Source organism: Falco punctatus (genome assembly GCF_963210335.1).
Source record: "Falco punctatus genome assembly, chromosome: 2".
NCBI lineage: Eukaryota > Metazoa > Chordata > Aves > Falconiformes > Falconidae > Falco > Falco punctatus.
Window position 1 is genome coordinate 19,911,453 of NC_137581.1, and position 144,179 is coordinate 20,055,631.

At 43.0% G+C, this 144,179-nt stretch overlaps 3 protein-coding genes across 11 annotated transcripts in view; all 3 read right to left on the reverse strand.

Moving 5' to 3' along the window:
- Window positions 1-12,007: 12,007 nt before the first annotated feature.
- GJA3 (gap junction protein alpha 3) lies at window positions 12,008-27,162 on the reverse strand. Of its 7 annotated transcripts, none has more exons than XM_080374622.1 (3): window positions 25,531-27,162; window positions 23,468-23,558; window positions 12,008-18,553 (listed from the first exon to the last, which is right to left on the reverse strand). In XM_080374622.1, exon 3 carries the CDS (start codon window positions 18,534-18,536, stop codon window positions 17,001-17,003), a length of 1,536 nt encoding a protein of 511 aa, XP_080230748.1. In that variant the 5' UTR covers window positions 18,537-18,553; window positions 23,468-23,558; window positions 25,531-27,162; the 3' UTR covers window positions 12,008-17,000. The 7 variants fall into 7 exon arrangements, with proteins under 7 accessions (XP_080230748.1, XP_080230747.1, XP_080230746.1 ...); XM_080374621.1 differs by having other exon boundaries at window positions 25,335-27,162; XM_080374620.1 differs by having other exon boundaries at window positions 23,468-23,551; window positions 24,484-27,162.
- An 8,382-nt stretch (window positions 27,163-35,544) lies between these two features.
- On the reverse strand, window positions 35,545-78,280 carry LOC308059148 (gap junction beta-6 protein). Its single transcript, XM_080376086.1, has 4 exons — window positions 74,552-78,280; window positions 74,000-74,074; window positions 64,653-65,463; window positions 35,545-38,923 (listed from the first exon to the last, which is right to left on the reverse strand). The coding sequence occupies exons 3-4, from the start codon at window positions 65,439-65,441 to the stop codon at window positions 38,228-38,230; spliced, it is 1,485 nt and encodes a 494-aa protein (XP_080232212.1). The 5' UTR covers window positions 65,442-65,463; window positions 74,000-74,074; window positions 74,552-78,280; the 3' UTR covers window positions 35,545-38,227.
- Window positions 78,281-104,839: 26,559 nt separating this feature from the next.
- The window catches only part of CRYL1 (crystallin lambda 1), a 62,151-nt gene continuing 22,811 nt past the window's right edge, over window positions 104,840-144,179 (reverse strand). For 2 of the 3 annotated variants that reach the window (XM_080374624.1, XM_080374623.1), the window contains 5 exons: window positions 137,879-138,040; window positions 133,554-133,748; window positions 124,624-124,729; window positions 110,189-110,295; window positions 104,840-107,063 (listed from right to left, as the gene is read on the reverse strand). In XM_080374624.1, the coding sequence (XP_080230750.1) occupies window positions 106,950-107,063; window positions 110,189-110,295; window positions 124,624-124,729; window positions 133,554-133,748; window positions 137,879-138,040 (684 nt within the window). In that variant the 3' untranslated portion in view covers window positions 104,840-106,949. The remainder of the gene's footprint in view (window positions 107,064-110,188; window positions 110,296-124,623; window positions 124,730-133,553; window positions 133,749-137,878; window positions 138,041-144,179) is intronic. The other variant, XM_080374625.1, reaches the window with a different exon arrangement.

Here is a 144,179-nt window from a genome sequence, read left to right on the forward strand (position 1 = left end):
CTATGGTGATTGAACAGGTGAAGATACAGGAAGGTAGGTGACAGACATCCAAGTGGAGACCCAAAAGTTTTTCTTCATTTATAGGCTGGAATGTGCTAAAACTTGTGTGCAGGGAAAGAGCTTGAGGACAGGCAAACAGAGTAAGAAAGAACAGGCTGAGATGGAGTGCGTGTAAGGAAGAATATGAAATCGGGCAAGAGAGGATAGGGGACCATTTAGGCAAATGGAGTTACTAGGAGAGAGCAGATGATAAACTACATCTCTGACAGCCATTGAGTAGGGGAAGAAGAAACGTGAGCTGGTGAATGGAGGAAGTTAGGCTGTATTCTGTAGGGACTGGTAAGATCCTTTGTAAAAAAAGTAAGTCTGATGAAAGGATAGTTCGAGAAGTGAGCAAAAGACTCTTGGAAAGGTGAGAGGTTTACCTGGAAGAACGAGGAGTTAAGAACAGCAGCACAGGGGAATGTTGCAGCTGGCAGCAACATTTTTAAGAGATGCAACGGATGTCCCAGAGGCAGCAGAAGGGAAGGAAGGGATGGACACATCACAAAAGAGTGAGTAGAAGCATCAGGTGGAAAGGACAGAAACAGGGGAATGGCTATGGTGGCTGCCACCATAAATAGAGATGTATGGGGATGCAGGACTAGTTCTGTGCTGTAAAAATAAAGGTAGAAAAGCAGGAGGCAAGGCAGGCATTCTAAAGGGATGGGACGGCAGAACATGTGTTGCCAGGAAAGGGAGGAGAAAGAAGCACAGAGTTACAGCAAGTATCAAAGAGAATAGCCTAGATAAGGTTTCTAAAGAAATCTGTCAGTGTGACATTTTCAGCTGTTCTCAGGCAGCCAGGAGGCAGTGACCTCTGCCTCTGGAAACACTGAGTGGGCTGGGAACATCCTCAGACGTGATCCTCTAAGGGTTCCCCAGCAGCCTCACCCAGAATCTCAGTCCAGCCCCAGTACTGGTCACTTCTCTTAAATGAGCCTTTTTTTTTTTTTTTAACCTTTTCACACAGGACACAATGTCAAGTTTTCAGAAAAACAAACTGTCACAGCACTCTCCAAACTATCAAGCTACAACAAGGTCTTTTACCACCTCATACCAGCACTCTTCATACCAATCCCTCTGCTGCCTTCTCCTCATCCAAGGCCCACTCTCTCTTCTCTTGCTTTTTCCTGGGCTGCTCTCCCTTCCTTGGCTGCCCAACCACTTAACAGAACCAGCCACAGCTGCACCTTATCTACATCGGCCAACCCACCGCCCCTGAAGCCAGCCCACAGTTGTGTATTATCAATGATAATTAACCCAGCTTCATTCCTCTACAATTCCTCCTTTTTTTTTTTTAACATTTAATACCTTATGTTTTTAACAATCATTACAACCTTTTTATAAATAAATTTTTCATACAGTCCTCTATAATTCCTCTACAACAAGCCAGTAAGAGTCCCTCTGCACTGCAGCAAGCAATACTGCCATTTAAAAAGTTCTTGCACAGATATAAAAATGAGGATCAACTGTGGTCTGGTTAAATTTAGAACTGATGAGTTTAGAGACCAAGACTGAGAAATAAGCTCCCTTTTTCTGAACATTAAATTTAATAATGGACTCTTAAGCACTTATGTAGGTCATACATCTATATCAACATAGTTCCCACTGTCAGTGTTCCAGGGACTGCCTACAAATTCCCTAACTGGGAATGAGGTACTTTGTACCAACACACTGGACTCCAGTCCTTCTGGAAGCTGGTTTCAGGCAATCTTCAATATCCTCCCTCTCCTCCTTAGGAGGGTTTCCCCCCCTACTATTCAGCGTGGTGGTTCAAACATCAACTCTTTGCATTTCACTTCAGGCTTTTCACAAAGGACCGATATTGAGCAGAAAGTCACTGCAGACACCAGTGCCAGCAAAATGCCGACTTCCAGTATCTGGTTTCCAGGGCAGGTTTCCACCTCCAGCAGCACAGTATCAGTAGAAACAAATGCAGCACCAAGCACAGGACCAGGAGGCAGCCATCGGTCTTCACCCTCGTTGTTCAAAACGTGTCCTGATCACAGCCATCAGATTGTATGCTCTCCACAACAGAACCTCCCTATTTCTGCTGACATTTACCTGAGACCCATCATGGAGATAGTCCCTACAGGGCACCGACTTGCCCCCAGCGTGAGAGGTAAGACATCCCTCAGCCACAATGCTGACAGTAGCTGATTGACATGGGGACGGGGGTTTTACATTTAACTCCAGGATGCCAAGGAGTAAAGACACTGAGGGAAAAAGGATTAGCAATGCAATGGCAATGCTCTGCCATGCCAGTCACAGTGCCTGTCAGCCCAGGATCTCTTGTTCTGCTTACAGAATGAAGACACTGTGCTTGCCCAACAGCCTCAGTGCCTAGGCTGCCAATGCCAGCACCCAGAGCCAGCACCCAGGCTAAAGAGTCCATAAACCCACTCTCCAGGAGGCTCTGACATTTCCTTAGGTGAACTACCAACTAACCCTGACCCTAGTGGCCAGCAATATCAGAGCTTCCCAGGATCTCTGGGCAGCAAGAGATCTCCTGGCTGGATTCCTTAACAGATTTCTACCTGACTAGAAACTGCAGTCACTAAAAGAAGTCCCCCAAGCTCTATGGCATGTGGTCTGTGTCCCTGCCAGTGGGGTCCTTTCCACTGAAGAGAGTATTCCCAAAGTACCGACCCTCCTTAGCAAACCCCAGCCACTGCCCAGCAATATTGCTGAGAGCTCCCAAGCATCATCAGCACTTTAATTCCTGTCTAAACTCTAGGCTGTCATGCCAGCGGTGCAGGAGAAAGTCTGCTAAGCTGCAGACATACCAGAGGCTGAATGCAGCTCTGTTCAAACATGCCAGTTCAGTGAGGCTATTAACCTCACTGCAAGCGGGGTTGAAAATTGCAAGACAATATTGCCTTATGTTGCAAAGATGGGACTATGGAACTAGCCCTTGCACAAGATTGTCTCAGGGTGCTGAAAAGGATCTGGAAGTTAATTGTATGGGATAAAAAAGGGGTGTGAGCAAGTTGCCCAGAAAGCTCTGTTTAATCACAGACACTGTGGCTGGAGCTCTAATCACAGGAAAAGCTTCATAAGCAGCAGCTTTTTCAACTCTGAGAAAGACTAAACTTCCCTTCTCTCTGCTATTGAAAGCTGCCCCGATATCCCTAGTTATTTATAAACTATGTTGCTGTAGGAAACCCTATAAATATCCAAAGCAATAAGCGTGCCCTTACTCTTCCTGCAGTGGCCAACTAAGAAAAAATGGAAATCACCCTTGGCCTGCTGAAACCTCTTCAGCTACATCCCCTGTCCCCACGCCATCAAGCAAACAGCAGCTTTGCCAGGTCTGGACTTGACCTCTCATTGTCACAGTCAGCTCTTCAGCCAGACCTGAATCTCTGTATCTGATGAGATGACAACTGGGTATCTGACCACCACACACAGTCAATAAACCCTACAGGAGATACAAGATATTTGATAGACAATGCATAATATAGAAGATGATATTCTTCTAAATGCAAAGATTCTTGCTAGGAACAACCCAAATAGGTTCAAAACTGTCCTTTACCATGATAACAAACTTATATAAAAACTAACTTGGTCTTGCACAGGAGTATTTTTTGCCTATTTCTTCCAGAATATACTTTGCAATGCTTTCAGTTTACTCTCTTCTGGGTTCACGTGTGTTTGATCTCTTCTTGCTGCTGAAATTTATTTTAAAAGCTACCTCAGATCTACCGGTGAATGAGAAATCTCCTGTCCCAGCAGAAAGCTAACCGCATACCTCTCTGAATGCTCATTGTCATGCTGCAGCTGTCCTGGGAATCATCTTCTCAAGGAGGAAAATGAGGGCAACTTGCTTGGTTTTACTCAGCACCAGGGAGGCCACACCTGGAGTACTGTGTCTAGTTTCACGGCCCTCAGTTCAAGAGGGATATGGAGAAACTGGAGAGGGTCCAGCAGTGGTCAGTCAAGATGGTTGGGAGCCTGGAGCCCCAAAAAGAGGTTGTGGGAGATGGGCTTATTTAATCCGGTAAAGAGGCCAAGGGAGGATGTAATAGGAGCCTAAAATTATTTGTAAGGAACTTACGAACACAATAAAGCCAAATTCTTCATGGTCATGGCAGATGATAGTGTAAAAAGTGGCAGCAGCCAAAGGCTGTGGCTTGGGACATTCAGAGTGGACATTAAGGAAACTACACAGGATAGTGCTTGTGGGGTTGTCGTCTTGGAGGTATTCAAGACTTGGCTAGACAGAGATCTGGCTGACTAGATCTAGTTTTTGGGATAGTCCCACTTTGAGTGGGAGGTTGGATTAGAAATCTTCACAGGTCCCCTTCAACCAGCATTTCTATGATTTCATGTTACTTTTTATCTCCTCTCCTTATACAAGAACATGAAGAAGCAAAAGGCATTTATGCAACTCTGACAGATAGGGATTACCTAAACCACGCAGCCCTTGTGTTGCTCTGGTGGACTCTGAACAGATAATGATCTCCAAAAGAACCACATTCACTGTAGGCTGAGGGACTCAGCAGGTGTAGCAGCGGCTGGTATCACTTATAACATTTATAACCGAAAACTATATAGAAATCAAGCCTGAAACCAGAGAAAAAATGATGTTATATTAACTTATCTAAAGCTGAGTTAATCCTTTCTAGATCTGATTTGGTTTAGTCTTCACTCTGACTCCTCCTATTACTTATGAGGCCTCTTCTGTAAGAGCATTTCAACCCCTTTTGAATTAAAGGAGTAACTCAAAGAATTAAGCTCAAACATTTCAGAACTGGTTAAACAAAACGGTGAAACTATTTTTTTAGATTTGGTTATAATTTTATTTTGAAATGCACAAAAGGGTTAAGACATACACATCCCAGAATAAAAATTGTGTCTGACAGCTATAATGTCACTTTATAGAGGGAACATTTTTGCTCTCACTAAAATACCACGGATGTAGCCAATTGAACAAAAATGGTACTGTCTAAACAAACTCAACGGACAATGGCTAGTTCCTAGCTTCAGAGGTTCAGCAGACCAACTGTGCTCCAGACAATGCTGAGTTTGTTTAAAGTGTAATACATTTAGTTGTGCATGCTTATATATGAGTTATTGTAAAGTTGCTTCAGGCTAAGTTCATTCCTGCTGCAACACCACTGAAATGAGTGTACTTACAGTGGAGATTAATTTGGCCCATTATGTACTAAACTTGCAGATCTTTCTTTAAAAAAGAACTATTCTTTCTGCAATTGATCTTGTTCACTGTAGCCATTTAAACACAAAGAAAGTCTTATCTGTGTTACACCAGTGTAGTGGAGTTATACTGGATTTAGGTTGTTGCAACTGAGAGAATTCTTTCAGCTGAAAATAAAGACAGCTGCCCAAATTACATGCAGATCATTGCACTTCTCTATACACCAGAAAACTTGTAATGCACATTTCAGTGTCATGCATGACTTGCTATAGCAGCTGTAGGGAAAAGGAATTCAGAGCAATACACAAAACTTTGTTAGAAAGTTAGGTCGTGGCTTTAGCCGTAACAGATTTCAACATCTAAGCAAATACATTTAAGCTTTTCCATTAAGCACAGATGGCAAGCAGTCCATACTCTCTCCATTTTACAGGGCAGCAATGGGATTATTTTCCCATCCGGATCATCTACAGAGATGGCACTTCAGCATTCTGGATATGAAAGCTTTGCTTTCAAGGATGAAGGAATGATTCAAAATAACCACTAGGTGTCTAAAACACATCCATGGAATTTAGGTGCCTAAAGGGAAGAGCTCAGAAATCACCTCATCATCATTTCTCTTTTGTTTCGTTTGATGCTGCATGAGGCACAGCTATACTCTTCACGTGTTGCAAGGTAATTCTAAAATAATAGAAAAAAGAACTGAATTCCAGAATGACACATTACTTCCAAAATTATCATCTGGATGTTTTTCTAATGCAAAATGTTTTAGAGGAAATTTCTTAGGCTTGTTTTCATGAAGAATATGTGAATCCGTATTACATTCTGATTTGAAATCTCAGGATACCTTGGGAAATTGAAATTCTGAATGGTAGCTGACCTTAGCTGCATCTATAATTTTGCAGCGATGAGCTCTGACTTCACAGACCAGGCCAACAGAAGCAGGGACAGTCCTCTTCCTGAAAGCATTTTTCTAAGGCCTACACTCTTTCTGTAAAAGAATGAACTTTTCAAAAATAACAGGTGGCAGAACAAAGCCAGGTGAGGGAAACTGACTGTCAGCAACAAGCTTACAGGTCATTCCATTCCCCACTAACAATTTGCTCCCTGTTGAGGACAGTGGTGAAAATTCAACTATTAGTGATCTTTTTACGTCCAAAGCTTCCGTTTTAAAGGCAAAAAAGAATAAAGGAAAATAAATAATGGCCATTTACTGGGTTCAGCTCTAGTAGTATCTAGTTCTTTAGTCCTAAAATATTAAAAGAGTTTGCCTCCAGTTGCCTTCTCACAACCGGTTTTGTCTCGAGCTCACCTCCTTTCACTTCATCCAGAAACTTCGGCTCCAAATGAAAGAAAACTCACTGAGTTGTGTGAAGCATGCAAAGGCTTTTCCAAGTGCAAAATGCACTTGTTCAAGCGAACTACTATTTCTACAGGAATAGACATATTGGTAAATTATTTTTTACAGGATTGGAAAGATTTGCTTGTTATTTTAGGTGTCCTATAAACACATGAATGACAAACAGGGACTATTTGTGACCCTACCTGATAAAAACTGTGTGATGAGTGAGCAGCAATCTTGCTTGTTATTTTTCAGCCCTAGAGGATCAAAACTCTATGAAATGTATAGTGTTGTTGGGACCAATGAGATTTTTTTCCTCTGAAAGAATGCTGGGTACACACTACAGCCAGAAGCTATAATTGCAGCATGCTGCAGAAGGCTGCGGACCTCCAGACATTTGGGTTTCCATAATGGAGAAGTGACACAAAAAGGACAATGCAAGAATTGCTGAGGCATATTTTATGGTTTTATCTTACATGGGAAGACAAAAATTTCTTCCTAGCCTTAAGTAAATTCTTAATTAAGCCACACAGGTGGGATGAATCAGGAGCAGCCTATGCTGCCAAGCTGCTCTGAAGGACTGACTTTGGTTGCTGGGAGGAAAATGGCATGGAGGCGGCCAACAGGCAGGCACTTGCAACTCTACAGCCACAGACAGGCCAAAAAAAGGGTCTGTTCGTGTAAACAAAGACCAGAGCTTTTAAAAATACATTAAAATTTACACTCATCATTCTCATGCAGGCCACAGCAAAAGGCTGGTGCAGACTGCATCCTTCTCCGTGCTACAAAATCCCAAACCACTGCAGTCGCTAGTACAGCCACATTCACAGGCAAATGTAAATGCAGGCATTATTTTGAAGACTCTTGGCCAGGAATTTTGCTCTCAAAGCATTGGGCTTTACTGCTTTAATTGAGTAGAGAGTTTAAAAGGCTCCAGGACGCTGAAAAGCCAGACAGTCAGCCATGTGTTTTTCTGGTGCCCTAGCCAGGCTGGCTTTGCTGCAGGTTTTTCTCAGTTCTGTCCAGGTCATGCCAACAGTGACTGTCTTCTCAAGAAAATAGTTGGTGTGGTTTACAAAAAAATTAGTGTTTTGTTTGAACAAGCCATGTGTCAGCACTTCTATTACATGTGACTAGAGGTTCACAATCATAAATAAATTAGGACAAATCACATTCAGCATTGCAACAGCTATTCATGAGAAAACTTCAGCCATGCTTAAATGTGTTTAATATAAACAAGTTTAACTGACGCTGTCAGTCTTGACTGCTCATTCTGTTGTCTTATTTTGTTGGTTTTACTGTATTCAAATTTCAGTCACAGGACTGTTTAGAGACATGTACCAGGCCCTAAAGGATGTACTGGCACTCTGAAAGACAGAAGCAATTTTATGTCTTAAAGAAAAATTTTAATCCCTCTTACAGAGCAGAGACAGAAAGGAGGGGATGCTACATGGGGGTCTGAAAGCTACCTCTGTTTTAGAGACCTGGTACAATTCAGCATTAAACACCTCAACAGAGAACTGGAAAGGAATGTAACCACTCTTAGCTCAATGAGGCTGTCCTTCCTCATCTTCCACTGCTCATAATGAAGGAGGTACTTTCCCCTCAGAGTATCCATAATCCAAACACGAATGACTTTGCTTAGCCAAACCATCCTCAGCTGCTTACTTCTGCATTTTGTGCAGAATTTACATAGCAAACCCCACTGCAAAAGCTATGCAAAGCAAACAATAGGTTCCTTGGTGGGGCTGGATAGTTCAACCATAATTATCCCTTAGTCTCTGCTCAGAAGACCACAACATTCCTTAAAACCAAAATCTTTAGAAAGTTTAATCTTTTCAAACTGGGAAGTAAGATATATGATAGCTGATAACTGTTTGCTCTTCCTTTTCAGTGTTCATTTAATTGAGTATAGAAATACAACCTATAGTCTCATGTGGAAAGTAAGGTTTTATTTCATTTTACTCCATCTATTCACTGACTTTGGTGGATCTTGTGCAAACACAGGAAAAATGTGTCCCACAGAAAAATGTATTGTCTCTGTGAGAGTTTGAACTTGTTAAGCCCTTTGTATTTTCAAAAATATTCTCTAGATAGTACAGGAGCTCTTTAAAAAGCCATGTCTCATACTAAGAAATGCAAAGGTCTGGACATTTTATCATGCTTTCATGGGACAAAAAAATAATGAGGATAAAGAACTGCAGGCATTGATTTGATTGACTGATTTTTTTTCTCAGGAGACAAACTCTAAAATGGCAGAGAAATAGCTGACAAAAGGCAGCCACCACACATAGGCTAGAGCTGGCTGTGTTAGTGACACAGACAAACGCAGTGAGCCTGGGGCAGCTCTTTGTGACATTGGTGTTAGTCTGCTCACCCCCATTCTCTGCGGCACCAGGCACCTTAACCACATCTGTAGCCATTGTCATTAATTGCTGAGGGTCACCCTTAAAAACAAGGTATGGTGAAAGCCCACACATTGAAGATCCTCCTCTAGATACCAAACCCAATTATGATAAACCCTGTACTACTGCTAGTGACACAAAGATAGACAGACCACCTACCGCGAGAAAAAGAAAAGGAGGTAACTACCCATGAAGGACAACATTTTGATGCTATGTACTACTAATTTCTTTCCAAAAATGAAAAAAACATACAATGAAGAACAGGTGGTGCAATCCAGCTGTGCTACTAATGCAGTAACAGTACTTACAGTTACCTGTAATTCTGGCATAATATCACGTACCTGTAAATGCTAAAATGTGTATTTCCTCAAACACCCTGTCTTCCTGGACTACGACATTCCAAGAATAACACATTCTTCCTAGGCCATCTTTATGAGAAGGCTCTCTCTTCAGTTTGGTGATTTTGGATAAACATCTGTTTACTCTATTGTCAGCTGAAAATAGACACAAAGACAGTTAGACCTGATGCACATCCAGTTGCCAAAAATGATCAAAATGTCAGCCCTACTAAGACCTGACTATCTGACACGTTTCTTCGGGAGACAATGTATATTGCTTTCATCCCTATTCCTGCTACAGAGTGGGAAAGCACTGATGAGGTTAGTTAAATCCCATTCTGAGTGCAGTCACACTGAAAATGCTTGCTAAAGCACATCTGATTGCTCCTGTGCCAATGCCCTGGGGACAGGGGTGTGGGGGATGTTCCTCATTTGGCTTTCAGCCCAAGGGTACCTAGGAGATTTACTGGAGGAGATTAGAGACCTCCCCTCCCAGTACACCTCTTCCCGTTAGCATCAGGATCTTCACTGTGCCCTGACACAGCTGTGGATGAGTGGGGCACACCGTTTACCTTTCCTCCACAAGCTCACATAGAGCTGCCTTGCTCAGTGTGGCAGCAAAAAGTATCCACACCATCACACAGGCCCTCAGAGATCAAGAGTGGCAACATTCATATTTCATACTCCAACAAGAAAGTCTTCAGGAGACAGTGGATCTAAGGTGACAGCAGCATGGCTGCATCCCAAGGGAGGGAGAGCCCAGCACAGAGCTGCATCTGCTCTCAGCTCCTTTGGCACCACTCCAACTCCCTGTTCTTCAAGTGACAAAATTGTGGAACTCTGTGATGAAACATGCATCTAAATAGAAAGCATGCAACATATTCTGACCACATGTGTTTGAGGTAAAAAGTGCTCTTGGTCAGAGGCGAGTTATCTTTAGCAATACAGCTGGTATTGCCCACATAACTTTATTCACTTTCTTCCTCATCTTGTTATTGCTAAACATTATCTTAGTATTATCTATATTATACTCCTGTCAGCTTGCTTGACTCTTGCCCAGTCTTCAAAGACAGTGAATAATCTGGTTTGTCGTATGGCTACATCATGTAAGCAGAAACAGCATTGCCTAAGCACAGGAGGCACCAAAAAAATCCACTCAACTGTACTAACACAAGAGCGAGGAAACACTCAGTACCACAGGATGGAAAATATCCTGCCCTGCCAGGTCCATATAAGTATTGCATATTAAATAAAGTTTTACAAAACCTTCATACTTATTCTAAACACTTCTGCAAGAGTCACTTAGTCTTGCCCACATTGCTGCTTTTCACACATTAAACTTCTTGGGAACCTGGGCTTGGGCTCTTCATGGGACTATACAATACTGACACTAACTTGCCTTTAGTACATCATACATTTAGTACAAAACTGAGTTACACTTCTGTGTGCTAAACTGTGAACTTTGCCTGTAAGTGGCAAATCAGCAAATTTCAAATGCAGTGTGTACTCTGCATTAACCCTAGTATGGACACATTTTCCCTGCACTAAAATCCTTTGTGCATTAACAGGTAACAGTCTCCTTAGACATATCAGCTACATGGATAAATCAGAGTTAGTGAGTCAGCATGGGAGGAAAGGTGAGAGTCACTATTACCACCACATGACACAACATGAGATGAACAGTGCCTCGTGTCAAAACACGGCCAAGTGTGAAACCTGTATTCAGCAGAAGGCAGAGGTGGACCTCACACTGATTTCAAGGGGATCACCATTTCCCCTCTTGCACCTGCTAGAGTGCGTCTTGATCACAGGTGTCTTCTGGAGTGTGAAATTCCTTTGAAGCCACTGGAAGGTCTGCATGGAGATGGGTTTCAACATCCAGTTTTCCCACAGATGCAATTCAGTGAGCACTTCATACGCAGAAGGGAAGCAGCAGTGTAAGAGAGAGCTAACTGACTTTGCTTAACTCATCTGTCACACTGGTATTTTAGAATACCATCTACGCAATCACGAAAATTTAATCTAAAAGAGACAATGCTGTGGTACAAAAAGTTTATTTAGTCACGATTTTGTAAACATATGAGGTAAATTAACGTTTACATCAACTTGTTTCTTACAGAATTTAATACACAAGGCACTTCTTTGCAGACAGCACTTTTAACTGTTCGCTGTTTTTATTGTTACTACAAGTTTCTGACGGCCCAGAAAACTTGTTGAGTTGTCAGATTCTGTCATGTAAAAGACAAACATCTGGTAAGCAACAAGAAAGCTCTGAGTAAGCTTTCTTATGCTTTACAACCCTTTAACTGTGAGAAACAGTGTCAATGGGAATAGGAATCTGTTCTCCACCTTAAAATATGTTCACACATCTTGCATAACTCTTCAAGGACTGAAACTTCTGGAATTTGATAGGCATCTTACAACAAACTTAAAATGCAAATCTATAATTTCTTTTTCACATCAGTGTTTTTTGCTTATGCAAATAGTCCTACTGCCTTTAACAATCCTATTTGCAAGAGTAAAAATAACTTGCATGAAATTGTATTTGCAGGCTCAGAACCGTATTTTTGGCTATAAAGCAAAACATGTATCTTTTGCAAAATCTTTTACAGTGTAAAAGTATTTTGTTTGGAATTTTAAAGCAGGCTGTAAATTTAGCTCTTAAAGGACATATGTCACAGCTAGTTTTTGTCATTGAACCTCTAAATATACAATAAGGCATATCAATAATAATGAACTTTAGTTTATTTGGTAATAATTGAGATCATGATGAAAAGTATCTTTTCCATAGTGTGCTCCCTATATATCCAGCTCCCGTATTTTAAATATACAGAGAAAACTGATACTACAGATCAGTCATCAGGTTAAATTGTCTTTAATGGTACTGCCTTATGTCTGAAGAGTTCCTGTGTTATAGTAAGACATTTCTCTCTTAGTTTAACATATTGGCAGAGTCATTCTTTTACTTCTTGTAAAATTGTAAACTTAGAAAACAGTTTATTTCATCCAAATGTGCAATCTGAAATCAAAAACTGAATGTAAACTTCAGAAAATCAAAATTACAAGAGCACACTTTTCACAAGAAAAATCAAAGTAAAACATTTGGAATTAAAAGAAAAAAACCCAGCCTGTTCAAATCCACAGTGTTAGTGCCTGTATTAAACAAAAAGACCTGGGGGCTCAATGCTCTGCTTCCGCAGACTGTTGTCACCCACATGAACTCAGTGGAATACAACAGTTTGTAGCAGCTGAGGAGATGGTCCCAATGACTAACCAAAAAGGGACCTAAGTACTGATCTGATTTTTAAAGCTTGCCTTAATTATTTTACTGATCCTACACTTACATATTCATACCAGAAAATAATCTCAAGAGCTGCAAAATGTCAGACATTTAATTAGCTCTAAATGCCTTGATAAACGACAAATACACTGAGCCAAAGCAACCCCTGGTACCACTTTACACACAACTAGCTTCCGAATTACACCAGAAAAGAACATAGTTCATCTGCTTTTTCAGTGCATGCTACCTGTTTTCAAGAAGCTATGATTTTTCAATGCCAAAATGGTCCAACAAATTCAAGGAGCACTTTTTTATCTATGAAAAAAAAATAGATTGATTTTCATAGACAAAATATTTCACTTTATTAAAGGGAAGGTTCTAGCAAGCTGTCTTCATTTAATTCAAATACAAAGGGAAGAAATATGGGGGGTTAAACTGTCTGTACTTAATTTTCTTTTGTATTAACTGACAGCTGCACACATTAAGAAAACCCACTGATAGAAAACAGATCAACTGTGTCCATGGCCAAGAAACTACTTTTAGTGTGTATTTGCAAAATTTTTATGAAAAAAGTACTAATGAAATCAGTGATTTGGAAAATATGCTTCATATAACCATTGTGGTCAGAATGGACCTCTGGAAGTCATCTAGCCAAGCCCCTTCGCTCCAAGCAGGGTTAATTAGTACCAGTCAGTTGACTTATTGCAAAAAGAGTAGCACATCATACACCTGGTAACTTGTTAAAATAGTATCTTTTTTCAGTTTTTTCCTTTTCCATAGCTTACATCAGCATTTTCTTAACTCCAAGAGAGAGAACAATTTTCCCACAGTCAGTCTACTCAAAGAGCAAAAATTAGTGTTTGGGTATTTTTCTTTCAGTTTGCTCAATATTAGGCATGATGCTGTTCTGACTTCTGCTTTTGCAATAACTTACCTACTGGTTTCATGTTAGCTGTCTGTATAAGATCTTTCAGGATTGTGGTTTGAACAGCCATATGACCAGGCTAAATCAACATATCATCTGCTACCAGTTCCCTCTTCGGAATTAATTGATGTGAAAGAGGAAATGACTTGGAAATTAGCAGATTATTTTTGCCAGCAGATCTGTTCTGCAAGTTAGTTGGTGTTTGTATGTATTTTCTAGAAATATGCTTTATTTATAGCATGTTGAATTCAGTGATCATTCATGAGTAAAGACTGAAGTACTCAAAATCGGCCACACCAATAAGATTTTTTTTCAACACATCTGATTCTAGATGCGATGCAGCAACTAAAAGCAGTTGTAAGCACTAAGGGGGGGTTCTGCCAGAAAAGTTACCTGGGCTTAAATGAAGAAACAACTACCAGACTCCAAATGTAATTGCAGGTAACCAAGAAGCTTGATGCTGTATAATTAGTTACATGATGAAAAAACTTAAGCTGATCTTAAAAGCACAACCTGTGAAGTTGTAGCTTTGCTTTCTCAGACCAGTACTGCTTGGATGTGGAGGCTGCTCTGTCAGATTTCTCTTAGGAGTTGCAACAGAGTTACATTTCTCTCCTTGAGCTTGACCTAACAGGAAAAATGATCTTTTACAGCTTTCCAGTAGTTACTCTGCCTGAAAATACCATATATCCACAAAAGCACCCAAACTCTCTGCAGGTCTAACCTCACACATTAACTTGAAAAGGGCAGACTAGATATCACTCGATCCTAAGTTAAACCTATCTCTGTTATTATTTTTTATATACAATATGGATGCAATCCTGCAGGATACACTCTGTGAGGTCTGTACTAAAGTAAGGACTGCAGGAGCCCCGTCAAACAAGTCAGTTTTGCTCTCAGGCACTGATATAAAAAAAGTGCATATTCCAGGTGGTCTGGTTTATATAAATACACTCCAGAGAGACTTTGACTTCATTCTTCAGAAGCACAAAAGGAAGGAAAATATAGCCCATGAATTCTGATGTACTAAAATACAGAGATGCATATTGCATTATTTCAGCAATATAATTACTTGGCATTTAGTAAAACTTACAAAACTGCTACTATAGATGCTAGTAAATCTAAAAATTTTGAGTGTTAAACTCTGCCTTTGTTTACATCTAGGCAACTTGATCAACTTTAGTCTAAGTTCAGCATAGTTGCGCGGATACAATATAAAGCAGGAGTTAGCTTTTAGCTTTCTTGCAGAAAGGTTTTTATGGCTTATAACAGAAAATTCAACAAGAGCATGCCTGAAGCTGAACACCTAAAATTAAATATCTTTATTGTACTATTGTACATTGAATTTTAATGCAGTGTCTGCCCCCAAGATCAGTGGCAGAAGAAAGACTTCCCCTCACCTGGTTCACAACAAGCAGGTCAAGGAAGTCATAAGATAGCATGCCCAAGGGTTGCAGAACAGTGCTTCTGATCACGAGAAACTCTTTGTGTCTACTCAGAAAGCAGTAAAAATAAATCTTTGTTCTTGAGCGGTGGGAATATATTTTAACTGTTGAATAAAATAAACACATTCAGGAAAACATTTAACAGCAGAAATAACTGGCAATTGTAACTACTTGCTACAGGGTGACCCTGTTTTGCCTGAGTAAGGACTGCACTGCCAGGTCAAATACTTTGAAGATGCAAAGGGCTATCCCAGTGTGTTTGACTGCTTTTCTTCAATTACATTACTTTTGCTCTATAGCAGCAATAGGACTGACTCCGAGCTTCACTTCTTTTGGCTTTTGCTTAGAACAGAAGTTGGGCCTAATCCTGCATTCCTTTTGTACTCCAACTCTCCCAAGCCTTATCAGGCATCCAAAATTCTGACTAATGTCTGTGAGAGTACTTGTTACAAAGGAATAAAGGACAGACCCAGTTGTAAGGAAAGAACCAATTGTAAGGAAAGCTGCACCCTAGAAAAAAAATACCCAGTAGTTTCCTCCACCCATTTTTAAGAGAAACAGAATTTTCAAAAGCAGGATTTTAATATCTAAGGCCCCAAATCTACATTCCTTCTGGCTCCCAAAATTCCATGTAAATGTTAGTTTTGCTTGAATAAGGCCTGCAAGATCCATCCCCAAATCTTGTTCCTTGTTAAATTGAATGGAAATCCTGCAAGTGACTTCAGCGGGATCAGAACAGACCCTTCAGCCACTAGCATGTTGCCCAGATATTTTAGCCACCTTTTCTGCAATACAATATTGTCTAGATCTGTTTTCACTGACCTGTAAGACACTACAGATTGTTGTTAAAGGAAAGGGTAGAACACAACAGGAAATGATGTTGCTTTGGGAATTTTACCATTAGTACGTTTCTTTCCCCTTGCATTTTCTTGTAAGAAAGATCAAACTAAAATCATTAAGTACACAGTCAAGTAACTTTAAACCTACAGATCAAAATTATTCTCAAAATCTTCAAATACTTAAAAATATGCACTCAAGTTTACTTCTAAAAAGCATTTTTCCAACAAACTTAAGCTGATACCTAATAGTCTAAAATGCAGAGCTCTACTTTATCCCATTATTTGTCCACGGGCAACGTATGGGGCCACAATGTACTGAAGTCATAATCCTTGCTTTCTGAAGAGAAATTGTTCTGTGTAATAATTTCTGAGGTGTGGTTTAAATTCCTGTCCTCCTCTAAGCAATTTCAGAAGTCATCTAAAATTATAACCAAACATGCTCAAACATATTTGTGGGCTTAAAAACATGGTGTGATCATGGTTGGCAAACACTGGATAGAAGGTCAAACTGAACACTTCCTAACAGGTCAAGAGTGAAAAAAAAAAAAAAAAATAGAAAGATGAACCTCAAAGATCTATTACAGGGGTTACCTAAACTTTGCCTGGCCGAGGACCACACTGGTGATTTGCCATGAGCACAAAGGCTTAATTAAGTCATGTTATATGGAAAAGACTGAGTCACCTTCAATATGGCAAGTTGGTCCGTAGAGATGACAGGTGCCAACAGGCAACATGCCACTTTGATGTTTGCCATAGGGCTGCATAAGATTTCAGAGGAGGAAAGTCAGTCATCGCATCCACTCATGTAGAGTTTATGTGAAAAAGGGTGGAAGTGAAGGCAAGGGCAAGAGGGAGATGACAACCAGGCACATGGCCACTAGGGGTATTAACATTTTTCTCGGATGAAAGTCAGTCTCAGGGCACATGACCAGCTATCATCACCACCTGTTATCTGTACAGGCTTCCACTATGGCTGCCCTTGGAACATCTGCCATGGACATGAAGGAAAGTGGGACTGGTCCCCTGGCCCACGGGCTGTGCTTTGGCCACCCCTGACCTATTAGAAAATGTTGATATTTTTCCCCACTACAACTCACAGAGTGCAAAAACAGCAAGCGTCAAAGTTTGAAGCCCAGACCTTCCCACCCATGCCAGGCCTGGCCTCCCTGGGCAGTTTCCCTGCCCACTCTGCCTTCCATCACCTGCTCCTCTGAGCAGAGGCGACCACACTACACGGCCAGGTCATCTGACCTGGCTCTGCAGCTGCTCGACTTACTGGCCCTGCTCAAGCGCCGTGTGTCTACAAGCAGCGGTGGCTCATGCATCTCCACAGTGGTGCAGGCAGCTGAGACAGGCCGTTCCTCTGACAGCTCCACCTCACCCTCCACATCCCACTTGTTGCCACTTGCCCCGCTCAGGCTGGTGCTGCTGCTGCTGTTGGCGGCAGTAGTGGGTGGCCCAGCTGGGGGAGGAAGCAGCTGCTCCTGTGGCTCTTCCTGCTCAGGAAGGTGATGCCGGACACTGCTGGGGGTAGAGGAGCCTGTCGAGCTGGAGGGCACCTTCCCCTGCTGCTCAGCTGCCATGTTGATCCAGTTCTGCTCAGCTGCTAGGGCATTGCTGTTGCTGTTGAAGTAGTTGATAACAGCTGGTGTGGGCGTGGGGATGGGGGTCGGGATGGTGATGGGAGTGGAGATGGGTGTGGGAGTCACAGCATGGTGCCTCTCCTCAGGAACTGGTGGAGCAACAGGGTAGCTGGCCATGGAGGCCATGTTGGAGGGAGGCCGTGGTCTTGGAGCAGCCGTAGCATAGTATGGTGCCATGGTCACCGGGGCCAGCAGTGGTGTGACAGCACGGGTGTCAGGCAAAACAGGGGGGGGCATGGCTGTTGTTACCACCACGGGTGGTGCTGGTGGTGGCAAGGCAACAGGTTTGGACTCCCCTGTTACCATAACCGGTGTCATTGTTGCAACAGGCATCTCAAGGCTGTACCGGCTTGTCATGCCCTGTTTAAGCTTCTTCCAGCCCAAGTGATATATCTCAAGCATGTTTAGCAACAGGGAGACAGAGGCCACCACCAGCATGAAGATGATGAATATGGTCTTCTCAGTGGGCCTTGAGATGAAGCAGTCCACAGTGTGTGGGCAAGGTGAGCGGCTGCACTGGTAGACTGGCTTTAGCTCAAAGCCATATAGGAAGTACTGGCCCACAATGAAGCCCACCTCAAACAGTGTCTTGAAAATGATGTTGAAGACATAGGTACGGAGCAGAGCACCCCCCATACGGATTCTGCCACGTTCATCACGGATCGGGAGCTTCTCCTTCCCTCTTTTGCCAAGAGGATCCTTGACATTATTGCTGCCACCTCCACCACCACTACCAGATGATGCTGCTCCCGAGTAGTTGCTGTCTTTGATGCTTCCCTTCTTTTTCAGCTCTTCTTTCTCTTTCCTCTTCTCCTCCATGCGTACAATGTGCAGCACATGGCCCAGGTAGATGAGGGTTGGAGTGGAGACAAAAATGATCTGCAGCACCCAGAAGCGGATGTGAGAAATGGGGAAGGCTTTGTCATAGCAAACATTTTCACAACCAGGTTGCTGAGTGTTGCATGTAAAGTCCGACTGCTCATCTCCCCAGACCTCCTCAGCAGCAGCCCCCAGCACCAGTATCCTGAAGATAAACAGTACTGTCAGCCAAACCTTGCCAATAACCGTGGAGTGCTCCTGCGCATTCTCTAACAGTCTCCCCAGAAAGCTCCAGTCACCCATTGTTTCAGATTTCTAACCTACAATAAGAACATTAGAGCAATTAGAGCAATGTTAAAAAAAAAAAAAAATCTTGTCAATACAAAATGCCAGGGCAGAACAGGTTGATCCTCAACAAATAAAATTTCCTAAGTGCACTTCCATTTGCAGAATATTGCACACTTATGTTAAGAACTACGTAACCCTGTGACCATGCAGCCATGGGTTTTGGTGAGCACAGAAATGGGATGTTCAGTGCTTTCACCTAGCCGATACAGGTTTAAGTGTCTATACACAACAGGCAAGAAAGATTCATAACTAGAATTTCTACAAGATTTAAGTATTTTAAAAACATGATTTTGCTTCTTCCTCCACCTGAAATGCTTCTAACTGTTCTTGCTTATTTTTAGAAAAGAACAGATGGAAATTGGTTCAATTAAATAGAATATTCCTACTATTTATGTGACTGCACTTGTACCAGTGTGATACAAAGTTTGCCTAACTCTAATAATTTGTTACCGGGACTTATCTACTCCAGCATTCTGGAAGTTAGTAATGTCCCAGGTCTCTGCTATTTTCATAGCAGAAAATATTCACTGAAAAATAATTACTCAAAACCTATGGAATTTACAGTTTAATTTTGGAATGTCTACACCACCACCAAGCATGTTCTCAAAGCCTAGTCACGTTTCAGTTCATTTCTAAAAGGAGAGAATTATCAAAGTAACTTCAAATATTGGGAAGAATGAGAAATTCTGAGAGGAATGGTGGAAAGGTTTCTGTGCCATTTCCCCTACTGTCCTGCCACTTGGTGTTACTGAACCACGTCCTGCAACACTATTAAAAAAAAAAACACACCAACACCACCACAACAAAACCACAAAAACTCAAGGACACTTCAGCAAGCATGGGCAGAAATTTTCTTGAGAAATAAAATTATATCCTATGACTTTACTTCTTGACAAACAACTAGTATATATTCCCCGTAGTTTCCACCGACTAATGCATGATGGGCTTCCCATGTCCAATTCTAGGCAGTGACACAACTTCTGATTTGGAAAGGCTTAAAGTACAAGTTTTTTTTAAGATCAGATTCCTCACAAGCTGCCTTCAATTGAGAAACAAGCTATTATATCTGCTGTTATCACTTCTGTTATCCTTGGCCTGTTCCTAACTGGTATATATGTAAGAATATTGGAATATGTGTAAGAAGTACATTTCATTCTCCTAATGGACCCACTTACATATTTTATATGCCAACCTTCAACTGAATACAAAATACAAAACTCTATTTTCAGCTGACTTCAACACCTTCAGAAATACTTATAATGCAAACGTAACAATTTGCATGCAAAAAACGCTATCAGAAAAAAATCCTCGTTTAAAAATCTCGCAATATTTTATAAATACAACTGAATTACTTCACTCTTTTTGTTTTCATACTTCTTGTCCAAATACCCGTGTATCTTACAATTCCCAAGATGAAGAGACATTCGTTGTTACAGGCAGGAATTTACCACTGAGAAAATATATTCTTCTGTATTATAACTACTGTGATTTCCAACAATGATGTCACCATTTTTCCAGAGGATGCATTTCCAAAGTCTGCACTGAAACACTTTCAGGCTTTTAGTTAAGGTAATTAAAGAAATTAAAGTTATTTAAGCTACTTAAAAAAGAATTTGATTTTACTATGAGGCAATGAAATATCTGTAACTGCAGAACAGTATACTTTCACACAAAAAGCAATACCACAACCATTAGTATTTTGCATTTTGTAAGTCCTGGAATACTAGTTCACTTTTTATCCCCACAAAGTTAATTCAACAAAAACTCTCCCCCCAAAAAAATAAAATAGATCTTTGATACTCTACAAAAACACATTCCCTTGAATATAATCGAATTATTTTCCCAGCATGGAACACTTAACTGCAAATGACAGTACGAACAATGAAACACTGATTATTAATGTCCCTGGTCCTAAAACAATTTTAAATATTTTTTTTTAAATATGTTAAGATATTTTATTTCCTAATCTTGAGAGGTATTAATTTTTAAGATAATAATGAATTAATTTTGTATCTTTTTAACTCAAAACCATTTGAAGATATACTCAGTTTAGTTCCACCTTTGGACAGAACTAAACTGTCATTTGTGAATGTTCAGATTTTGAGTAGGAAAATGCAGGAACAGCAAAATGAATAATGCGATACTTGATGGACTAAAGAAGTTTAGCATAACTCTAACTTCAGTATTTCATTTCTCTGCTATCCTTTGAATTGTTCTGTGCCTCTCGGCTCAGTTCTCTCTGCCCTCGCTCTTTTGTTTTCTATGCAGATCAAGCAAAATAGGTGGCTCAGATAATAAGCAGTCTGTTACACTTTGTTCCTTTGTTACTAATACTTGTAATAGAATGTTTATCAATCAGCAAAAGTTTGCATTAAATCTGCTTTAATTTATTAATTATGGTCTATTTTCAGCATGGCTGCTAATACCCTTGTGTCCAATGGCACAGAGACCACACACTGTTCTTTATAAAGACAGGTATTACCTTCTATGGTTCCAAAAAATGAAGTTGATCTGCCCCCATGAAAAATTATAACCCCTACGCTGTAAGGTGAAGAGGTAGCGTTTTTTTCCCTCCCTATAGGTACACTGTAGTGATTCTCTTATTGAGATCAAGAAGCGATGCTGACTACAATGAAAAGCAGAATTCCTTGTGCTTTTCTGAAGAACTATCTAGTAATTAATGAAAGAAGAAAAATAGTGATTTCTAAAAAGGAAAGATGACAAATAATACCATCTAAGTTATTCTCAATCATTCTCTATTCACTAATACTACTGAAGATGTTTTTTTCTTTTGACTACAGGTCAACAATGCCCAGGCTAAGATAATTTAGGACACCAAAGATGTGACAAGATACATTTCTCAAAGGATACACTTCAAAAAGCTATTCAAATGCTTGCATTAATTAAAATATTTTTGCGTATCAGCATGTGCAAATTCATCCTGTACGCAAAGAAAAAGTGTTTAAGCAGTAATCAGGTGCTTCACAGCATCTTAACTGCACAAAGGTGAAAACCTCAGTGTTCATCTTGATATGAATAGTGGCAATCATTGCCTTTACTACAAATTTGTATTACCTATAGTACACATATAGTACCTATATACGGGAAGGACATAATTTCCAAGGGCAATGCAGAGATACGTAGCTCCGCTGGCTGGAGTGTTCTCAGAAATCCATGTCCTCATACCTTTCTTCAAAGTCAATACATTCTTCAGTGAGTAATTCTTAAAGCCAAAGCACCTCATCCAAAAATCACATCCACAATTTTAAAGCAGTGCCTTGATACAAATAATCATTATATGACATAAAACAAACCAGGAGGCTCACAGAGCTCACAGAATATTTGAGTTGCCATCACTAGGTTCAACAATAAAATATCTAAATCTAAATTTAAACAGACACAGCTCAATATTTTAGGCGAGAAGAATTGCAAGCTTACTTTTGTAGTATTACATAAACTTCAGCTGTACAGTAGTACTTTCAGTGCTGCTGAAATAGAGAGCTAGGCAACTGTTAAGACCTAATCTTACATATGGATTGCAAAGAGAAACATTTTTTTGTTTCTGTGCTTGGAAAAATTGCAGATTGAGAAATTAAACATCTTTATCTGTATTTCTTCATATTCATGTGGAAATACCCACCAGGGAATAACAGAGAATCTGTCTCAGAAACCAGTCTAATTCAACAGTATGAAAAACAAGGACTGCATGAACGTTGGGATCATTTTATAAGAACTGGGAGTCACATATAATTTGTGTCACTTAGAAAATTATTCCTCTGAGACAAATACTGAAAAATGGGCAGTTCACAAAAACTGGCACAGCATTCCGTTTAAGAATCAGTGTTGTGCTATTAATTACTATGTTTAGCACATGCACAAATATACTTTGTGGATGGTGTGTGTGTGTATGTTTGTGCGTGTGTGACAAAGAGAACAAGCAAGAAGGAGAATAAATTTTAAAAGCTGTGATGTCATATATATCCCTCTACAGGAAAAAAAAAACAATTGGCATCTCTAAACTTGCTAATTATTATTTCTATTTCTGATGATGTCACCAAAGAGGTTCATCAGTATGTACCAAGTGTGTGAAATACAGTATTTTAATTATTCATAATTTTACTCATACACAGAATAAGAGAACCATTTAGGTCAGAAAAGACGTTCATATGTTTATGTATTTATACACATATGCACACATATACACACATAAATAACTACACAGCTATATTACAGTACCAGATTATGACATCTGGTGTATTTATGATTTTATTATGCTGGTATATGTAAAAAATTTCCCTTAGCAATTATTTAGAAATGTAACAGATGTACTTGTCTGAATACTATATCTTAAATTCAGTCCATATTTTATTTCATTTCTCATGACAGCCTAAAATCTTGGGATTTAGGTTTTTATCTTCAAAATTATCTAGATTTTTTTAAACCAGTATGAGAAAATAATGCTGTTAAAAGAGAAAACAACTTACAATATTTCCTTTGGTTTTGCACTAAACAATCAGGCATCTCCATTACTACCAGGTTTTTAACTCTGCTAATTTAAATACAATAAAAGTAGTAATGCTGCACAAAGTCCGTAGCATGACCATGTCATTCCAAAGTGGCAGATATGCAATAAGCTACTATAATTTCCAATGAAACCTAATGGTATTTGTTCACGTACATATATATGAAACACAGTGGTGGGTTTTTTATAATTCACAACGGAGGTTTCAAAATTCACTTTATAAATGTTTAAATGAGGACTTGAAAACACCCTTCTTCTTGCTCAGCGTCATACTTTCAGACACATCTATTATCACTTTCATTGTATTTTAAACACTTGTTAAAAATTAATTCCTTAGTTGATCTTATTATTACCTTAAACTTACTTTAGTGCTATGGAGCCGTCTCCTTAAATCCCAGGCAAAACTTCTCTTGACTTCTTCTTGACTTCACTTGGCCTCTGAGTGAAAGTTTGGCCTGAGTAAAGGAAAAGTGCAAGGAGCACAGGGCTGAGCCCAGGAACCCCACCTGTTAAACTCCTCTGTTCCCTGGTGTAATAAAGCCTTGCTCTGATTAGCTACTCACAGGAGAAAAACAGGAACAAAAAGTAACCCCTTTTCTCCCCCAGAATACTCAAATGCCACCTTAGACCTCTACGTTGGAATTAAAAGACAGTGACTTACCAATGAAACTCTGAAAGGTGTGAAGGGTGTGGAGCTACCAGGGGACTATGGAATAGCTGTCGAACATGAGGGCAACGGTCCCGACATCCCGAGTGAGTGAAGCATGAATGAGACAGATCTGTCAGGTGCCCACATACGATCAGCCACACAGATCTAAAAACTGCACAGTAAGGAGTGTCCCGCCCCCTGCCCCAGATACACAAAGGAAAGAGGAGCCTTTCTGGCATTCAGAGACTCAAGACCCTTTTTCACTGCAGAGCAGCACGTACCCCAACTGACAAGTATCAGTCTGAGGGGACTTCAGGCAAGTTACAGCAATTGCAAGGGAGATGGTGCTATACACCCTGTTCAAACTTCTTAAAGTACATTTTTGTCTTATGGAAACCAATTAAATCGTTTTCTAGTTTAGTTCTAAAATGTTCCAGTAGTATTTTCCCTTCTCCCTTCAAATTTCCCCTTAAAAAGAAACTAGTAGCTCTGGCTACTCAGTTCAATTCCTTCCTTATATCTACGCCAGTGCCCTTAAAGACCTAACATACTTTCAGGATTCCTAGTAACATTTTAGGCTTATGTGATTTCTTCAGTGAGTCAGCGACAAACACAATACTTTTCTGATATTTTTTGCTGACAGGGAAAAAACCCAAATGAAACAACTTTTCTTGCTTATAACATTGGCAAACTTTTGCTTAATCAAGCCGTAAATATCTTCCAAAGAATATTTAAATACTTTGCATCCCTTGTAAGTCCTAAGTGAGTAACTGGGATGTTTTTGGTAACACTCAGACCAAAGATGTGACCAGAGTGAGATACAAGGAGGCCACCCCCACATTTTCCCCACCATCAGGACAAAGCATAAGGGCCCAGTAACTCAGAGCTCAGCTCAATAAACCCCAGAACCACTTGGGTTACACTAGTGAACTCCATCATTCTGTGTGGCACCACTTACAAGCCATTCTGCCTCTGCTTTATATTTAGGATTTCACTTTACTCCAAGATTTTTTACTCCAAGTAAAATTGGCTTGAAACGCCCATCAATGTTCAAACGTTAGTGGCAACCCTTAAGGAAGAAGTTATATGCCATCACACATGCACACTTCGTGGGCAACGGCCACAACAATCGCAGATAGACGTGATATTTGGCGCTTCCCCCTCCACTGCATTTTCTGAGGTGTTTTGTGAGGTTTGGACACTTTCCCCTGCCACACCAGGCTCACTTTATGAGTCCCACCCGCAAGCACATCCTGCCTGCAGATGGTTCCTTCGGTGTTGCAGGCACAGCGGACACACACCGGGGTCCCTCAGGGAGGCATTTAAAGCAGTTAAGGCCCTTTCTACTGCTCCTCCTCAGCAGGACACAAGCAGAGCTCGGCCTCGCCCTGCCCCTCCCTGGCGCCCAGCCCAGGGCCGAGGGGCACGGCCAGCGGGCAGAGGCCCCAGGCAGCCTCCCGCCCCCGGTGCGGCTCTAGGGCTGCCCGCGGCCACGTCCCCCGGCGGCGTCCCCTCCCCGGGCTGCGCCCCCGCGCCCTGCAGCCGTCTGCCGGGCGGCGCAGCCCGGGCTCGCTCTACTTACGCTTGGCGGGAGCAAGGCTATTTTAAGCAGCAAAAGCTTAACTCGTTCAGAAGAGTCCAGACAGAGTTGGCGCATAGCTTATGTAGTTGGGGGGGGGGGGAGCCCCCAAACTTTGCTCGGGCTATGGAAAAAAGCGGCGGAGGGGGGTGCGGGGGCGGGGCGGGACGCGCCGGGAGGCCGGTGCCCAGCGCCCTACCTGCTGCCTCTGCTGGCAACGCGCCCCGCGGGCGGCCGGCCGCCCACAGCCCGCCCGTGGCACGGCAACCGCTGCGGCCTCCCCTGCAGGCATCGGGCACCCGTCCCTCCCTCTCTCCCCTCCCCCTGCCCGCCTCCCACAGCAGCGCCTCCGGCCGCACGAGGCTGCGGGCCGGTAGCTGCGTCTCCTCGCTCGGGAAGCTCCGACAGGAGCGGCCGGCCCGCCTGCCCGGCTCTTCGCGGCTTTTAAAACGTGGCCACTCCGCAGGCAGTCCCTCCTCTCTCGCGGGCCTGGGTGGGATTTCCTGAGAAATAACACAGTTTCTTCCTCCGAGAGGATAAAAGCGTAAGAAACCCCTCCCTGCCGGGGCTTCCCGCAGGCGGCGCGGCGGGAGCCTCCCGCTCCCCCTCGGGAACCGGCGGCCCGCGGAGGCGCCGCGTGGCGGGGGCACGGCTGCGGGCGGCGGCGCTGAGCCTCGCGCGCGGCAGGGCGCTGCCGCGAGGACAACGCGCGCCCGGCGCGGAGGCGGCCCGCCCGCTCACACGCGCTCTCTCACGCGGCCGAGCGGCGCCCCCAAGTGGCCGCCGCGGCGCCCCTCTCGCGCGCCTGCCGTTGGCGGGCTTCTCCTCACGGCTCGCCAGAGCCGCCTGGCTTCGGCCGAGTTCACTACGGCTTCCTCAGTCCCCCTAGGTCTGAAAGGGGAGCATCCCACCTGGATCCATCACCTGTTAGACAGATCTTAAAGAAAAAAAATGTATAAAACCCCCAAGCAACTAAAAGTTCTTCGCCGAAAGAAGTTGGTTGGTTGTTTTTTTTCCTGAGGGCCTGTGTGCAGAACCCCACAGTGCTGGAAGAAGGGTTTGCCGGAGTCAAGAAGTCGCTCAATATGAGTTATGCATCTTGCTCAACTTTATTAGTTTCTAACACTACTTATATAGAACCGATACACATGCATATTCGTAAAGCAGAAATATAATTGGTTAGTAGTCTCTAAACACACGCGGTTCTCACACCCCTAATTATCATGACTAAAATAAGCATTCTACCCATGTAGCTAATTGTGTTGCTGTGCTTCAGCCTTGTAGTTTGTGTTACTCCCTGTATTCCCATACTGGTCCCTATCTTTCTTGGCCCTGCACCTGCTTTCCCAGCAGCTGTATCTTGTTACAGCCACGGCCTGTTGGCACAACATAATTACTTAGTCTCAGGATTCAAGAATAGCTCAAGGCTGCCTTTCTTGTTAACTTCAGCACAGCAACTTCAGTACAATTCTGATTACAGGCCTATTCTAATACCAGGCCTGGATTGTACAGATCTTCAGAGATTCTAAGGCCGTGCTTCTGCAGCCATTCTTCTACACCACAGGGCTGCTGCCCCCCCCCCCACAGGACCGGGGTGCCTCACAGGCAGCAGCTACAGCCCTTGGGCCAAGACAGATCCGCTGGTTTTCAGAATGAAGGCAGCACAGCACCAGCTCCTTGCAGTATTTCAAGAAACTTGAGAAATTTTGTAGATGACAAGCCTGGGTCTTTGAAATTTGGGAGCCTATACCTGGGACAGAGCCTATGTTAGGGAAAGAAGGCATTCTAGATAATTTTTTTAAAAAGTGTTTTTCCCCACAGACTCTCCTCTGTCAAGCTGTTTTGCACAGACCATTTGAAAAACACCATCAGTTGCAACTATTTTCAAAATGATGATTTAAAGGTGGTTCTTGATATATTCAGCATCAGTACTCGAAAATATTAGTCACCTATGTTTTGGGTAGGTTCTTGTGTATTCTTCAGTGTTACCCTGAAAAAGGAAAACCTTAGAATGACTTGATCTACCATGATGACTTGATGATTATTCAGCAATAATGTACGAGTTTCTGTTGATAGCTACTCTAGTCAGACAGCTGACAGTTTAACCACACCAGTTCATTTCCAAGGCTCTCTGTTGCTCTATTTAGTAAAAATACCATCCAAGAAAAATTTTGAGACACTTTCAGGAGCTGTGTGTACCAGAGGACAGGTGACAGACTGAAACATACCATCCCCATGCTCTTGTATCCTTGCAACCTTTGGTTGCTCCCTATAAATCTTTCAGCTGAAAACAGTAGGAAGGAAGATCTTTGTTGACCTAAGCACTAGTGGTAGCACAAGGACAAATTACTTTATTTGGAAATGGGTGATACATCTGAAACATGGTGCTGCCATGACTAAGTGTAGTAATATCGCAGTGTGGATCCTGAAGCAGTGGGGCATGAGGCGGGGTGTTAAGGTAGAGGAGGGAATCCCAGCAGACCCAGTAACTCCTGACATTGTAAGTTCTTTCATATGGTGAAGCCCCTTGACTCATCAGGTCAGGTGAAGGGAAGGAGGTTTGATTTTTGGGAGAGGTAGACAGAGACCTCTCACTTTCAGCCATCTGTCCAAAAGGTTTAATAGCATGAAGCACTGGATGTTTCCATGATGGCTTTTTCAGTCTCTGGAAGGTATTTCCCACAACTTGTACAAACTGCCCTTGATCCCTTTTTGTAAGAAAAAAATAACTTACTCAGGAGAGCACTGAGGCTCTAGAGCAGCCTTTCAGTACTGCCACAGAAGGTTTTTAGGACAGAATTCAAGACATTTCGAACAGGGATAATCCGAGGCAGTGCCTGCCGACCAGGAGACTATACCCATCAGTTTTCCAAGAATTTCCTTCTGGGTTCTTACAAGAAAAGCTCTGGGCTGTTGACAGGACACTCTGGGACAATTGTAGAAAATGAGACAGGCAAGGAAGCAAAATCCCTGGGGGAAACTTGAAGGGAGCAGCTTTGAAAATAAAGAACCGATTATGTACCAGTACAAGTTCAAGCATGAAAGCATGTTGAGGAGGTAGGAGGTATGAAGGGCTATTTGTTAGTTGCATGCTAGAACAAGGGGATCTGAAGCCAAATAAGGGGGGAAACAGAAAATGTAGGACTTGTCTCCCTGAGGAATTTATTCAGAGGGAAAATATGCTCAGATTTAAGCAATGGTGTTAAAAGGTATCTCTTCATATGGACTTTCTGGCAGAGGGATTCCCATGAAAGAGCCATCCCTGCTAACTTGCTTACTGTCACTCATCTTTAAAGGTGCACAGCACTGCCAGTGGCCAGATGCCACTTTAGTGTGCTCCAAATCCCTAGGTCCTTACTGTGTTTAAAGGATTCCCTCCATTAACAATAGATAGCAACATAAAGCTTCAGGTGACATTTAAAATTTTACATTAAAATTTATATTTACATTATTTTCAGCCTTCCTTTAATTTTCTTCTTTAGTATTACTTTTTTTTCTTCCATCCAAGCCTCCACAGGTGACAACTCCTGTTCCATGCATAAACACACCTTTAGCAGTATACGATTTGGCCAGTGCAGAAACAAAGTAAATTCAAGAAGTGTGTAGACAGAACAGTCAGGCAGGTATTTTTAGGATCAGAAGAATCAGGTTTGCATGGCAAGGTACAAAGAAAGAAGATCAAAAATAGACACCAAACTTCATGAAATGATAAAAAGATCTCGTAAGTTAAGAAGATGTATCTTGGTATTAGTCTGAACCTGAGCTGCTGCTCAAGAAAAATGGACCTTTTTCAGATCAGTATTAAACCAATTACCCCACTATTTCTAATTTAAGCATCTATTTTAAAGTGCAGAAGAGCATCTCTCTTACCATAACTCTGCATCCAAACAGTTTAGTGGAAGGACCCCTAAACTGTGGCATGTGTTGTTAGTTGTAAACAAGCCACACTAAAGTGATACATGGCTTGGCAGTGCTGATAGCAGTTCTGTCCATGCAGTCAGCCTGAAAAAAGAGCTACAAATGCCTTCAGTTCAGCGTGTTGTGGCACTGCGTTGTATGTCAATAAAAAAATTTGTGCTTGACATGCCGCTGCACTACAGAAGATGGCACTAAAGATATTTACATGATGAGAAAGGGTACTGCTACCTCAGGAAGCACTGTTCAAAGCAAGGAGGATTAAAATCTTTTCTCTAGTTGTTTGCTACATGGATAAATTGAAAGACTTTAGAACTAATTAACTAACAAATAAAATGGTAATAAAAAGACTGAAGTAGTAGTTTAATCTCATATAGTAATTATTATTATTATTATTGTACCAATTAGGGATTAGTGTTCTGTTCTGTTAGACACTGCTGAGAAGCACATCAGAGAACACAGCATATTAACAAATAAGAACAAGTGACCGGAAGAATTATTCTTATTTCTAGTTTGTAGGAAGAGTTATTGTTACTTCTAGTTTGTAGGAATAGAGGCATGGGAAGACTTAATGACTCACCCTAGGTTACAGAGTTCTGAGAATGGCACTGAGACCCTAGGCAGGTGTTTTACCCACCAAAGCAGGCTTCCTCTCAAAAGACCTTTGGAAAGTGTGGGAAGTCTCCTAATACAACAAACAAAACCAGACTGTTCTGGCAGATGTAGCAGTGAGATTCTTTCAGGTCATCTTCATGGAAGCAAAAGCTCCATATGACACGTAGCAGAGGAAGAACTGTAACTGTACAAGCCAGGCATCTCTTAGGAAGAAGAATCAAAAAAGAGAGACAGGATATGTGAAATCCTAAGAGAAATGATGCCTTTTATCATTCTATCATGGTGTAATGCTTTTTTCCCCACAACAATGGCAGAAATATGAAGGAATAAAAATATTGATACTTGAAATAAATTCATGCCTGGCAGAAAGCCAAGCTTAAAACATATCAAAATGCAGAGTTCAAATAGTTCTCTGCTGAGTTAGTGAGTTAAATCAACTTATACGAAGGTTGAGGGGAGATTGCGTCCGAGCAAGAGAGAAGATGGCCAGTAGGTGAGAAGCGGGGCCATAGAAAGGAGTAGAAGCAGTGAAGGGTACAGCAGCAAAAGAAGGAAAAGGCAGCAGGACTTCTGTCTTTCTAGTACCAGTCACTTATAAAAATACAGCCAGAGGCTGTAGTTTGAAATTGCAGTGTGTGTAACAGCAAATAAACGTAGCAAGTTGCCATTCCCCTGGCACCTTCCGTTCACTCCCTGCAGCTCTTCTTGCCCAACACCATGGCCTACTGCCCCACAGTCACGTCAGCATAAAAGTTTGTGCGGCCTTCCTGTAAGACAGATCAAGGAATTGATCCAGCTAAAAAACAATCCAGCAAAGCAAAACATTTGTTTCTTCATCAGCTAAACCAGTCACCCAATCCGGCGCTGAGCACAGCTGTGCAAACAACTGTGCTGGCATGATAAAGCTCCTGGAGTGGAGGCACCGCGTTGAATGGGGCGAGGGAGAGACACAGGCAGGGTAAGAATGACCAGAAAGGGATGATGTCAGTTTAATGCCCTAAACTAGTACTACCAGTAAACAATTCATAGTGCCAAACCACAACTAAAGCTCCTAAACAAGGATGGTTTTTTTCATTGTATTCAGAATAAGAGCAAACATGGTATGTTTTACCAGGAATTGGTGTATTTGCTGACACGCACGATGAATTTGGAAAGACCTCAAATACTAGCTGCCTTCCACAGAAAGCAACAGCAATAGCTATCTTGCTTTGAAACGGAAGAACAAGCTCACGTATAGGGAAATTTCTCTACAAAATTCGAACTGCTTCACAACATGATGGCCTGCCTTTGAAAGAAACCAGTAACACAAAATGGCATGCTATTGCTGTGAAACTTCTGGACACAGACCAGGCTTCAGTGAACTCCACCAATGTTTGCATATATAGTCAACTGGGCAGCAAAACTGAAAATTGATCTGGGTTTTGGTCTTCCTCCTGTTGGGAGGAATGCCTATTTTGAGAGACACAAAACTGAGGCAGAAGGAGCTTTTTACCCAGTCTGCTGAAGAAGAAAAACCCAAACTCCATCATCAACTTCATTTATATTAATTACAATTTTATTTACTTGCAATGCCACCTCATATGCTTTGTCAGGTAGAATTATTATAGTGTGAGAATGTATTATTACAATTGCTGAAAGCACAAAGGAACCATGCTGACAGACATGCTGAATAGACCCTGCACTGACAAGTAGGCTTGAGTTTGTATGAAAGAGATGTTGATTCATCAGCTGAGATCTGGCTCAACAAAAGGATTCTGTACAACTGACTCTTTCAGTTGGGGTCTCGTTCTTCACAGATTTTAGAAGTTCCCTCTGTCCTAGAGCAGTCCTATACCTAGATCATTCTCAGCAGATGTTGAACTGAGTCACCATTTAACAATCTTCAGTGATGGAAAGTCTGTCATCCAACTCAATGCTTAGCCCTCTTCACAGAGGGGTTTTGCAGTGACCAGCCTACATCTCGTTGCAGCGTAAGCCTATTACTTCTTGTCCTGTTGCCAGTGGATGTAAAGAGCAAGATCCTAATCCTCTTTGCCGCAACCCTTTACATATTTGAAGAGTGCTGTTGGATCTTTCCTCTGACTTTTCCAGGCCAACTAATTTCTTTCAAGCTTTCCTCACAGGTTCTGGGTTTTAGACATTTGGTGATATATTTTTCCTGACTCCTGGATTTCTCCAGCTGATGGGATTTTTGGGCAGATGATGCCCCAAAGTAGAGTCTAGATAAGGACTTTCAGGTCCTAACAAGAGTGTAAATATTATTTCAAACATGATTTGACAAACCTTTAATGCATACCAGTATGATATTTTCCCAAGTCAGCAATGTTACTGACTCATGTTCCACTGATGATCTACTCAGATTTCAGCTCTTCTCTACAGAACTGTTACTTGGTTCAGAAGAGGTCTCTATGCTACATTTCTGCAAGTACTTAGTGTTCTGCAATAGTAGCATTTAGTCCTTCATAACTTCTAAAACTGCTTTTGTTAAACCATTTCTCCTGGTGATAAAGATCTTACTGGATTCTAAGCCTATCTTCTTATGTACCTGCAGTTCCTCCCAGCTGCATACCGTTTATCCCATTTGGTGGGTGCTTGCACTTTGACAATGAGTCATTAATAACTATTTTACTGCTATACACAAAAGCTTTTATCATGGCATAGGCAGAAATCATTCCTGACACATCCTTGTTGAGATGTCTCAGTGTTCTATCAGATAACAGTGAGATAATGATTTAGTCAGTTTGTTTCTCTGTGTCTGTGCACATGTGTGTGGGTAAGCGTATAGATTGTTCTTGTTTATTTGTGCTGGAGACACTGTGGAAGCTATTTAAACTGTATATTAAACAGTCCTTGGAAAGGATGCAACACCTAGGCAGGGACATGACTAGTCATAACTAGACATTACACTGATGATGCAACATACAATAGGTTTGAAAACTTTACCACAGAATAATTATAAAATACTTTTTTCTGGCACCTGTTGCAATGATCTTAACAAAGAGTGCTCAATTAAACTGTTGTGCTCCTGTGAACATGACATAGTTGTCACCTTTACCTTTCAGTTGGGGAAACTCAGCAACAATGAGATTCAGGGTTGAGTCTATGTACTAGGACTGCTATAATACTTTCAAATCAAGTGAAAGCAGTCTTGTGACAAAAGAAATATTGATAGTTGGATACCAAATGGATAGCAAGTCTTCCAGTCACACCGTCTAAAGAAGATGCAGCATTCCTGCTAATGTGTGGATCTCTTAGAGGTATGGGAGGAATTTTTATGTGCCATCTTAAAGACTGACCCTCAGTAGAAGATGATCTGCAAAACACTTTAAAACCAAATTTCATGACCCTGGCAGCTTTAAGACTGCTATTGTCTTTCCTAGCTGAGAAGCCTGTATTACCATAATTGCCAACAGAAAAGATACACCTTGCCTAAGCAAGTAAGCCTGCCCCGCACAGCTTGTCCGCTGAAAAATGCCACCTGCTTCAGGTCAGTGTGACTGCATTCACACACTACGGTATTATCCTGGACACTGTGCCAGGCTGTGAGTGAAATGCTCATTCTTAGCAGCACACAGAATATACTCTGCTGTTCAAAATATTCATCTACAACCTGCAGTGACTCATAGCTCAACTGTGTAAGTTCTCTCTCAGTTCACTCAAAATGTATTTCCCTAAACTCTATGTCATATTGATACCACATCACTCTTTTACCAGAAAGGTTTGTGTAGGCATCTGGGTACCTGGTGGTATTCTTGGAGAGGATGTTTTAGTAAATGGCTTATTCAAATACAATGAATGGAGCACAGAGCAGGCAGAGAAATGTGAAACAATCATCGAGCTAGTGGCAGTGATTTAATGGGCAGAAAAAGGAAGAAGGTATGTGCAATTACGTGGCTAATTCGGAGGCTGAATTCTATGGTAGTACTGGGGGACCAACTATAGCAGGGGCAAGCTATGTTCTTAAAGGTGGAAAGTCAGATATGTGACTTGTTTCTTCAGCCAGGCCTGCTGATTAAAGCTTAATGCATTTCCGTACCTAGATCATAAAGACTTTTTTTTGGTGGCTCAGAAGGCTTATAAACCAGGTCAGAGCTGGGCCAGCTTTCCAGAAGAGAAATATATTCTGTAAAAGAAAATTACAATGACAAGCTGGGTTGGTCAAGTGGCAAAAAAGTGTACCTCCTGAACTATCTTGAAGATCATTACCATTAGTCTTAGCTCATTAAGCCTCAGATAGTTACCATTACTCTTGCCACTGTCTACAAACAGGTTCAAATGACGGTATAGATAATAATATGGTGAAAATCTAAAGAAACCTATAATTAATTCTCAGGGCAGTGGCTGTCCTGAATATTAGAACAGGTCACGACAAAATACAGTGCAATTATTTGAGTGTGATTTTGTTGCATTGCAAAACACATTAGCCTAATTTTTGGGGAAGGAATTATGATTAGGGGAAAAAAAGAGATTAATTTTCACCAAGTTCAGTTTGTAGTGAAGTGCTCTTAGCTGTTGCTTATTTGTTGCAGTATACTTTCTATAAAATAAAGCAATTTTTAACAGTGTTGCTATTTTAAATTAAATCTCCATGGTGCAAGAGTGCTCTTCCCTGTACAGAGCGTATCATTTGCCTTTTATATTCTTGCTGTCAGATAGCAAATAACACAGTATGTTGGCTCATGATAACTGTAAAACATCCAAAGGATTTTTTTATTTTTGTCTAAGGAAACCTTTAATAAAGGTACTTCTATATCCAGAAGTCATAAATACACATTCATTATTCTGATTTTCTTTTAAACTAGTCTTTCTCACATAGGAGTTAGAGTATTTTTCTCTAGCTGAGTCTATGAGTTAATAGTGAAGTCTGCTGCTTCTTCTTTCCCTGCCAAAAGTCCATCCCTCACCCCCACCCCACCTTCCTGACAAACGTGTTTGTAGGGTGGGTTTTTTTGGATGAGGGCCACAATGATCAGGGGGCTGGAGCACCTCTTCTATGAAGACAGGCTGAGAGAGTTGGGGTGGTTGAGCCTGGAGAAGGCTCTGGGGAGACCTTAAATCAGCCTTCCAGCACCTAACAGGGCCTACAGGAAAGCTGAAGAGGGACTTTTTACAAGGGCATGTAGTGATAGGAGAAGGGGGAATGGCTTTAAACTGAAAGAGGGCAGATTTAGATTAGGTATGAGGAAGAAATTCTTTACTATAAGGATGGTGAGGCATGGAAACAGGTTGCCCAGAGCAGCTGTGGCTGCCCCATCCCTGGCAGTGCTCAAGGCCAGGCTGGATGGGGCTGTGAGCAGCCTGGTCTGGTGGGAGGTGTCCCTGCCCATGGCAGAGGATTTGGAACTAGATGATCTTTAAGGTCCCTTCTAATCCAAACCATTCTACGATTCTAAAAAGTTTAGCTTGATGAAGTCAGTGGTGATTTCTCTGAGTGATTTCAGCCAAGGTATAATTCTAGCCAGCCCCAATTCTACACTTCCCAGTTCTGATATCACATGATTTGACACTTTATATCCTGGCTACACTGGACACAGTAAGGAATCAGCCTCTTTTGCAGTCATAACTTCCAGGTATGATGCTTCATTTTTCAACACTCTTGCAATCTTCATTCTGAGAAAAGCCTAGGAATCAAGTGACAAAAGTGTAGACACTTCTAGTGTATTTCAGAAAGGAACAGACACAATTCCAACACAGCATCATATTTTAATCTGTATGAAATCCATTTGTAGAAGGTCAACCATGCAATGTAGCAGGTGTAGAAACAGGTGCAATTCCTATGAAGTATCCAAACATTTTTTCCCTACAAAGCAACTACTTAGTCAAATTTAATATACAAAGAAAATAAATCTCAGAAGAAGAGCTACTATTGTCTGATGCTGCTGTTCTGGATCAAAGTCCTCTCTTGGCCACTTCCAGACACTTTCCTTATTTCTGTCTTGTCTGTGTGATAATCTGGTTGCCAAACTGCTAGTCGAAGATAACTTCATAGTGTTAATGTTAGCAGTTTTGGTGTGTCTCATTCCAGGTTCCTTGAGTTAAACTCAAAGGCAGGCTAGGAAAACAAACTCTCTCCCCTATGGAGCTGGTTTATCACCAGCCTCTTTCAGCTGCATTTCTACTCATACAAGGCTGACTTGGGCAGCACATTTGGCTTCTAGTGGGGTCACATATGTGACCTTCCACTATCAGCTCACAAAATCTGCAGGATAACAGGCAATGTAACCAATTGAAAAACCAACCTGCAGCAGAAGGCTAAAATCCTTACAGTAGCCCTTGGCTATTAAATATAGTATTGGTGCATACATTTTCCATTATGGTAAACAGATTTTCATTAGACATGTTAGGTAATACACAGCATGTACAAGTAATACAGAAAACAGCACAAAGAGTGCTTTAATTATGATTTCAGAAAAAAAAAATAATCCTGTTGTTACAAAAGAAATGTAATACTAGAGCACTGGGAGTGTAGATAGTTTGTTCTCTTCATACTTGTACACAGAACAATGCAGGAACTTTACCAAGTACAAACCTGATACGTGCCAAGCTTTGCTCTTTAGAGTTGAATTAAGGATGTTTTCATAGTCCAAGTTTCCAGTTCAGCTCATTATTAATGACTTCCCATCTTTTTGTTCATGCTTCTGAGGATGGTGGTGTTTTGGTTTTCTTTCTTCCCTCTTAGATGACAGATTTCTACCTGCAGTCAAGTTGTAACAGCGGGTGTAGCTCACAAGCCATGGGAGCCTGCTTATGCTCCACTTCCAGTGCACAATGAGGGGTCACAGGTATTAATTCATGCAGCTTTGTTTACTCCAACAGTGATAAACTTAAATACATGGTAAGAGAGACATACAAATAAAAAAGCTGAGATAGCGCTCATTCATTTTGGGGAAAGGCTAGTTATTAAAGCTAAGGAGAAGAAATAAGACAGCTTTCTAGAAGTGGGTTCAATGAGCAGGCACTTGGGAGATAAACTGTGTTGCTGTATGTGCTGGTGTGTCTGCCATAAGACAAGTTTTGAGACTACTTTGGAGAAACAAGACCAGACTGACTCACGTAGTTCTTCAAGTTAGTAACACACAATTCACAGCTCAGCAATGTGAATTGTAAGGAAAATATCAAGTTCCTCCTCATGTCTGATTGGGTCCCTTTGCTATTTTAGCTCTGCAAACTGTAATTCCTGTTAGACCTACTGTAAGAAGAGGAAGGGCGATTCAGTCTCACAATGTGGAATGTTCAAGAGATCAGGAGTGGTTTGATGAACTCACTTGAAAGGTACCTCAGAGAGGTAGGTTTTATGAAGAAAAGCTGTGCAGGTTGGATAGGAAAAAGGGTCTGATGGAAGGAGCACTGGTAGATGCAACATATCATGCTGTAAGTTGAAGCATTTCTTTTGGATAACAGAATGAAACAAGGCAATTTTTCTTGCCTTCTGCTGAAAAAACCCCAACACTTTTAAAGGCATGCAGCTGAAGGAGGCACAGTCAGGTGGTAAAAAAACATTTTGTTGAATAAAATCTACTGTACTGAGATTCTTCACAAAGTGTTGGGGGAGAAGAGAAGGAGGAAGACAGTTGCACTGCCCTTACCTTCTCAAAGGTGACAATCCCTTTTTCACCTGACCAAGAGAATGAAAAAACAAACTTAATTCCTCCCACTGCTGCAGCCCCTGTGAGTGGAGGGAGGCAGCACTGACCTAAAGACATTCACAGGCAGTTGAGACTGGTCACCCCCAACCCTGTAGCAGATGCTCCTCAGTGTACGTGAGGAATTAAAAAGATAAAAACCTTTGGTGGTGCCCAGCAGAGCTGACAGCATGTATTGCCATAGAGTACCTGTGTTCCTAGGCTCTTGCCTTGCTCTTCAGAATACTAAAGAGAGAGAATAGGACATTTGCTACAAACACAATCAACTCCTTGTCTTATTCCTTTTCACAAGGTGCAAGTTCCCCCTGAAAAACCTTAATCCCACTTTTGACCCAAACCTGTTGTTATTGGCTCGCCTCTGAAGCTGACAGTGTGTGATTCCTGTCTCTCCTTTGGGCACTAGAGCTTTCTCTGGGCCCTTCCACTCACAATTTTTGAAAAGTTACTCTGTGCCAACAACAGGATCCCAGCAGTAGGCATACTTGGGAAAAGTTGCTGTCAGAAGGCTGCTCTCTCTATTTGTGGATGCAGAAATACTGAATTAGCTCACGACCTTTAAAACCTGCCTCAGTGGCAGCTTCCCAGGGAAGCTACAATTTTTAAAACATGAATGAACATTCACTTTTATCCTTTTCCTTGACTGTGAAAATATTGCTGATTGTTTTCTGACACCTAAGAAAGTTTGACGGAAACAGGGAGCTAAGAAATCCTGAAACTGGAGAGTTATTTTAAAACTGTTGTTTTCCTGGAATCTTTCATGCAAATTTTAATCACTAGGTAACACAACTCAGCCAGATTCAACATCATGCAGATTGCAGACACAGCAAGCATGAAGATAGTAAATGTGGTTTTCTCAGTGGGCCGAGACACAAAACAATCCACTGTGTTGGGGCAAGGCCATGCGTCACACTTCACCAGGCGAGGCATCTGGTACCCATCATACATGTAATAGAACACATACATGAAGACCGCTTCAAAGACAATCCTGAAGAAGATGCTGCCAGTGTATGTCCACCACAGGGGACCCCGGATATGAAACTTTTCAGTTTTCAGCTCTTCAATATCAATTTTCTCACCATTTCTGAATCTCCTTTTCTTCTCATGCCTCCTGTAAGCTACATGCATGGCCACCAGCAGTGCAGGTGTGGAAACAAAGATCAGCTGCAGGGCCCAGAGTCTAATATGAGAGATGGGGAAAAAGTGATCGTAGCAAACATTCTTGCACCCAGGCTGAAGTGTGTTGCAGACAAAATCTTGTTGTTCATCTCCCCAGACTCTCTCTGCAGCCACAACCAGGATCATGATACGGAAGATGAACAGGACTGTGAGCCATATCTTCCCAATACTGGTGGAGTGTTTATTTACGCCTCCTAAAATGTCCTGCAGAGCTCCCCAGTCCATCTTCTTTTCTGTGTCCTTTTACCTGAAAGATGACATAATACACCAAATGGTCACTTTTCAAAGGGTGAAAAATCAGCTCTAGACCTTCTGAAAATGAAAGGACTTTCTAGCACTTACCTGAGTCATAGACAAATGCAAGTCACTTTCATTAATGTCACCCATATGTTTATAGATTCAAACAGCTTATTAAACTCTTTCTTTCCATTTATTTATGATGGGACGAGCATACCTTGATACATTTCTCAACAAGGCTTTCAGCAGGAAACGTTACATCTTCAAATACATTTCTTCCATGCATCCTCCATGTCCTCCTTGCCTTTCTTAAGATATTTCCATTTTTGTGGTAGACTGTTGTCAGTGTTTTGCCTCTCAGTGTATTTCACAAAGTAATAGAAATTACTATCACTGCATGAGTTAAGGCCATATCTAGACAGACTTCTCTAGTAGTTTTCACTGGATTTCTTTGCCAATGCCACAGCTCTAGAAGGCTGGGCTGGTGCTTTCTTTGCCTCTGAGGTAAGTACTACTTGACCTTCTTCAGCAGAAGCCCTCACCCCACCCAGACACCTCCAGCAGACCTCCAAGGTTTTCTGCTGTAGCTCAGACATGGCCCTTCACATCTCAGAGGTACAGCAACTGACTTTGCCAACACTGCTGAGAAGCCTCAAGCTGGCTCTGTCAGGGCCGTGTGCGTATACAGCACAAGCCAACAGGCAAAGGAAGATACCGCAGAGCCTGCCCTTCCACATTCATTGCTATCTTATCCAAAAAGGAGGCAAGCAGAGCCACAGAGCCGAGAGAAAAAAAGCCCTCAGCTAAAAAGTTTATGTTGATTTGCTAGATGTTATCACACCCCAGCAGAATAAACAAGAGGTGAAACTTCAGAGAAGTTTCATTTCATCTTTCCTCCTACTCTTGAAAACTAAAATCCACACTCTGTGTCCCTTTGAAAGTTAAACATAAGTTTTGCTGAAGTCAGAATTCAGTCTCAGGGCTCAGCTTTCACTGATCGCAGCCATTTGGAAACCATCACTGAACTGGAAAAAACACTTTGAAAACAGAGCTGGGAACTTGCATAGCTGGTCCACATCTTTCAAGGCTAGGGCTCAACTTTGCTCTGTGGGAGAGCCACACTGGCCATGGATAAGAGCTCAGTCACCTCTTGGCACAGCACAGGCTGGGTGCTGTGGGGAGAACACAGTACCTTGCAATGCTGCACTGATCAAACTTTTCAAAATCTCTCATCCTCACATAACAGAGGGGGAAAAAGAAACCCCAAACAACAAAAAAACACCCCAAAAAATCCTTCTCTACCCAGTGTAGTTACAACACAACTAAAGGACTAACGTGCCCCAACACATACCCTTGGTACAAGGGCCTAGCTTTTACAGACAAGCCTCGAGGCAAGAGGGAGGGGTCAGATTTACTGTAATGAGGAAAGGTGAAATTGGGAAAAAAAAAAAAAAAAAAAAAAGTTTTGAGAAGGTGGCAGGAATTCCATAGGCTTCTCATGTTTTGTCTCTGCTAAAACTGGCAGCATTTTATGCAACTTTCTACACTGACTCTAAGCTATGATCAGATACCTGCATCTTTCTGTTAAGAACTTCCTCATGTCTCTTGCACAGTCATTAAAATAAACTCAATGAAATCTTCCCAAGGGGCTGATCAGGACCGAATGAAAGTATTTGAAGTGTATATCCCAGCGGGGTGAACAACCTGGCCTCCAAATACAGTCTCGCACTGAAGTTCTGAACCAGTGCTGCAAGCATGGGGGGAGAAAACCACGTATCTCCCTGCTCATCTGCCACTACAGAAACACTGAAATTAGCTGTGGGCACCGAGTGAATCTATCGGGACACTTGCCCTGCCAACAAAGACATCTTTTTTTTTTTTTTTTGGAAACCACTCGAAAACCCCACTAGGTGGTTCCCAGCTGTACGCCTTGAGGCGGCCCCCAGCCTATCACTCCCGCAGAGCTCCGCTGCGGCAGGGGCGGCGGGGGGCGCGCAGCCAGGCTTCTGCGGCGGGAAGCGCCGCGGCCGATCGCGGTCGGCTCCTGCCAGCGGACACCCGTTTACAAACGCCGGTTTTTGCGTTGAGGCCCGGCGGCTCCTACCGGCAGCGGCCGCGCTGGGGCAGCGCCCCGGGACTGACCAAGGCGGCGGGACTGCGGGTCGGGCCGGGCCGGCGCTGGGGGCCCGGGGCAGGCGGCGCTCAGCCCCGAGCCGTGCAGGGCTGCCTCGCCGGCAGGTCCGCGCCGGCGGACGGGGACGGGACGCGACCGCCCCAGCCTCACATCGCCCCTCTCCGCTGCCCGCGGCCGCCCCAGCTCCCAGCCCCGCCGGGGATGCCCCCGACCCGAGCCCCACTCGGGCCCGCCACACGGACCCCGGCCCGCTCCGGGGGCGCACAGCTGGATGCCTAGCCCTCCGCTCCAGCACACGGGAGCCGCTCCACAGCCTCACCTGGCACGGCTCGGCAGGACACCCGGGATGCGACGGGCGCGCCGCGCTGCTCCGCTCCCGGGTCCGGCGGTGCCTGAGGCGCGGCCAGCCCCAGCCTCGCCACCCCGCAGCTTTAAGGTCCCTCCCCGTTCACCTGCAGCCGCTTTTAACCCGCCCCTCGCCCGCCTCTGCCCGCGCCCGGCTCCTCAGGCCGCCCGCGGGGGCGGCGGGACAGGCGCCCGGGGCCGGGCCGGGTGTGGCGCGCCCGTCCCCGCCGCGGGGTAGCACCGAGGGGCTGAGCCGGAGCCGCCGGCACCGGGGGCCGCCTCGCCATGGGGGCTGCCGGCCAGGCCGGCGCGGGGCGGCAGCTGCTGGGGCCCCAAGAGCCCCCGGTGCCCGCCGCTGGGAGCACCCGCGGGTGCGTCCGGGACGTCCTCGCCCAGAGCCCTGCCGCGGGTCGAGCATCGGGCAGAGTGGGCTCGGCATCCCGCAAGTGCGGCCCTCCGCCGGGATTGATTCCCAAGTGTTTTCAGGAAATATGTCCCGGAGGGGAATCCAGTCCTGTGGGACCCTCCAAAACTGCCCCAGTGACGTGACACCCCGAGGAAATACTCGTGGGCCAGTACGGGCAACGGTCGGATAAAACGCAGCTCCCAGAGGCTTTCGGTAGGGTGAGGCAGGGCTGGAGAAGGGAACCTCAGAGGCATTCTTAGATGGCTTCAGTTTGGAAGACAAGGAACAGATAAACTAACTGCTAATCTCATGCTAACAAATTGCATGATCTTGGTAGCCAGATGTAGGGGTAACAACGGCAGCAGGCAGCTAAGGGCAGGGTGGAAGTTAAGACTTTAGACTGTTTTCCCTTTGATATTTTGTGGGTTTTCTTAACAGTTGTAAGCAACCCTTCCTGTATCCTCACTAGCGTGCAGAAGCGTGCTTTCACTGCTGCTGCGTAAAGGCAGGAGGCTAAATTTGGTTTTGTGAGAGAAAATAATCTAGCAGGAAGTATGAAGAGTGAATCAAAGAAGAGTTACTTGCCATGTGAAATGTCACTAGATGTCATTTTTCTGGACCTTGAGCTCTTGTTAACAATAAAAAACCAAAAAGAGCCTCTTCTAGTTACAGTATCCTTTAAACCAAATCTTTAAGAAAAGCTTCTGAGGATGGAGGCCGTGGCCAGCCAGGCATGAATTCATTGGCTCAGTACTGCAGCCCCTACCTTGGGCTTTGGTTGTGAAGTTTACCCAGGACTCCTGTCTCAGGAGCCTGTTACCCAGGCTCAGGTCTGCCTCACAGTCTGCACTTCACCCAAAGCATCCAACCAAACATGGCTTCTATTAAACGACGCTTGATTATAACACAGTAAAGAGTCTTTGCTTTTTAAAACACTGTGATCAAATATCCTACCAGAAAAGAATGCTATGTTAAAGACAGTGTGTAGGAAAGCTAGGTTGTGAAATGCTATGCATGTGACATGGGATAATAAAAACTTATCCAAAGTATGTAAAGTACTGCTGACAATGATGAGTACGTTTCTGTATATTGAAGTAAAGATCTGTTGTATATGTTGCACTTAGTACTGAACTTGGTTTTATGAGGCATGTCTGGAAGTAGAAAAGCTTTCATCAGGAGGGATTTAAATAAAATTGAAGCTTGATCTAGTAATTTGTATAGACGGCAATTACAAGAAACTAGAACTTGCATGTGTATCTGCAAAATGGCAAAGTGAATTTGATTTTGCTCTCAGGGGTTTAGAAAATTAATTCAGATATGTAGGATCTTCAAGTAATCTAAGAAGAAAAGTCTGGAAGAATGAACTATATTTTATAAAATAATACCCAAGTTTGACAGTGGTAAATGTAAATGCTTGAAAGAAACTCACAGTTCATGTTGCTCAGTACTGCCACAGCCGTTTTCATTTACAATCAGACAAAATCTATGGTAAAGCTGAGTGCTACCTTCATTTTCCTTCATTTTTGTTTGCTCGCTTATATGTGTGAGGAAGTATGTAATGCTTTCTTTGGGAAAGAGAGGGGAATCCTGGCAAGGAATTCTGACAGCAGGGGTGCAGGCTTATTGCTTATGCTTTGCTTAACACGTAGCTAGTTGGCATGAGTGCAAGAGCCAAGAATTAACAACTCTGGCATCTTTAAAGGTTCAGCTGTAAAGAAGGGTTATTCTGCTAGCACCGAAGGTGATGAATGTTACAAAATATGTATGTATATACAAAACACTGATTCTTGCGGACTGTAAAGTAATGTCAAAATAAAACCTTCATAAAAATAGGAAAAAAATACTGCTGTAACTTTCTCAACACAGAAACAGGTTTTAGCTTATTTCAAGATAGCAGAAATCTTGGCATCATCTTCCAGTAATGTCTTACGGATTCCCAAAGACTGTGTTTGCATCTTGTCATTCAATAGCCCCCAGGTACCTCCAGAGACTCTGTCTGGATCTATACTTTTAATAGCCCTTGTTTCACTCTGCTTTCTCTAACCATGCTTTGATGTCACCTGTTATCTGGATTATGTAAATATTTAATATCCCATGTATAGCTCAAAATCCACAAGATCCTAGAGTAACTAATTCAATAGCTTAATTATGTGTGGTGAAAAAAATTTTCATTTACTGAAAACCTGCTCTTATATGATTTCATAGGACATTCCTGAGTCCTCACCACTGGGAGTAATCACTAATTGTCTTTCCCTGTTCATCTCCTCCATGAACACGTTAATTAACATCTGTCATATCCTCTCTCCATCCTTTTTATTCTGTGCTGAAAGGCCTAATATGCTGGATCTCTGCCATGCAGGAGCTGTTTTATATCTTTACTACCCTTATCACAACTTCTTGTGCCTTTTTAACAGGAGCAGTCCAAATACCTGCACAGTTTATATATGCATAGAGCAACACTTGCTGTTGCATTCCCCATCATTTTCCAGTAATTTCTATTTACTTGTTTTCATTTTTCAGACACTTCAAAGCAATGAGTTGACTTTTTATAGTCACTCCAAGATTCTTTCCTAAGCATTTCTACAAACTAGAACAGAACCTCTTGGGGTACATATATGCCCATATACTTGAATAGGTGTACTTTGGACTAATTTTCTCACTGTGTGTTGATTTGCAACAGCAGACCCTGAGATTGACTTGCCATTTTATTATCCAGTTACTCACACTGGGTAAGATCTTCTGCTGTTCCTCATGGTCAGATTTAGTTTTGACTACCATGAAGCATTGCTTTTATAATGTGCTATTCACAAGCATTTTGATTTTTGTTAATTCATTAGCGACCTCTTTATTCATCATTTTTGCTTAAAATGAGGCTCTCTATAAACACCTCACAGCTTACTTGCTACTTGTCATGCACAATTGCTGTTAATCAACTGGAAATGCAGCTGTAGACTCAGATTGTACTTTGGAAAACAGTTCTCATTTCTTTAAGGCTGAGCTAAACATGTGTTACACCCAACATTTTTGCACTAACATCAGCAATAAAAGCACCTTCCCAGTTCAACTCAGCATGTGTAACCAGTTTGTCACTGCATTCGCTTTTCAGATACTCATTTTATTCATGCTAAGACCAAAAATACCATACTTGTTTAGCCTCTGAGTGAACCATTTTGCCTCCTTTGATATCTTTATATGCATATTAGTGTCTGAAGTAAGTGTATGAAATAAGCCATTATTTTCATGTTCACTTTAATTGCCCTCCCAGTCTTTAAAAAATAAACTTTTGTATTTTATAGAACAGTGCCAGAATCGTTTTTGGCAAGGTCTGGCTAATGCAAATAGATGGTCATAGGAGCTCAAATCCATAAAGCCATAGCTTTCATGTCTACTATACAACAATGAATTACTAAAGCTTACCGTGCCACCATGTTCAGTACACTCTGCGTCCTTCCTCCCTGCACGGAAGAAATGGGCTTGTGTCATTTTCAAGGAACATTTTACTTACAAAGAACAAACTTCTATTATTTGACATAAATACTTCGCATCTTCATCATCTTTCAGCTTTTTCAATGATAAAATGTTACCACTGTGGTTAAGTGCTGTAGGAGGAAGATTACAGAATGTGAGGCTGGTATGAGTGTGAAAACAGCACTCAATGTGCTTTTTAAACCCAACTTAATGTAAGGGCTGCAAAGATCCTGGTTTATGTCAATGTTGCTGCAGATCACTGTCACTTCTCTGGCCACAGGCATCGATCCCATAATCCTTATGGTCTCCAAAAGTTTCTCTGTCAGACAAAGCTTAAGAACCTCTAAAAAGAAGCCAGTGCAGAAGACATAATTTTTTTTTTTTATGTCCACTGCTGAGTTCAAACAATTCAGAAAGCTTCTGGAGAGGGACACAGCACCTAGTTTACTTTCACAAGTTAGAGTTGTCTTCTGCCAGAGTGTTCCTCAGAATTATACTCCAACGTTACTTCAGGAAACCACAAGGGCCCTGTCTTTTCTGTTGGTGAAATTTTGGCTGTACAGAATAGCAAAGAGGTTAAACAGGTTTCATCATTTCATCCAGCTGTAAAAAAAAAAAAAAAATAAATCAACAAAACCAACAATGTGACACTTTAAAGTGTCGGTAGCTGCTTGCTTTCTTATTTCACCACACTGTGGCAACCAGAATTTATTTCGTTAGTGGCTGTTTGCCTTTTCTCCCTAATCTGAACAGATTAGTGTGGTTCCCTCAACTTCTCAGGTCCTTTGTCCAAGTCCTGCAGCTCCAGAGGCACCTTCCCAGGGCTGCCGCCTGTTCCCTTACAGGGGCCGCCTGCCTGTCCCAGCTCTCTGACCCTGGCCAGCCTTGCAACTCACGGGGCCTCCCCTGCCCTGAGCTCTGCAGCCCCTGGCCCTGCTTGTGCACAAAGGCTGAAACCCCTTCACAGGTAAAACAGAGTTGGTGGGTAGGAACCATATTTCCTATCTGTTGCCCCCCAAAAAATAATGGGAAAGGGTAGTGGAGTCTCGTGTGAGAAAGGTGGCATGATACATTTTCGCAGAGACTGTCCCATTTCACCAACATCTGTATCATGAAGATGTACAATAGGGCCAGGCACTGACAGACAGAGGAGGGTCATGGTTTTCTTTGCTTCTGGGAAGGTGCCGTCCACTTTCCCTCAGAAATCATCTCTCCTCAAAGGAGAGAGGTGTTGGGTGCAGGCCAGAGCTAGGGGCAGACCTTACTTTTGGCTGATCTCCACCTTTTGTCATTTTGTCCCACTATTAGAGTTCAGACAAAATTTTCTCAGCTTTTTCAAGCACACTTTAATCCTTGACACTTACTGGATGAGGTTTTTTTCTTCTGCATCTCTTGAAGCACACAGAGCATAGAAGTAACCCACATCAGTTTACTTATTCACAGGTAAGAATGGGAAGAAGACAATGAGAGAAATTGGTGGCAAATGCTGGAGCCTGAGGTGAGAAATTGCTAAAGGAAGTATTGATGGAGCAGCCATAAAGCCTGCAAAGTATAAAGAGTAATGCTAGTGAAGCCTGAGGAGAGGCTGGATGCTAACAGTGCAAGAAGGACTGACTGATCCTATACACCCCCAAGAGGGAAGTGGAAGCCATGGGAGGGGAGTTCTGGACTTAACATTTCTGCCGTGAGTTGCTGAACTCTGTGGCAGCAGCTCAAGGAGAATGGAGGGGAGAGCAGGCAGCATCTGAGAATGATGTATGAGAACGGTGTATGATTCCTCCATGGAAAGTAGGCTGGATTCACATGTTCTGCATTGTTTTAATTCAATCTGAATAAAGTGCATTCTCTTGTTCCTTCTGTAAATATTCAAATTGCTGACTACATGACAAATCCAGCAGAGTTTGCTGAGGTCTAAAGTGCAAGTCCTGAATCAGATTAAAAACAAGAATAGGATGATTCAGTAACGACCTTGTTGCACCTATGTATGCGTCATATTAACTAAGACATATCTTGAATGCAAATATGTAATGGGAAACATTTCCTGTTGCTAAGCTAATCAGAGACAAAGGAGTTGAACTGAGTTTGGGAAGGAAGAGTCATGAAGAACTAAGAGGATGCAGTTAAAATCTCATGCTATAAAAAATAAAAACAAACCTAAAAAAAACTCCAAACAAACGAAAAACCAGTGGCTATTACAAAGAGCTTTCCCGGCAGAAGCTACAGTCAAGCCTACACCAACATGATCCACCAACAGATCTGTGCTGGATTACAGCTGTGTCCTGGAGATCATGTGTCTGTGTGCCCCTCTCAGTCAGCTGCAATCCCAGGGCCCTTTGGGTGGTGTCCCCATGTCCAGTGCTACTCCCTGGGGCAGTGCCCCTGGGAACTGCTTGTGAAGGCGTATGGGATGCGTCTAGGTAGTGTTCCAGGAAATAAGGACAAATCAAATTCTCAAATGCCTGCTGTTTGTTTTCTCATTCCCTAGCTTTTTTGCGTTCCCCATTTTCAGGCTTTTTTTCATGGCAATTCAACTACTTGTCAAACAGCACCTGTCACTCATCCCATCAGATGGCTCCTTCACATGTCAAAGCCAAGCAGTTCTTTATTTGTGGCTATTCCAGACCACGGGCTCCATTGCTGCTGAGGGGTGAAGATAATTTAGCACTCTGCAAGGGGGTTATACACATAATTTAGAGAATGCTCAAAATCTGCTGACTTTTGGCAGCAATCTAGACTCAGTGGACCAGATTAAAAAACAGCATGACAGGGTGAGATAGTGATGCTGGTTGGGAAAAGTCTCCAGCACCTGAAGAGCTCTTGGGTGCTAAAGCACACAAAGCTGCATGCAAAGCTGGCACTAGTGCCCCTGTGCAGAGACAACACCAGGTGAGCTCCTGTCATGGCAGAAAACTAAGCAGGCAGCTGCGTGCTCGAGCTTGACTGCCGTTAGTCAATGGGCAACAATTTGGAACTGGAAAGTCAACAGAAATTATGCAAGACTGTGAGGCTGTACAGGAAATAATAGAGGAAGCTCAAGTACGCTTCAGGAAGACCTGTTTGGCCAAGGGCAATAGTATATAATAAAGAAGGGTATATGCCCAGATTATACATGTACTGGGAAGGTAAACGGATAGCCTGCCACATAAAGTAGGAGGTTGCACTGGGAAACTACAAGCCATGTACACTTCAAAGAACACAAAATAGGTGAGGTAGTAGCATTTGCCCAGATCCACTCCTCCTCTTTGGGAGTAGTGCTTTTTGAGTGACAGCTATAGTTCGTCAATGTCTGTGCTGGACACCAAACCACATTAAGGGAGGATTCAGGTACCATCTGCTAACTGATGTTCCACAAACTTGTAAAGATACCAGTGAAGATCTATATGCTACTTCAGAGCTAAGAGGGAAATGTTACCAGCACAGTGGGGAGTGAAGTCAGCTTGGTGGAATGATTCTGCTGACCTGAAACAACCAGACACAAAACCAAATAGCAAAGTACACAAAAATGCAGTTGAGCTGAGGGCTACTTCCTTTTTGTCAGCGGGAGGCAGATCCTACTTTACTGTGGTTTGGGGGAGGTGGGGCTGGACTACAGCACTGTGTTGCTGCTTGGAAGGACTTTTCTGAGTTCTACAGCATATGCAAACCCCAGGTTAATAGCACACATCTCAGATGTTGTATTCGATATGTAAAACCTGATAAATAAACACATGAGTAAAAATGGAGGACATATTAGATACTTTGCTAACATAAGTAAAACCAAACCAAACCAAAAAAAACCTTTTTACTAAAAGAACTCATCTGCAGTTGACAAAAATGTTCATGGGCCAGTAAGTATGACCGTTTTCATGCCCAGATTTTTCTGGGTTTGCTATGTTCCTTTGCTGCATTTCTACAGGTGATGAACAAATATTCAGTATAAATAGATGGATTTTTAATATTTATAACTAGATAATTATCAATGCTTATGATTTATGACCCTGACTGATAAATTTGGTCCACAATTGGAGATAACAGCTAGGGACTGAACTTTTCATGAAAAGAGCCAGTAATTTATGATAGTATAAATTACTGTGAGCAGCCACAGGAAGGAAGATGTGGTGGTTGTTTTGTATTCAACAGTTTCATAGAATAGGTTGGAAAGGGATAAGAATGTTGGCTCTTCCCTGGCTTTGTGCAATAAGAGGTGGAGAACACTTTGAACATGGCAGTATCCTTGGGATACAAAGGCTGCTGGTGAAGAAATCCCTGGAACTCTTCCCCCAGTAGTCTGAATTGTCTGTCTGTTATTTTAGGCTCTCTCTGACATCCTTATGAAATTTACATTTATGCTTCCCAGTCCTGACTTTCCCAATAGCGCCTCTTCCTTGCCTGAAGGACAGTGTCTTTTCAGCCCTGTCACTCTTCCCAGTCTTTTTGTTAGCAGCTGCCACAGACTGGAAAAAACGAGAACTTGTCTTACTTCTGTGTTTCTTTTTGTTGAGGACCAAGAAGTCCCTGGTGGGCAGAATACTCCCAAGAAAGGCTTTTCCCTGGGCCTGACCCAGACAGTGACTTCCAAGCTCTTTGGGGAGACAGTTGTATTGGCTGCTTTGAAAGTAAAAGATAAGCTGCAAACTGCCAGGTTGCTCCCTGAAAGATCTCTCCAGGATTTCTCTGTGCAGCTGGAGTACCTTTGAACTGTGAAGAACCAGGGAAAGGAACTCAGGACATTATTGAGTCTACACTTAGACTGAATCATCTGGACTTGAACCAAGCCAAAGGGACAAGAACATTCAGGAGTGGAACAGTAATTACTGCTAAATTAATATAAGGAAGGGATCCTTGATTTCTGGCTCCAAAGGGTGGTGGAGCCCCAGGGAAAGTGATGTTCCAGATACCAGCGTCTCTCCACCTTGCTTGTCATCATGCTGCTAATCGCAGAAGTCCCAGCAGATCCCATTGCAGAGACCTGTGGGAAAGGGATCTCAAAGACATAGAAGAAACAGAGCCATCATGCCAAGAAAGGACAAAGAACATCTTTCACACAGCATCTCCTCAGAAATGCAACTGAGATTGTTCCCAAGCAATGTATGCATCCAGGATTACAAAAACTCCAGGCAGAGACAAGAAATATCGCTCTCAACCAGCACCCCAAGAGAAGAAAAAATGAACCCCCTTGGATCAGAAATGTTTCTGCCTCTGTTCTTCCATTTATTCAAGCACACCATGGAAGGATTTGCTTCAGGCAGGGAAAGGTGGACATCCAAGAAAATTGCTGTCTTTTGCAGTGTTTGCATTACCTGTGTACTCTCATTATCTACTGCCAAAAGTCAAGGGCTACAGCTAAGCAGGTACTTGGTGACTTGCTGGCATGTTTTATTGGGTCAGTAGATAAAATAAAAAGCAAAAATAAAAAGCAGAAAAAAGCTGTTTCCCAAGTATGCTGGGCTTTTAGAGCAAATACGAGAGGAGGGGAAGAGAGGCAAATTTCAGGTCTTGGTGACCCACAGGCTGTGGGGTTCAAAACCAAAATGAGACCAGACACTGCCAGCAGACATTCACAGTGGGGCTCATCATTTAGGACTGGTGTGGGGAGCACAGTGGCCCTGCTGGTGTTGGCACGATACAGGCTGGCTGGTGGCCTGAGTTTTACAGGGAGTGTTGTTTGGTCAACACAAAAATAAGATTAAAATAACCTTACAGCAACTCTACACATGTCTAGCTTGTGGGAAAAAATGTAAACTAAATCGGGCCCAAACCACACAAGATGTGTTACTGCTAGGTATTTTACTGTTGGGGTAGAGTGTCAGACAAGGGTGCTCATAAATCAATTGCAGTAGTTTCTATCATTTCAAAAGAGATAGAATCTACTGGAAATTATTCTGATTGATGGCATGTATGTGAAGCTACAAGGAAATTATAGGCAAGATCAGAATGTGCAGAGTTTCCAGTTCCCACCAAGGATTGCAATTGCTGTGGAAACACTTAATTTCCAAACTGCAACCTGCAATCTCAGATGAGGTCATTCTTCCTTGTGTCAAGACATGTTGCACTGTCATGTAGCCTATTGTACATGCTGGGAACAGGTATTTTGCCTGTAAATCAGCAGAATACACATCCATGTCTATAACTTCAGAGACACAAAATGCTGGCATAAAACCCAGGATTGTTCATGCCCTTTTAGCTATGCACAGCTCCAGTTGGCCCACTTAATTGGATTTGCCTCTTTTTTTTTTTCTATGACACTCAGCACACTTCCAGCACTACCCACTTGTGTAATGGCACTGCCTGCTGATATGAAAATCACAACAGGATCACTAAAACAAACTAAATTACTTTTTCCTTTTGCTCATTTGATATGTGCTATGACAGAGTTGTGGCCACAAGCCTGGCTTCAGGAATAAAACAACTTGCGCTCCAATAAAACAACCTGAAATTCCAGAGAGTGAAGGAAGATACTGTTGCCTAAACAGTCTCCAATAAGCCCTAGAAGCTACTGGCCACCAGCACTTTCTGGTAAGCATTACATTTCTATATGGCACGCCAGGACAGCTAGGGAGGGCTTGTGAGCTGTGTGCCGATGCAGGGGTGGTGTGGGGGTGGTGGGGTGGTGTACTCTCACCTTTCTCTCCTGAGGTTAGACCATCCCTTTGGATGTGGAGCCCAGAAGCCACTGCTTTGGCATGGAAGACACTCCCACAGCTTTTCCTACCAAAAGCTGAGCAGCTTGCTTTCTTCTAAGAGCAGCTGCTGGTGCTGATGATTTAATGTAACATGCAGAACCCTGCATCAAGGACCCTCTTTTTTTTCACACTTGCCTTATTTATAGAGTAACTTTTGGCTATGCATACATTGCATTACATTATAGTACATTACACTATATTACAGCACACAACGTTGCAGTATGACATTTACAGACATAGGCAATGGCTACAGACGGTAGCAACCACTGCAGCCCAGCAAGAGCAAGCAGCTGGTGCAAGGATCCAGCAGTCACACCACGTACATGCCTAAAGGGTTTGCACTGGGCCAGTCCCCGTGGACCATCTGCCAGGGCAGCTGGGGAATAGGGACTGTGCCCCAGGAGAGGGTTTTCCAGATTTTTCAATCCAAAAGGGGCTCAGACTGATTCCTCAGTGTGAATCAAAACACCAGAGTGGAGGTAATCAGGGAATTCACTTCAGCAACATGCTCCTGTCTCTGGTTAAAATGCTAATGTAGAAACATCCATAGGTTTTCCCAAACTCACCCAAGATTTGCAGACTTTTGCTTTGCTTGACCTGAGAGGACTCAAACCTCTATCTTCTACAGCCCACACAATGCCATAACCACCAGGCTGTAGGTTAGCCCAGGCTGATGTTGGACTCCACCTCTCCCACAAAATTTAATCAGCTGCACAGAGGGGAAAAAAAATTAGCAGTACAAAATTATATGGGGAGGGAACGAGATAATTTGTGGGATAATTTTCCCTAAGGACTAAAGGACTCATATGGGAAAGGGAAGGAGGCTCTGGAGTGTCTGCTCCCAGGATTGTTTATGCATTTTACATTAAACACTGAATAAGAGGCTGCAAATATGACTCAGAAGTAGCCTTATACATTTGTAGCTGAAATCTTAACCACCAGGTGAGTCAGGACCTGCCTTGTATACTCTGTCCTTCTGCACAGTGTCCCACAGGAGTGAAGAGTGTCCCCACTTCCCTCCCCGCCTCCATACCCAGCTGCCAGCCTCAGGAAGGAGAGATGTGAGATTGATGGAGATGTGGGATTGAAGGAGAGATGTGGGGTTGAACCCTGCAGTCTAAAGGAAATACAGGTATGGGTCTCCTCCCTGTTGGGAGATAGACATACCCAGAGTGTCTATTGGTGGCTTCTTCGTGACCATGGGTTTGGGGGTTGTGTTGCAGAAGGGACAGGGTCCCCTGAGGACACCTTGCAGCTGTGCCAGGGCCTGAGGGGGAAAGCTCTCAGAGATGCCTCACTGAAATGTGTCTTGAGGAATCACGTTAGGTGTGTCCACACAAGTGGAGAAGTGACCTTCTTCACATGGTTTGTTTTCAGGAGTTGAGAATTTAAAAGCTTCCCTCCAAAAGCGATAGCTGATCCTGAAAATAACATGTAGCCAGGCTTTTGCTGACAGTGTTGCTGGGCCTGGCTAGTGCTGAGAGTTTATCCAATGTTCAAATTGGTTTAGCAGCACTGATGGCTTAGCAAATCAAGCCAAAATAATGTATACAAGCTTTAGAGTCACTGAAGCATATCTACCGCAGGCATTTTCCAGGAATTTATCAAGATAAATATAAAATTAATGTAGTTAATCCAAACAGCCTTTCTGCTATAGAAAAAGCCCAAGCAAAACCAGATAGCCCTTATCTTTCAAGTATTCCATGTCAGACAAATACACCTCAGGTATGACTCAGGTGAATTTGATTCTGCTTCAGATTTGCAGATTGGGCGGTGTGACCTCTCATTTCTGACATTTACTTTTTTTGTTTGGTTTGTGTGTGTGGAAAAGAGTAACATTTCTCCCTAACAGATCCATTAGGGAAGAATGCATTTGCTGCTGTTTTTTTAATCATGTTTAATAGGTGGTTATTCTTCAGTGTTTAATTTGTCAGTGGTCAATTGGATAATGCCTCCCAGCTCTTTGCTGAGGGAGGCTGTATAATACCAGAACTGTTAAAAAACCCAAAAGTGAGGGTTAGGTTGCTGAGGAGTAAGTTAAGCTAGTGAATCATGTGTGAACCAGGTGATGTCACAAGACCATTTGGTCTGGGGATGTGCAGCTGTATCATCCTTTGGGTCAGTCCCCAGAAGCAGTGGCAGGTCTGAAGAGCTCCCTTGGGTTCATGACTAGCTGGTACAATGTCTGACTGCCAAAACTTTTGATTGCTAATCAAGGTGTTCCTACACGGTGATAAAGGGGTTAGACAGGTTTTGGGAGGAGTTCCAAGAGACTATTTATGTACTTAATGGGATTTAAATAAATGTCAGACACCTACGTTCAGAGCTGCAATAAAGAAAACCCCCACTCAGCTGCCACCCAGCCTTCCAGGTACTTAAATTCACCAGCTGCTTTCCACTGTGACCTACAAATTGACTCACAGCTCCTTTTTTTAGTGTCTCTGGAGGGGCTGGGGCAGGTAGAGAAAGGGCACCTCCCCACATCAACTCCACCTCTGTGTAGGGAAGAAGAGGGGAAATGCTAAAGGGAGAAAATGTGGGCTGCAGTTCAGCAGATCAGGCTCTCCATCAGTCCTCAGCATGACTTTATGTTTCACAATGAACAGTGGATAAACACAAAAATAATCTTGAGATCAAGGTTATCCCCCTTGGCTATGAGGAGGGAAACCTGAGTTATGCAGTATTCCCCTTTCATCCCTAATTCCTGTGAAATATCATACAGTCAGCATGGTTCCAGGTTATCGGTTTCATATATCTGTGACAACTAAAAAAGTTACTCTTATTGATGTCCCTTTTTTCCTTACAGTGACCAAGAAACAGGAAGGTGTTTCTGACTGTCACACCTCACCTCTGCTGGGTGTGGGCACATCTTCCAGATCTGTGCCAGAAAGCACGAATGCCTTTGAGAGCAAACACTTCATGCCTCTGACCCCTCATGAACAGCTGAACCTGCTCTCCATCTTCCAGCACAATTGGGTGACATAATTACGGATTTAATTATTAATTTCCTTCTTTATACATCTGAACATCTTCATCTTCTTTCTTTTATCACCTTTGGGCATAAAGCAGAGCTGGCCAAAGTGCCAGCCCAGTGAGCTCTCACTCCTAAAGCAGTTTGGGCTACTGGAAACCAGGGAGTTGGATAAAGTGTTCAGATTTTTTCTTGAAGTGCATTATATTTTCCATGTACCATAGCATGACTGCTAAAATGAGTGCCTTAATTCTTCTCTGATCTCAACTAATCCTCTCTTATCATCTGATGATTTTGTCTTCTATCAGCCTCTTCTGGTGAAAAAATCATAGAATCACAGAATGGTCAGGGTTGGAAGGGACCTCTGGAGATCATCTAGTCCAACCCCCAGCTAAAGCAGGGTCACCTATGCAGGTTGCACAGGATGGTGTCCAAGTGGGTTTTGAATATCTCCAGAGCAGGAGACTCCACAGCCTCTCTGGGCAGCCTCTTCCAGCGCTCCGTCACCCTCAAGGTAAAGCAGCTCTTCCTCATATTCAGATGGAACTGCTTGTGTTGCAGTTTGGACCCATTACCCCTTGTCCTGTTGCTGGGCACCACCAAAAAGAGCCTGGTCCCGTCCTCCTGACACCCACCCTGAGGATATTTGTAGACATTGATAAAGTCCCCTCCCGGTATTCTCCTCCCCAGGCTAACCAGGCCCAGCTCTCTCAGCCTTTCCCCATAAGGGAGATGCTCCAGTCCCCTCATCTTCGTAGCCTCTGCTGGACCCTCTCCAGTAGTTCCCTGTCTCCCTTGAAGTGGGGAGCCCAGAACTGGGCACAGCACTCCAGATGGGGCCTCACCAGGGCAGAGCAGAGGGGAGGATCACCTCCCTCCACCTGCTGGCCATGCTCCTCCTGATGCCCCCCAGGGTCCCACTGGCCTTCTTGGCCACAAGGACATACTGCTGGCTCATGGGCAATTTGCTCCCACGGTCCTCTCCACAGAGCTGCCCTCCAGCAGGTCAGCCCCAGCCTATCCTGGTACATGGGGTTGTTCCCCCCGGGGTGCAGGACCCTACACTTGCCTTTGTTGAACTCCATGAGGTTCCTCCCCACCCAGCTCTCCAGCCTGTCCAGGTCTCGCTGAATGGCAGCGGAACCTTCTAGTACATCAGCCACTCCTCCCAGTTTTGCATCATCAGCACCTTGCTGAGGGCACACTCTCTCCCTTCATCCAAGTCATTGATGAATAAGTTGAACAGGGCTGGACCCAGCACTGACCCCTGGGGAACACCGCTGGCCTCCAGCGAGACTCTGTGCTGTTGTTCACAACTCTCTGAGCTCTGCCATTCGGCCAGTTCTCAATCCACCTCACTGTCCACTCATGTAGCCCACGCTTCCTGAGCTCACCTATGAGGATATTATGGGAGACAGTGTCAAAAGCCTCGCTGAGGTCAAGACAGAGAACAACCACTGCTCTCCCCTCGTGTACCCAGCCAGTCATTCCATCACAGAAGGCCATCAGGTTGGTCAGGCATGATTTCCCCTTGATGAGTCCACACTGAGTGTTTCTTCTTTTCCTCCACATGCTTAGAGATGATCTTCAGGATGTCATCCCTTTAAACATAAATAATTTTTAGGGATGCCAAAATAAAACTGAATCTTCAGCCCAGAGATTAAAGCATTTTCTGGGAACTCTAATTTTTGCTGCATTTATTCTGTGTTAATGCAAGCTATTATTATTATTCCTCCCCTTGACTGAGGAACTGCACGGTCAGAGCCAGGTTCAGCCTCATGTGGGCAGCTGCAGTGTGCAAGACATGAGTGCTCCTGCTTGCTGTTCACGGCTTATCTGCACTGGGAAACTTTGCAGGGACTGGTGAATTAGTTAAATTTTGACTGGATAAGGAACTAGAAACTGTAACCATGAGTGTGTGATTTTTTAAGGTAGCCTATTAAAGCTCTGTTGGATGCTTTTAAACTGGTTTTTATTATCCCCAACTGAACTCATACTGTGTGCCTACCTGGGAGATGTTTTGATTAGACTCAAGGCATCAGCCCTAATAACAGGATTAAGTTCTCCCTCCTGAGTCACCCAGGTCCAGCTAAAAGCTGCAAGAGTTGATCTGGGTTTCACTGTCATGAACTTCAGCTCCAGGGATACACAGGGAATTTTACCTGGGCCACAGGGTTCATCAATTGCTTTTCTTTCCAGGCTTTTCATATGTCATAAGCAGCAACAAATGAGACAGTCCCATTCTTTCTGGAGATAATTGTCATGCTATATATGATGTTGTCATTGTTGTTGTCATTGTTATTTAATAATTGCCTAAATTTCCCAGATGTCCCCAAAATATCACTGTGATGGGTCCCTGCCCTGAGAAGTGCATCACATAAACGATAACAAGGAGGTTGTAATATAAGATATCAGGAGAGATTAGATTGTCCAGAATTCCACTGTAGTTTTAATAATGTGGAAAGGCTGCATCATGCCGCTCTGGAGAGTTAAGAGCATAACCCAGCTCTGCTCCTGGTCCGAAAGAAGTAAAAATAGCCTAATTCCCACAGATGGGGAGCCCTGGTGGGTTGGGAGCCATCAGGGTGTAAAACCTTCCTGCTTTACTGACCTTGCCACCCCAGGCTACACACACAGGTGAACAGTTACCCAAGGCCCAGGCCGGCGGAGAAAAAAGGCCCTTAGGTTTCTTAAGAGCCAAATCATTTTAGTGAGCTCTCCCCCTCCTTCTCTAAGTAAAAAATCCTTTTCTGTGGCCACCAGCAAATCACAGCTCAAATGATTTGTGAGAGCATGACCGCCTGTCAGCATGGGCGCCTCGGTCTGCACGGCGCTGGGGCAGCACTGCTGCCCGTGGTGGGTGGGCATGGCCCGAACGGGGAATTATTTATGTGTTTTGCAGATCTGCTGCGAGGAGGTAATAGCTGCTGTGTGAAATGGGACCTGTTGTTGCGAAAGGGCTGTGCAGGAAGTGTCTGGGTGGTATAGCAGTGTTTTTAAGGAGTTACACCCTTACTATGGGCCTGGCCCAAGCCTGCTGGAATCAACAGGGATTTGCTGAGTGACAGTGAGGAGCTTTGGATCCAGCCCTGAAGTATCTGCAAGCTTGTGGAAAGTGCCAACGTGTTTTTCACAGCATTGACGGGTGGGGGGAGGCTGAAGTAGAAATCCTGGCACACATGGGTGACCCAGCAGCACAGGCGGGTGGTAGCCAGGTGGTGACAAGACACAGGGAGTGGCATTCCTGTCCATGTGCTTCTTGGCAGGGATGAAGCAGGGTGCTGACTAGGGCCCTTGCCAGGACTTGATGGCTGAGTCAGGGCTCTGCAAGAACCTCTCCCTGTCCTCTCCTCCCATGGACCCACCTGCCCGTTGCTCTGTGTGTGTCAGATGAAGCATTGGGTGGTTCTGTGCAGAGGAACCCACCTGAGGCACCCAGCTGTCCGTGCACGCTGAAGAAACAGTCATACACCACAACTAGCATCAAGGGTGCAGGGCCAAGTAGGTGGGAAACTGCAGAAGTGTTATTTGCATCCCACCCCCATCTTTTTTGGTGAAGCTAGCCAATTTTGGGCTTCTGTGGAAGCTGAAAAGCAGGGCATTCACCTTCACATGCCTAACCTGACAAATACAATCCTGACAGTACAGGGCTGTGCAGGGAGAGGCACACTGCCTCTGACAGGGGGAAGGCTGCCGCGGGGGTAGTACTCTCGCTGTGGTCAGTGGTGCAAAGTCCTTACAAGGGAGTCTGCTGAGGTGAAGATGGTCTCTGCCCACATGAGGGGAAAGCAGTGGCTGGTATGGTGTAGAACCTCAGATCCAACAGTCCCTCTGGCTTCAGAAGCCGTGTTCTGAGAGCACAGTAGAAATTCGTCTGTGATGATCACAAACCAAACAATCCAAAACGTGCATAGAGAACTCTCAGACGCCTGCCCCTCTGCCCTCCTGCCTTGTCAAGAGCAGTTCAGTGAGCATGGGGTAGCGAAGACAAGAAACAGCATGATCACTCTTAAGCCAGGACCCCATCTACTCCTTTTGCTGCAAATCAGCAAACACAGTCTATGAGCTAGAAGTTGAGCTGTGAGTGGTCATTACTCAGATATACACAACACACTCTTCTCCCAGGCTGGCTGCTGGGCACCTCCTCATCTTGCTGCGCCATGACCACCGCAGTGGTAATGGGAAGTGCCAGCAAGGCAGTGTGTGCTACTTTCTGAAGAACAGATATTGCACCCATTTTTAAACAGGGTAGAAAGGAGTGCCCCAGGAACTACTGACCTGTCAGCCTCACCTCTGTGCGTGGGAAGATCATGGATCAGATCCCCCTAGAAGCTATGCTGAGGCACATGGAGGACAGGGAGGTGATTCAAGACAGCCAGCATGGCTTCACCAAGGGCAAGCCCTGCCTGACGAACTTCATGACCTTCTACGATGGAGTGACTGCATCAGTGGACAAGGGAAGAGCTGCAGGTGTCATGCCTGGGCTTCTGTGAGGCCTTGGACACGGTTCCCCACAACATCCTTCTCTCCAAATTGGAGAGATACAGATTTGATGGATGGACTGTTGGGTGGATGAGGAATTGGTTGGATGGTCACATCCAGAGGATAGCGGTCAACAGCTCAACATCCAGATGGACATCGGTGGCAAGTGGTGTCCCTCAGGGGTCCATATTGGGACCAGTACTGTTTAATATCTTCATCAGTGACATAGACAGTGGGATCGAGTGCACCCACAGCAAGCCTGCAGACAACACCAAGCTGAGCGGTGCAGTTGACACACCTGAGGGATGGGGTGTCATCTGGAGGGACCTGCACAAGCTCAAGAAGTGGGCCCATGTGAACCTCATGAAGTTCAACCAGGCCAAGTGCAGGGTCCTGGGCTGGGTCAGCCCTGGCTGGGGATGAAGGGCTTGAGAGCAGCCCTGCAGAGAAGGACCTGGGGGTACCGGTGGATGAGAAGCTGGACGTGACCAGGCAATGTGTGCTTGGAGCCCAGAAAGCCAACCGTGTCCTGGGCTGCATCAGAAGAAGTGTGGCCAGCAGGTCGAGGGAAGGGATTCTGCTCCTCTACTCTCCTCTGCTGAGACCCCACCTGGAGTATTGCATTCAGCTCTGGATCCCTCAGCATAAGAAGGACATTAACCTGTTAGAGCGGCTCCAGAGCAGGGCCACAAAGATGATCAGAGGGCTGGAGCAGCTCTCCGGTGAAGAAAGACTGGGGGACTTGTGGCGATTCAGCCTGGAGAGAAGAAGGTTCTGGGGAGACCTTGTTGTGGCCTTTCAGTACCTAAAGGGAGCTTATAAGAAAGATGGGGACAAAATTTTTAGTAGAGCCTGTTGCAATAGGACAAGGGGTAATGGTTTTACACTAAAAGAGGGTAGATTTACACTAGATACAAGGAAGAATTTTTTTTACAATGAGGGTGGTGAACCATGGGAACAGGTTGCCAGAGAGCTGGTAGATGCCCCATCCATGGAAACATTCAAGGTCAGGCTGGATGGGGCTCTGAGCAACCTGATCCAGTTGAAGACATCCTTGCTCATTGCAGGGGGGGTGGACTAGATGACCTTAAAGGTGCCTTCCAACCCCAACTGTTCTGTGATTCTATGAAATAAGATTTCAGGAGCATTGTAATAAAGTCTCGGTTCAGTAAGGGAAATAGAGATAACACTGGTAATAGGAAAACATGCCCACCATTTGGGAGCAGAGGTCTGCCTCATGTGGGCTGTTGCGGTGCTTTCCAGCACGCCATTGCAGGGCAAGGGTGGGTGAGGCACTGGGACAGCAGGCCATGCACCAGCAGAACCTCTGCTCGGCAGAGGGGCTGAGGGAGCTGAACTCGCTCTGATCTGGCAGCAAAGAGCTCGTGGCTGCAGTACACGGGGTAGGGTAGGCAGCCTAACTGCAAAAGGAGGAGAGAGCAGGTTCAGACCATCTTGTGACTGGCCTCATTTGCATTTTTTTAGCTTTGGCATGCAGTGTAGCTGGGAAGGGCTTAGGTCAATGGGAAAACAAAGCCAAAGTTGCAGTGGGGCTGGGCTGAGAAGAGAGCGGGCTGAAGGCGGGCATGCAGTGGGGCTGGAGGCAAGGGCTGTTGTGTGTAATGGGAGCAGAGTCCGGCAGCTGCTGCTGTGCCTGTACCTGGTCAGGGCTCCTGCCTGTTTGATAGGAAAGCAAGACGGGGAGGGGTGGGGGGTGGGGGGAGGGCGTACGGGGAATTTGCAGGAGAGCTTTTCCAGAGGCTCTGATTAATCGTTTGGCATCACAGCCAATTTAAGCAATTTCTGCCCCAGGCATAACAAAGGGGAAATCACAGGGTGGGGAGATGCAGCAGGGATGGGCGGGGACAATTAAACCAGCTGCCATCAGAGGAACTGGCTGAACTACCACGGAGTGATGGTGGTGCCAGTGTAGTGCAAACTGCCAGTCACCAGTGGGTCAGAGACTGCGGGGGAGACCCTCTCCCTCGGGGCATGGCTATGGGGCAGGAGCAAAGGCAGGCACTGAGAAGGGCTGGGAGTGGGTGTGCTCTGTGGTTCAGAGCAGCCCCAGCCAGCCCCAGCCAGCCTGAGGAGATGCTGGAGGTCTGGATCCAAGAAAAACCAAACAGCTGCCTCACCTGCTCAGGCCACAGGATGTCCAGGGTGGGAAGGTGACTTGAGAGAAACAAGACACTGAAAGCTGCCATTTCCTCATGATGCCATCTACTTCAGCCAGCACAACGGGAGACAAGGAACTATTTAAAGAGGGCACTGAAACCGTCAGTTTCAAAACCAGGGCCTTTTCTATGGCACTAATAAAAGTCAGAGGATGTTTCAGCTAAAGGACAGTGTCCGTAATTAGGGTTGCACATGGTGTGATGAGAAACATCCCACCCAGCCAAACACGTCTCAGTCACAACCGGTCTTCCCTGCTGAGTCAATGACTTACACTAGTGAAGCCTTGGATAAGCTCCGGCTCTTTGATTTACAAGCAGCCCTCGGCGCAGATGGGACAGGGCCTGGCACGTTTGTTCCTGACCCATCTGGCTGCCGGGACACCCCGCAGCAGGACAGTGCTGCTTGGCTGCACCTTACCAGGTCCTGCTACCATGTAGGAGACATCCAACCAACCCAAAGCCATTTGCAGCTTGGCCACGCACAAAGGACCACATAAGCCAAATTTCTTCATTTAAGCTTCGTCCACCTAGCCACGCTTCAAATAACAACAGACACGGAGCTGTCCTTCCAGAAAAATCCAGCTGCTGGAATAAAAACCACTGTTGAAAACTTGTAAGAAGGAAACGAAAATACCATATAGAGAGCTACTGTCATATCCCCGGTTGGGGTTTAGCAGGTCTACACTTCTATCACAGACCAAGAAAAACTATCGCTCCTCCATGTGAGGAAAACCTATCTGGTGTTTTCCAGGTTTATTGACATTCAGCGTAGGGCTATTTTAATTTGATCACTAGAAGTGGTGAGACATGATCAGGCATAATCATTGACTGATCTCCATTCGTATTCCCTATGCAGTATGTGATTTGCAGCATGCCCTGGATGAAAGTCCATAGCTTGAGTTGCTGGGTGAAACACAGCTCTGGAACAGAAGCAGCTGTGTCTCCGCTCCCCGGGACCTGCACAGCACAAGGCCTGAGCCCTCGGTGTTTGCCCCTGGGCAGACTGGCAAGTGATCTGGTGAGGCAGAGCCTGAGCACCCACCTTCCTGACCCTAAGGGAGCAGCTCCATTAAGTAAAGATTTAAACCATTGCCAAAGCGGGACGTGGAGCCTGGAGTGGAAGCCGTGACGAGGCCACCAGGAACAACGCCTACAAAGGCAAACTTTTATAGCACTTTTCACTTCTGCTTGTATTTTCAGTCTGCAGATAGACCACCACATGCACACTAATATACAGTTTTGTGTGTATTTTTTCCTCGAGCTTGCTGGTAGATACGTTCGGAAGACTAGCAGTGATTTCTTTTCACAACAGCAATTAAAAAAGAAAATGTGCTGTGAAGGCAGGAAAAATCAGGAGTTTGCCAGTGGAAGAGAATAGATAAATGACAGGGCTCAGCTTAGGCCCTCACACAGGGACAGAGCTGACTCTGGGTATTTTCTCTCTCCTGTTGCGTGTGCCTGTACCCTGTTAGGGTTCTACTGGTCACACATAAGCCAACCAACCAGCCCAAACCCACTTACAGCACGGACACACACAAAGCTGTGCTCACACCTGCTACGAAAAAAGTGTGATACAACAGCAGAAAGAAAACCATGCCGAGTGTAATCTCTCTTCCTAGGGCTACCTGCTCTTTGTTATACCCCTTGAAACAGCTCCACGACACAAAAAACAATGAGGCTAATCCATCTGGACCAGTGTGAAAAAAGAAAGAGCAAGTTTGATGAGGTCAGCATGTCCATGACATTTTTATCATGGTGAGAAGTGATCCAAAATAGGAAACACACACAAGACACTATAACTAAGGCTTTGTACTACACCCACCTCTGACTTTCAGGATCCCTGGCTTTCAACCCCTCCCACAGACACACACCCCCATGCCCTCAAGAGTTACGTGCGTACCTCCATCAGAGTATGGACAACAGAATTAGGGCATAGGTGCTCTGGCTGGGAACAAGGGCTGTGTACGGGCTATGTGCACATTGGACATACAGTCCCTGCTTGAAAACAATTTGTCATAAGCATTTGCCTTGCTTAAGACCTCACTAGCATTCACAGATAGACTCTCACTTCACTGAGAAAGGTTAAAGTATTTGCCTTTTATTCAGAAGACTTGTTCTGTTTCCAGTGGTACTTTTCCACGTCCTTCAAACCAAAGAGCCCCTAGTTTTGTAACAGCACCAGTCTACCACAATAAAAGCAAACAAATCAAAACCAAAAAAGTTCCATGATGTGATATAGCATAAAGAAACAAATACAGCTAGTACATGAGAGAAATAAACATTTACATAAAGTTATGTAAGTTGCTATAAAAGTGGTAGTATGCAATTAAAAGAGCAATAAGATTACCAGGTCTGCTAGATGTTTATAGCAAGTCTACTCAGACTGTACCTATATTGTCATGCTGGCTTTAGGCATGACTTTGCACTTGGGACCTAGCTCCCTCAATCAGCCGTGCTACACATGGTAGGCTTTCACACAACTCCCCTACAGCCCACAGTGTGTATGTAAGTGTCACAAGCCACCTGTCCAGACTCAAGCAGCACTTGCAAAGCTGTAGAGATGTAGCCTATTGCCATCTCCTCCCTATGGATACGGTATTACAGGCTTCATCTGCATATGCCTGGTGAAGAAACAATAAACAGTCAGTTGTGTACTATAACACCTTAAGTCACATGGAATCTTAGACTTTAGAAAAAATATTTTAATTGTCAGTTCACAAGTAAAAACTATCACTATTACAAAACATCTTGTAATACTAGAATATCTAGCTTGGAAAGAATTTTGTTTTTATCGCTGTTGCATGTAGTTTTCAGGAGCTGTTGTCAGCATGAAGGTATTAGTGGGTTTCCCACTTGTCATAGTCAGTTTGTAAGGGTACTCATAGGAAGATACCATTTCCTATTTAAACCTCATGCCATTTTCACATGTTTAGGCTGCCCTGATTTTTTCAGACATGTGCATACTTGACACCTGACACTATGTATCAAAGTCTCACCCAACTGAAATTGTTTCATAACAAATTTCACTTGCAGCCTTTAAACAGAACATTCACTCCAAAAAGAGCGAACACCAGCATTTACACCACCTTAGCTACTTGAAAATCCTATAACTGTGTTCTGACAGCTATCAGATATTAACTCGTTCATTTCATTTTGTTTGGTTTCTTCCTTATTCTCATGGTTGGGATGATGTTTTGAATTTCCAGCTTTTTTAGACCTTCTGAGGAAAAATTTTGTCAGTAAGTAGCATAACTCAGCCACATTTAAAAGAATGCAAATGCTGGACACAGCAATCATGAAAATAGTAAACACCGTCTTTTCAGTAGGTCGAGAAACAAAGCAGTCTACTGTGTTGGGGCAGGGCCAAGCATTACACTTCATTAATCGAGGCATTCTGAACCCATCGTACATGAAATAAAACGCATACATGAAGACTGCTTCAAAGACCAGTCTGAAGAAGATGCTGCTAGTGTATGTCCACCACAAGGAGCCCTCAATACGAAACCTCTGTTTTCTGATTTCTTCAATGTCCTTGTATTCACATTTCTGGTCTCCCTTTCTGAACTGCCTTTTCTTCTCATGCCTCCTGTAAGCTACATGCATGGCCACCAGCAACGCAGGTGTGGAAACAAAGATCAGCTGCAGGGCCCAGAGTCTAATATGAGAGATGGGGAAAAAGTGATCGTAGCAAACATTCTTGCAACCAGGTTGCAGAGTGTTGCAGATGAAGTCATCCTGTTCATCTCCCCAGACTCTCTCTGCAGCCACAACCAGGATCATGATACGGAAGATGAACAGGACTGTGAGCCATATCTTCCCAATACTGGTGGAGTGTTTATTTACACCTCCTAAAATGGTATGCAGAGCTCCCCAATCCATTGTCTTGCTTTAATCCTCTGACCTAAGGGAAGACAAAGAAAACTAAGATTAATCACAACAGAAAACAAAGACCATCAGGCACACGGTATAAAATAAAGGCATTATCACATAACTGCAACACATCCATTGGCTGTGGTTACATTTTGGCAACACAGTGGGCTTACCTACAAGCTGTCATAAATAATAATCTAATCACATATCAGGAGGTAATATTTTGTTACTTACACACATGGTATCACTTTCACTCAGGTTCTAGGTGCATTTGCCAACTGAAAACTATTAGCCAGATTAAGTAGGAAAAGCAGATGGGGAAACTGATGAAAACAGCCTTAAGTTAAAAGCTACAACTTCTAGTATTTTGATAACAGTAACAAAATTAGATGACATCAGCCAAAAGCAAGGTAGGTGTTATGTTAAAAATAAATAAATGAAGTGTTGGGACGGCTAGAATTCCTATATAAATTAAGCCAAGTTGGCCCATCCTTAGCTTTAGAGTGTAAATAACATTTTCATGAGAACATTCCAGCAGACAGACAGACAGACTTTGAAGAACCTTCCATGAGCAGGTCTGGATAACCTGCATTCACAATTTTAAAAAATGTGGCTGTAGGGATCTATATTGTCAGTTGAAGCAAATTCCAGAATAGCTTGAGGCAATGAAGGTGAAGCCTCTGTCATTCTCCATCTCCAAGTTGGATGTTTAAAATCAGTGCTTAAAGATTCATCCCAAAATTGCATTTCTCTCCACTAGCTACAGAGACACTAGAGTAATTAGACAAAGACTCCCTCGTCAATGCCTGTCAGATGATTTCCCTCCCCCCTTCCCTGTAACACAGACTGCATTACTCCTAGAATAGGGGAGACATTTCAGAGGCTGGGAGAGTGCTAAAGTCAACACTTTAATAGTTCAGACATACCTGCAGCAGCTGAGACTTCAAGAGAAGCATATAGTTTCCAGTAGGTGAGTTTCAACGTACTACGACTGTAACGGATATACCACATACCTCCCCAGGAACACCACAGTTGCCTGGGTTTGTGCAGCTTCCACAAACAGCCTTTTACAGAGGGCATTCAGAGGAATTTCAGCCCACCTCCCCCCACCCCTCTGCTTCAGATGGACTTACACAAAGTTAGTTTGCAAGCTATTCTGAATTCAAGAAACCAGCATTTCTCATCCCTATCAGCCAGGACCCTCTAAAAGTGCTCACAGATCTTTGTTCTGAAATTCCTCATGAAGGTTTTTATTTCTCAACTCTGTCAAGTTGTTTGCATCTCAGAGACCATCTTTCTTCGGCATTTACAGCACAGGGCAGTAAAACCACATTTTCAAGGTTTCTAGGTAGAAGAGCAACCACCGGCGCAGAGGCCATCATATCCATCATGTGACAGAACTTTTATGATTTTCATAACTCTGAGCTAGGTCACATTGCACAAGGAAGAAAATGAAGACATTTCTTTGCAGTTGTCTTCTGTGTCACGCTCCCATTCTGAGTAATGTCAAAACCTTTCTGGTTTACAGCAGTTATATATATAATCAGTAAGTCACATACAAAAATACAGAGCATTGAAGTACACAACTGTTCAAAGAAAATGAGGACATTAATTATCTGAAATTCTTGTTTTAGTTATATGCAAAGTTGGGGGTTTGTTTTTTTGGGTTTTTTTTGTCTTTTTTTTTTTGAGTTACTGGAGTGAAAGTGTAAGCTACCTTCACTGGTTCCATAAACTACATTTCCCTCAGATCATGCTGGTTGACTATGTGGGGTTATACATCAGGAAATAAAAACCAAGGAGAGGAGGGGGCAAGATTTTCTTTTGGATTAGAGAACCATTCCAGAGCCTCCTTCAGGCTGCAGACTTTGTGTGCTATATTACCTCTGTATCTGTCTGAAAACAGATAGACTCTTAATACCAGAGGTACTTACAAAACATACCAGCCAGATTTCCAAATATTTGTTTCCATCCCCTTCCACCCCCCTTTTGATTTTTCATCAATCAGACCAGCCTTCCTTTCAGGATTTGCTTTAGAAATCACTGTACGTTAAACAGAAGAATAGTCACAACCTTATTAGTAACAGAGAACAGTAATAAAAACACCATTACACACACATTGCAATTACAGTACTTAAAGTGACACTACAACTAAGAATGAGTAGAAATACTTCTGCACATCTGAAAAAAATTAATCCTGTAGAAGACTGGCACCATGTAAACTGGTATTACAAAAAACATTCACACATCCTTTAATTCCACCAGACTCCTTGCATTTCGTTCCCTCAGTCATTGTTCCTTCTTCATGCCTGTCAGCCACCTCCTTAGAGTGTGAAAGGCTGAGAAGTGGAACCCGTGTATCCCCTCCTCATAAGCCCTGTTTCTTAGCTTCAGCTCCTGCTGTATACCAATACTGCCGCCTTTCTGTTACCACAACTTCACAAGCATTTGTTTCCACATGCAATCACTCCTTATCGCCCTGTGCAGAAGGGGATTCAAAATATGAATGCCTCAGGGTGTAGTTAAAGGGCACCTTGTCTTCAGTGGCATAGCTCAAGATGCTTCCCATCATTGTTTGCTCCCGAGGTCACACTGCAGTTCTCCATCTCCCTGCAACTTTGTGGGAGTGCATTATAAACCAGGTGGCTTGTTCAAGTTATTCCCAGTACTAATATATTTTGTTGTTTGGTTGGGGTTTTTTTCCTTTAAAACCAACCCATTTCAATCTGCTTTACAGCACAGACCCACAAGGCATCTGAGAAGTACAATTTCATTTAAAAAAAACAGGCTGCAAATTGCAAAGCACAGGTAAGAACAAGTACTCGGTGGGGAAGAGGGGCTGGCAAAGCTTTATTGCCAAGGACAATATATCATGAAACTACTCTTAATCTGATTTGCTCCATCTCCTTTGAGAGTATACTGTGCTTGCTAAGCCAAAACACAGTGCTTCAATTCTAGCAACAGCATGTCTGTACGTGGATCAATGTAGAAGCCACCACACTTTGGAGAGGCAGCCTCTCACCCTGCACCTCCTAGCAACTTTTACTGTCCTTTCCAGAAGTGCCTTTGTCTTCTGTACCTGCCCAAACCCTGCCCTCTTCCCCATTTCCACCTACCTTTCCAAATACTCAAACTATCTCTTCAGCTCTTCCTGCCACCATCCCCTATTCTTCCTGCTGCTTGCCAAGGTAGTCATCAGCCTTTGCCCCTTCTGCCTGTACCCTCGTGGCCTCTCAGGCTCATTTTTATGCTGGTGGAAAGTCATATGACTTCTGGGATACTCCAGAGTGATACAGGCACTGATCAGATACCACTAAAGTCTCACAATCTTCTCACTGAAAGGTGGCACAATTAAGACTGTAGGATCATATTCAGGCAGCCTGAATTCCATCCAAATACTTTGGCACCAATGTTTCCTACTAGCTGGCTTTAAACAGCTCTCATGAATGCAATTTAGGAGCTCTAACTAAGGTAATTCAGGGACTGCTGAAGTGCCCACCTCTCTCCAATAAAACAGATGCAGCGACCCAAGCAGAATTTAAGTTTAGTATGGTCCTTCACACTATTAAGCTGTCAGTGCAGATAACTCCAGCTAAACATCAAGTTTGGGCTATCTGTACTCATGTGATGGCTCATTTACTCCTAACTTACTCAAAAGCTAGGATGTTGACCCATGATCATAGGTTATCTTTCTTCCAAATACTTACTCTTAAGACCTTTTTACTAGCAAGTAGAATATTAACTGTCTTGCTGACCAAAGGAGAAGAAAGCAGGAAAGCTACTTCCTTTTAATGGGTAGTAACTCTTGTTTTCATAGAGCCAGTCCAGATTCTATTTCTATGTGAGCAAATCCAGCTAAATGCCTACAGAAGTAACTTACCTGCTGCGCTCGTCTCAGAAGTACTGCACAGTACAAGAATAAGTTAAAGACATTTGTGAAAAAAAGTAAAGTAGGAATGAGGATAGAGACTGGTTATAAAGGAAGAAGCTGGGAAAGACAGAAGATAACTGAAGTCAACGAGGCTGAGAAACAGCATTTAGAACCCATTTTATCATGGCAGTGTATTATCTTAAAGCATTACATTTTCCTCAAAAAAAAAGTTGCAGTTGGCATAGGTCTCTTATGCTACCAGCTGAACCTTCTTGTTGAATTTAAACAATCAGAGGATCTCAATAGTATACGGCTGTTACAGTAGGAGTTATAAACTATCATAAAAGATCACCATACTCCACTGAAAGGTGAGCTACAAGGAAAATTGTTCTATATGACCACACACACGTAGAGAGGCACATAAGCAGGTTTTTTTGGTTTGGGCTTTTGTTTTGTTTGTTGTTTTGTTTTTTTTCACTAGGCTAGGCAGCAGCAAGGGAAGAACAACAGCTTAACCGTTTCTGTAGTTCTCCAGCTTCTAGGCAGTTGTTTGAGCTCTGTGCTGCCATGGCTAGACAGCCTTCTACTTCAAAGCTAGCTCCCATAAGCCTACATTAAACTGCAATCACAGCACAGTGCATACACCCAGTGCAAATCCCTGCAATTCACAACACTGAGGACAATTATCATTAAGCTCCTGTGTTTACGAGTACAGATCATTAACAGACACTTTTTTCACTCAGTGAGAGACTGTTACACTGGGAAATCATTAGTCAATGGTTAAATCCACAGCTTCAGCAAACCACAACTAGAATACAGCGAAGGTAAAAACAACAGAAGTTCCTTTCACATACACAGCATTGTGCTTGCTGCTATAGGATATTATCAAGCAAATAAAGTAGTCATTAACAAGTATAACAATATTTACTTATGCTATAGGAACATCTATAAGTCCCATTCAAGAAGAGGCACTGCCAATACAGCCCTCCCTTCAGGTCTTGATCTAAAGTTACACTGGGAACACTAGCTCATATAAGGGCTGATAACCAGCATCAAGGTGTCTTAGAGCTGTATATGTGCTTTCATATCCAGATTTGAAAAATACATATCTGGATTTCAGCAGCTTTCTCTTGGCACACCTCATGCTGTCAACCTGGGGTCTAGTTTATGGCTAAGCAAAACAGCAAGTGCTTAATTGCTAGCATGTAGATTTTATTATTCCCATTGCCGAGTTAGTTTTAGCGCTGTACCACAAGAACAGCAGCATTGCCAAGACTGCACCAAGGAAGCTTCTAATAAATACAGGTTAATGCCTTCCAAAGACAGCATCCTTTTATTTCACCAAGAAAGGCTGGCATACAGGCTACAGCAATTACGTGCTAACTCTCTCAGACTTCCTAGCTAATTTATCAGTCTGCCCCATGCCTCAGTTTCCCAGACATTGAAGTGGGGATAACAAAATCTCACCATCTCACAGGGCTTTCTGAAATGCTCCACTACAATTACAGGCTTCACAGACTCATACTTTGTTATCAGTGGACCAAGACAGACAAGTATCAGTTCAAAGTCAGAAGTACAGAGCTTGAATTCAGTTTTCTAGAATATTCCTGCTACCTGAAAAAGAATACAGCTCCCTACAATGGTGTATCTTTAATGCAGAGTTCAAACTGTAAGAAGATGCAGCTTTGAACTTAGACTTTGGCAACCAAAATCCTTTAATTTCACTATTACAGACAGCCTCCAGCTATTTTAATTTTACAGCAGTATATTAAGAACTTCAAGAAGCATGCAGCTGGAACACTCTGCAATATCAACAACTTCTTTCCTAAAAAGTTGAATGAAGATCAAAAGAGCAGTCTAACAATCACAAAAAGCATGTGCAGTTCTCTCTAGTAGCTCTTAAACTTTGTTCTGAACACCTATCTCCAGATCAGAGTGGAAACTGGATAACAGAAAAGCTATGACAGAGAGATTACAGTATATCTGATTTGACACAAGAACAGGCAAAGACTAATGAGGAACAGGAAACCTCTGACAGTTGCAGATCTGAACACTGCAAGCATTGTACTTTTCTTCTACTCAAGTTCATGAAAACAGAGGGCATTCTTTACTCTAATTAAACCTGGTGTGAAACCCAGAGATAGCCCTTAACACAACAGATTGAGACCCAATATATATTTAGTTAAATATTAAAAAAAAGTGTTCTAGTTCAATTCAACAGCATTAAGGGTTCAGTTCCACCCACTATGACCCCCTTATGACTGTCCCATATTCATGCCCCTACATGAGTTTTAAGTCATTTTCCAGGCATATTTGGAAATACCCATAGCTGCTTCACTAGCCTGCAATTGTAACCAGAGGATTGCCATCCACCAGAACATCTCTGCACAAAATTAATTCCACTTATGGAGAACAGGAAATGAGAAGTGCCAGTCACACTTGAGGGCATAACAAGACAGCACAAGTCCTACTAGAATTTGGCCCCTCTCAGCCATTTTCCCCCTATAAATCTTTCCTTCAAAGTGTGCTTTAGATTTCTCTTTGAAAGAAAGCCAGATTTGTGAGCCCTATGTTTTCACTGATGCAAGTGGCCTTCTTCCCATATTTTAAATAGTTTTATACATATTATGCCCTGCTCCCAGTCATGAAAATAGCAACCTTTGTTATAAAATTTTAATGTATTTCTTTTTTTTCTTAACCTGTTAATTCCTACTTCCCCTCGCCTAGACCTAGGAAAACATCTACATCCCCTTTACAAATCTGCCCACTCCCACTTCAATGTACCATTTCCCACAGAACTGGCAAGTCACAATCTCTTTCAAACACACACAGAACTTGCACCTTTTTGGAAGTGCCAATTAATTTATAAATGTTAATACATTTATAAACACTAAGATTTTATACTGCAGTGCAGCTTTTCCTTTAGTGTGTATTTTGTTATAATTTTTTAAAATCAAAAACCAATTTTTTCCTTTTTTACAAAAGTATCTATTACAGGAAGAAACATTTGTACGAGATAAGGAATAGAATTAGTTTTCAGCTTTCTTTTATCACCTAACAGGAGATGCGTCTCTATTTTTCCACATTCCTTGTTTTGACAGCACATTATCTCTTCTCATATATCATCACTTCAAGCTTTTCCTTAGACAAACTGGTGTGTAGCCAGGCGAGAGTCACAGTTCTCCTTTTAGATAACTCATCAGTCATCATTAAAAAATGAAAGCAGTGAGGAACAGAACAAGGTAAAACATCAAAAGAAAAAGCAAAGATTTGGCCCATGCTCTTGTTTCATGCAGTTTCTGGGACTACCGATTTCACTGGAACTGTTCACGAGCAACACAAAGAATCCTCTTTACTCACAGGTACCAAATGAGCTTATGCAATGACTGTTATTAAGAACTCATACACACATCTCAAGGTCCTGCTAACTTTCCAGCTACTGAGATAGTCTGCTAAATCTTTTTCACTGTACAATTACTTTCTGCACAAAATAAATGAGGTTGCCCAAGTAATCTATCTGGGATGCAAACAGCAAAACAGTCAGGCCCAAGCTTCAGAAAGTTGAGAGAACTAGCCCTGTCAGGGCAGAATTAATACCTCCAGAGAAATATTTCAGTTTATGACTTTATTGTTCCGTTTTTAAGCTCTATGATGCATAAACCTTCTACCAACTATGAGACTGACAGTTCTGGGGACTGAAGTCTCCCAGAAACATGCAGTAGAGGTGTAACCTCATGGCTCTGCAAACCTGTTAGAAATCCCACCTAGAAAATTACATTGCAACACAGTGTCAACACATGGAGGTACCGCCTTCTTCCAGACTGAGGCTTGGCCCTCCATTGCCTTTTTTCCTCTAAGCTAAACCTAACACAAACACATGTGCATTCTTCTGCCTCCTGCTTTTCCACTGGGGCTCTTCCAGTTTAAGTATATGGCAAGCAGGGTATCCAGGCTGAACAGTGGAGAACAAGAGATACTAGAAACCACATAAAACTCCTTTAAAAAGCGAAAGATTTTTAACAAAATCAAGGATGAAAATATATTTTATTCTGCTCTCGACTCAGTGCACACACGTACATCACAGTAATCCCAAACAGAATCTGGGCCCAAGCCCTCATACTATTTCACACAGGCCACAGCCACTAATCAAAGTCACAAAAAATTAGGTTAGAAGAGCATTCTTAAGACAAAAGGCCACTTCCTTCTTTCAACCCTTTGCCTGTTCTCTTAAGAGTATTTCCAAGCTACACAGTAAAAAGTAATGGAGCAAAAGAAAAGAAAAAGAAATTCTTCTACTGGGGGGGAAAGAGAGATTCTCCCAACAGAAGAGACTGCAAGAGTAACATCCAATCTAGAAAAACTCAATGATGGGAAAACCAGCCATGCCCAGCATGCCACAGAGTGTCAGATACCAGCTACTGCTGCTAGCTCAGCAAGCACTCCTGCCCATACTCCAGCACGTCCCTTGCTTTTATTTAAGGGCTTGAGTACTCATTCCTTGCGCGATCTTATCCAGCCCTGATACTCAGAAATACATTTATTTCTGACTCACGCCTCTCATTTTCTATTCCCCCTGTAATTCTGAGGAATGTTTCCAGTGCATGATCAGACACTCACAGGACCTGTCAGTTTTACTGATGCAAGCTGTTTACCTTCATGCAGCTCTCTTAACATCACTAGGCGTGTCACAAATTACCTGTAGTTTCAGAAGCCTTTATTTTGCTTGGTGTTTTAGCCAGTCAGGTACTTCACATAACGTGCTTACAAAGAGCTGCTAGTAGAAGGTGAATTTGAAAAAAAAAAAGAGAAAAAAAAAGAAGAAACTGTTAGATGTTAAACGCATAGTTAAGACACAAGAGTATTCCCAACCAAAACCAGTCGCACCCCCTTCACGCTGAAGCTCAGGAAGCAGAGCCGAGAGCTCCCAGATGGCGCGGGGCTGGCGCTGCGCCCCGCCACCGGCCCCGGCCCGCCTTCGCGGGCGGCCCCCGCTCCCTCCCCGCGGCGGGCAGCGCCGCCACGGTTCCTGGCTCCGCCACGGTGGGCCCCGGCCCCGTAATGGAGTGCAACAAGTGTAGCAGTGGCTGCAGCTACAGCGGGGAACAGCGGGCTCGGCCTGCCCCACCGCGCAGCTCAGCGCCCGCCGCCCCTTCCGCCAGCGGGCCCTCTCCTCATGGAGGACGCGCGGGAACGGCTGCTCCCGCCACCTGAGGAGCTGCCGGTTCACCTCCCCCACCGCGCCCCTCACCTGCCTCAGCAGCACCCGCAGCTGCAGAGAAGATCAGCCCCGCCGGGAGCTCTGGGGACTAGACACCGCGAGTGGCGGGCTCAGCGCGGGTCCGGCGGTGCCTGAGGCGCGGCCAGCCCCAGCCTCGCCACCCCGCAGCTTTAAGGTCCCTCCCCGTTCACCTGCAGCCGCTTTTAACCCGCCCCTCGCCCGCCTCTGCCCGCGCCCGGCTCCTCAGGCCGCCCGCGGGGGCGGCGGGAAACCCGGGGCGGGGCCGGACGCCCATTCCCGCTGCCGTGCCCCGGGGAGGGGGCTGTGTGGAGATCGGGGCTTTGAACGTGAGGGGGAAACAGCCAAAATAAAAACTAAGCCTGGAAGAGTGGCCAGGAGGGCTTGGGTCCCTCCTGGGGGCGGCCGCCGCCCAGGGGCTGGTTTGTGGTTGTAGGGGGAGAGCGTGAGGGGAAGGGAAATCAAGATAACAGCACCTGCGTGGTTTTTTTTCAGAGCAAATGCATATCTGCTTAAGATAACAAGGTTGTATTTCCATCTTGTCAAATCCAGGTATTCAAAAGGGCCTTAGGACAGAAAAAACCCAGGCCTTTTCTCCTGGTAATCAATAAGGAATTACTGGCCAAATGAAGGAAGAGCCAGTAGTTCTGATTGAAATGCTGCAGCAGTGCCCTGCAAACTCGCAGGCTTTCATGGACCTGCAAATATTTGTCAGCTGAAAGACCTATTTTGGAAAGTTTTCTGTTTCCAAGGAATACAGTTGCTGAGGAAACAAGTTACTTTGGGTTCAAAAATCCCTGCCCAAAACAGCATTCTCTGTTTTGCACACATGCACATCAACTTAAATAAATGTTTTCTGATTCTCTTAACCTGATTTCCAAAGAAAACTTACAACACAACTGCAACAACAACAGTACATTTGCTCAGGCTTTGGGTGAAAAATGTGTGTGTTTGCACTTGTTTAGAATATAAGGTCCCAAATGATAAACGATTTCTAGCTAAGGTCTTCTGCCCTTAAAGTCTCTACTTCCTAGAATAAAAATAATCCCATTAAAATGTTTTGTAAAAGTCAATGGCTTAACTGATCTTTGTGCTCAGGAAGAAGAGGTAGAAACCTCTAGTATGCGCAACTCAATCTTACACTTGAAAGATAAGAAGTTGCCATCAGCTGTGGCTTAAACATTAGCTTGTCTCTGTGGTGCTCATCTTTCCTCTGCCACTCCTTCTTACCCTTGCACTCAAATCCATGGAACTTGCCCATTAGGACTGGAAGAAAATTCATGTTGGAAGGGATTTCAGGAGGCCTGTAGTTCAACCTGCCGAACAAAGCAGGGCCGGCTCCTAACTCAGACCATTCGATAGTTACGCCCCATCCACTGGGGACCCAGCACTTGCTGCAGCTGGAGTCAGTTCATTGCAGCAACAGTAGGACCAGACCCAAGGTATATGATGCTACACAGAGCTAGACAAGCAATAAATGCCTGAGGCCTGAGTCTTCCTGCATTTGCTGACTTCTGCAGGAGTTGTGTGTTCAGATGATGTTGAAGGTTCATATATGAGAAAGGGAGGTGACTCCAGACCTGGCCACATGTCTACACTTTGCAAAAAGGGAAGCCCATCTCCTAGTGTAAGAAAAGCTTTAGAAGAGGCACCTGGAACACGTGTGTTACCTCTCCAGTCACCTTCCAGCTTGATTCAGTGACCTTGATAAAATAAAATGTGTCCCATCTCTGTCATTTCAATGTCAAAATACTTTAAACATTGGGTATATTTAGCTGCAGCAGAGGATTTTGAGTTTCATGCTGTTTTTTGAGGCTGTGTTTGCTGCCAAAAAGAGGTCATTTCGGCAGTAAGAAAAGTATGATGAAAAGCTAGTGGAGGCAAGACCCTATGGATCTCACTGTGAAATTACCTAAAAGATGAATCGTGGGCAGGGATACAGCATGGACCTCTCTGAGCTGCCTTGCATCAAGTCTTCACTGCACTACCTTCAGGAGAGTGTTATGGAGGCCAATACCTGGTGTTTATTCCAAGGCAGAAACACCCAGTTCTGGCAGCAAAGAAAGTGGTGATGTTCTTTGTTTCAGAAGACAATATCAAACTAGACGTTCTTCAGCTGGAGCCGTAGTGGGGAGCACCAGGTGAATGGGTGGTGGGGAGCAAGGGGTCACATCTCCTCTGCTGGGTAATTTTTTCCTCTCTTGTCTGTTGAGTGCTACTTCTCTGACTTGGTAACATCAGCATGCTCTTTGATTATAAGTGATGATGCAAGGGACACTAGATAGAAAGAATGAGACATGTTAGTGCTGGAAATTTAAGGAATAGAAGAAAGGGTTTCCTAGTTTTAATCACAGGGTTTTCTCTTTAATTACAGGGAAAAAACAGAATATGTTTAGTAACTGACTGCTTAATAATCAGAGCTAAATTGTACTTATTCCCTTACAGATGAGGAATGTTTTGTGTATTATTTAGCCAGCATATAAGAAATACTGTTTGATAAACCTGTGAAATAAACGCATGTAAACTGATTATTTTTGAAAGACAGCTCCTCCTCCTGTAATAGCTGCAGCTGTGCACAAGTATATTTTGTTTGTTGACATAATTTTTAAGTAAAAAGGGAGAAAAAGGAGACAGATAAACATAGAAACCATCTATCATTGACATGCAAACAAAGGGGAAAATTAAAATTACAGGGGTCAGAAATTCTGTTACTAGGTGCTTTGCATGATAATGCAGATAAAAAATAAACATCTTTGTAAATACATCTTTTGGAAAATAAATATAGTTGTCACAACATAATATTGAGGACCAAGAGTAGCTTTAGATATGAAGCCCAGCGCTAGGATAAGGCCAGTCTCTTTAGTGGTGCATATCATCATCTATAAGGTCACAGGCAAGGCTGACTATTCTGGAAAAGCATTTAAATCACAAGCACCCTTTTTAAAATACTGATGTAGGTCAAGTTTTTCATGCTGATTAATCAAACCAGAGTCTGAGATGACTAGAACTTTTGTCTGACATTTTAACCTCATTTTTACACATTTCATTAGACCAAAGATTTTTACAAAACAAATCCAACCTCTCAGTCTTCTTATTAATCAGAAGGGATAAAAAAGGAGAAAAAAATCCACCAGGAAGTTTCTTTTCTGTTTTCCCATGGCAGACTGCTACTCAAACATTGTAGCGAAGACTGGAAGCAGGAGGGTTTTCTTCCTGAAAATTTCTGGTTCCTTTCCAAGCATTCACATCTCTAACTTCACTCTTTCTGCCTTCTGACTATTTAGCAGTTCAGAGGGGGAAAAAGAAAAGGAAGTCCAGTCGCTCCACGTGAAACTGTTGTGCAGGTGCGTCTCAAAGTGCACTCTCTCCTGTGGCACATTTATTAGGGGAACATACACAGGGCACTGGTACTATATATTAAATCTCAGATCAAGCCCCATCCTTGTGCTGCTCAGGAAGCTGCTTGTGTTCAGCTTTTATTTTCACTTTCATTTACTGGCCAGCATTCATTCCTACAGGGATTGTATCGGCCCTGACTTGCACACTCTCGGCAAGTCCTAGAATTTCATAAAGCCAGAAATTACAGCTGAAGAGTCACTTCCTTTTCAATATAATGACTTAAATGACAATGTGTACTATCATAAAGATTGCCCGTGTAGTATTGCTATTTATTAACCATTACAGCTCCTCAAGCATTTGTACTGCTGTGACAAGCAGTACTTCCCCCCCCCCCCCCCCCCCCCCCCGCAAGGGCCTTACAGGTGCTCTTGCAGAACAATTAGGATTGCACTTCCTTTTAATAATAGGGCAAATGGCTGTCTCCCTTATCTTTTTGTCCTCAGGTTGTCATCATCAATTAGACCTTCCCTTTTTTATTTTCATATAAGAGTATCCATGAAATATCCCAAAAGAAACATACAGGGTGCTTTCCTGTTAAGGTAACTTGGTGATTTCAGTGATGTTCCCTGCTTGTGAAGATAGAAGAAGGAATAGTAGGGAGCAAAAAAAACCTAACATCCCAATCCCAAATGATATGGAGAATCAACCAAAGGGGATGAAAATGGTTCCTAGCACTGCTAGTACATGACCAGCCTGACTCATGCCAATCCATATGATTTGCACTTTTTACCTCAAAATGGACATAGGCAGCTGGTTTAGTACATAGCCGTGCTTTTCCAGGAATTCCATTGGAATGTGGACCTCTCCTGCATGCTAGGTAGGGTGGACTAAACCATTGTCAGGCACCCATCAAAGCCTCTCAGTTAATTTCTTAATCTGACAGCTCCAGCTCTCTAGAATCTGCTTGATTTGAAAGACAGAGCTTTCTCCATCGTTAGGCAGCCCAGTAATTTCTGCAACGCTATTGCTAATTTGGAAGCTGACAGTTTCTACGTCCCCACCCCTTTGGTTTATTACAAATATTTAATCAGGCCAGCTATGGCCTTTGCTCTGGGCAAAGGGGGACAAGAAAGGCAGTGATGCACAGTTGCTGTTGTGATGTTCCTTCTGGAGCAGGCAGCTGCAAGTCCCCTGCTCTGGTGGCACCTAGCCCAGACTCCAGATGTACCCGTGGAGGCTTCCAGCTGATTTAATTGGTTTGTTGTTCCCTTGTTTGATGTAATAAATTCATTGTTCCACAGTTCAACTTAATTGAGTCATTGTTACCTGATTTAACCGACTGATAACTGCTTAACTTGATTTAATTAATTGCTGCCTGACTTGCTGAATAAGCGAGCTCCTGCTGCCAGCTGCTAGCATGGCTCATGGCTCCTAACTCCTGCAGTCTACCTCTGCCCCTTCCCCTATACCAACCTGCTCTTCTCCTTAGACCTGGTCTCTGATCTCCTCTAGCTGTGTCCTCTGTTCCCTTCCTGCTTCTTCATACTGTTCTTATAGCTCTTCCCCAACCTAAGGAGCTTCTCTTGTTCATCCTCCTCTCCCCTCTCTGTTCTCCTCTGCTTTTCCCTGGCTTTAGCCCTGGGCTTGCCTCCAGCTTTCCTCCCAGAGTTCTCACCACTGTGTCCCCCAGTAACCCTCCCTGCTGATTCCTCTAAATCTGCTCCTGAGTTCCCCCAAAGGCTTTGCATTTCACTTGCTCCATGTGTCCCAGAGTACCCTTCCTATAATGGGATTTTTTTATCCTATTCTGTCTAGCAATCCTACACAGGCAGCAGCACTTGTCTTTGATTTCCACTACTTGCCTGTACCCAGTTTTCTGTTCCTTTGAAGTATCATCCAGAAGCCTCTCCCCTTGTTGTGTGTTACCTAGCGTCATCTAGGCTCTTGGCTCTGCTTTCTTCTTTCCCTGCCCTGGATCCATTTACTTCCTTTGAGATTTCTGTGTCCCCTGTAAGGATATCTTCTCTGATTGCACCTTATCTCATACTCTAGCCTTTTGTTTGCACCTAAAATGTTCTGATGATGGTTCAGGTTTCTCAGTGACCCTGCACTTTCTGGCTCTCACTTCATTCTCTAATCTCCCCAGATCTCTTTCACTTATCCCTCTGTATTTCCCTGTCTTCATTCAGTAGAAAGAGATATAGCTATATCTTGTCCTCTTTTCTATGCCGTTCTGCTCCACTGTCCATTTGATGTCAATGCTAGGAGTAGGCATCTTCTGCAAGCAGAGAATTACTGTTTTTCAAAGTAGGTGTGGCAAGTTGTAGGTCTGCATCTGTGCTAATGATCACCATGAGCCCAGGCTTCCCCTCAGCCACTTCAGTTCAGTGCATACAGGTGAAGTCAGCCCTACCTGTGCTGTCAGTCCAGTGTGCACAACGTCTTGTGTGAGCCTACATCCCTCCTGGCTGTGCATTGATCAGGCCTCATTGGCCACATCATCCTTTCTGGCCCATCTTCACTCTCAGTATTCACCCACGTTGTCTTTTTGTTGTGCCTTGGAAGAAAGTACAGCAAGGATTGCTTGTCTCTCCAGTGTAATCCCCATCACTCAGTGATCAACTGACAGCTGGGTTCTGTATTCCTGGGAACACATTCAGGGTGTGTTGCCCCTCCTTCCTCTGGATCTCTTTGTTTCATTGTATTCATAGGTCATTTTTGTTCAGACCCTTCTGGTTTTCATATGCAAGACTTCACTGATTTCAAATACCTAAAAACCTTGGAAGATACTTTGGGAGAGCTGAGTATTTGGTGTTTGTTTTGGTTTTTTTTTTTTAAAATCGGCCACACAAGTTTCCTTTTCATCAAAACCTGTTTTTCCTTCAGCTAGAAATGAATTTCAGTTTGTTTCTTTTTCTTACAGGCTCCTGAACCTGAGCATGGTTCTTGAAGGAAGATCCAGCATGGTAGGCAGAGCAGGAAACACAGCTTCTGTATACTCTAGTTAATGCAACACAGTCATATTCCCATTCCTCTAACATCCTATCTCTTCCCTACATAAGGCACCTGCTTTGAATTCATCTTTGCAGGTCCTCCTATTGTTGGCTTCAGCTCACTTGCTTGATTTACAAAGACCATCTGAGTTTACAGATAGTACAGATACTGGCAAAACCTCTTGCATTACTAGTATATGAAGGTATGACACCCAGCCCTGTTCTCATGAAAACTGGTGCCAAACCTCTCATAAAATGTTATGAGAACAAGACTGGGCCACAGACTCTTAATTCCATTCTCTGTGATTGTAATTAAAATAACATTAAAATTAGCTCTAGAATTAGCGGGTGTCAGACTCTTCTTGACATCTTCCATCTTCTGCATTTGGTAAAGCATCTTTCTGATCATAGTTCCATTCACTGAGCTGATATATACAAAATATGAATGCTTGAGGCTTTTTATAGTGTAGAGTAGATGTTAAGAAAGAGAGAAATGGGGACTGCCCTTTAATGTACATTCTGCCTTTCCATTTGTGCTTGCAAAGCACCCCTGCGGCAAGAACAATAGCTGCATATATGGTTAACATAAAGAAAGTGTTTATAGCCTTTTACCTTTATTTGGTGTGAAGTATTTTGTTCTTCTCTAAAATGTTAATGACAGTCTAAAGTTGGTTCCTTTTCCAGATGCATACTGCACTTCAAAGACTTCAGAGACTTTCTTTTGGGGAAAACACTGATATCAAGCACCCTGCACTTCCTTCAGAAATTGCTAATGAAGCTAATGTGCAAGTCACCTTGCTGCAGGGTTATCAGAGGTTTTCATTGGTTGCATTGATGTAATTATCATGACATCAATGTGCTCTATTAAAGTCATGGACAGAGATAAAGACCCCAAAAGTTTCACAAGATTATTTATGGAAATGGTTTTATCTCAAACTGAGAAACAAACAAAAAAATCAGATGTAACCATTTTGATGCACTTGCATGCAGGGAAGAGTTGTTGTCTGCTGCATGGTGACATGGTTCTTCCCTTTCACGTGGGTGGTATGGAGCTCAGAGAGGTCACCCTGTCACCTGGAACGGTTGTACCACCTTCCACAGTGTGCAGACACAACCCGGTGCATGGACTGGGTCATGGGGTGTTGCTTCCTTGCACAGTGCATTGTGAGATCTCATCACGATGCAGTTGTGAAAGGCAGTACTGGTTATGCACTGGGAGATAGCCGAGGTTTTTTTTTCCCCTGCATATGGAAATCTGAAGACTTTTCTTGCTTCCTCTCTCTTCATCCTTTAGTTTTCCTTCCTTTCCATTTCAAATCACAGAGCTGTGGTGAAGGACAAGATGTTTCTCTGAATTGCCCTGATGGGAATCAGGACCACTGGGTGAGTGTGTGGTTTCACCCCATGTCTCCAGAGCTGTGGGATCTCCTCTTATGCTAAGCAGCAGCAGCAACAACAGTTTTCAGCAACATCCTTTTCTACTGCAGCATCCTTCTGGCTTTCCTTAGTAATGTCTATGCCAAATTATATTTCTAAACACAGGACACCTACTAACATGTCAACCCTTATACAGCAACCCAAAAAGGCCCAATCCTACACGCATTACCCTAAGTATTAACAAAAAAACCCCATTCCTCCCATACATACTAACAGTACCATCTGCAAATGTCACCCCAGTATGTTCAAGACCTGAAAATTTTCCAGTTAAATCATGTTGATAATTATCTTCTCTGACTCTGGGCAGGGGTGGTTGAATACCCCTAATCTGGAAAGTATTATTAGACTCTTCTGAAAGAAGGCCAACTTCTGAGGAGCAAGAAAGGCCCTACTGGGGGCACCTTGTAGAGGCAACATTTCAGGGGGTAGGCCAGGGTGTTCTGTGTAGGTCATAGAAAATTAAATTAGCTTGATCTCACATTCCTTACACACATACACACACCCCTCCCTCACCCCAACAGCAAAAGCCAAGAAGCCATATGCTATCTACATCTGGAAGAGCTGAGTGAACGCTGCTGGATATAGATAACAACAGGGTTTGAGCAAAGGAGTTTAACCATTTGCATCTGCTCCTATTTGTCAGACAGTAAGAGACATGAACCTGGGCAAGAATACATAAATACAGAGCTATATAAATACACCAACTGTCCATTTCCTTACTGGCTCAGTCAGGCAGAGTAAACATGTACAACCCTCTAATTCAGCTACTTCACTGTGTCAGCATCCAGGCATACCACAAAAAAACTGGTCTTCCTCTGAAGATTTGCCTTTTTTTTTTTTTTTTCCCTACTCCAACATTATTTGCTGTTAAATGTTTACGGTGTTTTATGCAGCTGTGCAAAGAACAATAAACCATATTCTGCAGGACAGAGGCTCGTAATGCTTAAATGCGAGCTGATAAAGGTCTGCAGAATTTAGCCTTAGAGACACAATGTATGCGGGAGCTTACAAAATGCAAAGGAAGAGCCACAATGAATTAGAAGCAAAGCTCCCAAATAACTTAGCTCTTTCAAATGCTTCACTGTCTTCTTCCATGGCTTTGTATAGAAACTGCATAATTACATAGTGTGACTGCTTTCATTTTTGTTTCATTTCTGGATGTTTCAGCCACGAAAGGCCATGCTTTCTATTGGCAAAAAAGATTATTATGGTTAGAGTGTGTTTATGGGCCTCTGACTTTGCCCCACCAGTTGGTAACTGCAGCTTCCAGATGTACAGTTAGTCATAAGAAAATAGCTTCAAATATCATCAATTACATTGACATTTTAACTTTGTAAATGATCATATCTAATGTTATTATACAGCTTCCTATTGGAAGTGTCACAACTAATGTCAATCTTCAGAGCTCCAGGTGGGCATTTTCCCTCATGACCCTGGGGCTATAAGGGTCTGGGTGTCTTTGTATGTCCACAAAATCATTCAAAGGGACAATTTGGACCCACAGGTATTCATCTACTTACATGTCTGCAGAATCAAACCCTACATCAGCAAATGGCATCAGTCTCAAGCCCATGCGATAGAAATGCACAAAGTCACCACTGTCCTCATATGCCAAATATTCCTTAACATCTTTGGCCAGAGTAGAAAAATGGCTTCCTACTGGTGCAGAACGGAAATCTCAGCAGTAATTCACATTTTTGCTCATGACTTAAAGGAAAAATTCCCCATTAATTTGTTTCTCATTCCCAGACTTCTGCAATGAAAAAGGAGCTTCCCAGCTCTCCCTGGACAGCTGGGCCAGGCCTCCTATGTTGTCTCTGTCTTAAGGAGTGTTGAGCTTCCAAAACATGGCAAGGGCTTTTGCCTTAGCAGCTATTAAAAAGAATAAAATTCACGTTCTGTTCCTCCCTTACCTCCCTTACACCTTACCAATGAAATGAGAAAGCAGGTAAGAGCCTTTCAAGAAAGTGTTGGTTTTGACCATGATGAGGTTGGTGTGACTGAGGCTCCAGGAGGTCTCACGGCTCTTACCCTCCCAAGTCCTCTCCCTGTCCTCCCACATGCCTTGCTGCTGCTCACTTGGGATGTGTAGCTGCTCTTTACACCTTTTAGGTCAAGAACAAAAGTTTTCCCCTGTTCTCACAAGTATTTTGATTATCGAAGCAGCTCGACAAGCAGTGGCAAACGAGTAACGGGTTGCCATGAGTTACCCAAATAGATTGTGACTTTGAATTAGTGATTTACAACACTCACGTGCAAGATTTTGCTGTGTCAGCCACTGGATTTGAACAGGACCCATTCCCAGCACGTGCTCACAGAAGCATTTCAAAAGTGAAATGCTTTAACAAAACACTCCTTACACAAGCTGAGTAAACTGGACTCCGCAACGTAGATATAGGCTGAGCAGAAGGCTAGCAGTATTTTTCAGCTCAGGCACTGTTGTCCCCAGCCCCAACACTTGCCTAACTTTAGAAAGACTTAAGGTGTGCAGATGGAGTGACTACTGAAGGTCTTGACAGACCTTCCCTCTTCCTCTCAGGAAAGAATGACTAAGTTGGGCTGCCAGGCCCTGCAGGAAGAGAAAGGATCTTCCCAGCTCTCATCCCTCTGTGGTGATCCTCAGTCCCCATCAATCAAAGCCACTGAGAGAATTTCTCCTCTGATGCAGGATCCCCAGGTGGATGGACCAGGGTAGTTGACCCAGTCTTGTCAGAATAGTCCTGGTTAAAATCATAGTCTCTCTTTAACTTGGTCAGATACAATTCATACTTCATGGCCTTTATGAAATCCTACCTGAAGAGGTAAGAAATATACCGCTCACACTGTAGGAGGTCATTACAGAAATTCCATGGGGTGTCCTCCATCCCCTGAAGCATGTGGGCTACTGTTCAGAGAGAGGATGCTGAGATTAGCCAGTGACCATTCGCATCTTTCTGGCCTGTCCACTGAGCCCATTAGTATTATCTAAGGGTTTTCATTCAGCCAACAATATTGAATTTCAGTGGCCCGTGAGTGCGGCTCATCTAACACCTGCTCAGTAGAACAGGATGGTCGCTTAGTCAGTGTCTCCCATCAGACACTGCAGTCAGGATTACACCTGGGGACAGCACACACCATCAGAAACCACCCCAGGCTACAGCTGCTCCTAGCAGCTGGGCTAACATGCCAACATGCTGCCCCGTCCCAGTGCCTAGCCAGCCCTCCCCTCTCTTCTCCACCCATGTGGCCAAGCAGATGTCAGCTGAGTGGGCAGAGGTTGGGCAATGCAGGACAGTCACACCCTCTGCTTTTCCTGGTTTGGCATGATGATGTTATTTTCTGGAGCAGCAGGAAGGTCTGTGGAGCACCCATGGCCTCCGAGGGATGCAATCTCAAATTTTTTCTGCTGCTTTGGGTGCACGTCTGTGTGGTAATTTACGGTGTGGGGATTACAGAGCTGACTCAGATTATGGGAAGCCTTGTTGTCTCATGACACTTAAAGATCCCCATTGAGTCTTTGCTAGACACGTTTATGTTACAGGAGAACATCTTTCTTTGTCATCCAGCAAACCGGTTTGCCACCCAAGGAAGGAGTCTTCCCATTTATCCCAACATTCAGCCCAGCGATGAATGGGCTCCTGTTTATATTGTCCTGCAAGTCATCCCCTTTGTAGTATGAACTGGCTAACATCTCTGCAATTCTGGCACTCAGCAGTCCATGCGGGTAGAGATAACAGGGCCTGGCTGCAGTCTCCAAACCTCCAGCCTCCCAGGTGTCCTCCCAGCACAGGGCCTTCCTGCCTTGCTGTGTAGAGTGAAGAAGTAAGGTTGCACTTTGGAAAGTGCCTTGTGCTCTTCTTTGCCTCTCCCCATGCAGCAGAACTGTTTTCTTCCCACCACATTCAGGTTCTCCCATGGCTGCAAGAGAGGAAAGACTTGCCTTTTAGCCATGAAACCAGATTTGTTTTTGTTGTAGATTTTTCTCCACCCAGCAGAGCCAGGACATTTGGTTTGGACTATTGAGTTCAGCTTCTCCATGCAAGATTTTCAGCCACTTGTCTTGTCTGGGATTGGAGGGATGGGTGAGAGGGGAGACCATCAACTGAATGGGGACACCATAGTATCTCTGACATAAGATATGAAGACAAAATCCATACGAAAGCCAAGTGAAATGCAAACACAAAGATATGTTAGACTGTGCTCTGGTCATCTATGCAGTTCTCTGTCAGGAGGATAGAAAGTCTAGAAAACAGGGAAGGGCAGGTATTAGATGGGATTGGCAACCACAGCCAGCTTAACCAAAATGGACACTTAATAACGTGTAGAAGAAGTGACTCAGATTTGGATGCTGTCTTTTAATTTAAGATCGATGCATGTGTGGGCTACATGGCACATTTGCAGGAGGAGTACTCATAGGACATAGATGTTATTAGAGCAGGATAATTGTTTATATCTGGTGTCAAACCAAAAGTCACATTACAGAAAGGTCTTAAATGCAAGTCTAACAGAACAATTCACATTCAGAAATGAGAACGAAAGGGCTGATCGGTATGTAAAGGATGACTCACATCAAACTCAAGACTGCTTCATTTTTGTGTGAATTGCCTTAAATATAACAAAGAAAATGCTGTAATAGTAGTTGTTTTCAACTACGGCAGGCGAAGACTTCAGCTCTTGAGAAACAAGTCTTCTGCACAGAAAGAACAAGTAAATAATCCCCACCAGGAATTTTGGAGAGCAGGACCTGTCCACATTTACCCACCTCCCTGTTCTGGTGTTTCCTCCACCTCCCTGTAGTAGATACAGCTGCAGAAAGCAAGTTCTTTGATGGGCTGTTTCCCTGTGCCACCTAGGATATGAGAGCGAAGCCAGGGTGCCTAGGAAGCCTTTCAGCTCTCACTATAACTCTTAACTATAAACATTTCTGTTTAGCTTCCAGAATACCCCTTCCCTCAGGGGAACCTGCTGCTTGTTTCTCTTTCACCCCTGAATGTGAGTGCAGGCCTGTTATTACTGGCACTCCCTTCCCATGGATGCATATTTCTTGGTTTAAGAGACTCCAGTGAATTCTGAATTTTCAAAAGAGAAACCTGAGACTTTTTTGTTAAAGCCTCCTGTATTTTATGTGAGCAGAGGAGTTCTCTCTTCCAGTATGTTTTCCATCACCAGGGCCTTGAACATCAGGGACTCCTTTACCTGGTACTTCATATACAACTCTGCCCTTTCTTCAACCAAAAATAACTGCACCAATAAGAAAATAAAAGTCACTGCCTACCTGTAAACCAAAATTATTTAGTAACTAACAAAAGCAGAGAACAAGGCGGAGGTAAGTAACTGCTCTTTCCCTGCCTTTATGAGAGATGAGTCGTGTGTGTGAAATCTGCATCTCGAATGCCAGCAGAAAGGAGAGATGTGAGGCACAGACATCCAGAGAGTTTTGGTTTGTGCAGGTGCTTCTGTGATGTTTCCCAGCATGGCCCATACCCTCCCAGGACCAGCCTTACTCAGCTGCCCGAGACCCAGCCTGCTGCAACCACTTGAGGGTCCCTCCTGGAGGCGAGACCCTGCATTCTCCTGGGATGCAGAGCCACGGCTTACGCAGGCAATTGCTAGGTCAGTGACAGGACTGCAGTTGCTTGTGTGACCTCTGGACCATGTAACAGGCTGAGAAGGGATAGAAAATATTTTCTCATCTTGCTGGCTTGCTGCCTGGAGTCTTCCTCTGTCAGTGTCCAAGAGCTACCCTTCTGCTTCTGCTACTCCCTCAAGAAGCCTGCTCTGTTTTCCTTTTCTTCTGTTTTTTTAATAAATATTTATCCTGAAAACAGCCCTTCTGAAGCGGATACTATCCAAATAAAGCCCAAACTCTGAACTGTCAGAATTTTCCCCATCTCTGAGGGCTCTCAGGCCCTCTCTGTGCTAAGCACTTTGCCTGCAAATCCATCTCAGCAGCATATAGTAAAGCTCATGGAGGAGAGGGAATCAGACGGGCTTGTGTTTTGCATGCCTCCGTGGCTTTGTCGTGACACATATCGCCTCCCACCCATCGACCTCATTGTGAATGTATAGGTCTTCCAAATCCTTTGGGGAAATCTTGGGGATTCCCAAACACATCTGCTGGGCTTCCCTGCGCCATTTCCCAGCCCAACCCCAGAGAACAAGTGTTCCCCGGGCCTTTTCCTTAGGGGACCCTCTGACATGAGTTAAGAAGGAAAATTTTACATGAGCTACTGAAGTCTCACCTTGATTTGACCTCTTCCCCCTTTGCAAAGTCAGGGTAACGCTTTCACCTCGGCACTGGCTGGCTGGGGGCTGGTGGTGCCACTGAGCAGGTACCTACATGTTTTCAGACTGCTCTGGAGTGCTCACAGTTCTCATTGACAGCTTTTGTCCTGCAGGTTGCAATCTGCCAAAGCAAAAAACCTAGTACAGAGAACCCTGATCCCTGCAGGCCTGGTAGAAAGTGTGCAGTAATTGAAAGAATAATAATACATGTCAAATATATACATGCTGAGGAGGTAGCAAAGGAACTTAATGAAAAAACAAATCCCAACAAGCATGGGATACTAATTTTAAGAAGTAATTCACGTATTACTTATTGCTTAAGGGCAAAATTCATGCTGCCTAACATACTTTCCCAAGTTTGCAATGCATGGTCTTTGCAACATAATTAGTAGGTACTTTTTCACAGTTTCTATGTCCACAAAAATGTTTCTATAACCCATGCCACACCAGACATTCACAAGGCAACTGCATGAATTTCAGGAACACATTTTAGTGTTGTAAAGGAGATCCATTCCTGTTTTTCCTCCCTGAAGGGTCCAGGCTGCCATTACAACCACACTGAGCAAGGAGGAGGAGGTGATGTCCATTAACCCCTTCATTAAGTGTTGAGATGGCAGTCACAAGTCAGGGTGTGTCCAGAAGAGCCAGATGAACAACTTTTGCAGAGGGCAGAAATCCCATTTGAATCCCACAGGGCTGTGGACAGTACCAACAGTAACAACACTTGAGTTTTGATGCAGCTTTCCGTTTCTGGAGCTCAGAGAAGCTCACGGTGATTAACCAGATGAATCTGCCATCAGGGAAGCAGAAATTTCCATTCCAGACCATGGAGGGGGCAATCTGAGTGTCCTAATGTCAAGCAGCCATCAGCACAGGACAAAGAGACAGGTCTGTGACGCACAAACCCGTGTCTTCAGGCACCTTCTCCACAAGACCACTCAGGTTTTATCACTCTTTCTTTTTTTCCGCTCCTCAGTTATGAGAAAAATGCGACTACAAATTCTGTCGCTGTGTGTCCCACCCTGAGCTGTGTGGCTGCAGGAAACCCCAGCGGGGTTTATCCCACCTAACCCCCCTGCTGACACGCAGAGATGGTGATAGATGGTGATGGTCTAATAAGCTGTTGGTTTTAGCAGCTTCTCCATAGCCTCCCACTAGGACATCAGGTGGACAGATGATGTCATCAGCCATCCCCAAAGAGTTTGGTAGAAGAACACAAGGTCACTGAGGTGCTCTGCCCAAATCTATGGCCACAGGAGTAGCCAAGGTCTTGTTTTCTCATACAAGGACTGAAGGGTCCTCAGGAAGGAGTGTTCCTTGGCCTAATGGGCTGCTTTGGCAGGTGGATGGTATTTGGGTTTGGTCATCTGCACGCAGGGGTATCTCGGTGTGTGGTAACAGCTCCGCTCAGTGACCTGTACCCAGAAGTCAGCCATGCCCTGTGGATCATAGCCAAGGCAACATCCCATAAGAGGAAACTCTGGGAAAGAATTACTGGGTATTTACTGAAAAACAGTAAAAATATAGAAATATGATTCAGAACTGGACTTCTAACATCCCCAGCTCATCATAATCCAAGTTCTCTTGAGGACTTTGACAACAACCTCTTTCACATTAGCAGGAGCTAAACATGTGGGACAGGAAAGAAACAAATACATTAAAAATCAAATTACTGTGCAAACCAGAAGGCAAAGAATATATTGCATGAGATAAATCTTCACATATAGAACTGCCAATGTGCAAAAAAAGTGAAAACAATTCATTTTCTAACAAACATCACTGCGTATTTCAAATAACATTGAGTTTCCATTTTCAGTTCTTTTCTCCTCCTTTCTTTCTTCCCCATTTTCCCCTTTAAATTTCATTTTGGTAAGTATTTCTCTCTGTTTCTCAGATAACTGTATCTGATTGCAAAGTCCTGAAGCGTAACCGATGATGAAAGACTACCTGAGGGATACTGGAGCGCGTACGCCACAGGGGTGTGGACATAAACCCCTGAAATATGCCAGCAGTGTGACCAGAGTTGCTCTACCTGTAGGTTAAGTCAAGATAAGAACTTGCTTGCTGGCTGCACAGGGGATTAGATCAAACTGAATCCCTCACGGTTGTTTAAAAACCACCAGGACTGTTGGTTTGAGATGGGGATGAGCCTGCAGGCTGGTGGGCCAGGAGGGGGCTGAGGCCCACCCCCAGCCTCCTCTGACACAAAACCTGACAGTGACCCTCTATCCCAGTGGTGCAGCCCCAGCCAGGAGAACGGGAGGAGAGGGCCAGCCCTACCAGCCAGGTGGGCTTCTCAGCTCCGGGCCAGCACCACCGCGGCAGGTCCTCCTGCACCCAACTCACGGGCAGCTCTGCTTTCTCTTGGCAGCCTTCAAAGTCACTCAAAGCACAAGGCCTCTGATAGGCACCGGGGTGGTGGGCAATGGTGGGCAGTGGGTGCAGCGGGTGCAGCGGCCGCCCCCCGGCACCAGCCTGCTCTTCCGTGGGGGTTACATAAAGGCAGCTGAACACGTCTGTTCAGGGCGCCGGCAATGAGGCATGGGATGAGCCGATGACTAATGGCCCCAGGCTGGCCTAGTTAGCGCCAGGGTGGCTTCACTACGTGCCACCTTGGCGGGTCCCTGCAGCTCCAGTGAACGGGAGAGAAGGACTGCTGCTTGATGGAGCAGAGGGCAGGGAGATGAAAGCCTCCTCTTCCTCAGAGATGCTGCATGGGGGTCTCCCCTCCCCTTCATACATGGGGGGGGCTTAGGTTTTGCATAGAAAAGAAACAACCAGAAAATACCACTGCAGAATGAGAACTGGCATTTCTTGCACAGCACCTTAATACAGAACCGTCTCAAAATTATTTACAAATGCCAAGCGAAGCCCAAGGCACGGCCATGCAATGCTATTCATGGGTTTGCAGGATTTTACAAGTGCTGGCTGATGACAGGTGCCCTTTTTGAAAAGCCAGGGCTGCTTGGGTCGCCTGGAGTATGTGAAAAGCTCTTCAAACAACACAAGCAGTCAGAAGATGTCAAATCAAAACCAGCTCCCGTAGTACATCCATAATCCTGTGGATTGTGGACAGAAGAAACAAAAAATGATCTTAAAGCAGCCAGGTGCTCTAATAAAAAGAACTAACTAAAAATACCCAACTAATAACTAATAAGAAGTGTTCTTGACAATAAAAACTCACACGATTTCTGCACCAGGCTGCTGATTGTTTGATGCCCCTGAGCTGGCAGTACCAGAGTGGTGCTTGGTGTGTCCAGCACAGCCCCAGCAGGGTCCATCCCGCCCCACACACAGCTGGAGCGTGGACAGACACCAGTGGAGAGCATCTCTCCGTGGATAGCTTGTGGGTTTGAGAGGCTCAGGCATTAAAGGGAACACCCAGTGAAATGCTATGACCATACTCATGTTGTTTTTAACACTTAAAAGCTATCAAATGCTTAATTCCTCAGTTCACTTCTACCTTTGGCTCTGTATCTCTGGCATTAATGCAGCTGCCAGCAAAATGACATAGTGTGTTTAAGACGTCTTCGCTATTAATCAGGACAGGAACTGTAGCTTTCTGCAGTAAATGCCCACACTGCAGACCTGTATTATCTCAGCTCTCCATCGGGTATTACAGTGTCATGAGACAATCGCTATTTTTCTTCAGACTTTCTGACCCATCTTTAATGATGAAATCCTTCACGGCGAGGCTGTTTGTTAGCCTGTGCAGTGAGGCGTCAGAAGGTGTCCACTGCCAGCGGTGACACAGAGCAGTGCAGGGCTCATCTGCCAGAAAAATGTGAAGGCAGCATTGCTCCAGGTGGGGCCACGTTTGTGGATATGCACAGCTAGGGATGATGTTTTTCCCCACAAGCGTGGGGCCAAGGCCTTGGCTGCAGCTTGCAGCTGGCAGGGAACACGCAGCTCCCGCCTCGCCTCGGGGAGGGAGCAGGAGCGGAGGGTGACCCACAGCCCAGCCAAGGCTTCCCTCCATGCCAGCCACAAGTGCCAGGCTGCAGATTTCAGGGGAAGAAGGACAAAGCCACCTATCATCCACTCCCCACCCATTCCTGCCCTCCTCATCTGGACAGGGGTGAAAATACCAGCATGCAAGAGCAAGGGCAATAGGTGCAGGCAGGTCTACATGTGCTGGAGGTCGGCTGGGATCACCACCGAGCCCAGTGTGGGTCACCCTGGCATGGCAGCAAATTGGTCTGAGAAGGACTGGGAGAAGACAAGTGTTATCTTCACTCCTCTAACACAGAAGCCAAGCATTGATTTGGTGTGATTTAATGTATGCTCAGATCTTTGAATGAATTATCTGGAGTGCTGCATCCTGGTCTGGATACAGGGCTTGCAGATCTGGACAAAGTGAGAAGCATTCAAGGAGCACAAGAGTTAGGAGAAATACAGACCAAGGGATTCAAGAGGAAAAACCAGGGAACTTGGCTTATTTAGCTGAAGAAAAGAGTATGAGGAATAAAGATGGAAACAATTCTCTAACACACAAAACCTCTTTGAGGAGATGATTTTTTATTATCTGTGGAGACAACGACATGAAGAAATCAGTTTTCTTTCTGCAACAAAGAGTGTTTTGACTGGCTACTAGGGAACATTTCCAAGATGAACAAGGTGTGGAGCGTGGGGAGAGGCTGGAAAATCGCTTTCCAGAGAGATTTTTCAAAAGTCCTTAGACAAAACTCCCTGTGATGTTTCCCTGTGCCGAGGGTGCCTGTGGGCAGGGGTCCTGCAGGGCTCCCTGGCAGCGAGGAGTGCCTCGGTGCAGAGCGGGGCCCCAGCAATCCTGCCAGCTCCCTCCCTGGTTTACATTTCATTGCCTGAAATGCAGCATTAAGTATTCTTGGCAAGAGTCGTAACTTGGCTTGAACAAGCATTTGATAAAATCCATAAAGCTAAACACGGATTACGGCTCTATAAGAAAGTGTTGAACACCAAGTATGCCCCACTTTCTATGATCTAAACCATGTTAATTCTCTAAATGCAATTAATAACGCATCTGGAGCCAACTATTTCCATCTACTTACAGACAATGTTAAATGAGATACTGTTTTACATTTGCTGAGCCAGACTGAGATAACCACCCCAGGAAACAGTCTAAATCTGTAAAAAATAAAAACGGACAACATAGGTTGCTAAGGGATAATGATTCGCAAAACATAAATACATACACAAGGGAAGTGATTAATTCAAGACATTCTTTACGTATCACCTCTATAATCTTTTCAGCTGTAGCCCACCATGTACCTTTATCTCCCAGCATACTCCCTTTATTTGCGTTACAACCAATCCTTTTAACCTGCAGGGCTTCTTCAAGTGTACAGTTCTAACTTACCCAGCCTGCTGCCTGCTGCAGCCATCCTCGCTCTGCGGATGACACCCATGAGCCTGTCACACACCCATTTGCACTTTGGGAGCAAAGAAAGGCTCAAAGAATGGTTCCATGTACCAGTGCCTGTTCAGCAGAGGTGGCTCAGCCACATCTCCATTTGCCATCATCCATGGAGGAGTCAGTGGTGCAGAGGCCAGCTCCTGCGAACATGGCATCTACCTGTTCTTCAGTAACTCCTGCTGCTGCATGGCAACATTTTGCCCTTTGCCTTAGATGAAAACATTGGAGATAAGAGGCTGTAAATCCAAGCTGGCAAAACCAGTGTTTGCAGGGTAATGGAGGGTATTGTCACTAATTTAAATATGACTGCTTTTTATACTGTGTTACCTGCACTGACCAAGGAACAGCATTCAGATCTTCCACGGGAATACCTCTCCCAGACCCAAAATGCTAAATCTTTGCTCATGAAAATGACAAGCACAGGAACTCCAAAACTCCTTGGCTGCCATTAGCACTTGACCTCAAACAGCAGCCTAAAGGTTTGCCAGTTCTTGAGAAACTGCAATCACATTTTTTTTAATTTTTTTTTAAGACAGTGTTGTCATTTGAGTGTCTGCATGATTTATTGCTTCCCTGTAAGATGCTGCATCCTCAAGCAGAAGACTTTTGCAAGGAATGAGCACGACCAGCCCATGGCATCGCCAGCTCCCTGCCCAGCTGTTGAAGGTGACCTGCTCTTCCATGCAGCCTTTAAACCGATGTGAATCCACTGACAGCTGCTTTCACCAAAGGCTTCTTTCAATACTAAGGAAGCATTGAGGTGACCCTCCACAAGACCAGGAAAGTGCAGTGAAACCTGCCAGTCAGTACCTCTGCACTCTGCCTGGTTTTGGAGAGCTCTTCTGATGCTTCAGTGGCCTTTTCCCACTGGTTGCACTGCCATGTCCTGCCCTGGAGCCATTCCCTCTCTCCGTTCCCTCATCTGTCACAGCCTCGGTGTTGACACTGGTCTCTCCTGACGAGCTCCCTGGTTATTTCAACACACCGGTGCTTACGCTGGGATGGACTGTACGGTTTGGTCCTTCATCCCAGCACTCCTTCCACAGTCCCTGCACCTTCACAGCGTTGGTTCCCTTATGACTACTGTTACTGGCCTACATTCCTGTGTCTTGACTTTATTTCCCATTTCCTTCATGACTTCCCCTTTCTAAAAGGATGAGTATCCGCTCTTGATGATTTCTTCACTACTTTATGCAATGGTGATGTCTCACCAGCCCTGGCTCATTCATACCTTTCTAATGATTTTATGGTATTGCTTGCATAGCTTTACCACGTTCGCTTACACCTTTCTACGATGCCCATCACCACTCTTGTCTTGGATCAATTCCTTGAATATTTGTCTTGTTGTTTACAGTAAGCTTTTTATTTTTCTTACGGTGACCTGAAATGTTCCCCAAATACTCTTTTGGAAACCACCCTCTCAGAGCTAGCCTTTACTTACTGTGATCAAGTGTCACCCCACCTTTTTCTTGGTCTTCCTCCTGGTCTCTTTGTTAGACAAACTAATTGCTGGCTGCATGAGCTTTGGGTGTATGCTTATATTAAGAATTAGGCAATGTTGTATATTTTAATTGTTTGTAATTTGCATGTTTATAGGGATGAAGGATTTCTGATTTGTACTATTATCTGCATCATCTCCAAGAGATGTGTATCTAACCTTCGCTAAAAGAACTCAAAGACCTTTGCAACCACTCTAAATAGCTTGTTTGGTTGCTTAATTTACACTTAGGAAGTTGGTTTCGAATTCAAGCTGTGGATCAAACTCTCTTTGATGCTTCTATTTTCACCTAGGATGAACTTCGTACAATCTTGTAAAAGCTTGAAAAATAAATTTTTAATCTATTTCATAAGCATTGAACCCAAGAGTGTAGATAAGTATGTGAAGATGGTCTCCACGTCCACAAAAAGGAACAAAGCTCATGACCAAGCAGACAGTTAAAATAACAGCCAAAATCATGGGCTTTAGAAGGAGAAGGTGTGGAAGTATGAGCAGCAGGTGATAAATATACTTAGTTTATTGCTGTCTTAGGGCAACAGGGGTTCAGTTCCCAGTCAGGCTTTTATAACTTGCCATGCTCAGGGCTGAGACCATGACTTAACTAACAGCTTCTGCTGAGGTGTCACCCTCAGATCAGGCCCCCGTGTAGCCCTTGCAGCAGTTCTCTCTGCCGTCTCCAACTTGCGTCCTCTGGGAGGGCAGATGACCCAGACAGCTGCCAGCTTCCACTGAGAGCTGCACCAAGGGGAAAAACAGGAATGCAAAGGTACAGTTGAGCAGTGAGTGGGCAGCTGAAAAACTAAGGAGACTGTAAAGGACCCCCAAACAGGCATCAATTAAAAAAAAAAAAAAAAAAAGATGGGGTACATCTTTGTATACAGCAGGAACTGTATAAGGCCACTAATGAAAAAAAAAAAAGGCTGCTAGGGGAAAGCACACCGTGTATGAACAAATGCTGGAAAGAAACAGCAGAAGTGGGCCAGGACCATTGCCCATCTTCCTGGGCAGGGAAGAGAGATGCTGACATGGACCTGAGGATGACCCACTGCAGCCTCCCTCCATCCCAGGCTGTGCTCCGGGTTTTATTCAGCCCCATGCTCTCTGCTGTGCTGCCTATTAGATTATTGCCAAAGGTGAAAACTGTCATAAAAGTCTCCCTAATAAATCTGTCCTAATTAAATCAGCTTGCGATTTAGTTGCGGAGACTGTACTTTCTCCACCCAGCTACTGTGGTTTTCTCAGGTATGCAAGCTGGGGACTTTAACCAAGGATGGAGTTTGTGCGACTGTAGCTGGTTCTATATCCAGACCAAGAAAAAGACTTGCAAAACTAGAAGCATGTTTTAAGTATTTTATAATTTCCCCACAAAAGGAATACAGAAGCGGAACAGGTGTTGCAGATTTTCTAAAAATACTTTTCTCCAGGGGAAATCGTTAAGATGTACCACAGAAAACATGCCTGTGGTGGGGGTCTCTGCTGCTCAGGAAGGGCATAAAGAGTGGAAAAGGCAAACAACAGAAGCTGGGGTGTGGAGGAGCTGGCCTGGAAGCCTAAAAAAGGGACATAATGTCTCCCATTACAGGGACCATGCTCACCACCAAGGTCCTACTTCTACCACCCTGTGACTTGTAGGTCCAAATATAAAACCCCTGTGGTATAAAAAGGCCTTCTGCCAATAACTTTGTTCTAAGGCTCACAGAGCAGTTGATCACCAATGATCTCAGCAGGCACCGAGTCAACAGATAAATACTGAGTCAGCCATAAAACGGGGAGCAGCTTGGAGCATACGAGATTAAATCGGAGAAGCCAAACATCACTGTCAACAGGGAGGATTAGGAAAAGGCTGCGTTTGGCTCTCCACTGCCAGCAGCACACGGCGCTCTCCTAGGAGGAAGGCGAGTCAGAGGAGTTACTGCCAATGGGCAGCTGGGCTGTGCCTGGGGAACCGCAGTGTTCCGCTGGGGAATGGCTGCAACAGGCCCTTGAGACATCAGCCATGATCAAGCAGGGTCCAGGTGACCAGAGACTGGTGTTTGGAACCCATCTGCTGAGCAAAGTAACAGTAGTTGCCACAAACTCAATTTGCATCTCGAAGCTGGAGTGGGAGGTTGGTAGCAATTAATCCCCATGTGTAGCTTTGAAATGAAAGATGATCTCCTCAAGCAGCTGAGAAACACCAATAATAAAGAAAAGGCTCATCAAAAGAGACTAATATGGAAACAGAGGTGGATGGTAAATGGCAAATGGACAATTCAAAGGAATGTGTAAAAATAAGGAAAAAGAATAAAGCTAACAAAGTGCAATATATAACCATATGGCTACATTAGCTTGGAAATCACACAAAGAATCATGTATTTAAACAGGGCTGGAAAATACAAGGTCCTGCCTCCCTCACAGAGACTTCTTGTGAAAAAGTACCCAAAAAGGAAGAGTTACGAGAAGCAACCACAGTAACACAGTTCCAGTACCACCACTGAAAATACTCTCACCGTTACCAAAAGTAGGAGACAGCTATGGACTTCATGCAGAGCAAACCAGCCTTCCTATGGCAGCTGAGCTTTATTCAGTTCTGGTCTTTGTGCTTTCCTACTATAAATAAGGTGATCACGTATAATTCCAGGAGTCTCTCAGCACTGCCTTAATTAGGCAGCTTCCAAATTACCTCTGTTGTTTGTGCCATATTACTCATAATTCATGACCATGGTCATATTCAAGCCCTTCTTGTAGGATCTAACATCCAGTGATGATCACCTCTGCCTTTTAATATAGGTTTCTGAGCCTTTGATGTGACCAGCTGAAGAAGGTCCTACAACTACAGACATCTTGGCAAAAGAGCCACACGCTGCTGCTGAGTATTTGTCTCATGGGGCAAGTTCTCAAGCTTTCCTCACACTGAAGTAATGCCATCAGATGGTGGCAGCTGGCAGTAACCTGCATTAGGGAAAATGAGAAAAGCAGCTGCAGGGATCATGGAACAGAGAACCTGGCCCAGCACAGCGCTAGGGCAGATGGACCTCGCTCAGCTTTTGCAGATAAATTATCTTGGAAGCAAAAAAATAATTTTACAGGTGAATAGGCCAAGCTTGTTAGCCTGGAAGACAGGTGAATGAGGAGGAACTGTTAACATCCATTTCTAGCTATGCAACAGGCTGTGGCCGGGCTTCCCATGAGCAGGGCTGACTGGCCTATTTAACCGTTACAACCCAAACTCCTCTGCTACAGAAACAGGGCAGCAAGCCAGGCAGGATATCGATCTGGCCTAAGACATGGAACAAAACCCGGGACTGTGGGCAAGGCTACCCACGCTGCCTATTTACTGACCTGCACTTAGGACGGCCAGGAGCTGGGCGTCAGAGGGAAGTTCTCCTGTTGACATTCAAGAAACTCGGCAGGTTACAGGAGAGACGGCAGCTGAAAATCACACTTTCCTTTGCTCTGCATGTGCATGCAGACAGGACTGCCAACAGGGTGGATGTGGCAGTAATTACTTGAGGCTACAGTCAGTGACAACTGTCCGGGCAGTTGTCACAGCAGGTTTTATGGCAGTAAATGCAATGAGACGGTAGAGCAGCACTTTCCCGAGGTAGCACTCTACAGAGGAGTCCGGACTGTAATTTTTTTAAGAGGAGGCTTGAAACCAACAGCTATATGCAGACACGGTAAGCACTGTTCACACGGTGTACTGGCCACAAACATGTGCCTCACTTTTACTGATGATTAAATATGACTGCATTAATCCCTATCTAATGGTTTTCCTTATAATAAACTATTCAGATACTAAGATTAGATTAAAACATAAGCTCAGTTTATTACTTAATGAAATGTATTTTTATTTGTCACAATGTAATACCTGCACCTTGTTATAAAATTTGTATTTTTCTCTGCTGTCATATCCTTAGCTTTAATAGCTTTTGTTTTGTAAATGACAGACTAGAGAAGTATGATGTTGTCTCTTTCAGCAATTGAAGCCACAGTCAGACTTTAAAAATAGATCAGACTTCTCTAATCACCCTTTAGTATGCAATGATACAGACTTTGATAGGGGGCAGATGATGTTTGTAATTAACTTTTCTTCCTAAAAAAGGAAAACCAAAAGCAAATGCAAGAAAAGTTTCAGGTTTACAGAATGACACAATGCGACTTCATTCTACTCCATAAGCTTTTATACGATACAGATCAGGCATGGACACAGCCCATTTATTTCAATTGCCTGGTTATGCAATTCGCTATTCCCACTATTCCGTATGTTTGAAATGGCACAATTACATCTTTCCATTACTGCACGGGTTTGAAATGTTGTTGCTGAGTAATACCAGAAAATCTGTTTTTGTGGTCCTAAGGTGCTCTGGAATGTGGAAAGCCCCGCACTTCTTGGTCTGCCGCCCTTGTGTTATAGCGGGTAATTCCAGTAATTCGTTTTTAACTGCACGGAAATACTTTCTATATTACTACTAAGAACTCAATAGACAGATTAACTATTAACTTTTTTAAGTAGAGCCTAAAAAGAAAATACAGGCTCCACAGCAACACATCTGGGAGTAAAGCTGACCGGTAGATTTGCTATACAAGTGCTGTTGCTGGTGCATGCAGGAGCAATGCGCACGTTGTGAACTTGTCTGTGCTGCATGGAAATTCCCAAGGTGTTACTGAGGTAGCTGCTGGAGTGAAGCACAAGGCAATGGTAAACCATTTCCACTGGTAGTGCCGGTTTTAATTTATACATAAGTTGTTATTGGGCAAGAGAAGGGGGGAAAAAAGCTCCCACAAAAATAAAGATTTCTCTTTCAGAAGAACCAGTTGCATCAAGGCAGTTCCTGGGAACTCCTGGCTAAACGACCACCTCATTTCTTTAATAGTTTTAGAGTGACAGCGAGGATTTTTCAGCCTCATCACTTTCTCCCAGGGCTGCAAAAAATGCCTCCATTGTATTCCTTAGGAGTATTATCTGTTTAAGCAGACCAAGAACAAGCAATCATGGCTCCATATGGAAGGTATGTAATGTTATGATATTGGGCAAAATTAGTGCAAGACCTGATGTTAAAGTTTAAACACATCACAAATGCAAAGGAAGGTTTTCACAATGTTTTAAATTACAGAGGCTTTTTAATGGGTTTTTTTTGGAAAACATCTCTGTTGTGCTGACACAGAGGTGTTGGACCCTTATGGAGGCCTTGGGCAGTACGTTAATACTGTAACAGTAGTCATCATCTAGGCTTAAGCTAAACAAATCAAACATCCATTTTAGGGCAGATTTCAGCTCTATTTTACAGAATCTTTTTAAAAAGTAAGTTCAGCTTCTGCACAAAGCTCTCCTATACCCACATGCAAGTATGGGCTCTTGACTCTTCCATGTGAGACTACATTTTACTCATAGATACAGGAAAACAAGTTTCTGGATGATTCCACATCTTATACATCCCTGATTCTCACAAACACAGGTCTGAAAACTAAGCGGCTCGAAGAAGTCTACAAAGCCCCACATTAAAATCTCCATTTCACACTCAGGTTCCAAGAAGAAATCTCATGCACGCTAAGTGCCATTTGATTCCAACTGTCCCTCCATTTCAGTGTTTGGTGAAGGGCAATCCATCCTCACTGCAGGAACAAAAATTGTCAGAGACAGAAGGGGAAATGCTGAAGGATGTGGAACCCCATGGAGCGTTACTCCGAATATACATTAAGAAAGTAAGTCACGGTGTTTTCTAGCAAACTAGAAAACAAAGTGGTTGGATGTATTTCAAAAGTCCAATTTTGTGGAAACAGTGCCTTACCAACAGCTCTCCTCAAAATTAACTCAGCTCCCACAGGAGCAGTGCAGGCTTTTCCTCACAGCCAGGAGGACACTGGACCAATTTTTGATGAGTTGTACACAAAAAAAATGCTAGTCCAGCTGCATTTGTCCATGGCTTCACTGGTAGCTGGCTTGCAGCTGGAGCCAGCTGAAACCATCCTCCGAGCGTTTCACAACCACCTATCAGTATGTGCAAACGGGAGCTTCGGAGCAAATTCAGGGGGGTCAAACGTTCAAGGTTGCCCTGTTTTGCCTCAAAAGGGCACTCAAGCACCTTTTTTCCCCAATTCTTATTAAACTACTGATACAATGGCATTTGCTATTTAAATTGCTAGTTACTTTTCTGACCTTGCGATTATAAAAGAAGCGAGAGGTCTGCGTAGCCATGGCTCTGTGCCCTATGGCATCACACGCAGCAGCGGAGGACGCAGATACCCACTCTTCCCAATGGATAGCTCTGTACGGACATAGTGGTGAGGAATCAACCTTTGCTAGTGGTTATGTTCCTAGCACGTGTTGTAAGTAGCATCTACATCTTTGTGAATATTAAGATAGGCAGCTAAATCTTGTCATTTGAATATTGCTTTTGTATGATTAAATGTACACATTCAAATGAATACACCAGATTTAAGTCCTGTCTCTCTGCTATTCCTTGTTATAAAAATTTGTATTTACCATTATTCATATACAAATATTAGCTTGCTTTGGATGGTCAAATGACTCTTCCAAATTGAAGTTGTACAACAAAAGAAAAAACTCAGACCAGAGAAGAAAGTTCTACCTGAAAAATGAACTGTAAGAAATACCAGTCAATGGATAACTCTCTCTAAGCACTATGCGCTAAGCTGCAGCACCACTGATCTCTGAATAACGTTCTGAAGCCCCCTTCTCATGGAGGGCTCCCGTCTCTGCAAGGGTACCACAGTTACACGTGGTCAAAGACCTTCTGTAACTCCATACTATGGCAATACAATCCTGACACGGAACTATATAGGCACTGGAAGCATATCTCACCTTTCTTTTGAGAAACTGAGACTAATAATGGCATCACTTTGTCTCAAAATGATTTTTTCAGTTTTTGTAACAAGCACCAGAAGCACTATCCTGCTTCCGAAATGAAGCACAGATAATTTTTTGCCCAGAAGGTGGTATAGATAGGATAACACAACTTTTTAATACCAGTCCAATTAAATAATATGGCAATCATCAAATATATTTTAACTTTCTAACTATTATCACGACTGAACAGAAGAATAACTACAGAATAGGGAAAGCAAACTCACACGGTTGCTTTGCAAGCTGCAAACTACTTCCATTACACTCAGAGATTTAGGAAACAGATGCTGCACTTCCCTCAGTGAAGCAGTGAGTATTTCCCCGCATCTGCACTTTCTTCCTTATCCTGCACGTAATAGGTGGCTTAATTTCCACTAGCATTAAATCAAAGGCTTTGGTATGAACACATTGGACTCCGCTTCCAATAAGCAGCAGTAACTAATAGTAAAGTACACATAATAAGGAAAACAATAAATATCAAATCGGTAAAACAAAGAAAACCACAGTGCAACAAAGACAGATTTAGAAAATTCTATAGGTGCAACCTGATTAAAAATAATACAGGATTTTAAAACACACAGTTGTGTTAAAAAGAAAAAAGATCAATTATGCCAAAATATCTCATAGTTTACCATAAAATAGTTGCTTGAATATTCAAGCAACTATTGCTTCGTCTGCTTACAATCAAACAAAACAAATATTTGACCATATCTGCGGTATTTCTGCAACTCCGTATGACTGCTAGTGTTGATTTCAAAAGAGTCCTTGTAAAATACCAGGTACAGTCTATCATAAGAAAGTCTATTGCACTTGAGGAAAAAACATAACGGGATAAAAGGATTAACAGAAGTTTGAAGAAAATATTTAAACCAATTAATTCAACAGAATTGGAATTTGTATCTTACAAGCAGTTCAGCTCTGACAAGTTGCTGCCTGGAAGGGATTCTTCACTGTCCAATTAGCAAACCTATTAGCAGTTCTGTCTACATTGTCAGCTAGACATCCTGGAAGAAGTTAGTGATGGACTACTATGAGAAGCTGAGAACCAAGAGGGAGAAGTAAAGGAAAAAAGTGAAAAGGGAGTGAGTGAGAGAGAGAAACCCTCCCCTCCTGGCAAACCCTGCTCCTGCCAGCAGCCCCGAGCAGTGGAGATGCTGCACCAGGTGAATGCAGCGTTTATCCATCACCAAGAGGGGTGGCCCCTGGGGACCAGCAACATGGGATTTTTGATGGCTCAGACTTTTCTGTAAGGAATTCTTAATATGCAAAAAGTTGTGACAATTTAATGATATTACAATAATCTGTCCAGGAAAACGCATGGAAAACCTGAATGCAGATTTATTTGCACCCATTCACACTTTAACCTAAATCATAAATGAAATTTAGGATAAAGTCCTCTCAATGGATGTGACAATTTGAACTAATCTATATACATTCTTTGGAGTTAATTAAGCCAGAGCAACATTTCTGATGATACAAAATAGAGCAAAATAAAACAAACTTGGAATCAGGCTAATGCAGGCCGGGAGGGAGCACAGGAGGTCTCTGGTGGAACCTCTTGCTCACAGGTCAGCCCAGACCACTCAGGGCTTCATCTGGCCAGGACTCAAAAACCTCCAAGGATGGAGACTGCACCACCTCTGTGGACAACCTGGGCCTCTGCCTGACTATCCTCATGGGGGAAAACAGGTCTCCTTACATCCAGGATGAAACTCTTGTGTTTCAACTTATATCCATTGTCTCCATCTTCACACCCAGCCCCAATTTAGAGGGCCCAGCTCTGTCTCCTCCATGACCTGCCCACAGGCACTGGGGGCAGCTGGTAGGTCCCCCTGAAGCTGTCTCTGCTCCAGGCTGGACAAGCCCAGCTTTACCAGCCTCTGCTCACCAGACCAGTGCTCCAGCCCCAAAATCTCGGGGGCCTCCCCTACCATTTGTCCAATGTCTTTCTTGTACTGGGAGCGCCAAGCTGGGCACAGGATTCAGGCACAGTCTAACAACTGATGAGTAAAGGGGGATTAATTGTACAGGGGGTACAGGTAAAGGGTACATGTCCCTGGGATAAGGACAGCTCATCTCATTCCTTTAGCTACCTTTTCCTAATGCTTTCCAGTTTTTGTTGCATTTACCAACTAGTAGTTCTGTGTGCTTCAAATCCTAAGCAAATGTCAGCTAAAATACAATTTTGTCAAACATTTCCCCCAACTTGTAACTGTGAAACTGGGTGGGAACTGATGCTTCAAGGCGAGTTTTGCTGTATGCCAGACCCTGCAGACGAGCTGCCCACTGCACAGAAGTGCTCTGGCACTCCCCAGAGTGCTTCTCCCCCCACAGAAAGCCATTCCCTCATGTCAGGGCCCCACATCTGCATCAACTGGTCCCCAACACATGGACTATATGAGAGTATACATCATTTCCTGTCTATTTACTCCCACTGACTTCCAGAAATTATTATACCAAGGCACTGGCTTCTAAAGACACATTATGTAGTGCTACCACTACACAGTATCACACTGCAGCACAGAAGTTAATATTTTCCTCATTAAAATACTTTATTCATAAGCAAACACTAAAGACAGAGGCAAATATATGATGACATGATCAAGTTTTAAAATATTTCAGAATAAACAGAAGCAATGCAAGCTAATTAGTTATGACAGTGTCATATGCTCATAGAAAAACAGGTCTCATCTTGAAAGCAACTGGAACCTTCTATGGCCTTGTCTGAAATACAAAAACATACATAAAATGAGGAAATCAGCCCCATAATTAATTTACTATTACTTAAGCCATCAGGAGTGAGGACTGACCTCCCCAGCTTCAGATGTCTAAATGCAGGCTGAGTGAGTCGCTGTGGCAATAAAAAGCAATAGAAGAAACTTGCCAATTTTAAGTCTATATTGGGATAAAATGGATTGATCTTACAATTTCTCCTTTCTCTCCACTGATTATAAAGCAGCACAGGAAAACCTCTGCATTATGCCACCCGTCCTATGTTTCACATTCAGAGATGTGTTCTTGGCCCACCACTTGCATCAAGTGATACAATTTACCTCAGGTCTCTTCTACTGTGACTTCAGCAGAAACAAGTGGTATTGGTATGTTCAGGCAGATATTTCTGCTGCTCAGCTCAAAATGGTAACTAATTAAGTTTCAGCAACCTGTTTATATGCTGCATGCTCTGCAAAACACAAGAACATTAGCAAAGTGACAGCTTAAAATTTCTGCATCTGTGCTGTAACTTCAGTTACATGACCAGTTAGCACAAATTCAGAAATGAAACTCAAGCAGGCTGCATGCAATGCACTGTTTCAAGTTACGCTTACTGGCTGCATAACAATAATGCCCCAAGGCTCCAGCTAAGATCAAAGTTCAACTATATTACAGAGTATGTACTTTCATAATAACACTTTGTCTGCTGTGGACCAACACATGCCATTGCAGCACTTCCAGGTGTATGCTGCATCCTTATCCATGGAGGAGATGTTGTCTCCTGTAGGAAGGGCGGCAGTAAAGTATAAATGCTACATGTAAGCCACTGTATCTTTCCCGCTCGGAAAGAGGCTTTTTGTATCACTTGCTCCTTAGGGGAGCAAACCAGCAGATACCTGGAGTCCCTTCAGTTACAGCTGTTACATTCACTACAGCTGAGTTCTAAAGCAGTCTCTGCTTCAGATAACGTACAAAATAGACACGGCAACAGAGAGATGAACTGGCTTCCCAGGATCACTCAGATGGTCACGGAATAGCTTGGGAGAAAGCCCAGACTGATCCACTACACCATACTGTGTCCCAAACTAGCTATGAAATCAAAATCTCTTATTTCTCATAAGCAAGTCTTAAAATGGGGCACATATTTACACAGCAGTGCCAAAGGCCAGCACCAAACATCTGACAAGCTGGGGCAAAGCCATGGGGTAATCAAGTGCATGGTTCTTAAAGACTAAGTAGCCCTTTGGTAAGTCTTAGAGAACCAGAAGCAGGGGATGAGGAGGGAATTCCGCTCTATTTACTCACACTTAAATCATCATACAGGTACAGAAGTGCCAAAGGGAGGGAAAGGAGTAATTCTTTCCCCTACGTTGTGGAACAAATGTAAGCTGAAGTGACCCTTACTGCCGTGAGATCTCAGCTCACTACCCAGCGAATCTACGCTTTGCTCAACACAACCTTCTCCTATCTACCGTCAGTGCTTTCCAAGCTAACCTTGCTGCTGCAGTGATTGCCGGGTGAGGGCTTATTTCCTCCATTGACAAACAGCTGATGTCTGCCCATTTCAGATCCCTGAATAAGCAAATATTGTTCAAGCGCTGAATTCCTAAGCAAGCTGAAAAATGCATTATTTAAAACATGATTGTGTTCCAGCACTGCACAATATTGCTAAAGCTACTTAAGGCTTACACATCTAATGCATATATATATAGTAATTTGATAAATTTTAACTCAACTTTTTAGTAACTGTTTCCAGTTATTCGTGAACTATGTCACGACAAATTTGGACCAAATGTTTCATTGGTCTCTACATCTGTGCATATCATTGTTTGCACATTCAGTCTCATGTTCTGCATGACCAAAAATTTCCATTTTTTATAAAGATTTGCTCTTCATATGGTCTCTCCTGTTAGACAAAGTGCACCTCAGTCAGATATCATTTGTTTTTTCAGTTTGGCAAGACCAGTGAGACAGTCATCTCTCCATTTTCTCCTGGCATCCAAGCCTTTAGGAACAACCGGAATTTTTTCAGACATTGCCTGGAACAGAAAATTTAAGATGATTAACTCTCATGTTCTGAGTAAAAAGGTTCTCACCAGCATTGTTTTCCTGCTTTCCCTGTGTCAGACGAAGAAACCATCCACACAAACAGTAACTTAGTCTATCATAAGCAACAGGTGACTTATTCTTTACATAGGTGACTGGAAATGAGCTAACCTCATACAAGAAGAGTGCTTCCGCTTGGAGAAGGTTGGCCTGAACGTGGCAATGAAGGCACCCACAGAAACAAGAAAGCATCAGCCTCTTCTCTCAGTTTGCCCCACAGAGTCACCACCTAGTTTCTTTGATAATAAGCTTTTATTAAGTAGGAAGAGGCAACCTGGCCATTTACATGGCTGAAAATGCACTCTAAACCAAATTCCTGTACGTGTTTAAAGCTCTGACCTCTCTTCTCACTCCTAATAAATGTAATGAGGGATACCATGTTTATTAAAAACATTTTGTCTTAGCATGCCAGTTATAATCAAAATGACAGGGGAAGACACATAACAAACCAAGAATTACAATTATATATATTGTTTTGTTTATTGGAATATGGGGGAGAGAAAGTACAGCACTATTTGAGGACATGAAGGTAGAGGTTGGAACAAGTCAGCAAGCGAAGATGATATTTAAACAAAATGGGGGGAGGGAGAGTACTTCTGAGTGCATAATCAAAGTTGTCTTAGGAGTGCCACTTAAATGTATCACTGAAAGGAGAAGAGGTAGTAAGCTCTGGCCAGACAGTACATTGAAACAGCTTTTCTTTCAAAGAAAAAAAGGTGTTTTCAGAGTGCAGGCAGAGTTCACAAGGTCATCTTTGCCAAAATATCACCTGAGGTCTTAGGTTTAAAAGGCAAGTGTTGAGAAACTGGGCAAAACCTGGACCTGCTACCAATGACTGGCAAGCTGCAGTCACTCCATAAAAAAATCAGGGAGAGGGACAGAGGAGTAAGATAAGAAACGTTTAATGTTTTACTCTTAGGAGGAGATTCTTGCAAGCCCATCTTTGGCATTGAAGACTGAAGATGATAAAGAGACACAGAAACAGATGTTGAAGTGGAATCCAGCTTTCTCTGAAGAAACCTGAACCGTTTCATATAAATTAAAAGCTTCTGATTGTGAATAACTCCACAATTATTACTGATTCTTATTATAAGTAGTCTATGTTATTTAAGAGTAAAAGAATCTCTTTCCTTTTCAGGATAGTTGATGTTGAAATTGTATTAACATAAATAGGAACAACAATGCTATCTTCCAGACAGACTGCCTCCGAATTTGGAATTAATCTCTGACAGATGATCAGGAATGATGCAACACATACATGTGTTCTTTAGTGAATCAGTAAAAAAGGCAGAGTAAAAAAAAAAAAAAAGTAAAAAAGTAAAAAAACTATGAAAAGGCAGAGTTAGGAAATTACAATACTTCAGTTAATTCCTACGGTCATACAAAATAGCCTACATAGGGAGTATAAACAAATTGTGGGCTTTGAAGTGTTAATAGACGAACTAGGTCACAATTCAGCATAGCACTTAAACACATCTTATTTTTAACTATGCAAGTAACCTTACCAGACTGCTCACATGCTTAACTTAAACATGTATTTGCATGCATTACAGACTGGAGTTCTAGTTTGTAAAGTATAGAAAAAGCGGGGAAAAAGCAGGGAAAAAGCGGGGAAAAAGCGGGGAAAAAGCGGGGAAAAAGCGGGGAAAAAGCGGGGAAAAAGCGGGGAAAAAGCGGGGAAAAAGCGGGGAAAAAGCGGGGAAAAGGCGGGGAAAAGGCGGGGAAAAGGCGGGGAAAAGGCGGGGAAAAGGCGGGGAAAAGGCGGGGAAAAGGCGGGGAAAAGGCGGGGAAAAAGCGGGGAAAAAGCGGGGAAAAAGCGGGGAAAAAGCGGGGAAAAGGCGGGGAAAAAGCGGGGAAAAAGCGGGGAAAAAGCGGGGAAAAAGCGGGGAAAAAGCGGGGAAAAAGCGGGGAAAAAGCGGGGAAAAAGCGGGGAAAAAGCGGGGAAAAAGCGGGGAAAAAGCGGGGAAAAAGCGGGGAAAAAGCGGGGAAAAAGCGGGGAAAAAGCGGGGAAAAAGCGGGGAAAAAGCGGGGAAAAAGCGGGGAAAAAGCGGGGAAAAAGCGGGGAAAAAGCGGGGAAAAAGCGGGGAAAAAGCGGGGAAAAAGCGGGGAAAAAGCGGGGAAAAAGCGGGGAAAAAGCGGGGAAAAAGCGGGGAAAAAGCGGGGAAAAAGCGGGGAAAAAGCGGGGAAAAAGCGGGGAAAAAGCGGGGAAAAAGCGGGGAAAAAGCGGGGAAAAAGCGGGGAAAAAGCGGGGAAAAAGCGGGGAAAAAGCGGGGAAAAAGCGGGGAAAAAGCGGGGAAAAAGCGGGGAAAAAGCGGGGAAAAAGCGGGGAAAAAGCGGGGAAAAAGCGGGGAAAAAGCGGGGAAAAAGCGGGGAAAAAGCGGGGAAAAAGCGGGGAAAAAGCGGGGAAAAAGCGGGGAAAAAGCGGGGAAAAAGCGGGGAAAAAGCGGGGAAAAAGCGGGGAAAAAGCGGGGAAAAAGCGGGGAAAAAGCGGGGAAAAAGCGGGGAAAAAGCGGGGAAAAAGCGGGGAAAAAGCGGGGAAAAAGCGGGGAAAAAGCGGGGAAAAAGCGGGGAAAAAGCGGGGAAAAAGCGGGGAAAAAGCGGGGAAAAAGCGGGGAAAAAGCGGGGAAAAAGCGGGGAAAAAGCGGGGAAAAGCTACAGGGTTTATGCAGGGAGGTGGAGTAGGAAGAAGACACAGGGAGAAAAGTCATGTAGGAAAGGAAGCTTGCAGCTGTGCAGCTGTAGAGGACACAAGACAGAAGTGGTAAGAAACTGTGTGGAGGATTTAATGTCAATAACCCATAGTTGTTAGCAGTTGACTCCTCTGTCTAGTAATAATGTTACTCAGCTGCTAGATCACTTTCCCCTGCTGTACGTCAAAGTGCTTTTAAAAGGGACTTACACGCCTTCTGTACTCATCTTTTAATGTGAAATACACATTCACACAAACCGCACAGACTACAGATACCTCTAGCAGTAAACTGAAATGGTAAAAATGTTTAAAATAAAAGCTAATGTTCTTTGTTCTGAATGGCGCTGCATTTATCAACTCTGTATTTACCTGATTGATTTTCTGCGCAATTTCACCTGAAAATTCTGGAACTGGTCCAAAGGTGTTCAGAACAAGTCTCATACCTTCACGGTATCTTTCGCAGTAATTTGATATACCTAAAAATAAGAGGGGAAAATTACATTTCAACAGAAATTCCTACTTAAGTTCAATAAGGCTGCCTGTGCTTAAGCACTGTCTTAAATCAGAATTACAAAAAGAAAGTAAGCGTGCTCTTATGCTTAAGACACCTAATTGTCATCAAGGAAAAATGGATTCTATCCACCACATTTCCGTTAGGGTTCATGGAAAAATCATTTAGGACATGCCTTCATTGCAACTAATGTTATATATCAGGAGGCAATGCTGTGAGGGGTGTAGTACACAACCATGGATACACTTGTGCTTTGTTACTTGAGACCAGAAAGCATCCCCAGCCAGTGTCCGCAGAGAGAGTGCTCTCACCCCTCCTCTCCTCCTGTTCGGTATGTGTCATATCAGCTGAAGCATTCCAGTTATTGTTTTTTTTATTGACCTGGAGTGTATCAAAAGCAACGTGGTTCAGGGGGAAAGGGTCAAAGTCATGGAGATGCAGGTGGCCTCCAGTAAAGAAGAAAGGCTTAAGGAGGAACAGATGGATCTTGCACATCAACACCTTGTATTGCAACTGGGATTAGCAACAGGGATTTGGCTTCTGTGACCACAGGACCCTCTGTGACAGCTGAGCGCTGCTAGGGGGAGATGGGATTCACCTGACGAAGTGGAGGGAAAGCATCTTTGCCAAAAATTCCATGAGAATTCCAAAGTTCCATGAGAAAAGCTTTACATTAAGGAACACTGGAAAAGTGAGACTACAACCTGTAGTTAAGTGAGGAAGGGGTATATAAGGATGGAAAGAAAAGAGTGCAGGGAAACAAGATAAATCTCAAGGAAGTATAAAAAAAGGCAGGAGTCCACCTCTAGTGTATGTGCACAGATGCATGCAGCCTGGGAAACCAGGGGAAATAAGAGCTCCTTGTGCGGTCACATTGCTACAACATCGCTGGAGCAACTTCGGTGTGGTAGAATGGCTCACACAACAGGAGCGCTGCAATGGACAGCAGATACACACTTCAGGAAAGACAAGGAGAAAAGATAAGGAGGGGGTATGCTATCTCTACCAAGGACCAGCTCAGATGTATGGAGCTATTCTATGGGACGAGTGACTGACTGAGTGAGAGCCTGTGGGTCAGCATCAGTGGGCAGGCCAGTAAAGGACAGCATCCTCCAAGGGATCCAACAGTCCATCCTGATACTCAGGAAGACAAGTAAACGTATCAAGATATTGGGCTGGATGAGCTCCAATGCAAAAAGGCAGCACACAGGAGGCAGAAGCAGGGACAGACTATGAAGGAGAAATTTAAAGACACTGCCTAGGCATGTAGGGATGGTGTCAGGAAAGCCAAAGCTCAGCTCCAGCTGAGACTTGCAAGACCGCCATGGGCAACACAAAGGACTTCTACTGTTACATTAGTAATCGAAGGCTGAACAAATAAAAAAAGCGTGGGCTTGTTGCTGAAATGGGTGGGTGATTTAGCGATAAGAGAATCAGGTAAAGCGGAGTTACTCATTGGCTTCTTTGCTTCAGTCTTCATTGACAAGGTCTCCTATGCCTCTGTGCTTAGAGGCAGAGTTCAAGGAGGAGAAGAGCTATCAGCAGATGACGACCTAGTCAGTGACTATCTGCAAGAACTCAGCCCCACCTGAGACCATGGGATAAGAGAGACTGTATCCAAGGATAGAAGAAATGGCTCATGCCCTTGCAAAACTGCTATCAGATTTTAAAAATCATGCCAGTCAATCCATCAATGTCATCACTTGAAATCCCCAGATGGATGAAAGCGAATATTGCACCCATCTTCAGATCAAAAGAACAATCCGGGGTACTACAGGCCAATCAATCTCACTTCTGTCCTTGAAAAAATCAAGAAGCAAGTCCTCTTGAAACAAATTCCTGGGCACAGGAATAAGAAGAAAGTGATTGTGACAGTCAGCATGTTGTCACCAATAGGTATACCACAGTGTAAATCATGTCTGACTGACCTTGTTGCCTTCTGTGATAAAATCATTTGATTAGTGCAAATATAAAAGTAGTAGATACCATTTACCTCAACTTTAGAAGGGCATTTGACACTGTCTCCCATGAAATTCTTGTATTGAAGTTAGGACATTAGGGTCTACATGCCTGGACAACTAGATGGACAAAAAACTGGATTGGATCCTCAGAGCTCAGAGGTAGTGGTTAATGGGTTGTAGTCTACCCGGAGACCAGTAAAAGTGGACTATTGCAGAAATCTATCCTGAGACCTGTACGGCTTAAGGGCATTTGCTCATAAAGTTTGTGAATGACACCAAATTGGGTGGGAATGGGAGGTGGACAGGGATGGATCGGTTGATACATTGGAAGGCAGGGCTGCCCTTAGACAGGCTGGAGGAAGGAGTGAACATAAAAGCCTTAAAAAATTTAACAAGGACAAAAGCAAGATCCTGCACCTCAGATGGAAGACCTCCTTGCAACAAAACAGGCTTGTGAAACCTAAGAACTCCTGGTTGTGGTAGGCAGCAAGCTGAAGGTGAATAAAGAGTGTGCCCTGGCAGCAAAGAGGGACACCACCACCCTTGGCTGCATTAACAGCACAGCCAGTAGACTGAAGGAAGCGATCAGCCCCCTTCACTCTGCTCTCATTAGTCTGCACCCAGACCACTGCATTCAGTTTGGGATTCCCCAATACAAGAAAGATATTGGCAAACTGGAGCAACTTCAGCAGAGGTCACCAAAATGTAGGGTCTGCAGCACTTGCCCTGTGAGGAGGAGCTGGGCTTGTTCAGCCTGAAAGCAGAGAGGGCTTTGGGGGGGCCCTAACAGCAGCTCTCCAGTCCCCATGGGGAAGTCAATGAGCAGATGGAGCCAGGCTCTTTACCGTTGTTTCATGGTAGGAGGACAAGAGACAACAGGCGTGATTTTAAATAAGAGGTTCAGACTGGATACTCAAGCGCTGGCACAGGCTGCCCACAGCAGCTGCGCAGCCTCCATCTCTGCAGGTTTTCAAGACCGGATGAAACCCTTGGTCTGACCTTAGAGCTGACCCTGCTGTGAACATCTTAAAACACATGTGGTCAGAGAACCTGAAAACCCGCTAACTGGTAATAATGGGTAAAGTGGCAGTCAAGTAGATCTTGGCTGAATTAGGGAAAAGTCCAACTTCCATCATCTCCAGTAAGAATCTCAAAAAAATTACTCTTGAGGCACTACAGAGGAACTGGAATGATAAATGCACCCAAAAGATAAATTGGTCATTTAGCCAGACATATACATCAAGTAGACTTTTTAGTGCTATTAGCTACAACATAATCAAAAAATGGTACTCTTTCCCACTGTACATCAATCAAGAAGCCATAAGCTGCACCACAACAGTAAATGAGCAGCGCTTGTCCGGCAGACAGTAACTTGACACATGTAATAATGTTATTATCCCAATGAACACCCTAGACCTGAGAAGGGAAGTTCTGGATATCTGCTAAAAGCTTGGACAACCTTCCTTTTGTGAGAACCATAAAGACTGAAGAATCTCCGTCCTTAAGTCTCTTCTTACTAGTTAATTATCACAGCAAAGAGGAGAAAGATACAGAAGACAAAGACAAGCAGTTGTGGTCACCAACTCTGAGAAGCACGAACCTGAACTGCTCATGGTCTTTCCAACCACGAAATGCAAGAAACGTAAGTGGGGTGGCCTGACTACCACACAAAAGAATGCCTCTCAGATCAAGAGTCATTAAGCAGCCTCTTTCCTGAACAGCTTGTAGACAGTTCCCTGGAATGCAATACTGTGTGGTATCAATACCATAGAAGTCACACCTGCCTAACCCTGAATGGTTGAGGTTGAAAGGTGGATGAATGAATGGAAACCTCTGACTACTGGCAACTATGAATCATGAACTATAACACTTACCCTGCTCAACATGCCTGAAATCGTGAAGCATAGGTTTTCCAAAAGACCTCTGAGGTCAGGAAGAGTACAGAGAACACTTTTTCTGCACCAAAGACAGAAGGACTTTCAAAGAACAAATGCTCAAGGAAGTATTAAATTTCCTTTAAGAAATCAGGACTCTGATGGCATGATGGCCATCAGACGAACAACAGAAAGGACAAAATGGGAGAACATGTCCATTGTATGAGAGCAGCACGGAGAGATTTGAGAATATTCAACTCTTAAAAAACAGACTAGAAGCATTCTCCAGTATCAGAAGGAAGGAGGCTCCAAGAAAAACAGAAGCCTTGTTAAGTAGCTTGAACCTAATATTTGGTGTCAAGAGTGTGCCAATCAGCATTTAGTCAGCCTGTTTCCTTGTGCTACCTACTCACGGAGCATATGTGTTCCTAGAACACACTCTGGCACGTTCTGGCATCCAACACAAAAAGGCAGATCACAGCTGGTCATACAGGTATATCGGTGCTCTAATTATACAGAAATCTAGTATTTTGCTCAATTTTCTTGATTGACACACAGCCGAAACCTTCAAATTGCCTAGTGGGCTCCAAATCATCGCTGGCAGGAAGTGAGAATCAGGAAGAGCAGCATTAGTGTGGGATGTGCAACAGGCTGCGATATGATTCTATCTCTTCGCTGAGGGAATAAGCAGAGCCCATCTGCCTCCGTAAACACTCTGGAGGGGACCACTGGTTATCAGGGTTCACTGACCATACCCTGTTATTAGCGTAAGTGCTTGCCTGTTACATCTTAACAGCTGGGCTCAGACTTTGACACCTGAAGCTAACCAAGATCAACCTATAGGGGATATGCTATCCACATAAGCAATCTCAGTAACCTAAGACAATTCTGGATGAGATTCATCCACAAACCACAAGATGATGATTTTTACTTTACTCACATGAGTTTTTTTCTTCTAACAGTGAGGAGTCCGAGCAAAAAGTCTGCCCCCACATTATGCAACATCACAGAAAGTTCCCAGATGTAAAAGCAGAAATGACTGAGGTTGAAGAGTGCAGAACTACGTGAACTTGGGTACACTTTGCTAACTCACAGCTGCTGACAGCAGCTGTTGCCAGCTGGACACTCACAAAATCAAAAATGTCAATTCAGTCAAATATGGCAATCCAAGCAAATCCACATGAGTAACTGGCATGAGAAGGAATGGCAAACAGGGCTGTGTCAGCTACCAGTCATTCTGGTGCTTTTCCAGCTGACACACATCTCTGACATCTAGACGAGTGTGGTGACACAAGTCAAGACGGACTCAAAACACTGTATCAGCATGGCTGGGTTCAGACAAAATGGCCAAAACAGCGCTTTATTGTTTTTTACATATTGCTTATATACCTTAGATAGTACATGTGTCAGATGCTGATAGGCTTTGTCATCATCTTCTTGCTTGCTATTTGCTTTTGCTGTAGGTGCCCATATGCTGCGGTTCCAAGTTCTGGGTTTTCACATCCTGTTTACATGCTTGACATTTTTGTGGCTCTCTTAAAGGTACAAGGCTAAGTCTTTAAAGTCAACTAACTCATCTGCAGACCTGCTGCAGACCCCAACAGACGAGTGCCAAATAGTTTGGGTTTAGTACTTTTCCAAAAATCAAGGGGAACCTCTCAACCACCTGGTAAGCTTGCGTAATAATACCATGAATCTGAGTAGTTTTGGTTCTGGTACAGTCAGGAGAAGGTAGAAGAGAAGACTGTGCACCAGAAATCTTTTTCACGAGCCTCAGTCTAAAGAGATAACATTATTATCTTGGGAAAGCTAAATGCTTGGATGTGGCTGATCCATTTACCTGGTGAATGTGAACTCTTGAGCTGGAGATGGCCTTCAAAGCTCACTCAGAAGCTAGCCCTGGAAATCGAGCCCCTACTGGTAGCTCCGCTACAGCCTGAATGAATCAGAACCATTTCTAGGTGGGTGTAGCTCACCAATGCAACAGAGATGCACCAAATGTAGGCTGCGTAATACAATTCACTCACTGCACGCAGTGCATGAATGAAAAGAAGCCTTACGCAAAGCCAGCAAAATAGGGAAAGATAAAACAAAGACGAGTTATTGGTCTAGAAAAGAACAGCAGCATTAATATAGTTGATCTCAGCATTGTGGCTGAAAAGGCAATATGCAGGCATATATGCTGCATACCAAGCTGCGGGTGAACACTGCAAAATCTTTTGAGTCTCAAGGGAATGAAATACACCAAAAGTTAGAATATACACATGGTCTCATTCAAAGATTAAAAAAATAATTTCAAAACCACCAACTCAAGACAGCACACCCAATGTGAAATGTCAGTGGAGACAAGTGCAATCTTTAACTTGGTTTCAGTAATCAAGATCAACCCTATGCTGCCAGCTTCAAGAAGGCACTTGAGCAATGGGAAACACTGCTAGAAAAATCACTTTGCTTTTCAACTGCAAACCCAAAATTGGCAAATATTTGACTCCAGGCCTTTAGATTTAGGAATCCTTTGGTTCAAAGGTCAGGGCTATTGCAAAGATGGATGAGAAGCGCGCCTGACTAGAGCCTAGGGACAAGATGGAAAACAAATATGACAGGATCCCTTTAACTTTAATCCTTGTTGATACTGCCCAGGGAGCAGCATAAGCAGGAAGAATTAGCATCTGTAAACAGTGCGAGACAGACAGGGAGCACCTGGGAGCTGGATAAACAGGAATAAGATGGCAAATGGGGCTGTTAAAAAAAAAAAAAAAAGTCAACATCTCTCCTTGCATCCAGTTGCTGTGCCTCACTATCTCCAACTGGAGAAAACGAATGATGCAAGATGCATCTGGGACAGAGAAAGAGGGGAATCAACTCACAGTCCAGGAATGACTATAGCTTCCTCTTGTCTATGTGGTTTGTTGGCGCCCTGTCTAAACCTCCACCTTCCTTGTACACTTACCTCTTCAATGTTGGAGGAAAGGGGCTGTGGGAGAAGGCAGATGTTGCAGCAGGCACTTGAGAACCATGAACACAGAACAGGAACACCTCCAGGGAAGGCAGAAGTTCCCTGAATCTTCCTTTCACCATGTGTTTACAACTATACACTATCTTCCTTAAAACTCCCAAACCCACCGAGCATTTCTGACTTGTACAGTATAGTTACAGGAACATGTTATCACAAGCTAGACAAAGGCATTGATAACGGCTCTTCAGCTGCCCGTATGTATCTAGGAAATACAAGGCTCCTTATACCACCAACAAAGGAGGAATAAGCTGCTGCTTATTTAGCTTCAATGAGAGTCCAGGCAGTTTCCAAAATAGCTAACGAACAAGAATTTGTTCACATAACCACACTTCAGGTTTGCAGGTCCTTACCTGAAGGATTTGCACCGGTGTGGTGCAAACAAAGGTATGTGAAATGCCTCCAGCTGCACCATCAAGATGAACAGGGCACTGACAAAGAAAAGGAACTGTGGACAGGTAGTTAGTTTAGAAGCATACATAAAATGCTTCACTGCTCCGAGAAGACCTCTTCACAAATGAGGTTCATGAACATTAAGGTGATGGGAGTAGTAGGAAAAAAGAAAACATTACACTATAAAATGTAGTATGTTCATGCATTATAGTATGTAAGCATCTTCAAGTATCTTAGTTTTTTCTATGCTAAGCCTCATTTCTCCCTCTTCATTAGAAAGACAACAGGCATGAGGGCTGAAGGATGCAAGCAAGTAAACTAGGTAAACCAGTCTGGCAAGGACACTACACACAGGGCAAAACAAGAAAGGCACCAAGACATTTGTGAGAGAAAACGAGAGGAGCAAGCGTTACTGGCAAGGACACGGAACATGCCAAAGACAAGGTGCCTCAAGGTACTGAGTATTACTGTGATGACTTTGAAATTGATGAGCAGCATAATAAGATACTGTAATGACTCAAAAAGAGTAGGCGAAATGGTCAAGCCACTGATGTAATAGCATCAACAATTTGAAAAGATTGGGGTGGGGTTGATTTTAATAGGTAAAAATCTAAGAAAAGGTTGCCCTTAGTAAGACTGAAGATGAGTGTGGATGAGAACAGAAAAGAAGTAGCATATTTCACGAACATCGTGGAGGAATCTGTCATGGTTAGGTAATGCTCAGAGAACAAAAAGCCCCAACCACTTTGTTTTGCTGATAGAGAGATTACATTTCTAGACATTACAGCTCCAAGAAAAACTTTCTAAATGTAATCCTGTCTTCATCAAGGGTGTTTCTGAACACCGATGCATGTTCTTAGTTAGGGTGTGAGTTCACAGGACTCTTGCTACTCCACATTAATTCCCATATCAATTCACTTAGACTGTAGTTTCTTTCAGCTATCCTAAGACACTGGTAGCACCAAAAAAAGCTTTACTCTGGCTGTCCCTGTGTTACCATATCAACAGCAATGCAGAAGTATTTGTGCAGGACTGCTGTGAGCTGGGTCAAGGAATTAAACTGAGTTAATATGAACCACTTCTTTTGTTAGATCAGTAATTCCCCAGTTTGAGCCATGTGGTGACCATAAACATTCTTTCGTCAGCGCAAAGGAGAAGGATGCAGCAAGTTGTGTTCTTCAGGACACATCTATAATGACTTGTGCAATAAAGCATTAAGAACTCCTGTGCCAAGCCAGGAGGGTGGAGAGAACTACTTTACACCTCAGAGTCTACAGAAGAGAACTGGTGCACAGCAGCCAGTATGCTGAAAAATTCACACCTTTGCTTAATGTACACAAGCTTTTTCATATAGAAAAGCCCGGCAGCTGCATAGAGGCAAAAAGCAGTTTTGGAAGGACTATAAACTGCTGTCTTCACCCTACTAGGAAATGAACTGAATGTGTGTGAACATGTATGAAATGACTGGTGGTTTCATAAAAAAGAGGTTTTTTATCATTATGTACCACTATGATATTTCATCTTGGTAGTACTCTCTTACAATATTCCTGAATTGAGATATTTTATTATCATAGAATGGTTTGGGTTGGAAGGGACCTTAAAGATCATCTAGTTCCAACCCCATTGCCATGGGCAGAGACATATCCTAAAATGTAACACATGAGTTGGAGAGAAATGGAGGCAATCTCTGCTTGCTGAGATTTTACTACCTTAACTTAGAGATTCTCACACCTTCTGCATACTAGCTTGTGGTACAAAAGCTCCTGAACTGGGTTAAAGCAGCAGTCATAGCAATGACAATAATCTCTGCTTTTGAACCAGCCAGCATGCCTGCTTACAGTAATTGTTAAAAACCATGCTTGGCTTTGTTTTGCCTAGCCAGACAAGAAAAATTTCCTTCCTTTTGAACTATGGTTTATGATTCTCCCCCTCTTTCCTTTTCATGCTTTGTGCTTTTCATATAGCACATCCAGTTTGCTCCGATCATCCAAAAGCATTTCATCTGGCAGGTGCTTCTAAGACGAGCAAGCATTCCCACTTCCAGCAAGAAAAAGACAATTTTGACTTTGAACAAAGACTCATTCCTAGCTTACCGGACATTTGCACTTGTACTGTAGGGACCATACATTAGCCCCAACTTCCACCCAACTCCTGTAGACACCTGTACAAATACCACAGTGAGTGATCGTGATTTTATAAATCCAGGAGAGAAAAATAAATAAATGAATAAATAAATAAATCCTTCAGCCTCCCCAATCGAACTCTTCTGCTAATATTAGCAGTTTAGATTAGGATTAAACTTCAATTACAGCTCACTAAATAACCCACTAATAAAAGTAACTAATCTAAGACAGCCAGTTGTGAAATACATATGACGAATTTTTGCTGCAAATATGTAAAACACAGTGTATGATAGCCTAGCCTCTGGTTTTACAGATTATTTTTTGCAAGGGCTTAAAAGGAGCTGACAGTTCAAGAAATGAGATTCAGGAGATACAATCTTACTGAGGCTGGATCATCTTCAGTACATTCATAGATAGCCAGGTACATGTACAAGAGGGACATTGTGTCTGCTAACATAATCCCACGATAAGTAAACAGGTAAAATAACTAGTGAAGTCTATCGATGTTCCTTATAAAAGGCTTAACAGCATTTGTTGTAATGCTGCCATGTGAAATCACAAGATGACTCAAAAAACACAACTTGCTGAAACCAAAATCAACATTAATTTTATTTACTGAAACTAACAATCAACATTACAATATTATGAAAATTAGATATGCTTCCCCTCCCCCCCCCCCAAATGGTCTCCTTCCTGTCTGTTGCAATTCAATTCTCAAACTGCTGTTGCTGCTTCTGCTCCTTTTAGTGACTTGACGCTGTCATTTTATTTCATGCTCAAGGCTGTTGGCTCACTGCCATATATTCAAAATTCCTAATATTCATACATGGATTAACTGGCAATCTAAAGTGGCCTGGATAATAGCTTTTGATAGGACCATTTATGAACATGGAAGAAAGGATGTAAGAACTGCACTAACATGGCGGAAATCTGGCATTAGCACATAGGAAGTTCACAGCAGGATCTGATGCACATATCCCACAGGGAAAGAAATAACACTGATCTTTGGATCGAATTCGAATTTGATCTAATTGGAATAATAATCTTTATTCAAAACCAAACAAAAATAGCATACCACCCTTACAAAAAAAAAAAAAAGAAAAAGAAAAAGACTGACTTCTCCATCTTTCAGGATCTCCCAGAAGTAACACTTCTCTCACAAGCTTCCTGCATCCCTACCATCCTTCCACAATGATTAACAGAGAGTTTAAGACTGTGGGTAATTAAGATCTTATGGCTGTAAATAAAGGCAGCTGCTGTAAAGCTGGTGAAGCTGCTAGACAGGCTGACAAACAGGACAGAGGGGGGGGTTCTTATGTCTACCTCCCTTTCCTTCCACTGATAAAAAACAGTGCAATGCATCAGAGAGGGTTGTCATAGAACCATCAAATCATTTAGTTTGGAAAGACCTTTAAGCCCATCAAGTCCAACCGTTAACCTAGCACTGCCAAGTCCACCACTCAACCATGTCCCTAAGCAGGATGTCTACATGTCTGTTAAATGCCTGCAGGGATGGTGATTCCACCACTTCCCTGAGCAGCCTGTTCCAATGCTTGACAACCCTTTCAGTCAATAATTTTTTCCTAATACCCAACCTAAACCTCCCCTCGTGCAACTTAAGGCCAGTTTCCTCTTGTCCTGTTGCTTGTTACTTGGGAGCAGAGACCAGCCCCCACCTTATCACAGACTCCTTTCAGGCAGCTGTAGAGAATGATAAGGTCTCCCCTCAGCCTCCTCCTCTCCAGGCTCAACAACCGCAGTCCCCTCAGCTGCTCCTCATAGGACCCTTCCCTGGACACGCTCCAGCCCCTCGACGTCCCTCCTGCAGCGAGGGGCCCGACACTGACCCCAGGGTTCGAGGTGCGGCCTCACCAGTGCCCAGTACAGGGGCGGTCACTGCCCTGGCCCTGCTGGCCACACTGTTTCTGACACCAGCCAGGACGCTGCTGGCCCCTTGGCCACCTGGGCACACGGGGGGCTCATGCCCAGTCGGCTGTCAGCCAGCACCCCCAGGCCCTTTCCCACCGGGCAGTTCCCAGCCCCCTGCCCCAGCCTGTAGCGCTGCCTGGGGCTGGTGTGACCCACGGGCAGGGCCCGGCACTGAGCCTGGTTGAACCTCACACCGCTGGCCTCGGCCCATCGGCCCGGCCTGCCCAGGTCCCTCTGCAGAGCCTCCTGCCCTCCGGCAGACCAACACTCCCACCCAGCCTGGTGTCATCTGCAAACTCACTGAGGGTGCACTCGATCCCCACATCCAGATGGCTGATAAAAGATATTAAACAGGACTGGCCCCAGTCCTGAGCCCTGGGGAACACCACTTGTGACCGGCCACCAGCTGGATGTAACTCTGTTCAGCACAACTCTTCGGGCCCAGCCATCCAGCCAGCTTTTTACCCAGTGTAAAGTGCACCCGTCCAAGCCATGAACAGCAAGTTTCTCCAGGAGAATGCTGTGGGAGACAGTGTCAAAGCCTTTACTAAGGTCCAGGCAGACAAATCCACAGCCTTTCCCTCATCCACTAAGTGGGTCACCTTGTCACAGAAGGAGGTCAGGTTAGTCAAGGAAATCCTGGGCAATCCAGAGGAGGTCCATACTACTCCATATTATGTGAAGCAATACTGGGCAACCAAATTTTGGAACTGTGGACATAATATGGAACTGTGAACATAAGCCATCATGTGTGCCGACATCAGCAACTTTGATTAAACTGTCTCTGATGAAAGCGACAGCTTGAGTCAGCCTGCCAGCACAAAAACAGGAGCAGCTCTAGACTCAGAGACAACGCATCTGCAAAATTAGGAGTGAAGCAATACTTTTCATGATCCAAGTTACTGAACAAGCCAACAAGGTGCTTTTGTATAAGTGGCCCAATCCACAAGTAATTATGTTATTTTAGGGTTATTTTAAATTGAGAACATTATACAATGTTCAAATAGCTCTACAGGTATATTTTGGTTTTGTATTTTGCAAGCCTACCACAAGACTACTCTTCCAGTTTATCAGTCGCTTGGATTACATTTCAAAATTTTTCTTCCTCTGATCTGGAATACTACAATTCCTAACAGAAGGTAGCATTAAATCTAGAAGCTGGATAATTTCTGCCATGAATAAGCAACCTGCCAGCTGCACATATTACCTAAAACTGGTGTAAGATGGGAAATTTCAGAAATGTTTTTGTAACAATGACTACTTCTTGATGGGAGGAAGGAAGTTAAGCTGGATCATGACAGAACAAATACCAAGGAGTACTCCAGAAAGAGCATCAAACCCATCCCAGATGACTTACATAATTACATTCATCTCAAGCAAACATTGTTTTAGAATTAAGGAGTCTAAAACATGGATTAAAAAAAGAAAAAAAAAGATTAACAAGTCCGATTTGATCTCTAAAATAAATTAAACATCGTTTGGTATTACCAAGCATTTTGTTTCAGTTTTATGTTTTAGTAGAGGCAGTTCAGCAAGTTACTCTGACAGAAGACTCTGCATAGACGGTTCCTGCAGAGGATGCATGGCAGCTTGGCAGAGAGGTAAAGGCAGGACTGGACAATCCTGGGCTGCAAGACTCCATGTAGATTGCTCTGCTTAAGGCTAGTACTACATGCACCTGTTCTGTTCTATGTAAAGAATGCATATAGTTTATATTGACCAAGTCTAAAATTACTAGAGAGGACTGCAAACTGCATATAGTTTATATTGACCAAGTCTAAAATTACTAGAGAGGACTGCAAACTGCCAGATGTTAGTAGGTGAGATGAGGGAAACTTTTAGGAAGGTGCCCCTATTTAGAGGATGGATGTTGTTTACCTAACAATGCGCAAAAGCAAACACTTTGTAACATGTCATTTACTGATATTACAACCAAACTCACAAGCTGAAAGACTCTGATGGAAGATCCACAATTCCACATTCATGTCAAAATTGTTTAGTCAGCCTTAAAAGACATAAGTTTCTGCCAAGTAACTAACCAACAAGTAGACATAAAATAACACTTCTAACTTTGCACTGATATTTTATGATCTTTGTTTCTTATTTCTATTTTATTATTGTATTAGTCATTGCAGCAGTGCCTGAAGGATCTAGTAACGGAGCAGGGGCCTACCATGTTAGGGACCATGCAAAACCAGAATAAAGATATTTCAGCCCGTAATATAAAGATCTAAAGAAGTATTCTGTCGATATTCACTTCTTGAAGTTTTCATGTTTTGTTACGTACGTTGCTCAAACCTTTGTAACTCTGATCCATAATTCCTAGTTCATTTTATGCAATTCACTTATTTAGCTGGGATTCATGTATGCTATTCCAAAAACATCTAAAAATCTGTCTTAATTATGCAAGACAGATGTTGAACTGTTCCTTGACCGCTTTGTCAAGTCAACTTTATATGCACAGTATTTTGCAGATGGAAGCAATTTTACTACACTCAGGATCTAAGCCAGGTAAAGGCAAGACAGCTTCAGCGATATTTACACTGAGCCTTTGCTATGAATTTGGGGGCAGAGGGAGAAGGAGGAAAAAAAAAATAAAAGGGAGAAAAGGTGGCACTCATCTATAGAAAGCGAGTTTCTGTTGACACTGGATTATCAGATTAATTTTTTCAAAACTTTCTTTTCCTGACATTCAGAGAGTTCTGAACTATGGGTACAGCAATGTTTGCAAAGCATGGAGAAATCCTGGAAAAAACAAAGTACACAGCTAGCGTTTCAATGATTTGTCATTTTTCATCTTATCACTTACAACAGGATAGTCAATATCCATTTCCTTTCATCTGACCTCAGGATTTAGATAAATTTTCCTTTTATCATTACATTAATGAGAAAGACAAATCATAGTCGCAGCAATCTTAACCTGATTTGTTATAGAACATTTCCAGAATCTTGTGCAATGTAAGCCTTCCCTTCATATTCATATAATTTTAAACTACCTACCTTCTGCATTAAGATGCATGGTTTCCAGAGGTCCAATAAATGCGTATCGCATTCCCAATCCATCAGACATCACAAGGTCTAGATCAGCAGGAGATATTACCCCTTCCTAAGTAGGAAAAGTAAAACAGGAAGGAATATTTGCGAATCTTTGGTTTTAATGCAAAATTGCCTGCTTTTTGTCTATAATTACAAAATTGCAGAGGCAATAAAAACTAAGGCTAGAAATAGCAGTTCGCTTGCAAACAGAAACACAACTGCTTGCCAAAAGTGTCCATTATGCAAGCCTTACACTGAACCATTTGGAGTGAGTATAAACACTCAGTCACATCTCAAAGATTATCGTACTTCATAATACAAATAAACATTGATATATTTTGACAGTATCTTATTTTTAAATGTATAAATTAATACACTTTTTCACATAACATGTACTATTTGTACACACTCATTTGCCTGACACTTATTACTTACAGTAATTTATGGATTAAAACTAAACTGAGATGTTTAGGTCAATGAATATACTTTTCTCTCAGAAACTGAGAAGCAGAGAACACTACACTTAATAGCACATGACCAAGAAGAGTTTATATCAATTCCAAGTACTATACCAACCCTTTTAAATACAGGAGTTTTGGTTAAATCTTACACCTCCCTTCATATTCTCTCAGTGCTGGATTTTTGGGCAGAGTCGCAACTGGTAGAACAGGGGTGCAGCAGTGGGTACTACACCTGTGGCCACCTGCAAAAAAGGCTGGGACCAAACACACAGGCAATGCAGCTGCCACTCCCTCCCACAGAACTCACTGAACATTCAACCTGTCCAGCCTCAACCTGCCCAGGTTCTCAAGTTCATTCCCAGCCTCACATCTCAGAGCTGGCAGGATATGGAGCATGCAAAATGAAGCATTTCTCCTGAAGCTGAGCACTGCTGTTCCACCCACATAGTAGCACTCACAAGAAAGCCAACGCCCCCATCAGGTCAGGGCAAGCACGCAAAGGCTTGCAAAAAATGAGTTACAGTTCATTACCTTAACAGATTTGCTGAGAAAAATAATATTCATTTTACAAGGTTGTTTTCCACCTACTAAGACCTGTTCTAACCACTTCCATCAGATAAAGCCTGGTTTCAAGAACTTGTCTTCTTTATTCCCAGAGACGTAAAAAACATTTACTTCTGGTTAGGAAGGTGCAAGAGATGCTGTACTGCTTCTGACTTGCCTTCTCACCCTACCTTGAGGTGCTCTCCCCACTCAGTGCCTCTTTCTCCATAAGCCCCTTTGAGCTGCAGAATGCAAGTATGTGTACTCATCTGCCTGGCCAAAGACATGTCTTTTTCTGTCAAATTTCCCTCTCGCACAGCCCTGTCTGAATGTTCCTTTATATCACGCAGCGATCAGATACGAGTTACAGGCATACAGGACAGCTCTCCTGACCTGTTGTAGACATTGACATCTGAGCTAGACATCTAGACTCTCTTTATAAACGCTAGGGAGAAAAAGGAAATCAGCATCTTAAAGCAGGCACCCAGAATAGGAAAGATGAGTTGTGTCCTAAAAGGGCTTAATTCTCCTCACCAACTGAAAGACGAGTAAGGAGCTTGGATGCCAATGTCCACATTTTAGAAATCCCATCTTAAGTGAGCTGAATCCCACCCCGTGGTGCTTCCTGTGTTCAACTACTACACAATCTACTGTTACTTTAAAAGAAAATTATAAGCCAAGGACCAACATAACTTCTACAGCGGGTCACAGACAACAAGTTTCTTCATCTCAGGTTTAAGTAGTGCCTTCTATAAGACTCAGCCTCAAGTCTCAGTCTGTTAGTAGGCATTGCTCCTATCAAAAATAAGCCTGGCTGAGTCCCTGCTGCAGGTGGCTTTCGAACTTCATCTTGAAAATGAAGTAATTGTTAAGATCTACCCGCCATATATGGAACACAGAGCTCTGGTAACAATTTAATTTGACAAAAAATGGCAGGGATAAGGAAGCATTATTTTCTTCAACTTAAAGGTAACGCATAGGCAAGGTAAAGTAACTCACCTAGAGGCAGAAAGAAAGGTCTGCCTAAAGATAGGACTAAACGAAAACCTCAGACAGCATTCAGATTACAGACCAGTGTCAGTTTAAGTAACACAGGCACCATACATTCTGTGGAAGTTTTTTTCCCTTGACGAGGCAACACAACTTCTCTGAACAACATCAAAGTCAATAAAAGTGCTCTTCTGCTGGGCTTCAACCAAACAATGAGTTGTGCTGGTAAAGCTGTGCTTGGTGTGTATTTTTTTTTCTTTCTTCCTGGTTGACATGGATTTGTGAACAAAAGATTAACCACAAGTTCCAGACAAGCATTTGAGCCACAGCAGCAGTTAAAAACTGTAAACATAACATTAAAAAGTTAACAGGCTCTTGAAACGCTTCAGAATCATTGCAAATTAATTTACAAATTAAAAACTAATTATTTTTTTTTAATATCATAGTCCTTGGTACTGACATTTGAAGATCAGGTACCCTCAGAATCATGAGACGAATGCTTTGCTCTTGACCTTTTGACCATAGTCGTAATTTTATGGTTATAGCTGCTAAAAGGCAAAAATTGCTGCTACCAGAAGGAAAACATGACGTATCCCTCCAGTTGAGGGATATATTATTCCATACACAAGCTCAGTTTCTCCTTGTCACAAAGACCCTCTTAAAGAAAAGCCTTTAACTATTTCTCTTCAGAAATTAAAGACACATAAATAAGAAACAAGTTAGACCATCCTCCCCTAGGGAATAACCCTACTCCCACTTCTGTTAAGGAGCTATGTTGGTGTAATGATTCAGCAGGGTGGGTGCAAGGTCAGCAAGGTGTCTTCCACAAGGATAGGTGTTTATGCTAAGAAGTAAATGAGTTCCAACCCTGTTTCATTAAGCCTAGGTGTGAAACAATCCTCCCAAGGAGATTTTCACCCTCTTCATCCTGGGTAACCCTTCACATAAGCCATCCTCTCAAGCACGTATCAGAGGGAAAAGGAAGTGTGTTGAAATTTACCAGAAGCCTTCACAGCTACAGAATTAAGATCTTAATTTAAAATAAATTTCACCAATATCCTCAGTGATACCAACGGCCAGTCAAACTTCAAGGCCTAGACTAGCTCGGAATCCTTCCCACTCCTTATTGACACCATTTATATATCAAAATCTCATCCTCCTGGAGATTTTAATTTCTTGTGATGCCACAGTACTGTCCTAATACTCCTTCAGTATTTTATTAGCACTTCTTACTGTGCAGGGACCCTTTTCTCTTTTCCAAAGACCTGTAGCAGTTCTGCAGTCTCCACCTTTAGGTTCTGACCCAACCTGCTTGGTTTTAATCAACAATCTTTACATCTGTGAGTCACACCCACATCGCAACTTCTGTCACTGACTTGGTTTGTAATCATATTAAATGTGACATGGCCAAAAAAACAATCTTACTTTTTCTCATCCTACCAACTCACCTTATTCTCCTACTCAGTTCCAGCTTGTCTATAGTGTTATTTTGGAGTCCACTCCCTTCCAGACCACCTACTTACTCTCCAAATTTGCCATTTCATCCTCTGTATGTCCCAAATCCAGTATTGGTTTTTTTGATTGCCACTAATACATGCATTCTCTCTCAGCAGCATTTGTTACACCCTTCTCTATCACTTCAATCAAGTCCCTTCCATTCACGCCCTGATGAGATCTTTTTCCAGTCCTGTCATTCTGAGCATATGACTTTTCTCCCAGATCCCTCTCTACCAACTCCATCTCTTTCCATTTCATCATGTTTGAGAAACTTGCTGTCCTACACACTTCACACCTCCTTAGCTTGCTGGCCCTTATCTTCCTTCTTCCATGACACCCTCACTCACCTCACCCTGTAAGAAACACATACTATCAACACTGTTTTTCTCCCTGGCCCTTTAAACTTCCTTTTATGATAGCCCCCTTTTATGAGGCACTGTAACTAGATGTTTAACCCTCTACCTTATCTTTGATCTTTTGGAAAGGTCTTCTGGATAATGCTATAATACAATTATTAATAATAAGGAATTTGGAATTTTAAAAGTCTTGCCAGCATTTAAAGACTGCCAAGCTAGTTAGCTGAGAAGGGAGAGGAAAATTAAGTAGGGATTGAAGCCAATGCACCTGATAACTGTAAGAAAAAAGTAAAATGGACACATACCAAACCATGATTGGTTATTTTCCAAAAGATTAACAAAAATAGCAGGGCTGCCCATTCTTCTTGTCTTTTACGATGACTATAACCTAAATTAAAACCCAGTCTTAAAGAAAAAATATATTAAGACAGCATCAAAAGCTTATACAGTAAAAAATAGAGACTCATAAGACATTAATCATATGATCCATCAAGCAAAGTAGTTCTAACAGGTTCTTAAAAGCAGCTGAAATTCTGAAATTAGATCAGGGTTGAAAAACTGCCATGCTCTCCTCACTATCTCTACTGCTGTATTTCATGACCTCCTTGTAAATTCCAGGTGATGCTTAGAAAAATATTTTACCAAGGTAAGATTCCACTCAGTAATCCACAGTAAAAACACAGTCCTAGATATTCAGAGTAAGGTTTGAGACTTCTGATCTAAAGTGTTCGTGAAACTGGCTGTTATTTTCTGGATGACCAGAGTGTTCCCACTATCTGCTTTTTCACAAAATAAATGTGGAGCATGGAGAGACAGAGGTAACTAATGCAAAAAGCTCCTGCCACAAACACCTGCGTGAAAGTAAAAACAATGTTCAGCATTTGCATGACAACATCTTGTCACGCTAGACTAACTCAGACCCAAAATGAAACATCTCATTGTAGCACTCATGCCTCAAAGGGGAGCACTTGCTTGAATTCTTTCTAGGCACACAAATCAATCTATGGCCTTTTCTTCTAAGTTCTTGTAAAGTGGAACTACTGCATCCTTAAACCCACTTTCCTCATTATCCACATGGTGAAAGTTCTCAGCACCAACTTCATGTCTCCAAACAAGTTTTCATCCTCCTACTTTCCTACAAATTGGGATCCTAACCTTCAGGCCTCCTAATTTTTCACCACCTTAAATCCCTACTTTCTGCTCTCACATTTGGCCCAGTCCTACATTCGCAGCATATTTTTTTTGTGTGTGTGCGCCCAGCTTCAAACTTCCAGCCTCCCTGTGTATGCTCCTGCGGACCCCAGCACCTTTAGCAAAGACAAACTGTATACCCAGTTACTCATTGCTACTTTCATCGCTTTGCCCTGAATTACACTTCTCTCTCTGCTCCAGCATCCATGCCCACATGCAATTTGAGCACCATATAGTCAGGGACTGAACCCAACCTGCTGGCAGTGCCTTACCTCAGATCCCTGGCTGCGTTAGCCTCTCCCCTACACTTGAACCCACATGACAAAAGTTGGTGAGCCCCACACATCATCCAGCAAGCAGCTGTATTTACCACATTGCTTTCTACACAGCCCCATGTTCATGCTCTGCATTAAGAGCTCTTCTCCCATCGTAGGATCCCTGCTCCATGCCCCACCCATCACACATGCCAACACAGTACTGCTAATGTAAAGAGACTGGCAGGCTGTCAGTTGCTGAGCTACATTTGGGAACTAAAACATACCCCGCAAGCTGCTCAGTCCATCTGCAATGAAAGTTTTCCAGATAAACGTTGTCAGTGTAGCTGTACCTGCATGTCTGCGCTGCCACCAATGACTTTTTTAACAGTACATCAATGCTTCTATGAGAGAAGCTTCCACCAGTTTCTTGAATGAAGTAAGCTCAACGGACCCAATCGAAACCCCAAAAGAGACTGTCCATGCAAAGGTGTCCGAACTTGGGCTTTGATAAAAGTATACATGCACAAATGTACATGTGTAAGATCATTCTTTTGCCATTACTATAAATAATTCTGTGTCAAGGACGCAGATGAGAACTTTCAAGCCTGCATCTCGGCAAAGTCCTCAAAAAAGCAGATAGTTGTTTACATAAAGGGGCTTCAAAACACTTGGGAGATTGCTGTTATGCTTCTCTCCTGGCTCACACATAGCATTTATATCTGAAATGTTTATGTCCTTGTTATGTGGCAAAGAACTGACACAGTGCAGTGCAAATACAACAGTCCTCCAGCAACAGCACAGATTTTTCTCAGGCACTCTCCATGTTAAAATTAAATAAAACTTATAACAGAAATAGGAGCACCAATCAGTTCATGACGCTAACTGTAGGCATACAAAGATTCTTGTTCAGACCTTTACAACCACTAATAAAACAAGTAAGCTTGAAACTATCTTTTATGGTTCTGTCTCAGTGTTCTTTTACAGTAGTCAAAAGCAATATACAATTAGCATAAAAATAAAACTACTTATGAATACTGTGGTATAAGAACATCAGTGCTCTGCATCCAAGATGACTTGGGTTGCCTCATGCAATATAAACAATTTATGTATCTAACCAAAATGACTACACTATTAATCCTTTTGTGGACAAGAATGCTTTACTGATATGTCTCTCCTGCTAATATTCATAGTTTATCTTTCAGATAAATTATCTTACCAGAAGAAATCAATGCAAGTAAAACTTGATTTTTAGGAGCCTCTCAAAGACTGACATTTTCAACAGCAAGAACTGAAAAGTGACTTAATCAGAAGCAAAAATTATTTTTCCTCACTTTGAAAGTGGAAAACACCAAAAGAACATGACTTGCAATAAAAATGACAAAGTTGGCAGCACAACAGTAGAAACACAGAAACTGCCCAAGGCCAGCAGCTTTCACCTAACTGCAGTGCTTCTCCTCTCATCAAAGGCAGTGTGTAGCCTGAAGTCACACAGCTGAAACTATACACCTTTGATAGCTGCTATTTGTCCAGGCTTTTGGAATGGAAATACAGCCATCAAAGTTGTTAGGGTTTAAATGTGGTTTTGCCCGAAATGCAATAAAATTATACAAAAACAGAACAACTTGAAAACTTTGATGATGCACAACAAAAGTAATTTTCTTACCTGTCAGTGCTTCAAGCACTATTTTGTTACTATCCACAAACCACCACCCAACACAAAAGCATCCATACAGGTTCATACTGAAAGGTCACCTCAGATCAATACCACTTTTTCCAACAGTAGCCCAGGAAGTGTTCTTACACTCTTTCCATAAAGAGTGTAAGAAAACCAAATAGAGAGTGATGCTTTCTATGATATATACTGCCTCAGCTCCCAGCAGTCCAGTCTTTGAGACTGACAACTGGAGGTTGCTTGCTTCTGCAGTCTTCCTCTAACATGAACATGTCTAAATGTTCCCTGAATCCATTCATATTTTTAGCATCATAGATTTCTATGGCAGCCACTTCTGTAGTTCAGTTCATGCTTTTCAGAGACATGAAAGAATCCTACTAGATTTTTGAGGCGTTACTTCCCTGGATACCTGTGCTGACCAAGAGCACTGTATCAATATACCTACACATACAGACTTACTGGTCCAGTTTCCCAATGACTCTTTGAACTAGTTTTAAAAAGAGCTAAGCTGTAAGTGCTGGTTTCCATTTCTGCAGTATTATACTAATTGTTGTGTAAAAAGGTGCCTAAATCAGTATTTCATCAACTTGATATTTGAGTTTTGGGGTTCTTGCATAAGTTCCATTTCTCCTTCATAGTCTGTCATTACTCATTTACTCTTTCCTCCTCCAAAAATCTTGTTCTTAGCATGACCTGTTCTATGACAAATCCCTTCCTTTCACGGAAGGGTTACTGTGTGGGAACCTCCTGAAGAGTGAACATTGCAGTTCAGCTAGCTTTTTACCCATGGACTCACTCACCTTCCTTGTTCACATTTTTTAGTAGTTGTTTTTACATTTTTATTCTCAAAAATCTTTTTTTTCACCAGTGTTATTATGGTTTCAAAAATAATTTAGATTACTATCCTTTCTATCCTCTGTCTTTCAACATTACTACAGCTTTCTGAAGGGGTTTTTCTTATCATATACTTAAGACTTACTATTAACTTTTTTAATAATATAAACTTTTTTTTTTAATTTAAAGAAATATCCAAAAGGAGGTCAGTTCCTTCCTAACAAGATTGTTTTACTTATTATTATTCACCACATCCTTCATATTGTTGTAGCTAACTACAGGTAAGCAAAATCAGTTCAGCAACTATGTTTAGATACTGCTTTGGAAAAAGTTGCTTTGCTTATGTTAACAACACATTAGTTGAATGATCTTTAACTGTATTTGTGTGAATGGTTGTTTCAAACACTTGAAAAATCAAAACATTTTCCATGAAAAAATTAAGTCCTGCTCAAGCCCAGCTGAATCTCTTCTCAACAGAATAGCAATAGACTCATAATTCAGCTCTTCCTGATGAAAGATCAGACCTTGCAGCACAGAAAAGGTAACTGTGGGAAAAGCTGAAGGGGCACAAACAAATGATTCTCAGCTAGAAGTCTGAATGGGCAGGAGGAGGAGAAATCTGTCTTTACCTACAAGTATCAAATAACTGTTGAAATTGTGAGTGCAATTCCTGAAAGGCCAAAGAGAAACCCATTTAAAATATTATTTTCATAACCACTGTACAGCAGGCCAGCAACATTCAGAAAATAACAGGAAATTATGAGACAACCTAGAAAAAAAGAAAAATCACTACTTTGGTTTCTGTGCTTTTAAGATTGTTCCTTAGATTGCCCTGAAAATAACAATATTCTGAAAAGAAAGCAGAATAAAGAATAGTTGTTACAACCATATCACTTTGGTTTTGTCTGTCTTTGCTATTTATAACTGGCATTGCTTCTTACTGTTAATTTACATGTTAGTACATATTTCACGTTCATAAGGGACAGTTTAACAAAGATGACAAATTTAGGGGAAATTTAAATATACAATCTTGCTTGTCACATCTACAAAACTGGCAGTGTGTGTGTAGAAATCAGAAAAAAAAAATACATACACCCACAAGCCTCCAGGCTTCACTTATCACTGCATACTGGAGCCGATTCAGAACAAATCCCTCAATTTCTCTGTTTAGTTTGACAGGAGACTGACCAATCTTCTTCATCAGGGCATATGTTGTTTCTGTAGTAGAAGGATCTGTTTCTGGATGAGGAACAATTTCAACCAACGGCACAAAGTAAGGTGGGTTTACCTCAAGAAGAAATACAAAAGAAGAATATCAACTATCAACAGATTAACAAAACAAGTTAATATAAAGCATCCTCATAGCTTGCTACTAGCATGGATATTTTCCAGTGAACACAGTAAGCCTGATCTTCAGACCCTGAAAAACTTGAACAATCCAATAAAACCTGGTGCATTAATTCAAATTTTAAAAAATATTTAAACTTGCATTAAATTTAACTCCGTTTAACCCCAACAAAGTCCATGGAGCTACACTAAAAACGACAGCACTCAAACAGTACTGGAAGATTTTATGCTCACTTGAGTAACTGATGTTTTCTCAATACTCAGACTGTTTGTTGTAAGATATTTGGTCACCACCTGTCTTTCTAAAAAACCCAAGGCAACTCCTTTTTGATATTCAGGAACTCTGTAATAAAATTATTGCTAAACACCACCTGTAAGATGCAACACTTAATAGATAAGCTGCTACTGGCCCAAGCCTGTAAATATAGGCTAAACACAGAAATCTTTAACAGATATCACATAAAACATACTGTGAAAAAGTTGCAGAACAGGTTACCTTCAAACACTGTACCTACCTAAAAAAAAAAAAAAAAAAAAAAATTACCTCTCCCTGAGTCTTCCCAAATGTAATTTCACATCAAGTAAAGACCTTTGTGTCATGTATTTTTGAAGTAATAAATAAAAAATTCTAAAGAACACCATAGAAACCGCTAAAAGGTCTTCAGGTCATAGTATTGCAGGCAGTAACTTGGCATGCTCCTTCCAAAAGTAGCAGTCCTCCAGCCATATTCTTAAAGTGTTAAACTCAGCTCTCAGTCTAGTTTTCAGGCAACAGCAATTTATGATGTTAGCTCCTTCTATTAGAAACAACACTGACATTCAAAGAATGGTAATTACATACTGATTCTTTCACCATGCTCCCTTTTAGTCAACTGCCCTTAACTGTGCTCATGTAAATGCAAGCACAGGATTTAATCACATCAACGTGCAAACAGTCTTTCCTCTCTGCATGTTCTTTCTTTTCAGCACTTACACAGTTCCCTTTACCATACAGTCTGACCAACACATAACCTGACGCAGGTTACAACTGCTCTAACTGCTGATGTAACACACTTAATTCCCTTTAAAGTGCCTTGTGTTCTAACATAATCTCTCTCACGTCAGTTTCTTTGGCAGTGCCACCACCAACGCTAAGAACAGCATGATGGACACCGTTGCAGGTGTGGTGCCAGGCAATGTAGCAAGACCCAAAACACTGCAAGCACCAAGACGTTCACTGAAGGCTTTTCTAACCCTTAAGTATATCACAGGTCCCAATGAGGAAGAGGGCAAGCTAATTGTTGAGAAAGACTGAAGCTATTATAAATTTATTCCAAGATCAGTGTTGACAGACATCTTACTGAAATATTCTATTTCATGAACTTGGCACAGTGAGTATATGGGTGTGTTCATGATGAGACTTAGGAAGACAATATTTTTTAGGAGTGAGAGAACAGATGTTGGTGAAAACTAGAAGTAGTAATAGCTGGATTAAATGGGGCATGGGATGGGGGGGATATTTCTAAAAATGAGAAGCCTTTCTTCAGAGAGCAGAAGAGTTTATCTTACCCTAAAAACATGAAAGCTAGGAAAAATTATGACAAAGTAAATGCAGAGAAATAATTAAGTTAAACAACAGCTGCCAACAAACATCAAATTAATTTTAATGGACTATTAATAAGATTGGAACAAAAATTAGAAGACAACTTCCAACGGGAGTAGTGGAGTTAAAAAAAACACAAAACAAACCACTAACAGATACAGCTTAATACATTTTTAAGGTGATTTGATTACATAGTTTCCTGTACAGCAAGGACTTCGCTCAATAGCACAGACCCTTCAAGCTCCATATTTCTAGCTATGTGACGTAGCAGGCATATACAGTACATGAGAAATCAACTGCTCTGCAGAAGACCTGTACCAATACATTGCCTGAAACTGCTTGCAGAGAACAGCTGTACCCACAAGTATTGTGTGCATGCCTATCATATATCTGTGCTATGGGATTTCATTCATTTTTTCTAATTACTGAACCTATTGCTGTTAAGCAAAGGGATGAGCTCCTTTCTGCCCTTTGGGCATTTCATTTCATTTCTCCTCAACACGCTCACCTGTGCCAGAGGCTTTACAACTCTAGCTTTTAATTTTTCTGGTATATCAAATTCTACAATTCTTGTTTTCACAGTATCTTCCAGAGCTGCTTGCTTCCTGCAGCCACCATTCCCAATGTCCTGCTGTCATGTTCAAGACGTTAGTAAAGACATGGTTAAACCAAAAACCACCAAGAGCCAGTAACTACTACAAAGCAAGCATGTTTCCTGATATAACAGATGCACAAAGGCCCCTGGAAAAGTACACTAGTGCACAGCTTCTCCAGTAGACTCCCCTTTGAGTGAATCTGAAATTACTAAGAAAACAGTCTGACTTGCCCTTCAAAGCCATTTCAGAACAATTAGATATTTTAAGGCACTCGAGTATTTACTTTGGAAAATACATATGTCCTTACAACAGCAACCTAGACAATGTTTACAGAGGGACTAGCTACCTTTTCTAGATCTGATAAAACCTGGTTTCAGAAGTGGCTCCTTTAAAGACTGCAGCTCAGACTAAACAAGACAAGTTAACTGGTATGTACCAACTCAGGAAAACAGTAAGAAAGAGTAACAAAAATCAAAGACTGACGAGCAGTCAGAGAATAGGCAGAAGCCCAGGAATTGGTTAAAAAAAAAATAGATCATAGCTATAGTTACTTAATACAAAAGTCTAGAAGAGACATTATTTCTTCTCTTGCGCTACAGAAAGTTACAACCCTGGAAATACGAGATAAGAAACTACTGAATTTTAGACTGGAGAAAGACTAAATGTAGGCACAGATATGTAATTTGAAGTGTATATTTTTTTCCTTTTAATTATAATAAAAAAAAGGGGGGTTGAAAACAAAGAAACCAATCCTTTTGTTCCTTTTGCTTCCACTCACCCAACGCACAGTGGTGATGGTGGGGGAGCATCAGGAAGGGACTGACCCAAATGCTTCAACGCTACAGCATTAGGCTACAGGCAGCTACAGAGACATTACAGTAAAGTAGTGCTGTATTTTTGTATTCACACTGCCACTCTTAAGCATGCCCAGGGAATTAACATTTACTTTACACTCCGAGGGATGCCCGGGAGAAAAAATACGTAGTCATCAAATTGCAGACAGCAGAGCAGTACCTTTCTCCAGATACTGCAAACCTTCATAACAGTCCTCTAACTCATCTGTCAAACACCAGACTAACATTAGGCTTACAAATTCATTAGCTATTGAGGACTAGAAAACGGAAGCAGTAAGAATCCCAGTGATCAAGACAAAATGCTCTGCCATGCTGAGGAGAGATGTGATAAACTGCTGCCTGGCAGCCCCACATAAACCTCTACAGAGGCTCACAAGTGCTTCTCAGCCTTTCGAGGTTCTGCTGCCACCTCTAGTCATGTCATTACTGCATCACTGCCCTGTCCCAGCTGGTCACAAAACATGCAAATTCAGCCCCAAGTACAATTTGTTCTACTTCATCCACCTGCTTTTCCTCTTTAGGCATACCTGCTTCTGCATCAGAGGTCTGATGAAACCAGAGACAAAAGCTCCCATCTTTCATTGACATTACCTGACAAGCACATGCAGCTCACTGTTTGGATCCTTAAGGTTATCCAACAGCAGCTGAAGGGACACTAGAAAAGACTAACAATGCCACAAGCAGAAAGTAGGGAATTTTATAGGTTTGTCTTCAAAACACAGAATTCCTCCATTTTGAGAGCCAGCAGTCTTGAGTAACTCACAACAATATGAGCACAACAGCTTACACAGAACATACCTTGAGCCAACAGTATGAAACATGCATATATCCTCTCAATTTAGTAGATGCTGCTGATCACAGAATGACCAGACTAAAGCTTTTCAGAGAAGTCAGGCCCCTGCACACTAACAATGACACACAAGCACTCCAAATATCCTTCTGTATCTCTCAGCCTGCAGGGAAGAGTCTGGGATGCAGTTTAGTTAAACACCTGTAATACTACTACTACTACAAAAACAAAACATGCCATCATACTTACAGGATGTGACACAATACACTGCTTAACATGTTTAAGGCCAGTGAACAATTTGCTGGGTAAGAGACAAGAGGTTGAGCTGCTCAAGATAACATTGTCACCAACAATAAGATCTAACTGACTGAAAATCTTCTTTTTCAGTTCCAGGCTCTCCGGAGTGCACTCCTGGAATATAAACAAAAAACAGTATTAGAAGTCTTCTAGTTCAATAGTATTTACCCATGTATTTCAGATTTCACTGATCCCACCTTGGCATCTAGGAACACAGCACAAGCCACCTATTTTTATCAGCCTACATATAATGCTAAGCCATATCACAAAAATACCTTCCCACATATAAAGGAATGGAAAACCCTAGAGTTTCTTTATATTAGAAGATGGATCACCTTGTACCACAGGAGATTCCACGCACAACAAATGGTTCTGCTTTGTCTAAAACACAGACTTCTACTCATGCAGAGATAACATAGTATGGAGGAATAAGACCTGGTCGCATTTTTTTGTTTGTTTTTTAAGAGACTCCCACATGACAGAAGTCCATATTCTCTCAGACAAGATGGAAATAAATAGGTGCATCTCAAAAGACAATGAATTTACAGTACTATGGCAGGAGATTCCAAGGTACAGTTCTGGAACCTGCACTGAAACAACTCTCAGTGACCCTCACACTTAAAAAGCTTAAACATCTCTATTCCTCTATTCATTTCAACTCCAAGAAAGATTTCTTAAGTAGAATGCATACTATCAGAACTTCTCACAAAGCTATTGAGCATGTTCAGCTCTGCAGTATTGTGTGAAATTTCACATGTATGAGCCAAGAGCTACACTCTACAGTCATTAGAATTTCAAAGTTATCCCCAGGAGCTACCTGAAGGAAAGCATGGAGTCCACCAGTCTGGGAACAACAAGGACATGGTAGAGTAACTACAGTGGATCTCCCCACAATCAACAGGAAAGACTTCTATCTACGAGAAGAAAACAGGGGAACAAAGCCAGCTTGTTTTCTGGGTTTTTCTTGGAAAGGTTTAAAAAAATCCAAACAGGATATAAACTTGCAAAACTTCAGCTTTACAACACACAGAAAATACCCACTCTTTTCCAGCTCTAACCTGTTCCCACCTGTCATGCTGAATTGCACATGAGGGTCGGGGAAAAGACTATATATTTAATATAACCTAAAATGTGCATTTAATACCTGCAGCTTCAGACAGACTCTGGCAGATATATGCTCAGGGCCAGTAAATGGATTAAAAGTAATTTGAAATCTTAAAAAATAAGCAAGTTGTGTGGAACAGTACTAGAAGTTCCATGATGCAGACGTGATAACCAGGGTCATTTAAGAACTCCAGATAGAGCCCAAAGTAATAAGACAGCCTTATCAAAACAAAATGATACTTTGCTTATAATTCCAGGATCCCTCCTTGTTGGTTAAGTTTAAATAGTTTCTTTTAGTAAAGCCAAAGTTGGAGAGAATTCTGCAGATACTGTTCAAGCTAATAAAAGAGTTGCTCTGAATAGGGTTGTGAACTTGAAACTCTAAGCCTCCTCTCACATCAGATGATAACCAAAAAGGCAAACTGAAATCTGCTGGAAACTCAAGCCTGCTACGGTTACATAAGGTTTCTGAATGGGCTATTTGCTTGAAGTTACTTGTATAGTGTCACAATTGTATTCAGGTTGTTGGACCACTGCAATAAAGTTTCTGTCCTCAAGCATGCAATTATTTTCTCAGAGACACCAATTCCCTGAAGAACAGGGGGAAAATTAAGCTCTAAACAATCCATTAAACAAGAACCTCGCTTGCTGTCAGTTATGGAGCCTGGAGAGGTCTGAAGCTATTCTGTTTACCCTGAGAAAGAGAAGATCAAACAGTGAGCAGATAAGGTAAGTTTTAAAGCTACCACAGTCTTTCTCAAAGAATCAGTGTAAAAAGGTTAGCATACACCTCTACGCATTTTAAGTGACACTGTATATTTCTGTGCCCTTTTTGTAGAGATCATACTTCTCGTTTGCAGTGAACAATACGCCTTTATTCCAAGGCCTGAGCACCTGAACAAGGTTGCTACTAATCTGACTTCCAATTTAAACTTTATAGACATCTTTTTTAATTGCCTGATCAGAACACAACAGTTAATTTTTCAAACCCACCCCCTGGAAGAGTTGCATTGAATTAAAGGCTGAAAGGTAACAGACATTACACTATTCAAATACACATTCAGAGAACACACAGCAGTATTTGACCAGCCTATGAACTCTTAAAGAACTACACAAAAATAAACACATACTAGACTCTCTTATTAGCAGACAACACCAATACAAGGCAAGGTTTAGCTGCCCCCATTAAAAAGTTACACTTAAGTGACACAACCCTCAAATGCTAGTACATGGAAAGCTACAGAGTTTTCCCTGTTTAAATGCAGCGCCTCTTTGTTTTCGTACAGGCCTCTCCCACCATGCTACCCACCATCTGTGCTCCCACATGTTTCCACATTCATCTAAGCGCACAACTTCATTTACCTGTATTTAAATGCTGGCATCTACCCAGGTTCTTCCTATCCTTTCTCAGATATGCCAAGCTAGCAACTCACCTGTACACCACCTTCTAGGAAAACACTTCCCAAAACACTATCTTGCAAAATACCTTCTCCTTACACTAGCAATGGGAATCGCTGTGAAAACCATGGGCTGGTTAGCACTGGGAGGCAAAAGAAACAAAGCATGGCCTGAAGAAAAGCACTGCAACACAGTGGTATGGCCCTAAAATACATGGCATTGTCCTATATACGGCAGTATAAGATGAAAGCCAGAGATTTAAACTGGCATGCAGAAGCTCAAAGATCAGCAAGCATTCAGCAACAATCTAGCTACTTTCTCTAAGATCATCTAGAGATGGTGTCACAAGGAGCAGCATCAAGCCCTCTCAATAGCAAGTATGGAGCCTGGCAGTAGTCACCAAGCATAAGGAATTGTTGAACAAAGAAGTTTGAAAGCCACAGCTGCACAGTGATGAGTTCCTACCTCCTGACTAGATTCTGGCTGCTGCATATTCAAAACATAATCAAGAAAACATTTCTTGCCTGGAAATCTTCATATGAATGTTTATGATAATGTAAATTCCTGCAATTGAAGACAGATTAATCTTGAGCTCTTCTAGAGCCCCCTTCATTCCAGGGCTGTATCTCATGTCATAGGATTCTTTCAAGCTGATTTTGGTCTGAACAGGCCAAATTTCTCTCCCTTGTAGTCCAGGGCCATGATCCCACTTTTTGTCTGTCATCTCCTGTCAGGATCCCCAAATCCACCATCTCATAGTTCCTGTAGCCAAGGCTTCACCCCCAACCTTCAAATTTCCCATCAGCTCTTCCTTGTTTGTAAATATGAGGTCCAGCACCGCATGCCCCCTCTTCTGCTCCTCAATCACCTGTGTCGGGAAGTTACCATGAATGCGTGCCAGAACCCTCCTGAATTGTTTGCACTTTCCTGTGCTGTCCCTCCAGTAGATACTGATGTGGCTGAAGCTCTAACCATGAAGTCAAGGGCCTGCGAATGTGAGGCTTCTTCCAGTTGTCTGAAGGCCTTTTCTTCTTGATCAGGTTAGCCTGTAGCAGACATCTACCACAATGTCTCCCACATCGATGGTCCTGTTAATCCTGACTCATAAGCTCTCAACTGGCTCCTCATTCAAACTGGAGCAGAGCTTTGTGCATGCTAGCTCACAGCATGTAATTAAATACTTATTCCTTTCCTACCTTCGTCTTGCACCACCTAACCCCCAAAAGCTGTACTTCACTGCTATACTGCAGCTGCCACAGCAGAAGTGCCCTGTTGCCTTGCCCTGACCACAGTAGAAAATTATTTTGAAGACTTCTGTGACTTCCCTCTTCCCAGTAAATTTAAAATGGCTTCAAGCAGCAGGTAAACTGTTCAGAAGCCATAAGCACTTTGATTGCTACAAGGATGCTCTTCATCTTCTGCAGTTAAGTGAAGATTCTCCAAACATGCCACAAACCCTGGCTCTGTTCCTCTATTTATACACATACAATTTACAGCATTTTAAATAGTCTTAGCTTTTCAGTGCTGCAATTTAGCTGACCATTTTGAGGCACTTCTGCATAACAGATCCCAGAGCCAAGTAACAGTAATCCTCTCCTTTCATGGAATGAAGATGTAGCAGCAGCTTTCAGAGCACCAATCTCACAAGCTGGACCCAGAATGCCAGCACTCTTGCAACAGGAACCACACTATGTCCAGCTTTTTCTGTGAATATAAAGATCTTCACAGGATTAAGAGACAGAGTTCCAAATCTCAGAAAAGCAGCTTTTCTGAAAGTTTTGGTGCCTAGTCCATTTAAACAAATACTTTCATTACCTTCCATAGTTATAATCCATTGGGTAAAGAACTTAACAGAAAAGACTTCAGGCATAACTGCTTTATTTTAATACTACCAAGTCACTTTAGAACATCCTATTTCCAAAACAAAGCCTGCCCAACATAATCCTACATAAAGCAGGGATTTGTGGATTTAAAACAGCATTCAGGTTATCTGTATAATGACAGACATTAAAAATACCTGAAAATGAGACTTGGAAGCTTAATTACACAAAACAGATTTCAAAGCACTATTACTATAGCTGGTGACTGTACAGTCAAATACAACTATTTTATATAGTTTTACTAATATAAATAATTATAATAATGAAAAGATTCTTGTAAAAACTTAGTTGACTTCAGAAAAAAAAATTACAGATACTAAAATAATCTCTGCAAATTAAACCCTACTGTTTTACAACTGTTCCCCCCAATACTACTGGCAAAGTTGAGTTTACTGAAGTTATCAAGGCAAGATTGCATCTATTTGCTTCACTTGCGGATGCATACAGACTGCTATGTTTCTGTTTTATAGAATCCACATCCGAGTCAAATTATATTTTAAGCAAAGTAGTGTTTAAAATGCTCACTATTATAATTAGTATTTCAGTGCTAATTATTAATATTATTTCTGTTTAGGCTTTTGTATTGACATGCTAGTTTATTATTCTGCAGGGTTTAGGTCTGTATTGCTATTCTGGAAGACTGAAGATGCACCTTCTGTTAAGGAAACCAGAGCTTATTTCTTTTGTATTCTATGTCAGACACTAAAGTACATTCTACTCGGCAAACAAGTCATGTACATGAAGCTGGGGAACTATGCCACCTGCAAATAAAAAAAGAGTGACATTCTGACTGCAGAGTTTGGGAGGTCAGCTAGTGAAACAAGCACAGAAATAAAATGGTATTTTTAATATTTTTAAATCAGAACAGCTTATTACATCAGAGTATCAATTTTGCTTCTAATATTATTACTAACTTATGATTTAGCTCAACTATCTACAATTTTTCATGTGTTACATCAGTTTGGTAGTTTCACAAAATTCAAAACTATTATGTTTCAAATGCAAATACTTGATTGCAAGTATTTTGGACTTTTCCATCCTGCTCCCTCCCAAAATGGCAAAGTCGTTTTAGATGCTTATTCTGAGACACTTTAAAGATGGATAGTATGTAAATATACCAGGATGTTAATTAAGACAAGGGGTCAAATAAAAACACATCATTTCAAACTGTAAAGGTGGTGGGGGAAAACACATTTACTTAAGCCTTCTTTCAGAAAGATTTATTACCCTCATATGAGGGTAAAGGCAGGGACAGCAGCTGGGAGGAGACACACATTCTTGCTCAGTGCTGTATGGGTTTGGGATACAGCACAGAAACATGAGACATGTACACACAGCTGTTATTGAAGGAGTCCCCAGGTTACTGCACACCTTTCAGCATGGCATCAGCATTTTGATCAGTTAAAATGAGTAAGATTAGAAGAAAAAAACCATCACAAAAAGAACAACAGAAACAACTGACAGCATAGATTCTGATCACCAACATTATTATGTCAATTGTTGGACTTCGCAGTGTTAATGGTTGGACTCAACCTTAAAGATGACCTTTTCCAACCTAAACCATTCTATGATTAGTTAGTGCATGACTAGAACTCAAGCCCCCAGCAGCCAGGGTGATGACAGGGGAAGCAGGGGGGTGAGGAGCACCTGGCTGTGCAGCACTGCAGGGAGGTGCAGTTAAGTGGTCCTTTGACCCTGAAACAGGTGATGCAGGAACCCAAACCATACCGGATACACACAAGGCAACAGAACCTCATCAGGTTGTTTGCCCCTTTTCTCCCTGCAGGTATTTATTCCACATACCTGGTATACAAGCCTTCTCCAAGACTGTTTCAAGCACATGTCCAAATACTAGATCATTAACCAATATA

Bases quoted from the DNA above. Each gene is read 5' to 3' on its own strand.
- GJA3 (XM_080374622.1), bottom strand. From the start codon at position 18,536: ATGGGTGACTGGAGCTTTCTGGGGAGACTGTTAGAGAATGCGCAGGAG.
- LOC308059148 (XM_080376086.1), bottom strand. From the start codon at position 65,441: ATGGATTGGGGAGCTCTGCATACCATTTTAGGAGGTGTAAATAAACAC. The intron at 38,924-64,652 runs TAAGGTGGTGTA...TCTTTCAGGTAA, and splicing joins TTATAGGATTTTCAAGTAGC to AAGGACACAGAAAAGAAGAT.